The 120973-nt window shown below is 41.5% G+C and overlaps 4 protein-coding genes across 8 annotated transcripts; 2 read left to right on the plus strand and 2 right to left on the minus strand.

Annotated features, from left to right (window-relative positions):
* The first annotated feature begins 5028 nt into the window (after nt 1-5028).
* On the plus strand, nt 5029-7718 carry SAT1 (spermidine/spermine N1-acetyltransferase 1). The gene is made up of 6 exons (XM_058824958.1): nt 5029-5273; nt 5389-5440; nt 5525-5608; nt 6768-6869; nt 6958-6998; nt 7203-7718. The coding sequence occupies exons 1-6, from the start codon at nt 5208-5210 to the stop codon at nt 7371-7373; spliced, it is 516 nt and encodes a 171-aa protein (XP_058680941.1). The 5' UTR covers nt 5029-5207; the 3' UTR covers nt 7374-7718.
* Nucleotides 7719-25488: 17770 nt separating this feature from the next.
* On the minus strand, nt 25489-54930 carry APOO (apolipoprotein O). 3 transcript variants are annotated; one of them, XM_058823613.1, is made up of 9 exons: nt 54875-54930; nt 50341-50448; nt 47967-48086; nt 45305-45359; nt 44132-44227; nt 42096-42187; nt 37042-37149; nt 29117-29212; nt 25489-26323 (listed from the first exon to the last, which is right to left on the minus strand). In XM_058823613.1, the coding sequence occupies exons 1-8, from the start codon at nt 54881-54883 to the stop codon at nt 29144-29146; spliced, it is 657 nt and encodes a 218-aa protein (XP_058679596.1). In that variant the 5' UTR covers nt 54884-54930; the 3' UTR covers nt 25489-26323; nt 29117-29143. The 3 variants fall into 3 exon arrangements, with proteins under 3 accessions (XP_058679596.1, XP_058679605.1, XP_058679614.1); XM_058823622.1 differs by having other exon boundaries at nt 29100-29212; XM_058823631.1 differs by lacking the exon at nt 54875-54930 and adding an exon at nt 52841-52864.
* Nucleotides 54931-64328: 9398 nt separating this feature from the next.
* On the minus strand, nt 64329-92657 carry KLHL15 (kelch like family member 15). Of its 3 annotated transcripts, XM_058823600.1 has the most exons (6): nt 92433-92657; nt 92072-92160; nt 89948-90044; nt 79556-80267; nt 70334-71090; nt 64329-70099 (listed from the first exon to the last, which is right to left on the minus strand). In XM_058823600.1, the coding sequence occupies exons 4-6, from the start codon at nt 80258-80260 to the stop codon at nt 69981-69983; spliced, it is 1581 nt and encodes a 526-aa protein (XP_058679583.1). In that variant the 5' UTR covers nt 80261-80267; nt 89948-90044; nt 92072-92160; nt 92433-92657; the 3' UTR covers nt 64329-69980. The 3 variants fall into 3 exon arrangements, with proteins under 3 accessions (XP_058679583.1, XP_058679566.1, XP_058679575.1); XM_058823583.1 differs by having other exon boundaries at nt 64329-71090; XM_058823592.1 differs by lacking the exons at nt 89948-90044; nt 92072-92160; nt 92433-92657 and adding exons at nt 88182-88292; nt 88495-88526 and having other exon boundaries at nt 64329-71090.
* A 221-nt stretch (nt 92658-92878) lies between these two features.
* Nucleotides 92879-107476, plus strand: EIF2S3 (eukaryotic translation initiation factor 2 subunit gamma). Its single transcript, XM_058824269.1, has 12 exons — nt 92879-93020; nt 95208-95271; nt 95726-95853; nt 95971-96092; nt 97408-97502; nt 99298-99456; nt 100648-100782; nt 101674-101768; nt 102663-102807; nt 103242-103411; nt 104385-104557; nt 106732-107476. Exons 1-12 carry the CDS (start codon nt 92952-92954, stop codon nt 106793-106795), a joined length of 1419 nt encoding a protein of 472 aa, XP_058680252.1. The 5' UTR covers nt 92879-92951; the 3' UTR covers nt 106796-107476.
* Nucleotides 107477-120973: the final 13497 nt, after the last annotated feature.

Genomic DNA, 120973 nt, shown 5'->3' on the forward strand with positions numbered 1-120973 from the left:
AATGGACTGGCCAGGGAGGTTGCTGGAGTAACCGTCCCTAGAAATATCTAAGAAAAAAACTGGGTGTGGCACTCAGTGCCCTGATCTGGTTGACAGGTTCGTGTGCGGTCACAGGTTACACTTGATAATCTCAGGTCCTTTCCAACCTAATTGATTTTGTGAAAATAGAGCTGTGTTAAATAAGCTGTGTGCTTTGCATAGGCAAATAATGAACAAGTTCAATTAATCAGATTTTTGATTTTTTTTTTTTTTTTTTTTTTTTTTTTTTTTTTTTTTTTTATTTCTAGGAGCTGGAGAAACTCAGAGCAGTGATGACACAGGGCCTGCACTGGAGTGTGTGAGAGGGGCAGCCCATGACACCCCAGAGCCCATAAGGACCAGAGCAGTTCCACAATCCTGGCTGCACCTCCCCAGGACTGGGATCTATACACGTGTCCCTGCAGCCCTGTGGCTTCCACACCAACCACAATATTTGTGGCTCTCACTGGCCATTTCAGCTTGCCAGCAGAACAGTGTTTACAGCAGGTGCAAGTTAGCAATGAAATTGCTAAGCACACCTTGCTGAAGACTTAGCAAATGACCAGCGAGATTGGAGGAGGATATGAGAAAACATGCTCTGGCAAACACATGTACAAAAATGTACATTAACAAAGTACTTTAATTCATTACATGTAAGGGTAACACCTGAAAACTAGATGGTCTTTAAAGTCCCTTCCGACTGAAACCATTCTGTGATTCCGTGAAAAAGCTGAGGGCGCTGTTGCAAAGCTTCTCACTCATCTGGTCGTGGGAAAAAAAAATGTGGAAGCCTGGTATGTATGCATGCTGAAAGGTCAAAAATCAAGGTGCCATGGAAGAATCACCTCTAGGCAGTGCAGAATACTGTGCCACAGATAAAACTGTGACTGTGATACATAATAAAAACACCTCCTCATCGTGCAAACCCCTCTTAGTTATTAGAGAAAAAATAGATTTCATAGGTTTCTTTTTAAGGCCTGAGACCCCCTGATTTAAGTACACTGCAGGATCAGAGCCAAATGGACTTCTGCTGTATCCAGATACAATACTTCTACTCTATCCAAAACTGAGGCCTGGCTGGATTCTTTCCCAACATTTATTTCTATAACTTTTTATACCCCAAATCATTTGTACACAACATAGATGATTTTTGGATTCAGGCAGATAATTAGTTATGTCTAAATCCCAAATTCATTCAACTCCATAATTACAAATGGCAGATAAAATGTATTAGCCTACAGGAATAGGGTTCTAATGATCTAAAATATGTTTTCAAAGACAATGAAGAAAAATTATGGCTCTTTTATTGCCAGCATATGAAAATTCATGTAGCTTTATCACATGAAACTTTTAATTTTGCATTTGCCCTGAATTCTGAGCATTGCTCATGCAGTATTTATTTAGTATTTGTACTATTCTGACAGATTTTTTCCATGTACAGCTTAGTGCTGATAAACTTCAATTGGCTTGAATAAAACATCAGAAGTAATTGTGAACTCATAAATATCAACACAAGGTCTAAGGATTAGGAAAAAAACAACCAGTGGAAAATTATAAGAGAATCCCAAATGTCCAAAATTGTGAAAAATTACAGGTCAACACTGAATATTAATTGCATTTTCTGTATGTTGCTCCAGAGATTTGACAGGACATACAACTTGGATTGAAATACTTGGAAATATTTATTAGCACAATCAAAAATCATTAACTCACTACATTTTAATGTGGAACAAGGAGTTTTTCTCCTTCTCCTATTATTTATTACAAACAGAGAACCTCTGAGGCATGAGAGAGGCATCCATACAGGAATGCAAGGAATCTTCCTAGCAAAGGAGGAAATCAAAAATTAAAACAGGGGAAGAGAGTTTGAGTAGTTGAGCAGTAAAGAAAGAAAGCTGGTGCCACTTTGAGCCTTTCTGTCCATCCTCCAAGGAAAGAGAACATTAGAAAATTTAGATGCAAATAAAAACATGCTTTTGATGCTTTTGATACAGATGGACTGCCATAACTCTCTGAATAAATTGTTCAGTTGCATTGCTGTGAAAGGATCTGGGGGAACTGGCTTGGCTGTTTCCTGTATCTTCAGACTAGAGAAGCCCTCCATCTCTGGGCAGGATGTGGGAGAACTTGCCTCAGTCACCACACAATGCTCCATGTGCTTTTATTATAACAGTTATATTATTATAACTATTATAAACAGCTGTTTATAACAGTTCCTGTTGCATGCTAAAAAAGAAAGTGCTGCTTGCTATTTTGCACAAGTTTTTCTGTTTCTCTTATGAGTAATATTTAGGGAAAAGATACAGTAAGAATAGTAGGAATTATGCACATTTCAGATAGTTCTAACTATTTTATCATCTCAAACACCAAAGTCCAACCCTCTTGGAAATGCAGATGGATTCACAGTCAGCAGGTTCTGCATGGAAGAAGCAGCTGCCTGGTACAGAAGAGCTAATCCAGATTTCAGACCATATTTCATTTTAACAGATTATTTCAACATTGGTTTACCTTAAACACATTTGCTAGCCACCTGCCAGCACACATATTTGCACAATTTTTAAAAAATGTTGATCCTTTTCAGGAGACTTGCCACTACTTATTCCTTGGAGAGAAGGGCAGATAGCAGGCTGTGATCCCTGAAGGATAAAATCCAAGCCCTGTGCAGGTCATTAAAGATTTCATCATTGGCCTCAGCTATGTCAAGATGACATGAAACCTGCTCAAAGATAAACAGACCAGAGACAAAAGGAAGAAGCTGTAAAACACATGCCCAATCAGTCTGATTAATTCACAAACTTATTATTTTTGGAACCTTTTTGTGAAATATTCTTACCATTCTTATTAAACTTACTTATTCTGGGAAAATTCCCCTAATAATACATAACTAAATAATTGTACCATAGTCTCTGAGATCTAGATATCTTAATTAGCTATTTTTATTTTTTTTTCACTAAATTCTATGCATTTCCTATTGTTTAATGAAACTTTTTGACACATCATGAATTTTTTTAAATATTTTTTCCTTCTGCCTTGTGGATTTGAAAGCTAAATCAAATTAACTGTATTATCTTGAGCAACACAATATCAGCATATTTCTGAGCAAATTAAAGCAGGACTTTCAAAAACAGCCAAGGGAGAAAATGTTTGGGTCTTTTTTTGCTGAGACTTTAACTTCTAAATCATGTGACTTTTCTGACTTGAGAAGAAAGAAACCAGGCACTTTGTTTTCTTACACAGCAGTAGGTTTCCTGATAGTGTGACTTCCTCATTGTGAAATGCAAAACAAAGAGAGTTGAGACAACACAAAGGCTGTTGTCTCTCACAAAGAGATCAAAAATTTTCCATTTTTGATCCCAGTTTAATCATTTCTAGGGAATGAAAATATCTGTATTCATTAAAGGTATGTTGTTAGGCTGAGTCTGTTCTTTGGTAGTTTATTCAGATTCAGTCTCTCTACTAAACACCCTGTCTTGAGGGATTTCCAGACTCACAAACCATGAAATAAATTTTAACTTTTAACCCATGAAATAAATTTTAACTAGCCACTGGTGATTGCTTAGTGATATGGAAACACTTCTGTTCTTTGGGCATCTCTGTTCTTGCTCCAGTAGAGGGTAAAGTGAGCCAGTTAGGGTGTTTGCATAAATGCTAAATTACTCTCCCAGGCCTTCAGGCACTTTCCACTGTGTGCTAACAGCAGCCACCCAAACACACAATTTATACACACTTCTTTATACAACCCTCTTGCAGTATCATGTTCCATGCTGGTCCCTCTGTCTAAGTGAGGGCCAACCTTGTAGCTTGTTGGATATATGAAAAAATGGGGCTGTGTTGTGAGAGCCAGCAGTGTCTTCCCATATCCCAAACCACTCTTAAAACCAGTCAAATTAAGCTAAATTAAAGATAAAGAGCTCCTTTACAATATCTAAGAATGTACATGACAGTGGCACGGCTAATAGAAGAGGGTGAAAACAAAACCACACATATGGCAAAGAGCTGCACTTCTCTGGGTGGCGCAGCTGGAGGTCCGTGGACCCCACGGTCATTGAGATCATGATCCAGCTCATTCCTCAGCATCCAGCAGTATCTCTAGGTAATATCCAGAGGTAGCACAAGGCTGAGGAGAATTCCTCCATCCTTTCATACTCCAAAGTCATGTTATCAGATGGAATTTTCCTCATCACGCCCACCTCTCTCCTCAGTGACATCCATACCTCCATTGGGATGGCGTAGGAGCCTCACTTACGGCAGACTCCTGGCAGATCCCCTGCTTTAAACCCACTCCTTTGTGCTTTTCCCAGCACAACCCTTCCCCTCCCGTCAGGCGGGTCACGGTGCCAGCCTTGGTCCCAGTCCCAAGGTTAAACTTCAGTGCTTTGAACCTTTCTCCGTAAGGCCGCTCCTGCCCGGGGGCGTACCTGGGCGCTAGACACGCTCCCCCGCGCCCCGGCTGGATGCGGATCGCTGCTCCGCGTCTCCCGCTCTCCCGCCAGCACCGAGGCCCTTTTCCCTCTCTGCCCTCAGCGCTGCACGAACTGACCCCAACCCGCCCCGCGCTCTGCGGCCAGGGCGGCGCCACGGCCCTTGCACGGCGCCCGCGCAGGGCGAGCCCCGCGCTGAGGGCACTGTCGGGCTCGGTTCTCGGGGTCCCGCGGCAGCCGGTGCCGGGGGTCCCTGAGGGTCGGCGGTGCCGGGGGTCCCTGAGGGCCGGCGGTGCCGGGGGTCCCCGAGGGCCGGTCCCGCCGCCCAGGGAGAGCCGCCGGGCTCTCGCCCTGCAGCGCCGCCCAGCCCCGCCAGGGGGCGCCGCGCGCGGAGGACGGAGGAGGGAGGGCGAGTCACGAGACGGCCGCAGCTGTTGCTGGCACTCCCGGGCAGCATTCCGGGGAGGGGCGCGGCCATTGGCTGAGGGCGAGCACCGCGGGCGCTCCTATTGGCGGTGGAGGGGAAGGAGGGGCGAGGACGTCTTTAAATGCGGCGGCTGAAGCTCAGGCTCTCACTCTCCGAGCCGGGGAAGCAGCGGTAGCGAACCGGGACCGCCAGCAGCCGAACGCCGCCGGGACATGCTCGCAGCCTGACTGACCGCAGGTGGCCGCCGCGCCCGGGACACGAATGAAGAAACAGCTGCTCCTCCTGTTCACACACCGGGGACTCGTCAGCCGAGGGGGCCGCAGGGGGAAGCGTCGCCGAAAATGGCCTCGTTCAGCATCCGCGCCGCGCGTCCCGAGGACTGTCCCGAGCTGCTGCGACTGATCAAGGTGCGGGCGGGATGCGGGGGGGCAGCGCTGCCCGGGGCCACAGCAAAACAAAACAAGCTGTTGCGCAAGGGACGGGGGTGGGGAGAGGCCGCTCAACATCCTCCTTCTCTTCCAGGAACTGGCGAAATATGAGGACATGGAGGACCAGGTGGTGCTAACTGAGAAAGGTAGGGAGCGTGCAGGAGCTCACCCGGCTGGCGGCCGAGTGACAGTGCCTATGGCTCAGGTGCGCGTGTATTCTGCTTTTCTAGAGCTGCTTGAGGATGGTTTTGGCGAGCACCCTTTCTACCACTGTCTGGTTGCAGAAGTGCCTAAAGACCAGTGGTCGTCTGAAGGTGAGGCTTCCTGATACTTATTTTTGGACGCTAAATACACAGAAGCATCATTTGCTTAATATTAATGATTGTAGATGAGGTTCCACCAGTGGACTGGGGTAGGAGGACTAGGTTAACTGATAAAATTCAATAATGTATAGTGATACTCTGCTGAAGTGGTTGCTAATCCTGGAAGCATGGGAGATCAGGTATAACATAATGTGCTTGACTCCAATTATTAAATGGCTTTTCTTGTTTGACCCTGACTTACCTTTATGTAATTCTGTTAAATCACATTTTTTTCTTTAATTTGTCCCCAATCTTCAGGTTACAGTCTCTAGCTTCGCCATGTACATGGCCCTTCTGTGTACATGGATGGGCGGGGAGGTAACTAAAAGATCCGTTACACAATAAAGTAGATGATCATAATATGAGGTAAGGCCTACAGGGACAAGTGCTACTCCCAAACCTTTACCAAAGACACAGTAGATGGCAGAAACCTGTTTGCACGCTTCTCTTAGAGTATGTGCAGAGTGTTTTGGCAATCTAGTTATAATACTCAGGGTTTATGTTCAAGTGAGCTCTTGTTGGAAGAGTTGGTTTCTCTTCTCTCTTGAGCCCCACAGGGTTACAATTGAAGCTGCAACTTTACTTATCTTGACTTCCTGGTGCTGAAGGCAAAGAAAACAGCGTGATGCTCAGTGGAAGCATAAGTGGAAGTGCTTGGAATTCTGCTGTGAAGGTGGCCTGTAAATAGGCCTTCTGGTACAGTAGTTACTGAGGAATATACATGGAAGGATCAGGGTTTGACAGATTATTCCTAAGGGAGCAGAGCTGGGGCAATCATCTAGATTGTGAGCTGCTGTGTAAAGTACTTCCAGACTGGAAGTGAATCAGTAGGGTGTGCATTATTTTGTACAAAAAGGCCATGTTTGTACTTACTGTGACAGTGCTTTTGAGGATTTCAGGGTATGAACAGAGCAATCTTTTTATTAGGCTGATAACAGTTTGTCAGAACTTGTGTTCACAATTGTGTGCTTCTTTGCAAACTTCATTTTTAATTGTAACCTAGTAACAAATGTCTGCATGTCTCAGAATCTGTATGTTTAAACATGCATGTAAAACTTAGTATTTTTACTTTGTAAATTCTGTCTGGCTGAAGTTACACCCTTTGTTTCAGAAACATGCGTTGTGGGCTTTGCCATGTATTACTTCACTTATGATCCATGGATTGGAAAACTGCTGTACCTTGAAGATTTTTATGTGATGGCTGAGTACAGAGGTACCTACTGCAGAATTAGATGAGTTACTACCCATAGAGCTTCTGTAGATTTAAAACTTAAGCTTCTTGTTTTTTGTTTTTTTTTTAGGACTTGGTATTGGGTCAGAAATTCTGAAGAACTTGAGTCAGGTATGTCTAAAAGCTAAGTCTAAACAGAATTAAAGGAGGTGGCAGGACTCTAGACAGCTTAAAACATTGCCTAGAGTCTGGTAAACTGTGAGGAATGCTTCAGTGGTTGCTGGCATGAACTCAGTGACTTGTGGTGGTGTGGAGTTGCTGAGTAACGTGGTGGGTTGTCCCTGGGCACTGTGACAGTGTGGCATTGGTTTGCAGGTGGCTGTGAAGTGCCGCTGCAGCAGCATGCACTTCCTGGTGGCCGAGTGGAATGAGCCCTCCATCAGGTTCTACAAGAGAAGGGGCGCCTCGGATCTGTCCACCGAGGAGGGCTGGAGGCTCTTCAAGATTGACAAGAAGTATCTCTTGAAGATGGCAGCAGAAGAGTGAGAGATTATTCATTCCAGCAAATAAATGTTTTCTGCGAATATATGTGCTCTCTAAATAAACTTCTTGCTTTCTGTGTATGTACAGTTTGTAGTGGAATAAAGTAGTGTGGATGCTAATAATGACAGTGCAGGTGTGGTTATAGAGCAATGGGACTGTGATCTGGAGCTGAGGCATCTGTGAAGTTCAGTATCTGCTTGTGTGCATCCTTTACCAGTGTGGCCTTGTAATCCCTGTATATGGAGACTTCATTCTTGTAAGTGTCATTCAAATGTGTACAATGTACACACTGGTAGGGTTTGTTTTAATTATTGCCTTTTATAAAAATAAAATAGTGTTTTCACTTCATGGCAGTAGTTTTGACTTCAATTCTCATATAAAGTTTTCCATCAAAAAACACGCAGGTTAACAAAAGACTGGATTGGTGTCAGCCTTCTCACAAGTTAAATGGTTTACCATGGTCCCAGTGGGATAAAAGGGCACCTGTGTGCCTGTAGCACCTGACTGTTTGAAAGGGTTTGAGATCAACCCCTGGTGGTGCAGGGCATCCTGCCTTGTGACCTGTATTTTTAGGTACAGTTAGAGTCCCTAAATGGGGTTGCTGCTCTCTGGACATCTGACTCAGAAAGTCCAGAGCTTGGGACTACCTTCCTTGGGACTTACCTGCAGAGCCCCTCAGCTGGAAGGGCGTAGCCTTGAAGGGAAAGATCCATCCTTGTGTGGTTTCAAGACCTGAGTAACCAAAAATTGGTTCTGTCTGGTCAGGTGAAATGAAAGTATATTTACAGCTCAGTTATGTGATTCCTAAACCATCAAACTCAAATGCTTCAGGTGGAATGTGTTTCTGATCATGATTTCACATCAGGTTCAGCATTTCTGCTGAGCCTCAGTGCTGTGCTGAGCTGTAAGTGCTGTATTAAGCAGTAGGAAACCAGCCCTCTGCTTTTTAGCCTTTGTACAGTAGAAAGTGAAAGCAATGCTGCTCAGCAAGTTTTTTGTTGTCTTTGAAACAAATTGTTATTAACAACTTTGCAGTACTGTGTTTGCACATCTCATAAGCTGATGATGAAAGTGGATGCTTGCAAACTTTGTGCTGCTCTCCTCTTGCTCTCTGGTAACCCTGCAATAAAAGGCTTTTTTGGCCAGCATTGCTTTCACTTCAAAGAAGGGAAGAGACTTAGCTGTCTTGTAACATAAATTGGTTTAAATAAAACAAGGTTTTAAACCTGTTGATCACTGCATAAATCATGTGTCACATGGAAGATGTTTCCTCATCCTAGAGAGCAGTGGGCACTGACTGCTTCAGCCATGGGAAATGCTGAACTAATTTTAAGAAAAAGGTATCACTCTGCCCAGGGCCAACAGAGAGCTGTGCATGAAACTGTTCTGATTTTCTGTTTTGTTTTTGTTTTTAGCTGATGCACAGTCAGCAGTGTGCCAACTCTGCCCAGGTGTGAGGTTTGGCTGTCAGCTGTTGCTTCAAGAGTGAAAACACTAATAAAAAATACAGGAGCTCTTGGAGGAGAGCAGAAGGTAGCTCTTCCTTGGGGGCATTGGTGGACAAGAAGCTCAGCATTGTCTTGGCAATGTGCACTTGTGGCCCAGAAAACCAATGAAAGCCCATGTCCTGGGCTGCATCCAAAGCCCTGTGGGCAGCTGGTCAGGGGAGAGAGCTCTGCTCCTCTGCTCCACTCTGGTGAGACCCACCCAGAGTGCAGCACCCAGCCCTGGGGTCCCCAACATCAGAAGGATGTGGACCTGCTGGAGTGAATCCAGAGGAGGCCATGAAGGTGATCAGAGGGCTGGAGCACCTCTCCCATGAACACAGACTGAAAGAGCTGGAGCTGCTCAGTCTGAAGAAGAGAAGGCTCCAGGGAGACCCAGCAGCTTTGCAGTACCTAAAGGGGAAATCTAGAGAGGGCAAGAGGGCTTTAAGCTGTAGGAGGGCAGGTTTAGACTAGCTAGTGGGAAGAATTTTACTGTGAGGGTGGTGAGGTACTGGAATGGGCTGCCCAGAGTTGTGGATGTCTCATCCCTGGAAGCATTCAAGGCCAAGCTGGATTTGAGCAACGTGGTCTAGTGGGTGACATCCTGACCATGGAGGAACTTGGAAGGAGATTGCCTGTGAGGTCCCTTCCAACCCAAACCATTCCATGGTTTTGTGATATGGTTCCACTGCTTATCTGGACTAACTCCAGCTGGACTGAGAATGGAATCTGTCACGAAAATTACCTTGACTGAGCAGGTCAGGTTCTGCATAAGAAACATCCCTTTTCAGTGTAGGAGGTAATGTAGAATGCAATCTTATCCCCCAATGAGTTGCATCTGGACCCTATTACTAAAGATTAGGAGCAGGCTGGATGATAACAGGCCACACCTGTAACCGATAAGAACTAGTGGTACAAAAGAGGAGTCAGAGAAGTCAGAGGAGTGAGAGGAGTCAGATGGCTGCTGCAAGGACCAAGAACAGTCAGTGCTCAGAGGAGTTGCCTATGAGAAACATTGAGGCCGTATAAAACTCTGAGGACATGGAACCCTTGCACCATAATGATAAAAGAATTTTTGATATATAAGGCAACATATAATGATAATAGAACTGCTGTAATATATCAGACGATTCCAGGACTGCCCCAGTCTGTGCAGCACCTCAGCAGCTATGGCAGCCTTCACACCACACACAGCAGCCTAAGGCTCAATCCTTCTCCTACCCAAAGGGAGTGGAAATCTGTTTCTCACTTGAATGAAGATTAAATGACAGGCTACAGACCTCCCTACCCTTGCTGCTACCCTGTTCTCTACTGGAATTCAGTAGGCCAAAAGAAGTGAGAACAAGCATAGCCAAGGAACCAGCCCAAGAGCTGGTGATGGAGGCAGAATGGGAAAGAGGAGATGGTCTCTAGCAGTTCTCACTGAGCATCAGGATGTTGTGTCTTCTCCTTGGTGAAGATGTAGTAACTTCACTAGTTACTCCATGAGCTACATTAACCTCATCTCATCTCCTGCATCTCAGTCCTAGTGCAATCTGTTTTGAAGTTATTTTAAGCTTGTGCTTCTGGCTCCATTTATCAGACCAGAAGGTGATTGCTAGTAGAGTAGTTTAAGAGTGGTTTTATTTTGAAATTAACAGTTCATTAGATATCTAGGGCAGGCCTGCTTAAATCTCAGGCTCCAGACTTCTGGAGCACAATAAAGCTATCAAAGCTTCATGACTGAATGGAACAAGCTAACTAATTAGGCATCATAATTAGAAAAGTAAGCAGCTTAGTCAAATTTTCAATCAATTTAAATTTGTTTATCATATCTTGTTCGTCTTCTCTCTATGTGGCTTACCATTGCATTTTCTAAATGAATTCTGATGGAATGGAGTCTCAGGCAGTCACAGAAAACAAGTGAGGCAGTGTTAAATGAGGAGACCTTTTCTAGCCAGTGGGGATAATTTTAAACATTCACACGTGAAAGGAAATGCAAGGACCAGCCTTTCAGATATGACTTTTGCTGAGATCCTACTCAGAGGCAGGGTTTTTAAAACCAGCAGAAATATTCTCACACTTTTGGTAAGAGTCTCCAACAGCCATGTGGTAATGCCACGGGTCAAGAACAGACCAATTTTAAATTTCCTCAGTAACTTTTCCTCAAGCTACGGGAGGACCAAAGTGCCTCTGGAACTACGACTGAGACGTACATCAGAGTGCTTTCTGTGGCTTTAGGTGCTGGAGAAACCTCACCTGCTGTGACTTTCCTCGGTTCCAGAACCACAATCACACGGCCAAGCTGAGAGCCAGCCTGGTGTGGGGACTGAGCCACACCAGCCGCTGTCCCGCAGCGGGAGCCCATGGCAGCAGAGGCACAGGGGCCCTGCAGGTGAGCCGGCGCCGCGCTGTGCCCGGCCGCAGCGAGCCTGCCTCCGGGCGAGAGTGAGGGAGCGAGTGTCACAGCGCCGATAACATCTCCAGGCTCAAAGCTCCTCCTCGCTCTCCCTCTTTAACCCGTGCCCCGGGAAGTTCTCCTCGGGCTGAGCCAGCCAGCGGGACGTTTCGCAATGGCAGAGTTTCCTCATTCCCATGGGGTGGGGACAGAAGGGTGGCCTTGGGGACAGACTGGCGGCCGGAGGATGCGTCAGGACCGTGCAGGGGAGCGCCGGGCTCGCCGCCCCCTCTCCGCTTGGCCTTTTCCTGTTCACAGGCTCCCGCACAATGATCCGAGCCGTAGCCATAGCGACGACATAGTGGAAGGAGGCTTTTTTTATCGACACAAGTTAAAATATACGTGAGAAAAACAACCCTTCCCACTCTCCTCTTCTTGTAAAGAGCCTTCGATGTCGATGTAATTCAAAAAGCCAATGCAAACTTTTCCTGTGAAAAAGCGTATGGCGACTTTAGTGCATTCCTGCTCGGTGCTTTGCCTTGGGAGAGTCGCCGTCCTGGAGCCCGGCCCGGGGGAGCCGAGGTGTCAGCTCAGGGCAGACACCAGCTCCGTACGGAGCGGGACTCGGGAAAGCTCGGCCTGATTCCCCGCCAGGCAGCGCTGCCTCGGGCTGGAGGCCAGCCCAAGGGTGTGTGTGGTGCCTCCTTTCTTTGAGTTGACCAGGAGCTTTATTTCCTTCGGTTTGCTCAAGCTCCCTCCCCACAGCGCTCGCTCCCCGGGCTCTCCCTCCGCGGCCCTCGGGGAGCGGAAGCTGAGCTGAGCTCGGGCCCTCACACGGATGGGCGGGCGGCAGCGCCAAAGGACCAAACCTGCGTGTTTAAATAACTCACCCACGCAACAGACTCGGCTGTGCCCGGTCGTTTTGCTTGCCTGGGCAGGATTGCTTGATTGCTTTTTTTTTTTTTTTTTTTAACCTCAGGTGTCAGAGAAGTGGCTGCAATTTAAAGAAAGGCCTCAGCTGCTGTCTGAAACCAAGCAGCAAAGCAGCACCGAGCCCGCTGCTAGTGTTTAATCTTGCTGCAAACTCAGAGCAGGCTCTAACTTCACCATCTTTCTCTCACCAAGACCTGGCTAACTTTTATCTGTTCAGACGTTTTTTGGGAAATACAACCTTGATGGAGGACTTCAGAACCCATCGGGAGCTCAGACTTTTCCCACAGGGAGCTTGTGAGGAGAGAGCATGAGGCTGAGGACATGGATGTGGCTCTGGGGCAGGAGCACAGCCCAGCACCAGTGCAGCACTGGGAAATGCATCTCTTCCCCACCCTCAGGCCTTGCCTGCTGAGCTCTGACTTCTGTGATCAGAAACATTCTGTGTTTGCTAACAGAATAAAGCACAGGTACACACCTCAATTGAAAAGAGTGAGTGTGGAGGAAGAAATTCCATCTTCAAACCAGTTTCGGTTTCATTTCACAGATTTGCTTCAGGCCAAAGAAAGAAACAAAAAGCCCCAGGGGATAATTTGCTTGTGAGGATGGAAAACAAACACTCTGTTCAGAAACTGCTCTCATGTAAATAGTTCTGTTTATTTTGTTCCAAACTTTGCATATTTTGATTGTTGATATAGCAGGTGTCAGATGGTCACATCTACTCAAAGGAAAAGGGAAGCTCCGTTTTCTTGAACTATTTCCCTTTGCCACTAAAACAGACTAAAGATAACATGCTTTGGTAAGACAAAACCAGGCACGCATCCTCTCCTGAAGGTTTGCTGTACAGTATGATGAGGTGGGTTTACATCTTCACAATCACCTCCCAGGAACCCACTGTGCAGGGATGAGACATGAATCCCTGGCATTCATACTAGAAACTTTCTTCCACACAGAAAAAAACGTGAGAGACACGGTAGCTTTATCCAGTTCCTCAGTATTTCCAAGTAACTGGATATTGCAGTGTTATTTTCTAAACACACTGATAAAACTTCAGGGTGAGACTTTGGAAAGCTGGTTACTATAACTGGACACCCAGATACCCCTGTGGAGGTACCTTTGAGTAGAATTTCTTTATTGCTCTCATGATGAGCAAACTCCAGTCTGGGCTCTCTGTGATCTCGCTGAACTTCCAGATTTGGCCCACTTGAGTCACCGACACACAAACAGCACCACACACCTTGAGCAGGAGGAAACAAGACACGTAGTTTTGGTCTGTAGTCTCGTGCCTTTTGCAATCAGTTCACATGACAGCATTTGGGTTTCTCCCCCAGCCAGCTTCCTGCCACGGCCTAGCACAATGTACCAGAACATTTCCAACCCCTGCCTCAGTGTGTTCAGCTACAGTTGTAGGTACACGGGCCTTTTTCAGATTTAACATAGAGAGATGGGTCAAACTCTGCCCTCAGCACTCCTAGAGGTCATAACCTCCATACAGAGATGTAGCTTTGCCACTGGGGCAGAAAATGTAAATTAAAAAGGAGGCAGGAGAAGAGACCTGCAACATAGAAGGAGGCCAGATGCGGGGGCTGACCACAACCTGCCACAGGAAGTCACACACCCAGCAGAGGAAGCAGCATCAAGGGAGACAGTTTAGGCTTTTTTCTTTCCAGATAATGTAATCAGAACAAACTGTAAGACTTATTTCAGAAAATCAGAAGCCTGAGAGGCATATTCTTGGCATACATTAATAATTTCTGGATTACTTTTACCTCCCATTGATGCCATTAGGCATAACTTAATGGATTAGCAAGTACTAATTTTGGATTTGGTGGTGTAGAAGCAGGAATTATTTATTGCTGAAGAGCAACAGGCAGAACTGGCAGATGGAGGCAGCAACAAGGGCTAGGAGCAAAGAAATAACACCTTATTGATCCACTTTTAAACAAAACCAAAACTAGCTGAAATTTTGAGGAATGGTGGCTATGCTTTAGCTAGGCAAGAAAGCACACCCATTTTATGTAACTACATTTCTCTGAAAGCTGTAAAGCTGCCAGACTGTAAAACAGGGTGATAAACCAAAGTCCACTGCTTTACAAAGTACAGCTGGTCCAAATGACAGTGAAGTCAGGACAAGGCTAAAGAATCCCAAAGGAAAACAAAAATAAATTACGTAAGCAAATACTCAGGATTTATAGGCATGAGTTGATGACCTTCTCAGCACAAAGTAATAAAATTATTCTGTATTTGCATGCTGGGTTTGCCATCATCACAATTTGAAATTTGATTACAGGAGTCCTGCAGGGACTCAGAACCCCAGAGCTCCTTTACTTGCCATTTGGGCTTGGTGTCAACAAACTATTTTTTGCTGTTAAAAGCCAAATTACTTTTCACCCCCACAGCTCAACATACTCAGACATCCCTGCTTCACTCCCAGGCAGGGCCAGGATTGCTTCTAGGCACCCAGAGCCATGTGCCTCTCCAGCAGTTTGGGCAGCTGGGGCTCCCTTTACACAGGCTTCCATCTGGCTTCTTAGCTGGGGTATTTTCTGCAATAAGCACAAGACTGCAAAGTTGAAAGGTCCTTTCACACAGGTCTAAAAGCAAGCAGAGGTGTAGAAGAGGATGTGACATTATCTCCTGTTTGTTCTTAAGGAAACTGTTGAGTCTTTTGGACCCAAGCAGTGATGGTCTTTTCCTTGAAGTTATAAAGCAGCAGGTACTCCTGTTTACAGAAGTAAAGAATATAAATCAAATATAAATGCACCTCAGGCTCTTGCAGCTTGCAATAAAAGGTTTAGAAGCACCAGCATGCTGTGGGCTGTGCTGAGTCAGCCTTCACCCCTTTCCAGAGTGCAGACACAGCCCCTCAGCTGGCTGAGCTGCCCTGCACGTGCAAAGCCCCAGCACCATGGAGACAGGGGCACTTGCAGCTGGTCCTCCTCTTTCATTATCTTTTCCAAGCTGGTGGCCTTACACAGCTCTAAGTAGCACCAAGCTCATCACAGGTGCTGCAGGATGTTCCAGAGGAGTTTCTGTGGGAGCTGGCACAGAACAGAGGGGCATGGAGGAGTCTCTGAGCTGTTCCCAAACCCTTGGTGCCCAAGCACTTGCTCTGCACTGAAGGTCACACTGAGTACTCCACAGGAGATGCCTGGGAAAACAACCACAGACAGCTCCAAGTGTCACATCCTGCTAGTGTTGTTTCTGGTGAGACTGCAGTCAGCAAAACCTGCCTGGCTGCAGCGTGGGGGACACCTGCAGGCTCAGCACCTGCCAACACACACACACGGGCACACACCACGCCAGCCAATGCCGAGACTGCGCCCTTTTCCAGGAAGGCTGAGCCCCAGCAGTCTCATGACATGGCAAGCAGTGTTTGAGGAGAGCCTGGCCCTGTCTGAGGCTGCTTCTCTGCGGTGAGGCTGAGCTGGGCAGTCAGGATTCAGTGCCTGCTGGGACACCACAGCCAGAGCCACAGCTGTGGCCTCAGTGGCCACATGGTGGGAGCACGATGGAGGAGAAACCTCCACAGGCAGACATGGGGGCAAGGGTGGGTTTATTCTTCCCCAGGCTTTCAGGCATGCCAAGGGAAGAGCAGGGCTGGCAATGGCTCTGCTCCCTGCTGGGTCCCCTCAGCAGATACTCTGCATCAGAGGGAAAGGAAGCTCAAACTTCTCCTTCAGACAGGGAAGTGTCTTGTCTGAAGAGACTTTCAGACTGGAGCATGAAGGCCAAGGATGTGTTACAGTGCTGTGGACAGCAGCACACTTGGCTGCCTGTCTCACATGGCTAAAACATACACTGGGTTTGTAAGTGAAGAAATACAGCACCCTGCAGGGAAGCAGCAAGTCTTCCCAAAACCAGCTTTCTGCCATGCAGCTGGATGAAACATCAATATTTTTTCCAGAGAGTCTCTTTTACCAAAACACTGCAAACTCAGCCACCACCCCAGGCCAGACAAGTACAGCCAGGATGTCCAGGGCTGACTTCAAAGCAGTCTTCCTTGTGACACCTGAGAACAGCCTCCATGGGCATCCAGCAGAGCTGACACCATTAACTAAATCCCCTTTTTTTCATAGATTATTTAATCACATAGTCTCAGAGTTATGTGTGACTCACATCCATGTGAGTGAGTTCCCCTTATTCTGCCCCATTAATGCCATAGTTAAAAGAATTTTCCCACAGACATAGTGGAGTTTGACTTCATTCACAGCACGTACAGTTAGTACCCAGGGGATAATGTGCAGAAACAGTACATGAGTTGCACCTGATAATGGTAAATTTTTTGAGTAGTATCCATTAAAGGTGTAGCAGTGAATTTATAATGCTCGTGTCCAGCTGTGGGATGAGTGGGATTACAGTGGGCTGGGTGAAATCTGGCTGAAGGGCAGGGCTCAGAGTTGTAGTGAATGGGACTACATGTGTTTGGTCACCAGTGGTGCTCCTCAGGGCTCAGTTCTAGGGTCAGTTCTGTTCAATATCTGGGTAAAAGAAGGCTGAGGGGCAATCTCATTGCTCTCTACAGCTTCCTGGAGAGGGGTGTGATGATCCCTTCTCCCTGGGATCCAGTGATGGGATGTGTGGGAATGGTTCAAAGCTGCATCATCAGGGACGGTTTAGACTGGACATTAGGAACCTCTTTGGCAGGAGTGTGATCAAACACTGGAAGTGGCTTCCTGGAGAGGTGGTCAATGGCCCAAGACCATCAGTGTTAAGAGGCGTTTGGACAATGCCCTTTACAATCTGCTTTGACTTTTGATCACCCTGAAGTGGTCAGGCTGTTGGACTAGATCACAAGGATGTGTTGTTGTATCACAAGGAACAGAGCAGAATAGAACAGTTTCACAGTTTCAACACAAAGTGTGTTGAAGACACTAAACACTGCATTTTTATATAAAATAATTTATTGTAAACGTCTTATTCTTGAGACAACTGTATGACTATAGAATTAAATAGGAGACAGTTACAATCACCAATAAGAAGTATGTATTACACCCTCTGTTTTGGAAATTGCTGCCCGTTGCAGTCAAGTGCCATGTTTTGTGTCCTTTGTCCAGCCAAAAAAGACATCACCAGGAACCCCAATGTGTCCCTGACTGTGTCCCAGCAGGGTGAGGACCTGGTCCCCACAGCAAGGACTGGCTGGTACCTGCCTCCCTGGAGGTGTTACAGGGGGTTTGGCATGGCAGGAGAGCCCACATCCCACGTCCTGTGGTGGGGCTGGCTAATGGCTGAGCCACAGCTCCAGTGCAATGAGCCCATCTCCTCTCTTTTCCTGGAGGGCAGTGCTGGGTGCCATTTGGGCTTTTTTTTTCCTGTGCCTTTTATTTTGTGAACAAGGCAGGAGGTCCTGTGGTGCTCTGGGCTGCCCATGTCACTTGATGTGTGGGTGGGGGGCTCAGTATCATCTTGAGGCCCTTCCTTGGGCCATCCATTTCCAAGGCTCGGTGCAGCCTGACCCTGTGAGCTCACACCAGCACTGCTGCCAACACCTCCTGCAAACCAGCCCTGAAAATTCCAGTCGGGCACCCAACACCTGCCAGTTTGTTTTTAGTCACAGGCTCTGCAACACTGGGTTTTGTCTGTCCTTCCCTGCCCTGTGACAACCCCTGATCCCAGTGTCTCATCTGAAGGTAAAAAGTGCCCAGGGACCTTGGCACTTGGCAGGAAACCCTCACCTCTGCTGAGCCTGATCAAAGGAATCCTTTGGGAATGCCCCAGGAGAAACACTTGGTGCACTTCTCCAGCAAAGTGTTTAATAACATTTATCAATCCAAAACCATCACTGCACTGGGATTATCATATGACATATTTGTTGTGTCTAGTTATGTTTTCAGTAAGATAACAATGGCTCAGGCTTGTTAATCTTAAGGAGAATTAGGGCACTGTAATGGCACAGGCATGCTTGAAAAGGCCCAGATAACTTTTTTCTTATAAACACAGTTTTGCTTGTCTCTTTCCTTCCTTTTTTTAGGACAAATGAAGTAGATAAGTGAATAAATCACTGCCTTAATCTCCATCCCAGAAGCAAGGACCCCTTTTGATTGCCTTGCTACAAGTAAGTTGTTCTCTATGAAATTGATTTAAAATCTCAAAGTATTTTCCTTTTCCTGAAGTTTAAATGTTTAAAAAATAAAATGTTTAAAGAATATATCACCTATAGCAGTCAAAATAAAACTCATAACAAGACTTTGGTGTTACTGTAGCACCTTGAGTGAAATCAGGGCTTGGAGGGCTGTGCCCTGGGTGCCTTCCCACCTCCAGCTTTGTGCATCCTGGAGAAACAGGTTTTCCTCTTCCACAGCTGCAAGTTCCCCACAGAAATGTCCCTTAAGCTTTAACCTGGGGAGAAGTGAGTGGTCCCCTCCAACTGGACTGCTGAGCTGGGAGTAGGAAAGGGGAAAAAGGAGAAAGGGATTGGTAAGAAACCAATCCTTACTAGTGTGGGGAGAAAATCAACAATGGAGAGCAAGTATAAAAAAATCCACTGTAGGTTTTCACTGTGCTCTTTTTAAACCACAATGAACATGTTTGCTCATTCTTGTTTTGATGTTTCTTTTCTTTTGTTTCTTGTCCCCATGGCTGCAGTCACTGTGGAGGGAAGGTCAGGTTTGAGGAGCTCACCTGGCCAAGGGTACCACAGTGTTCCCCAGTCAGCACAGCTGTCTCCTGTAGCTGCCTTCACGTGAGAAGGAAACTGAATGTTAGAAAAACAAACACCACGCCAACCTCTTCATAAATAAACACTCCTAACCTTGATTAGGTCCCTGTTATGCAAGGCACAACAACACCCTTCCAGGGTGCAGGGCACCAGCAGTGCTGCAAAGCTGCTGTTTCCAGGATTTTAGGGACAGCCACCCAGATCTGCTGCTGTGCCAGAGTGGGGAGACAACCTGCAGGCACCTGTGCCAGCCCTGGCTGATGTGGGCATCACCCATGGCCCCACACACCATATGTGTAGGAATAAGGGCTCCAGGAGTGCTCCAGACATGCTGCTCCTGAGCTGTGGTCCCCTGCACTGGGTCACATGCAGCCATGGAGTCAGCACAGCCATCATCACTAAAAATTAACCTGGCTCACAACCTTGATGTTTAAAATAAATTATGTTTTTAAAAAGTGAGCCTATTGTTTTCCAGCTCTCAAAATATTACTTGACCAAGTTTTAAGGAAACACTGTTCCAAAATTTCAAAGTGATAAAAGCTGAAAGTGATAATCATATATGAGGAACTTTAGTATGTGTATACCTTGAAAGCAGGGATGATGAGGTGCCAGAATTCCTCAAGAAAATTACTGAAGTGAGAGACGAAATGTAAGGAAGACCTCAGCAGGATCCCCAGGCCAGGGAGGTGCTTTGGGAAAAGCCAGGAAAGTCTACCAGAGAGAGGGATCACAAACACAGCAAGACAAAAAAGCTGAGAGAAAACAAGAGAAAACAAGTTATTGCAGAGAATTAAGGCAACAATCAAGTATGAAAACATTACAGAATCTTCTGCCCAGGAACCCTGGCACTGAGAACCTGCATGGATCAGAAAGAGTCCCACTTTTCCAGTCAGGAAGGATGTTGCAGAACTCTCCTGTTCTCCAGGAGCATCCCTCTGGAGCAGTCAGGTGGGTCTCACAAAGCTCCTCAGCCTTCCTGCAGGCAGAGTGGAGAACTCTTGTGCAAATAAAACTGCTCCTCTTGTGCGTTTCACTCCACAAGGAAAATACAAACATACAGAAAGCACCACAGGACTACCAATTAAAATTAGCGCCTCACACCTCCTTTGTGGTTGTGATTTTATTTATTGCAGTTTGCTTACAAGTGGTGGCTATGGGTTTATCATGGTAGTAGCCTTCCAGGACAGAAATCAGGCTTTGATCACAGCACATCACAATCTTAGTTCAGAGACTTGTGGCCTAAGGTATGAAGAGTTCTACCTGCACATCTCTGTGTCACTTTAGCTCACCCACTGGGAGCCTAAAATCATTTGGGTTTTTTGCTCCCATAGTTCTGTTACTTTTGGTGTGAGTCACCCCGGGCTGGCTAGCCCAGGGCAGAGAGAGCTTTTACATCACTGCTCCTCTAACATTCCTCAAACAAGGGACTCTCCTCAGCAGGCTAACCTCATCTGCAAATGGGACAATACTGCAAAAGAAATAATGGTAAAAAACTACTGGTGAATTTCTGGCCTTTTTAAGAGTTCAAGAAGGGTTGTGGTAGTAAATGAGGATGCACTCACATTTATGTTACCTCTTTTTTTCCACAAGCTAAGCCTCCTTCCCCTTTACTGTTTTCTTCTTGGTCAAAACACAGTTGCTGATTTTAGCATCTGTGTGTTTTGCTCTCTTGAACAGGGAGAGATCATACTGATCTTACTTCATCAAGGCAGAAGTACAGCCAAAGTTTGTTTGACCCCAGGGACGTGTCCTTGTACAGTTGGATGCTGTGCAAAAGCTGCTAAATGGCAGAAGACTCCAATATTATGTATGAATTGGCTGGCGCTCCCTCTTGGCAGGGATAGAGAGAGGCGAGTAGCGCGCATTTCTTTCTTCTTTGAGCCAGTAACAGCTCATCCCTTCCATTGTCAGATGAACCCGGAGGCGAGTACAGGAGAGATAAACACAACAGACCGTGCCTCGCTGACCTGCCGATGAACCTCAGGCAGGAGAGCGAGTCGCCCGTGGCAGAGCCGAGCTGCCCCATCCCCATCCCCGGGCTCGGGGAGAGGCGCCGCGCTGAGCCCGGCCGGGGCCCGCCTGACTCAGCGGCACCTCCTGATGCCATTCCTCGTCTCTGGCAGGATATGAAAAATGTGTCAAGCCTGGCACACGACAGTAAACATAATCCTTTGGGCTGCCTTTGGTGCTTTCACCAGCCCGTTTCAGTGTGGCCAGTTTGTAAACGATGCCTTTTAGACAGAAGAGCAAAACCCCCCTGGCGCCGCTCCTCAGTAAATGCAAAGATGACTTCAACGCGCGCTGCGCTGAATTACAAAACTCTTTTTTTTCCTCTCTCTCTTTTTTTTTTTTTCTTTTGGTCCCACGCCGAAGTATCAGAGCAGTGCTTTGAACTGAGGTTACCTTTATGATTCACGGCATGAATGAGCACTTAGTGTGCGCATACAAGAGCCCTGTACGAATCAGGAAATGGCTCTTTCAGGTCTCCTGACAAAAGGAAGTGAGTCTGAAGCTTGCTAAATTTACAAAGAGGACGTTGGTGAACTTAATCTGGGGCAGGGGGTGGGGGGAAGGGAAGAATCTCTTTTCACTGAGGATTGATACACAAACTCCCCATGTTTCTGTATACCGTTTTTAACAATAACAAAAAAAAAATTAAAGGGCCCAAAACTGTGGTGGTGAGAGCCGTCTCCAGCTGGCTGCCTGGGATCGCTGGCTGGTACGTGCATACAGCCACGGAGACATTTCTGGCTTCGTGTTTCAGCATTCCCCCCTTCCCTGGGGCAGTGAGAGCTCTCCTCCATCTCTGGGGTGAAGATGTGAGCTGGCAGGGAGGGAGCATCGCCCTGCTCGGGGCTCCTTCCCTCCTCTGCCCGCGGAGCGGGGGCAGGGCAGGCTCCGGGGCTCCTCCGGGGCTCCTCAGCGCTCCCAGCCAAGCCTGTGGCTCACTTTCAGCTCAGAGAAACCGACTGAACTTCCCCAAAGGCGCGGGTGCTGCGCCCTGGAGTTGAACGAAGGTACTCCAGATAAAGACATGCAAGGTTCAGTGGGACACAGAATAGCGGATTTTGGAAGGTTTTGGTAGGGCACGTGGTGGGTCCTGTGGTTTCACACTGTAGCGGCCGAAGCAGAGAGAATTAAGTTCTCCTTGTGAGGTTATTCTTTTATCCAGGCACGCAGGGGCTGAACTCACTATTGCCTTACAATGCACATTGCACAAGCCCCTGGGAAAAGATGAGGTGCTCTCTGACAGCCCTCCAGTACTTGTCTATACAGCCCCCTTGGGTAAAGGACTGCACCAACAGCCTTCCTGCCACTGCCTCTGTCCCCTCAGCCAAAAAGCGTGGAGCAAATGACCCATCCTGTCACTTCACGGGCTCTCTTACCAACTCCAGGTTAGCTTTGCTGAGGAAGAGCTGGACACTCACTAAAGTGCACCCTTTAGCTTCACTCTCGATCAAATTCTTGAGTCTTGTGAATGTTTACAATTGCACTATAAACAAAAAGAGAAGTTCCCTGACCAGGCTGTCCAGTTATCCCCACTGCTCCTTTCACAGTGGCCACAAAGGCTCTGGGATCACAAGCACAGCTCAGGCTGTGCCATGACTGTGTCCCAGACACACTGCAAGCAAAGTCAGCTGGGATCCTCCTCCCTGCAGAAGATCCAGCAAAGCTCATCCACTACAGGATCATGCCCCAGAAACCGAGGCTGAGGATGGAGCACTGCATCCAGTTCACCTGCCACAGCAGGACACAGCACATGAGACTGACTGGCTTTGTGGGTTGCTTGGTAGATTTAGACCTTTAAACGCACACACACACACACACACACACACACACACACACACACACACACAACACACACACACAAACACAAACACACAAAGAAAAAGGGTAAGGAGTCAAGGAGCTTAGTCTACTGCAGGCACTGCAGGTCCATTTGCAATGGAGCAAAGGGAGGGAGGAATCCTTTAGAGGGAGCAGACTTGGAACCAGCTGTGAGACATCCTCAGCCCACCTTTGATTTTGCCAGCTTTCAACATCAGTGCAATGGCTACCAGAATACCAGCTTGAAAACGTGGCTGTGAGAGCAGCACTGGAGGAATCCATGAACTTCAAGTCCACCTTAGAGATTCATCTTTAGGCAGAGATATCCAGTGATGTATTCAATGTCATGAAATAGGAGATAATACTCCAATTGCATCAATACACCAACATTTTCTCCAGAGGGACCCTAAGGAAGCTGCCAGCTCCAGTCAACTTCAGAACCATATCCGGTCAAAACATAGCAGAATCAGCTAATGGTACAGACTTAAGAGGACAGAGGGCTGTTGCACAATTAGGAACATTTTTTTTTCTACTGAAACAACTTCTGCTTTGTAGTTTAGATATTGTTATCAAATGTCTTCCTTGTAAACAAGAAGCTTTTGTACCTGTCAAAACCCCTCTGGAAGGGGGTTAACCTAGGCAGCTGCCAGGCCACCCAGGTGCAACATCAACACCGCTGTGAGAGGCTGCATCCAGGAAGGTCCAGTGGGAAGCCAAAATGCTCTCTGTCAATAGCAGTTTATTGTGATAAAACTGGCTTTAGAAGTAGCTCAGAATTCAAAGGAAGGTACAGAAATAATCATAACAAAACAAAAAAGGGGAAAAGAACCAAATGCAGCAGTTTATATTTGTCCAGAAGCAAATGTGCTCACCCTGAGGTTTTTCTGCCAATAAACAGCAGTAACAAGTCCCTTCAACTCCCAGGGCACTGTCTTCTCACAGGGTAAAATGCAATGCCCTCCACATCAATCTTGGTCTTCACTGCTCTCCTTGAAGGTGACAGATGCAATGACAAATACTCCAAAACATTTTAATTATGACTGATGTGAAGTCTGTCTGGGGCCTTCTGCAGTCAGAGGACTGAGTTTGAACCAGACTTTTGCAATGAATATTTGTGGCAAAATCCTGTGTGTTTACTGAAGGCTGCAAGACTGTGCACATTTACCTGGGCTAACTGGAATATTCCAGGCTGGAGATGCTCCTTCTAGCAGAGAGGCTTCACTGTCACTTTTGACACGAGACATGCTGCCTACAGGAATCCTCATCCCAATGCAGGGCCATCCTCTGACCCTGATGACCTCCAGTTCTACAACTTTCACATGCTGCAATTAAAGACGGTGTTTTAAGAGAGCACTGCCCCAACCTCTGCTGCAGCCAGTGCAGCCAAGGATGCTGAGATCAGAACACTGATTCAGCTGCGCACAGTCCAGTTACCAAGCCAAAAAGCTTCAAGTGGAAGGATGACCCAACATGACACTTGGGTGGGGAATATACCATTTTTAGCCTACACTGTAATACCCACAGGCAAAGTCTGGCAGAAGATAACACATGCATGCACAGTTTAGTTCCATGTGCACACACACACACACATATAGATGTCTATAGACACCAGCAGTGGTCAGCTCCTCTCCTGCTCCTCATTAGGAACGTCTGGGCCAAGAGAGTTGAATGTTTACAAACTCTTGGGCTCTTACCAGCATGACACTTTTTTTTTTATTTCCTGTAGTTATAAAACCCAGAAGACATAAGGAAAGGATTCCAGCTAAGGCTGTCTTGCTCACATTTTGGAACCATCTCCCTATCATGTGTGTATGCAGGTGCCTGAAGGCAGTCATTTCCTGCTAGATAAAAGCATTCCTGTTTGATGTCAATCACTTGGGACATTTTTAAGCAGCAGTGTAAATATGCTGAATTAAGACCTGATCAAGTGAAAAGCATTTAAGTGATATTTATTTAACCCAAGCTATTAAACATGCACATGTGTATATGTAAACAAAGAACTGAATTACCAAGTAATCACGTCCTTAAATGCTAATGTGGCATATGCCAAATATTGAAATAATATTATACTGAAAAAAACCCAGGCATCCAAAGCTGTATTCCCAATTCTTTGGTAGATATTCTCTATGTGATATGAGAATGCATAAGTGAAGAACTATCTTAAGGGCAGAAACAAATCTATGCTTGTACCACAGGAGTGGTGTAACAGAGCATTTACTGCTCTATTTCCCAAGTTTCCTTCCCACTACTGACAAAAACACTACTTTGATCCTCCCAAGCCTGCTTAAACTATCTTGGCAAGTGTCATGTAAAAACAAAACCACACACACACACCTCCCAAACCCCATGCAAGAACTCTGCTCCCTATATCAACACACATCATTAGCAGCCTAAAACAATCATAAAAACATGCACTGAACATGTTGGGAGATACTGTTTTTCTGCCTAAGGCAACCACATGCCTTATTGCCTGTACTAAAAAAGAGCTGGCCTGTTTTACAATGCCCACACAGACTGGCATTCACACTGACAAGGTCTGTTTGTTTTTCTCTAGAAGTCTGTGGAATATAGTCAGCTGGAATACCTAACCATGGAATAACAAAGATGTTTAGAAGCATTTTGAATCTGATTTACTTTGCATTTTCTTCCCTGCTCTTTTTAGAAAGTTAATGTATCACACAAACACGTATTTCATGTTATCCTTGCCCCATTCCTCATATTCACTGATTAATTAAGGAGCATTTAAGGTTCACCAACACAGCTTTAAATGCTGTGAGCCACTTGGATTACAGTAACTTGTAATGCATCAAGCCCCAAAAGAGAGACTCATGGAAATGACAGCAAATGATGAAAGAGTTTTATTGTGCAAAGATTTCAAACTGCTGGAAATCCTTTTGCATTTCCCTCCACATCACTTTTTCCTCCCCTCCCCTGGGTGGGAATAAGGAAACAGCCAAGTTATTCTATAGCTGGTTCCCACCACGGTAACGTTCTGGTTCCCATTGTGCTGCTCATTCAAGCAAAAACAAGAACAAGCATTAACAGCTCCATTCCCATCCATCCAGCAGACAGGAACTCACAGATGCTTCATTACACACCTCCTGCTGGCACTGATGAGGCAGAGGACGTGTAGAGAAAGGAGGGGGGGGACTCAGACAAAACACAAGAGGCATTGTAATTGTTCCCATTCCCAATTCTGTGAGCTCCTGGTAGCCAAAACATCCTACTACTGTCAAGCTTTCCTCGATGGTAACAAACACAGGCACTGTCAACAGCACCCAGAGAACCTCTCAGATTGTGCAAACATCACATCCGTGAGTTTAAAGAAGACAGGAGGAGGGGAAAAAACAGACATTTTCTGTAACTGGAATTTTATTTTATATATAAATAATAAAGAGACTGAGGGATTTTGAGACTTGCTACTTGCAATGTTGATCCTGCAATGGGACAAGCATGGGCAGCCTTGAGTCCCTGTGCAGAACAGGGGACAGAGTCTCAGGACTGACCCAACACAAGGGGTGTCCTTTCACAGCAGCCATGGCAGCAGCCCGAGCAGCAGATCACCAGACTGCCCTGGGGCAGAAGGCAGATTAGTCACATTCAAAATGGATTCAGGTGGTTTTCATCTTTTTCTTGGGAAAGTGTTGCTCATATCTATATTTTTATTCACCTATAACCAAAGAAAGGGGACAGAGGTTAAGGGGGAGAGGAATGGAGGGAGAAAGCAGAATGAAATTAATCACAGGCCCTTTCATTTTTACAGTGTAATCAAAACTTTTTTCTTTGATGTGGCAAGTTGATCAAAATCTGTTTGAGGAATATTCTCAAAACCAATTTGCTTGCAGTAGAGATATTTAACTCTTCATATTACTGACATTAGAGCACTAATCATCATGTCTGTTCTAGAGGACTCAATTCCCATAGTTGAACTAAATGGAAAGACAAAAGAGAACACTTCAAAACAAACACCAACTGGAATCTTGTATAATAAACCAACTTTCTCAAAAATAATTCTTTTAAATTCCCACCAAATGCATGTTTTCCTAATCTTCTTTACTCTGGAGCAAGACTACGGCAATTTAACTCAAAGAACTGGAATTACATAAATATAGATCTGGAACAGAGTGCAAATGAGATATGCCATCTTCATGGAAAAACACAAAAACCTGTCACTTCTGTGCAACTCCCAAATACAACAGCTGGATAAAATTAAAATTTTTTTTCTTCTACAGTGGGATGTGGTTTGAGCTGAAGTTTGCATATAATTTTTGATGACAAACTATAATAAAGGAGGTGCAGTGCTGCTGGTTTTTGGAACAGAGAAATATGTTGTCTTCAACCCAATATGATTTTGTCCTTGGCTGACCATTCACAGTTCAGAGACCCATGCTGTGGCAAATCATGGAGGAAATGACATTGTCTTTATTTTAGTAACCACATTCAACTAGGAATATTCCCAACAGTTGAAAATGCAGTGAGATTTTTAGGACTGATCTCATCCAAAATAAAAAATGTGTCTTTTCAAAGATCACAGCAATGTTCTCCAACCTTTGGGATCACCCAAATCCAACAAAACATCTGGACTTGGGTATGGAGTTAAATGACAGGATTTGATTTCAAGCACAAGTAACAAACTGCCACCCCCGCAGTGCAGCTGAACTCGATACTGAATTGAACTTTCACCATCTGCTTGCCCTAGGTCACAAACCCAGCAGTTCCCTTCATGTGCCTCCTCCAGAAACAACAGGAGGTCAAGCATGTAGGTTTCAAAACCAGGAGCACTCAGGTTCTTCAAGCACCTGGGCAATTTATCTTCACTCTCTTAAAACCTTCCTCAAACAAGGAAAATGTGCCTGAAGCAAAAGGCTGACATTTCAAAAAGTGAATAAAAAAATTCTATTCATAGCAAGAAATTCTAAAAGAAAATAAAACCTATTTATGGATTTCTGTTTGAACCTTGATATTTGTGCAGTGTCACAAATAGAAGTTCAGTTTTCTTGGGTTTTTATCATTTAGTAGCTCTGTCCTAGCTGACAAGAAGCACAACAATATTTCAGTGAATTTTAGAGAGGCTTTTCTTCCTCTCAGTTCTCTTGGGATTCTTTACAGAAAAAAATATTCAAAAATACTTCCATTATTTTTTTAGTTTTTATTTTAAATTACTATCTTACAAACTACTTGGAAAACATGTATTTTTAAAGACTTTGTATTCATAGCTCTAAAGGGAAAGCTAAGGTACTCAGTACATCAGCCAGTCAACAAGCTCACATTGCTGTTGTGAGAATTAGCAATAACAATTAAAACACTTTAACATTAAAAACCAGGTTTTCTTTTGAAGCTGCCCATGAGGCAGTGGAACACTGCTGCTCAGCAGATGGGTGATTCCACCACATCTGCAAACATGTGTGACTGATGCTGGGGCATGACAAAAAACTGATGCAGTTTGCCAGATCTGGACTTTATTTACACAGGTTGGCAGCAAGGAAAAAAAATAAGATTATTCTGGTAAATGCAATACTGCACACAAAAATGATGAGGAGTACCAACAATGCCAGGATCCCTTTCTGATGAAAAATAAGTTCTTAACATGATGCAACAATAATAGAGGGCAAAGAGAAGCAAGTAGAAAACATGTTCAGAAGAGACATTCTTTATCAACTGATAACAGAGCAGACATCTGACATTTTGTGCTAAATTATGTCCAATTATGTTATAATTATTTGTAATAAGCCTCAAATACAGAGCAATTTTTATCCTATGAAACCAAACCACCACAAAATGTCAAGAGGATGTTTCTGTTTTGCTCTTTTAGAAACTGTAACCATAGGACTTGCTTGAGTTTAGAACACAGCCCTGAGGCCAAGTCAGAACTGGTATCTCAACTCAAGTTTCTGCCTTGGAGAGCCTGCAAAATGCTGCCTTCATTTCCTCCATCTTCTGCTCCCAACAGGACTCATTTGGGAGCTGCATTAACGTGAAAGGTCAGGCACATCATGGACTTTTACAGGCTGTAAGGCAGTGCTGCACCCTGGCACTCACAAATCTTTAGGGAAAACTTATCAGCAGGGAAGAGGTTTCTTTCCCCACCCTAATACTTGTGCAAGCATGACAAAAAAGGCAGAGAGGTTTCTGGTAGGGAAGGCAGAAATGGGAAGATAAAAAAGAAAATAAAAGGCCAAAACCAACCAACACCACAAAGACAAGGCTTTCCTCAATTAATTCAGAACCCTTCAAACACACATGCATTTACTTGTTATGCTCTAAAGATGAAAATTTAGAATTCTTAACTTGAACAGTGTTAGGGAGTGCATATATTCTTGACAAATTTTAGGACAAATAAAATTATCTGTCTGCACTCTCCTAATCATTATGAAGAAAACTACAAGTCAAACTTGAAAGTGTTCAGCTTTTCCCAGTTACTCTGCTGTTTAGCCACAAACTCTTACCAGTCTTTATCCTTTACCTGTCTGATGCCAGGTGATGTAGCATTCTACTTCTGGATCTGCTCTTTATTTGAAGCAGCATGGACTTCCAGGGGCTTGTCACCCACTGCATCACCCTTGAGGAAGAAAAAAAATATGCACAGCATTTCAAATGAGGCATGATTAATGTTTTTACCAGAACAGAAACCCCCTTCAAAAGCTAAAACAAAAATATCTCACAAAATCAAGTGCTTCATGAGACTAATTCAGTATAATACACTCAAATATGATCTTCTACCAAACACCTTCTAGACTTTAGTCTTCCTGTAGCTAGCCAAGCAATTAAAGGGTTTAAAAGAACAAGTATTTTCAACAGAAGTGCTTTAATTGAATCATTTTGCCTGTATTAATAACAGAGGATGAATACCCATAGAGTAGTTGCTATTTTGCATTCTCTGAATTCTGTGTGGATTTATACAATAGATCCCTTTCAGCACATACCCTTTTAGAGGGTGTTCTCACACTTTCCCCAACATTAATGACAGAAATCAAGGAATGAAGAGAAGCTTGTTACAGGGTCTGGTCTATCTATCTGCCAAGATGCTATAACAAACATGCATTTGATTACAGCTTTAAATAGATATCCATTTAAAAATACTTAAAGGGCCACACACATGGCTTGGGGACTGAAGCACATAGCAGGACCAGCTGAGATGAGGATCTGTTCAGACTGGTGAGGACCACACAGAGGGGGAACCTAATTCCAATCCACAATTTCCTAATGGGCATTTACATGTTTGGAAGAGCCACGTCCTTCTCAGAGGTTCACATCTAAAGGACAGGGAGAAAAGGACAGAGGAGCATGGCAGATTTCTCTTACTTCAAAGGGCAAAAAATTATAAATGTATCACAGCACTGATCATTGAAGCAGGTTTTCCTGCCAACTTTCTAAATCTCCATCCCAGGAAATATTCAGCACGTGATTACATAAGGCCTGAAGCACCAAATCTAATTTTGAAACTGCCTCTGCTCTGAACAGGAGTTTGGGTGAAATAATCAGAGGTGGCACCCACCCTCAATTGTTATTAAATTCTACACATGGAAATTAAATGGCATTTCCTCTTTGTTCTAGAAGGCTATTTTTACCAACATGACTTAATTAAAAAGATGATTGGTGACAGCCAAAACAGCTTCACTAATGGCAAAGTGTGCCTGACAAATGTGGTGGCCTTTTGTAACAGGGTTCCAGCAGTGGTGGACCAGGAAGAGTGACTGATGTCATCTGTGACTTGTGCCAAGTGCTTGACACTGTCCTGCAGGACAGCCTTGTCTCTGAACTGCAGAGACATTGATTTGATGGATGGAGCACTTGGCAGATAAGGAATTGGCTGGATGGTCACACAGAGCTGCAGACATCACTCTGATGTCTGAGAGACACCAGGGACAAGTGCTGGCGTCATCTTATTGCAGAGGTTCCATACTGTTGTCTCCTTATTGCAAAAGTTCCATATCTTCTTGATACTGTCTCATGGGCAGCTCCTCAGAGCACTGACTTTCTTCTCCACAAAGCAGCCAGCTAACTCCAGTTCCCTTCTTGCCCAGCCACCCCACTCTTTTATAGCATCTTCTCCTTGGTTACAGCTGTGGCCTGGTAAGGTCAGGCCTGCTCCTAATCTTTGCTAATTGGCCCAGCTGCAGCTCCTTAGGGGTAAGATTACTTTCTACACCATCTTTATTTTCCTGTATTCTATCCCACTACAAGTGGTGCTCCTCAGGGGTCAGTGCTGGGACTGGCACTGACACCTCTGACAGCAGCAGGGACCTGGGACCCTCGGCAGTCTGCCAACAATCCCCAGCTGTGTGCTGCTCAAGATGCTGCAGGGAAGGGATGTCATCATCCACAGGGATTTACAGGCTTCAAACATGGGCCCGTGGGAACCTCATGAAGTTCAGCAAGGCCAAGTGCAGGGTCCTGTACCTGGGTCAGGACAATCCCAAGCACAAACAGAAGAGAATGGATTGAGTAGAGTATGGATTGGGTAGAGAATGGGTAGAGAATGGATTGAGAACAGCCCTGGGGAGAAGGATTTGGGGATGCTGGTTGATGAAAACCTCAACATGACCCAGCAATGTGCCCTTGCAGCCCAGAAACCAGCCACACCCTGGGCTGCTTCAAAAGTAGCGTGGGCAGCAGGTCTGCTTTGCTCCTGGAAGCACACCAGGAGTGCTGTGTCCAGCTCTGGGGCCTGGGACATCACAAGGATGGGGATTTGCTGGAGCAAATCCAGTGGAGGCCAGGGGATCATCAGAGGGCTGGAGCACCTCTTCTACAGAGACAGGCTGAGAGAGTTGGGATTGTTCACCCTGGAACAGAGCAGGCTTTGGGAAAACTTCTAGCAGCTCTCCAGTGCCTTAAGGGGGCCACAAGAGAGCTGGAGAGGGACTTTTCAGAAGGGCCTGTAGTGACAGACAAGGGGGAATGGCTTCAAACTGGAAGAAGGCAGGTTTAGATTCCATATCAGGAAGAAATTCGTTGCTGTGAGGGTGGTGAGGCCTTGGAACAGGTTGTCCAGAGAAGCTGCTGATGCCCCATCCCTGGAAGTGTTGAAGACCACGATGGATGGGGCTCTGAGAAACCTGATCTAGTGGAAGCTGCTCCTGCAGGGGGCTGGAACTAGATTATCTTTAAGATTCCTTCAATCCCAAACTATTCTGTGATTCTGCAATACTAAATGTGACGGAAAATGTAGCAAAGGAAGCTAGAAGAGACTGGAAAATATTTCAAAGAATGGGTCAAATTTATATATTACCAGTTCAACATGATAAGGCACCAAGTCTGTGCAATCCTGCATATGCTGTGCTGGAGACATGGACTCAATATATCAAGATTCAATTATGAAGATATTTCTTAAATGTCTTATTCAAAAAATGCCTAGCAAGACATTTAAAATGTAATTACTTCTTTGAAAAATCCATTTCTACTCTAGGTATTTCATAGTAGGGGAAATCGCATCCACAAACCACACCCATTTCAAAATAATAATCTACTCTGTAATTTGCCTGTACAGGAACTTTTAAGCTATGACATTTTACTAAAATTTACAATGAATAATCTGACTAACGATGCCTCATCTCAGAGTTTACTCAATCCTGAACAAATGAAGTAAAAATAAGCTCCTCACAGAGAAGGCTGTGTTTTTCCAGTTTCTTGTTTTAACTTGTAAAAAGTAATTATTGTCTAGGTAAGGGGTTTTTTTGGTTTTTTTTTTTTTTAATGTCCTGAAAGAGGAAAACAATCTAAAGCAACACACACACATGCACAAGGGAAGAGTTGTCTTGCTAAATTCCTTTGTTTGTATGAGCTGAGAAGATCTCATCACAGGCCTTGCCTTCAGTATAACTGTTAACCTGAGTTATTTAATTCAAGCCAATCCACCGATAGACTGTCATTCCTCACACAGTCATTTGCTGAATTAGCAATTAAGAAGTTTTTAACTCCAACCAAGTATATGCCCACAGTGTAAATAGTGAGCTCGAGCAGTAATGTGAGTTAGCCAGAAAAGGACTTTCTGTGGCACAGGCACATCATTTAGAAAAAAGTGCCAAAGTCCTCTAGCACACTCAAAACCAGGTCAGAAGCACAAAATGTGTTTAGATCAATGACTCAGAAGACAGACTTCCTCTGTGCCAGGGTACCCTCTCATAATCAGAAGCAGGCACATATTCAAGACAGTCTTTCTGCTTTCTGGCTCCACACAACCACTCCATAACAAATCTGGGTAGCCAGACGAGGTCACACATTGGAGCTCTACTTCACAGCAGAAAAGGAAATATTTTGCATTCTTGTGTTTCTGACTGTTTCAAGTGAAAGGTGACTGATAAGACATCCCCATAATACATTTATTATCAAATGTTCAATATATAGGGATTCCTTGGAATTAAAAAAAATCATTATTTGAAACTAAAAATAACACTGGTACTAAGGGGACTGTACAGTTTCAGCACATGAGTGATTCAAAACCACCCCAACTTAGCTCACACAGCATCTAACAGAGATACACTGAGACCTAAACTTTAAACAACAAACTTCACAAAAAACCCACCATGATTACTCTGAAAATTTTCCTTCCATACAAAGAAAAAGCCCCCAAAGCAAACCAGCTAATGTCAAACCCCCAAATGTGAGGTGCCTCCTTCCCTTGCATTACAGTTGAACCACGTGCACAAGTTTCTGTTGCTACCTCAGAAGTCTTGCAGATGGCCATACCCTTTTACACTAATCTTAGAAATTACAACTTCAAAAGTATGTAAGATAGGTGTGTATCTTTTGTGTTTATGGAAACTCTTGAAAGGGAAAGTCTGGCCACTAGGAAAAAAAAAACCAAAAACCAACACAGCTGCAAGCTGCAAAACAAAAACAAAGGCTCACCTGGGCTCACAGATTAATAATTTACCTTCTTTCCTCTTTGGTTTGCAATGTATTGCTTGGAATAAAGAAAACATCACTGTCTTACCTTATTCATCCCCCCCTAGTCAATCAGTAACTTCTTCTTCTTTTACTTAACTTGACCTTGAACTTAAATTTTCACAAAAATATGAAGTACTTTCAAAAATGTTGCTTTAAGCGGCCCTTAGAGAGATCAACTTTTTGCAGAGTACATTCTTTCTGTCCATCCACTTCTAGCACATCTAAATTCCCCACTGCCCAGACTAAGGATCCACTCCATAAGAAGTCTGTTTGTATTTCTTACAAGTTTCATATTGTTTTTATTCCTACTACCAAACAATAAAAGGAGGGCATGTGACAAGAAACAGCATTTTTGCCAGAAGTAGATGTTTATCTTTTAGTTGAGATGACCAAACTTTTGCCTGCCTATTCAGAACCCACCAAAGCCAAGCCTAACAAGCATTTTCTGTAGAATAAGCTTCGTCAGCTGCTTATGTTGTGTTTTAAAAGATGACCAAAATACATGGGACTTCAAAACTCTCTTAAAAGACAATTTAAGGTTTGTTATGGTCACAATCTGTGATGCTGACAGTGAGGCTCCCCAGTCAAAACACTGACACCACAATTTTCAACAGAGCTTTCAGGTGAGGAAGGTTCTGGTCCACAATTTCCTTGACACTTGTTTTAAGCAAGTACAGGAAATCAGCCAAAGCTGAGCCCTCTTTGCACCTGGAGACATTTTGTAACCAGCCAGCACTTAATAAAATACCCAGAGATTGCCATAGAGATACACTTTAAATATATGTATATATAAATATAAAATATATTTATATAGTTTACATGTGTAATAAAAACATATGGGTTGAAAAACTGTATGTATCATGTATTGCTAAGTCACTGGTGGTGTCCATCAGCACACCAGTCAGGAAGGAAAACCAAATAATATGTCATAAAGGTTTCTCAGTCTCTGAAGCTGAGAGGGAAATTAGTTTTCTGTGAGATCTCAACAGATGGGCCAAAGTGGGAAAGAGCAAACACAAGAAGAAAGGAACAAGGGCTGAAAGAAGGGTGTACTTAGAGCTGTAGTGCTGTTCTGCTTTTACACAATTTGGCCTCTTCACTAAAAACAAGGGGTGCCCAATTCAGTGCTGCTGGAAGAGAGAGAATCCAAAATTGTTAAAAATACAGCAAAAGTCTTTGAATGGTATGGAGACAAGATGAAGTGAGAACTAATAGAAGAAAATTATTTTTCTCTGTGCTTCAGTTCTAGCAGAGAGATTTTATCCTGACATCCTGAAGAGCTCCATCCTTCAACAGCACATTAAAAACATTTATCTGCCTGACTTGCTCTGTGGAGGGGCTGCAGCCACAGTGTTTTGAAATGGAGGCACAGAAGGTCCCAGAATTCATCTTTCTTGGCAGAACTCAGAATTCAGTTGATATGACCTCAATCTGGCACAGGATTTTGTTTCATAAAACCTTCAGCAAATTAACATACCACATTTATTTTAATGACATATTGCTACACAAACATGAAGTTATGCACAGCTGTGGTACCTATGACTATCAAACAAATTATGAGCAACGTAACAAATTAACAGAAGCCAAGAAGAGCCACCCAAATACTGCTTGACTATTTGCAAGAATCCTTTGTGTAGCAACAGGAAAATGCTGGAGTAAATGTCACAAAAACAAAAATAATGTCTTTTGCTCTGGCATAGTTTCATGAAATGGGTTACATCTGCTGCAACAACAACTCAAGAGTCACATTTAGACCTGTCTTCACTAGTTCAGGAATCCAGCTGCCTAGAATGACAATAAGAAATACATGTACAAAAGCAACCAAATTCTTCCACAAGGTTGTCAAATTAAGACAGAAGTGACAGAATCTATCCTACAATGCTTTGCCAATTTTAGTTTATGATAGTTAAAAGCATTTTCTTCCATGACACTTCTGTATGAGTAAAAGCCTTCAATAAAAAAAATAGAACTTAAACAGAAATTCTTCTGCTTGAAAAATTGATAGTGATTTGGTGGTGCTGATAATCTGTAGGATTATTTCCACATGAAAAAAACCTAAACCAAACCCATCTCTACCCACCCAGATTCCCAACTGCATGTTTTGTATGGTTTCACCAACCCTGGCCAAAGGAAGCTTCAGGACAAACTTCTTCCATCAGAATCACTTCTCATTCCCCCTTCTAGACAAAAGCATGTGACTCCTGACAGCTGCTGCTCAGCCTCTGTGCACAGCAGGGAGACAGGAGCCTCTCCTGAGGAACTCTGAGGACACAGCCCCAGCAGGGCTGCTTGCCTCAGTGGTAATGGGAAATGCAAGCAGTTCCATCAAGTGACCAAGTACTGCTTCTTCATTTGAGTCACAGGGGTTTGGGCCTTGTCTAATCCATCACAGCAGCAGCAGCTCACACTGACAGCACCTGAACAATGAGATGAACTTTTGCAGAACACCCATCCATGAGCATTTTGCTCCTTTGTGCAAGTAACGTGCTTTGGCAACTAAGGGGTGTGATTTAAAGGTTCTGCAAGGAGGAAGAGAAGGAAGTGTGTTTACTTAGTGGTCTGAAATTCTGCAGGCTGTTTGTTTTTCTGCTGAGGTAGCAAGTGCTTGAATAAGCCTTATAGCAAAATGAAAGTGTCAAAAGTTTTTGCCTTTCAATAACAACCATGTGTTCCCTTTTGAAAGCCTGGGACACAATAAAAGAAAAACTTCAGCTATTTTTTACTAATGCTGTCAGTTTGTCTTTCTGAAATATTTTAATATTCTCTCTTTTTTGAGTTTCTTTTTGACAGCCTAGCTTTCAGGAAAGCTACAGGACAATTAACCAACCTTTGTTTATCCAAGTTCATTTACTGAAGTGCCTTGGGCCAGGACAGGGTGAGTATCCACTGATGAAAGTCCTCCCTCTCAGGAGACTCAGCAGCTGCCAGCACATGCGAACACTTCCCCAGCCCAGCTTGTCTGGAACTAGTCCTACACCCAGCCTCAGCAAGGGAACTTGGTCCCATCCCCAAGGTCCATCCAAGTGCAATTTTGTCTCCAACACACCTCTCTCCCAGTCTGAGTTCTAATCTGAGTTTAGAAGTGAATTTAAAACAACAGAAGCTTTACATAACACACATGAACTTTTCTTTCTTTAAGCAGCAGCTAAAAAAAAACACCTTAAAACCTTACAGGCTTTCTTTGGCACACATTTCATAAACTTGCTCAGTTCAGCAGTCTCTCACACTATGCTTCACTAAGCCAGGTAAATACATTTCTTAGAATTCTGTTTGCTTATCTGTATCTGATTATACTAAAGGAAGCTTCCAAACAGGATTTCTGAAAGTTTAGCTTGAAGTAAGCCTAATGTTTTTCCACAGCTTAGAAAGAGAGAATGAAAAATTTCTCTTCAGAAATAAAGGCCAAGTCACAGTGGAACAAAACCACTGTTGTTCATAATTTTTTTTTTCTGAAAAGACAGTGGTAAATTCAGAAATCAAGTTCCTCAGACTTCTTACCTTATCACCTTTTTCCCCTGATTTCTTCTTCTTAGGAGTATCCTTCCAAAGAGCTTCTACAGCAATATATCCTTGAAGGCTCCAGTCATACAGCCGTGTGCCAGCAACCTTTGAAACAAAAGTTTTTAGAAAGCATGAACTTAATAACCTGGGGAATATTGCCTTGCTTCTTATTTAAGTAGAAAAAGTCTCATAACACAAGACGTTTAACTCTTCCTGTTCAAGCTCACAATGTACAGAATTAATAAACATCTTGGAAAATAATGTCCCATGAGGAATAAGAAAAAATAATGTGCTAAAAACCTAAGAATATATATCTGTACAAACAGGAGTGGAATGCTTCTGTGTGGAAACAATCCCTGTTTTCTTAGTATTTGACATTCAACATAATTAACATAGGCAAAGTATTTCTTAATTTGACCAGACTCATTTTCAAAGACTCTTCTAAGGGTTGTCATTGTTTTGCAATTTTAGATTTTATTCTCATTTTTTTAGAATTTGCTGATAGATGAATGTTATGAATAACCAGCTGTCAAGTCCCAAAACAGTACACAGCTAGGAAAGACTGTGTTTGCTACATTACACCAGCAAGTATTTTATGACAGGGAAAGGCCCAAAGTCTAATAAAACAGTATCCCTTGTCCCTTATGTACATGGAATTGTAGTATTTATAGCACCCTTAAAAACTAAAGAGTGTTAGGTTTTTATAGCCAGGCTCAGGTCTATACTGACTTTCATATCACTATCTGTTTCTGTAAGAGGAACAGCAAAAAGGCCAATTTGTCCAACTAAATAGCTATTAAACTAAAAAGCTTATGAAATCAAGAACTAAGAAGGTATTTCCCTATCTCCTACAGCAGGCAAAGCCATAAAATGTAAACTCTGCGAACAGCGCAAGTGTAAATGTTTCTGAAACAATCTTCTGATGTTTCTGAACTACATTTTTCAGTTTCTTCCAGTCTCCATCAATTCAGAGACAGTTCAAAGACTTCCTGAGCCAGAAGTGATTTTTATGTGTGTAAAGAGGCCCAAGGAATTTCCCTTCTATGAACGTTTTTTGCAGTTCAAGGGGAAGTGCAGATTTTCAGCATCCCTGTGCCAAGTGGTTCTGCTGCTGGGTACACTGGTGTGAGGAGCCACTTCCCCTCGTTTGTCTGATGTGCAATCAGCAAGGCTGATTACAGCAGTTCCTGCACAATGGCACAAGGATGTGCTTCTGGGCAGACACCATGTGCTGGCTACCTTACAAAGGAGCCTATTGAATAACCAGAATTAAAAGAAAACAAACCCAAATCAGCAACTACACTTCCAAGTCACAACTACATCCAAAATGTAGGCTGTCTTAAATACAAAATGTCCTTTTTGTCACCATATCTAACCAATTATTTTGGTTTAAATAAGTCCATTGGATGCACTCAGTTTTCTCTATAGCTGAAAGTGATGAGTCATCAGAAAAAAGCACATCAAGTGATCCTGTTAAATTTCCAAAACTGCCCAATTTAAATATTTTAGGTATAGACAGTTATTTTGGTTTTCAGTATCATAAGTGTTCATTCTGTAGCATCTAGCACTTCAACAAACCAGCTGGCTCATCTGAAAAAATGGTGGTCTCTTGTGCAAATAGTACAAACCTACCACTGAAAAAGTTTGAAAAATATTGACAATAAACAAAGGGCTGGTTTTGTCTGCAATATCACTGAAGACACAGCTCCCAACATAAAATGAGAAAAAACAACTGTCCTTAAGCTGTATTTTTGTTTCTGCTTAAAAATACTCCATTAAAATATTGAAAACCACACTAAATGCCCAACAGTACAAACTTAAAAATATTCTTATAGTCATATAAGGAGTCACATGACCAAGTGATTTATGAATTGCATTAGATGAGAAACTGGTCATTCAGGTTGCTGGATTAAGTAGCTCCATCACAAGGTACAGCAACCCAGACAGTTCAGTCTGCCAAAACCAACCAAGGTTTCACCAAGGCACAAACCCCCAAGAGCCAGGACCCACAGACACTTCCACAGCTGGAAAATGCAGTTCTAGGCAGACTGGAAGTGCAAGCTGCAAAGCCAACATGCCAAAATACCATTGCTGCTGAATGCAGCACTGTGAGTGGGTCTGTATGCTGAAGTTTGAACAAACAAGTTCAAAAGTCAGATTGAGTGGCTCTCAACAGGGATTCTGAAAGTTTGAGGTGGCCATGGGCCACCAACACCCACTCTGGGCACTCCTGGGGGGGCACCAGTGCTCTCCAAGGCCTAAGGTGGCACACAGCACCCTGAGCACGCATTACTGACCACACTGGATGTCACACACAATCACACATTCAGAGCCTTGATCAGCAATTCTTTATCTGTACACTGAAACTACAAACTGAGAGTGCACTGGTTTTCCTGCACTTACAAAATGCCATTTCAGGAGCCTCCAGCAGCCGCCATGGATGAAGGGACCCCAGGTCCTGCTTTCCAGCTCACAGCTCCTGGAGCCCTGTCCTGCTCTCAGCACAGCTGTTTATGCCTCACAGACTGAACCCAGCAAGGGACAAGGTGCAGGTTCAAAAGACACAGAAATAATGTGGTTTGCTGTCAAAGAAACAAAGCTCTATTGGGAAGCTTTTCTTTCTTTCTAGAAGAATGAAAGCATAACACACAGTACTTTAGTAAAATTGAAAGGTTCTAATAACAAAGGACAAAATTTAATTCCAATTATAGAGTTATTTAAATAACTGCATAATGGAAAGTTCTTTCCAGGTGGAATATAAGCCACAGTAAATACGACGTATTTTGAGTATATTATGATTAGCTGGAAAGCAATAACATTTCAAAACACTAAGTAGGGTTCCACTAGAATAAAATAAGCTTTAGTATTAAATTCAGTTTCCTACCACATATACAGTCTGACCTTTTGTTCAAAGTTATTAAAAATATAGTAATACTGGCAGTGAGGAAATAAATCCCTTACAAATTTGTGATTTATTAAAATGTGATCTATTATTTATTAGATTATTTCCTAAAGCAGGGAAAAAATAATAGTCTATGAATTTGTTCCATCTTCAATTAGATGATTAGTGTCTGAAAACTCCCTGTTACCAATGATGAGCTCTGTTGCTACAACTTCACTTAAGGAAGTCATACATCTTAATTAAAGAAAAATTTTTACCTAAGATGAATTAAGGGTTGGGCCTCAATTACAAATTCCCTTTGCTGTGTTTATTTCCAACTCTCCACTAGAAAGTCTGAAATAAAAGTGGGACAGAAACAAAACCCCCACAACTTAAAAAAACAAAAACAACACAATACCCAGTGAAGGGAATTATACAAGTGTAAAAGAAAAAGCAATGATAAAGTACTTAAGTGTGGAAGAAAAATAAAAATAATATAATATAAAAAATAATTTACATTTATGTTACAGAATATTTTCTACATTGTTTCATGAACTTAGCAAGTGAGCTTTGTACTGCAGGCATTCCTTTCTAGCTTTACAGACATTTTTTGAAAGGCTTATGAAGCATTTAAAAATAATTAATTGACAGGAAAGTGTTTCCAATTTCAGATTAAAGATTAAAAATTCTGGATGGTAAGATATGATATGCTTAAAACTTCGCTTTTTTAAGAAAAGAAAGCACAAGATAGATTAGAGGAACCAAAACAGTATCTAGGATATTACTGTCCCCACAGAAGTTTCCAAATTCAGGACTACTGTCCTGACCAAGTTAACAAAGCTAAACCCATTCCAATCTCCTATCAGATTTTTCATTACAGCCAAACTAAGAACTGTAAATTAATCAAAGAGCAACCATGCACTTCAAAGTTCTCATAAAATAAACTAGGTATTGTGAAGCTGTTAGCACCAAATCCACAGTTAAGCCCGAACTGAGCTTCTTTAAAAACAGTAACATCAGTTTGAACAGTGTTCAATCACTTCCCACTTCACTGTTCAGAAGGCAAGCACAATTTTAATACAGTTTCCAACAGAAATGTCTAAGCTTCTTAAATTTTGATGGGTCTTTTTCTTGCCACTTGTATAATTTTCACTGTCTGAGAATAAGCCAAGAGAATTATCTGTATTTAGAGCGTCTGAATCCTGGAAGCAGTAAAAAAAGATTCCACCAAAGATCAGAGTACCACCATGCTGGCAGAGCTCAAACTCAGCAGTTTTGACTCTCCCTAAGTCAATGACCTTTCAGTTTTTAAAGAATATTATGTGTTCTTGAGAATATCATACACCATTCTGACATCTCAGGGTTATTCACAAGTGGCCAGTAACTAGATGGCAAATTTACGAAAGGCTGAAATAGAATTTGTGAAAGATACAAGTATGTGCACTGTGAGTGGTTAAGGGCTGGATATGAAACACAGTGTGGTGGGGAACTGAGGAATGTGCCAGCACTAAGTGTGGACAGCAAGGCACATGATCTAACATCAGTAAGGGCTGTAAGCAATTCTGCGGTCTCTTCAGTTCTTTCTCTAACAGGAACTCATTTCAGCAACTGCAAGTTAACATGTTTCTTGTGTGCCTGAAAGAACAAATCCATAAATAGGGAAGGCATCCAGTAAGTTTGCAGCAGAATTCTTACCCTGTTCCAGAATGTGCACGCTATCTTTCTTAAAGTCCCAACAAAAAAAAGGCAGAAAATGTCAATAACATTTATCTCAAAATGTTATGATGACTTGTCTATAGAAACTCCTTTTTGTTCTTTCAAGCACTGTTTTCATTTGCTCACAAGATATTTTATGTTTCCTTAGTATTGTAAGTAAGCACACAAACTGTACTCAGCATATTTATGTTAATTTAGTGTTACATGAGGTTAGAGGTTTTGAAAGGAAATTACATTCCTCTAACTGAAGACACTACTGCAGAGGTTAGAAAAAAAAATGTCACTAAAAGGAACAAGTCTGAATATCTTTCAGCCCAGAATGCATCTGTTTTGACAAATTAACAGTAATATTGTTAATTGCCACTGACATGGCTTTTAAACATGGATGACCAGTTAATCTGAAGCTAGGAGGCAACAAATAAACACTTCTGCAAAGAAAGGAATCATCACTGACCTTTGCAATAGCAACTGCTTCCTGAGGGTAATACATGGAGGTACCAATACCCATGAGAGCTGCAGGATACACCAACTTCTTTATTTTTGAACCTGTTTTGTAACAAAAAATCAAAAACCACAAACCATTGATAGAGTATATGTTAGCCAAGTCAGCTGAATGCCCCTATTTTATTTATAAACAATTTTCTTAAATACATTTTAGTGTATTTTCTCTTCCATCCTACCAGTTCCTTAAGAAACATAATCACTCTGATCAGTAAGGGCTCCCCTAATAGTTTGCTAAACTTTTTAAGCCTCACTAAGATCATATCTTAGATTGGTTGTGCACATAAATTCCTTTGGACATGAACTGCTGACCAAGTCTGGGACTAGGACTGGACATATCTAGTCTCCTCTGAGTAGGAGTCTATAAGGAAAGTCTCTGAATGCTGTGACTCAAGAGGAGGATCCTCCCCAGACAGGTCTGTCTGACCCTGTCCTCTATGCAGAAACTGATCAAGTTACCACCAAATCCTTTCAAACCACTGCTTTACATCAATAATCACATTGCTGCTGCTCTCTTGCAAGTGAAGTGCATCACTCCATCTGCAACACGAGTTAAAACTAATTATCTCTAATGGCATTTTAAACCAAGCTGGATGACTGCACAATATTCACATGATTAAACTTTGAATACCATATTTTCTACTTAGTGAGCAGCTGTGCATATTCAAGTGTTATGATTTGACCTGGAGGATTTTAGCTGTACCTTCCAAGAGGGCAATTTCTCCACAAAGACCAAGGAAAGGAAGAATAAAATAAAGAGGACTTTCAGTAACATCAAAATAAAGGGGCACTTCCATTTATGGTTTGAATACTTTCTGGAAATAAAATTCATATTTTAAACTATTATCAGAAAAAAAAAAAGTGTTTAAATTATGGCTCCCATCCTAAAAGATTCACAAATGTAACATTTTTAGTATGAGGTATTTTCATTAAACTTAGGATCCTCTAATCTTTCAATTCCAGTCCCAAGACTGCACTCTCCCCTCTCCCCTCACTTTGCTACAAAGTGTTATAAATGATGGAAGCTGATCTCATTCTTCATCATGCTGCTTGAGAAGCAGGAATACAAAGAAAAAGAACTTCAAACAGGGAAGTTATCTTGATTTCATTAGAAAAAATACACAAGGAAAAAAAGTGAAGTACTGTTTCCACCAGCTTCACTAGAAAATTAAATAGTTGGAGATGCACTTCTAATTTCTACACAGCCAAGCACACACTTCCAGTGCAACACATTCAGGCCCCACAAAGGTTTATTTTTGTTCAAACCATGTCCTCACTGGTATTTAAATTCTACAGCTTTAAAGTTCTGTTACCTACATTTCACTGCATTAAGAATATCTTAATGTAAGCACAAAATACTTCTTCACACTTAACGTTTCTTACACTAACGCTTCTATTTATGAAAGCATGAACATTTTTTCAGTAAGTGTGATGAAATTAACTGCATCATTTTTCTGTAGTGCAAAATGTGCAGGTATTTACAGTGCACCCAGAATTAGTTCACCAATCTATTTGCTGAATCACCATCTGCAGCATCCCTGCATGTCAACACAGAATACTTTGAAAAAAATCGAATATACCCCTGATTGGACACATACCATAGTTCAGGAACATCTGTATTTTACCATAATTTATTCCACAGTTGTTTTCTACAGTAACATGAAGAAACTGATGAAGAACTTCAATAATTAAAAATATTTTTAGGCTAAAAGATACTAAACCAGTCCTTTGCCATTTTTGTTATACTAAAATACTGCTGGGGAAAATGGAAGACTAGATTTTAGTAACAAATACAGCAATGATAAAACAATAATTGTTAGTTATTAAACACCTTTTCCATGCAGTTTCTTTATAAGGAACAGTGTAGAAACATCCTTGTAACAGTTAATTCAGATCTCCTTGTCACAACTAAAAATTAGTACCCTAAAACCCACAAAAAATTACTTACCCAAAATTGTAACTTGAACAGTCCAAATGGTTTCCACTTACCTCTAGCAAGAAACAGTCCAATAATTCCAGCAAAACTTATCACACCAAGCCTTGGATAAAATCCAGCAGGAGGCTTCTGGAGAAATTCATAGCCCTCTGAAAAGAAGCCAGAACAAAGTGCTTTAATGTAATGTGAAAGTGTTTTTGTGAAAAGGAATCATCAATACACGCTGGCAATTGTTACAAAACACAAAGAGTTATCAAAACACATTTAACTATCATGCTCATTTTAGATATGCTGGCAAAAAATTCAAAGCCTTTGAGTTTTTCTCTAGTGACACATGAATGAAACTGAGTATTGTATTGTATTCACCAATTTTCACAGGAGCTTTGCCTTTGCTCCTGGGCCATCTGTTTTGTTCTGCTCTTTGCATCTCAATCGTATCTTTTTCAAATTAGTGATAAAAACCTTTGCAAAATGGAATTTCACAGTTACACTTTAACAATAACTAGTTTCAGTAAAACACTGTACAAAAACCAAACCAGAGAACAATGCAAAGACACAGCAAAAACAAAGTGCACTCTAAGATGGGAGTCTGGTGGGGGAATGGAAAACTATGGAAAATCTTCCATGCCAACGAGTTCAGAAGACTGAAACTGCTAAGTTTAAAGAAAAGAGGTGCAGTATCTGAAATGAGCTCTACATAGAATCCATCCTCAGTCCTGGTAAGCCCAAGTGTGAAAGGATGATTCCAAAAATAAAAACAAATTAATTTTGGATTAATTCAAAATTCTTAGGAGATCCATGGAAACAAACCAAAATGAAAAGGCTAAACACTACAAACAAAAGACCTAATGCTTGCAACAAATAATAAACTCTCCAGGAGGTTTCAGCTACTAAGCTGGGTCAAGCAAATACTGCTGGAGGCTGGGTCAAACAAATACTGCTGGCTGGGAATAAATTGTGAGGGGTTTTCCCCTTCTTCTCCTGCATAACTAATTTTTAGTGACATTGATAAACATAAGTGCTGCTCTCAGATTTTAATTGCTTAGAAATGTAGTGTCATAAGTGACCCACAAAAGAAAATTCAAACAGGTACACAGTGGAAATAAATTAGTCTTAAATGCATTAGAAATTATACATACAATGATGCTTAATGGAATTCCCTGTAAACTGAAGATACAGTAGTCCTGCATTTTAAATTGCTACTTAAGAAAACTAAGCTGATTTACCTCTACCATGCTCAACAGCTTTTTCTAACTTGGGCACAGCTTTGGCATAAAGATCCTAAAAAAAAAAAAAAAAGAGAACAAGGGTAAATAGATACCAAGTAAATAAAATATTAACTATAGACTGAGCTGACAAAGAAAGGAGAAATAAAAACAACAAGAAAGAAAAAAGTGATGGGTCCCTAATATACCTTTTATTCCCACTTCCACCCATCACTTATAGGGCTATGCTTGCTCAATGTTACATTTAGCATAACTTACAGATTCTTCTCAAAGGACTCTTCAGAGAGAGATAAAATACAGTACTTCAAAACACAGACATCAATCTCAGTCTGAGATCAGGCAACTGAAACTCAGAATTATCTTGGGTTTCTCAGTGTGTTCAGGTATTGCAAAAACACTTGAGGTGATGCAAAGAAAAGAAGTACAACACTGCAATCAAAGGGGTATGTGACTCATTCTGCAAAGTGATAAATTCCACTTTTCAGGAGACAGTCTTACACTAACAAGACTGCATTTGGAAGTGACTTGGAAAATTAGATGTTCATAGATGTCCAAAGCAAATCAAAGACACTGCATCAACCCCACAGACCAGTTCTACATTTTTTTCAGACTGAGATTACTCAGGAAATAAAAGAAAGCACATTGCCTTTTATCCAAATAGAAAAAAAATCTCAAAAATAACCCTGCTAATTGTTATTTACACTAATAATGCTTCAGAGGAACAGTGTAAGGCTGTATACAAATTAGGGAACAAATTCTTAAACATATATGCCCAAAGCTAAAGCAGAGAGTAGTCTTACAATTCCACCTGAGCTGCACCTGTGCAGAAGTGAAAGCATTTGTTTAGGATATTGTATGGGGATATCCTTAGAACTTTCATCTCCTCACTAGCAAGAGTGATGTAAAAAAACCACCCAGCATAAAAATGAAAAAGTGTTAGCACGTGACACACAACATAACTTTAAATGGATGCTGGTCTTATTAAAAGACAATGTAAGAAGAACTTGCTCTAAAGATCCCAAAGACAAAGTCTGATCTTCTGTCATAACTGAAATATAACTGGCTCATTTCTACATCTGAGGTTTGAGCTGCATTTCCACTACAGTTAAGTAATTTTGGAAAAGTAAAATGGGTATACAAACATAACCAATTTCATTCTGATTATCCTGGGTTATCTGTTTGATTTTAAAGACAACTGAAACACACCTAATTACTATTTTCTTCAACATAGCAGGGATGGGCAGGGGGTGTAAAACCAAAGCTACCTCTGACTACAGTTAAGCAATATTGCCCAAACCCATAAAGTTTACATGCCCACTTCATAAAATGAGTCAGTAAACCACTGCCAGGAAATGGCTTCTTGTGTGTGAGCAGAAGAGCACATCCTATGTCAATGATCACCAGACAGACAAAAATAATAAAACCAACAGGATGCCAACAGGTCAGCGAGACACCAAGCAAGGTTAGAGGCCAACTTCCTCTGCAATTTCACTGCCAGTCAGGGCTACCACAGGCAACCAAGCAAACCCATGTGCTCAGGAGCCAGAGCTCTGACTATCCTGAGAAAACTCCTTCCCCTGCCAAGCTGCAGCCAGGGCTCTGCTGGGGACACTTGAAACACCAGACTGAGGAACCCTGAAAAACTGTTTCAGTCCTGTGAAAGGCAGCACCACACAGAACTTCCAGGCAGAAAGGACACCCCAATCTCCATCTCAACAGCTTGAAGAAGCTTTCAGTGGAGAGCTGGGCACAGAGCTGGCAGCTCAAGGGGATTCACAACAGGCAGAGGGCAAAGCACAGAATCACCCACAGCTGCCAGGAGACAGCCACAGGGCAAGGGTTCCCCCACTTCAAAAGAAGCCTCAACATTTCCTGGGCAGGGAAGAGCAAGAAAGCTCTCCTGGGGCTTTGCAATCTAACACCAACAATTTAGGCCTTGATCACAAAAATATTGGCTTTCCTCTCTGCTACAGAGCCTATTTTTGTATTTAATGACTATTTACTCTAAACATACTACCTAATAAAATATATATATATGAGAAAGTTTTTAGGCAAGGGCTGGGGATTAGGTTTACCAGTGCTTAGTGGCCTGGGATTTTCTCTCTTCCAGAGAGCTGCATTCCTTCCCTCAACATTCCAGTTCAGCTAATACTGATTTATTTTTTGCTAAGTTGTGTTTTGTCAGGGTTGCAGTAAGGGTAACTTGGTTTTGCTGCTCCAAAACACATTGCTTGATAATTTAAGGCCTCCTTGAGCATGAAAACTGCAAATACCACTCTCCTATCTTCCTGACAGTGCCAAATCCAGATGTGTCTAGGTATATTTAAGCCTTAAGTTCACTTCAGAAAACAATTCCATGCTTTAGTTAATTTTAATTCTTTTGGAAGGAGAATCCCTAAACCCAGGGTTTAGTTCAGCAAATTAGTATATAAGACACAGCTGGTTCTGTGTGAGAAGGGGGTGAACATTATGACCTGAACTGTGGAAAATTTTAAGCAATGCAGAAAACTTTCAGTGATGGCACATTTTTGAAAAATGCTGTTAACAGCTATCAGCTCTTACTTTGCAGCTACCTGTTAATTCCAAGTCAGAAAAAACAAACCACAATCCCAGCTGGAACTTTACCCCTGAAGCATCAGGGGTGCAATACAAACCATTGTACCTGACACCAGGCTGTGTATGGCTCCAAAACCTGTCGCAAACGGGAAACCCCCTCCTCCAATTCTGTTTTGGGATTCTCCACATATTTCGTCTCACGAGCTGGGGAGGAGTACAGTGACAGCTGTGAATATTAGCAAACAAGATGTTAAAAACAAAGGTGGAATTGTGTAAGTAGGTCTTCAGGGCATGAACAGTCTAAGCAGAGAACAACTAACACTGTGCTTACTACATAAACAATGCATAATAAAAATTCACACAGCTCTGAGACAACCATTATGAGCAAAGTTTAATTATACAGCACATAATTATGATGAAGATGACTTCTAACTGCTATACAATTCATTCATAGCTGCTATATGATCCAAGTCACAAGTTATAAATTAATATTAAACTAGTTTAATAAGAACACACAACATAATTGTGAAAAATGTTTCCCACCTTAATCAGCACTTCTGGTTCCCAGTTAACATACTGAATGCACTAGAAATGACAATCAATCATTTTCTATATATGCACAAGGCATCATTAAAGAGCCTAAGCAGCTTCTAACAAAGGTAACATCCAACACACATGTGTCTGTTTGTGACTGAGCAGGAAAAGGGTCCAACATCCCAACCTTTGGTCATAACCACATCAGCAACTGACAGCATTAATGTACCCGGGCACTGTGCAAAGAGGAACTGTAATGAGCAATGGGCACCTTCACATAATAAAGGCCAAACCACCCTATTTAGGGTTTACAATCACCACAACATGTACTATAATTATCTAAGCATATTTGAAACTGTATTCCATTTAAAAAATCCAAGTTCGTACTGTTGAACAGCAAAGCTCAAAACAAAACCTATTAAAATTTCTAGCAGCTTATATACTAGACAGATGTTCAGTATAAAGAGCTTATATTTTACACCATATTTATACTCCATTTAGTAGTTTATTATAATCTGATGATTACAAGTATTGCTGCATTAAAATGTAGCCAGCTCTCTTTTCAAGATCAGCTATGTTGTAATTTAAAAAGCTGCTAACCACAACATAATACAAAATTATAACAAATTTATCCAATAATTTGGTAACTTGTGCAGCTGGATTTCCCATAATACTTTGAAAGATGAGGATTTTCAGCCTCATTTCCCTAGGAAACCAGGTCATCCCTGGCAATCACAGTCACAAGCTGAACTTTGATCCTGTTGGACAACCTAACAGCAATGCCTGGCACGAGGACAGAAATAAGGAAATTCCCATATATTTTATGAAACTAGACAGCTGACACATAGAGATCCAAACTAAGAGCCTGTGAATGGCAAGAAAGGCAGCCAGAAGTCCAGGCTTGCACATTCTGCTGAGCTGGAGCTGATGGCAAGCCCATTACTCACTGACATGAGCTCCACGCTGCTGCCTCAGGGCTGACTCAGGCCAGCAGAGGCTGGGCCCAGCTGAGGCTCCCAGGACCCCCTGCAACTGCAGCTCCTCTCACTGCTCAAGGGAACTGCCAGCCCCAGCACCTGGGTGTGCACAACACAGCCTGGTTCAGTTCCAGTGCTTATGGCACAATGCTTTGGGCTGGGTTCAAGTACTCAAAACTTTTAAACAACTGCATGCTCTCATGCCTGTAAAGCTGGATTTAGTTATGAAGTACTTATTTTGATTTTTTAGTGCTGGAAACCTTTAAAAGCCTGTGTAACAGTGCTGCTGAATCTACAGTTTGACAGGGTATTTTAAGGCTCTACTTATAACCAAGACATTTGTTACATCTTAAAGAAATGAAAGCATAACAGGTATTTATTGCCACTATGTATTGTATTTGTTGTTGCTTAGGTCTGAATACTGTGAAGAAAGGAAAACTGAAAAAATTCTGCAGGCTACTATGGTGGATTCAAAGGGTTGCCAGACAAGAACTTAGATATTTAAAAAAGAGAATATTTTTAGAAATAAAACATTCTGATTCACATTTATGTTTTAGTGGAGAACGTAAATGAATTTTTATTAGAATTTACCAACACTATTTACAGTAAAAAGTAAGTGCTATTATCTGGGTAAAAAGCAAATAAAATATTCCTGTGGACTTGAAATACAACCATAAGTAAATCTACAAACATGAAAATGTAATTTCTGAATGAATAATAACAGGTTTTAATGTAGGAAAAATATTTTATACACAAGCAAGCCTGGCCCTATCAAGTGAAGAACATCAAATGCCATGCTCAGGTAAAAGCAAAACTGTACAGACATCCCTGGTGAGGAAACCCGAGCAGCAAATTTAAAGGCAAGAATACAAAAGGTGACAGGATGTACCGAAATGCTTTCATACATCAAAACACAATGTTTCCAGAATTCTTTAGATAGGAGAGCACTAAGACTCTAACCACACTCACCTCCTCAATTTTCAGCAACTCCTTCTTGGAAGCCTTCTCTGAGGAAGCAGCATAAACCTGGACAGAGAGCAAGCCCAGGCTGACAGGGGTGGCCCCCAGCCGGATTACCTGGAAACATCACCAAGGACAAGAACATCATTGTGTGCAAACAAAACTGCAACGTGCCTGAACACCGCCAGGCAGACAGGTGTGTGTCCCCCTAGATGGTAAACAGGGATCTCAACAGATGCCTGGAAATTAGGAGAAAGGAGGGTCAGCAGTACAGTCTAATGCTCTCAGGCACTGACATGGTAACATCTAAATCACTCAGGTGGTAATTGGAAAAACCTAAGGCTAAAGGGGGCAGTAGAAATAAATGCTAATCTCATCAGTTTTCATCTCACAAAAAAGATCTTGTTTTTTCTAGTTTAAAGTAATTTTTGTACTAACTTTCTCAGCTTAAATAGCAAGATTATATTCATATTTTAAACAACTTTGTGTATGCCCATAATACCTCCATTTTTCCATAGTTAGTACCAAGAAGTTCAGTGTTTTACTTCTACTTAATATCTGCACATAGACTTAGGAAAACAAGGAGACCTGCAGCTATAAATACCAGAACAAAATCAATACTTTCTAAGAATTTTAGGAGTGTCTCCTACTTTCTGTAAGAAACATGAATTACTTGACTGTTTTTGAACACTTTAAATTCAATCCAATCACACCACACAACCACCATGACTAAGGTGGATGGATATAGTTCTTCCAATATTCAGGACCTATGCTAAACTGAATTTCTTAATGGGAAAGTCTGCTTCAACTTAAAAAAAAAAAAAAAAACAAAAACAAAAAACAAACAAAAAAACAGAAGAAAAAAAAAATCTTAGCTCCAGAGTAAATCAAGATGCCCAGAGAGCATTTTTTCCAGCAAATGCACATCTTTGTTAGCAGCAAAGTATAACTCCAGAAATATCAGTTGAAATGGGAAAGCTTTCAGTGTCTCATACTCCTGTAGTGCACAGTTACAGCAGCCGGTGTTTTGCTGGATCAGGTTACAGCCCCAGGGGGTCTAACACCAAACTGGGGGTGCCTGGCTCCTCTCCAGCACTGCTGCCCAGCTGTGGTGGCTGGAGGCTCCCACCGTGAGGGAATTCACCTGGCCAAAAAGATTAATCCTGCAGGAGAAGGGAGAGCTTTGTGTGGCTCAGCAAATGGAGTCCTTCCTTCCATGGAACAGCCCGGCAAGCACCACAGGAGCTGTGGGACAGGGCTGGGAAAGGAGAAGGCAGCAAGGCCTCTTCCTTTTGTGAAAAATGCATGTATTTTATAATTGGCTTCTCGCAAATATTAAAATGAATATTGTACGTGTTGTGTCAGAAAATAATGCTGTATTAATTTTCTTAAGTACTGTGTTAAATATAGTTTTAGGTTATAAAAATTGTTAAAATAGAAACTATGCTATGTAAGATGCTTTGTTTAACAGAAAGGGCTTGCAGCGAGATAGCAGCCACAGGACACCAAAATCTTTCAGAGAAAGGGAATTTATCGCCCTCTTATCAGAAGAAACGAACTTCTTCCCGCCTTGGAGGCGCTATTAGGATTAGAAGGAAGAAGTTGACACTGACCAGACAGAATCCTGTGTTTGAATGGAATTTATACATAATGTATGAGGTGTATGAATATGCAACAGGCTATTGCTTTTGAGGGTTAATCCTTTCTTAACGGGTGTCCTTTTTCAGGCTCCTGCTGCCCAGAAAAGGTACCCGGACGTCCGTAACTCTTTGTTTTTATTGTCTCATATTGTTTTAATTCAATTTGTCCAAACTGTTATTACTCTAATTGTGTTACTATTTTTATAACCACTTTATTACTATTAAACTTTAAAAATTTTAAAATCAAGTGACTGGCGTTTTTCACACTTTTCACAACTAGCAGGGTCTGTGGCACTGACCCAGCTGCTTGTGGCACTGGAGCCGTGGTCACACCACCCCTCCTCCATGCTGTGATGGTGGCAACTGGCCCAGCCACGGCACAATTGCTCTGTCTGGCTGCTGCAGAACTGTTAGAAAACAGCCTTAAAATTATCCACACCACAGCAGCTTACTGTAGGCAGTCAAGCATTTGCAGCTTAAATTTCTTCCACTGCCCTGCAGGTGGAATGTTTATTAAATGTAACCAATAGACTTCTCAAACTAAAAATTGGGCTATACAGTTGCCAAACTTCCTGAAAATGCTGGTTTAGGTGTAGAGAAACAGCACACAACAACTAGGTTACAGGATTGCTCTTCTGGAAGACATAAGGGATCTGATGGGTTAAAAGGAGTGGAAAAACTTGCTTAAAATGGAAGTTTTTCCTTGTCTGAATTTATGGACTCGTTACTAAATCACTATAAATGAAACACCACAATGACTGGATCAGCTGTTTCACAGCCAAGGAAAGACAAGGATAATCTCTAATAGTGTTTGCTTAAACACTTTTCACATACTTCCATTAGCCAGGACAAAAACAAATGCTACTAACCATTAATAGCTGTAGAGTTTATTTCCTCAATCTTTCCTTTTTTCATTGCAAAACTGTTCTGTCACTGAAAAGGCAAAAATCTAAATGCATTTTCTTTCAGAAATATGTTTTCAAACAGTGTAAATGGTGCTAAGTGTCACCAGTAGAAACTGTAAAACCAAATGTTTTAGATATTTCAGATTTTTATATAAAGACACAAACAGCAGAGCACAAGGCTGGAAGCACCTGGGTTTCACAAAACAATATCAGTGATCACAGAACTACTCAGACTGAAATGTTAACTGTTTATGTTATCAAGATAATGAAGCGCAGACATTTTCCATTGATTTTAATTTTTAACAAAATGAAACTAATCTCTGAAAGTGCAAGTTAAATCTCTTCTTAAATGTGCTGTTCAAGTCATACTGCAATGGTCTCCTACATGAACTGCCTTATGGGACAGACAGAACTGCTGCTGAAATACTGCCTGTTTGCATACACAGAAGTGTTTGGGAGTATGAAAGATCAACTGCTGTACTTTTTGTTTCCAAAACTCCCTTCAGGATCTCATTTTTGAATTCCATACTAACCACATATTACTAAACCAATTGCTTTAGTAAAATATTTTGACTGATTGAGCTGTGCCTTCAGCCTGCCAGTCTTACAGCCACTCAGTATCAGAAAACCAGAGCCAACATTCTTTTCCATTGGCAATGCTCTGCAGTTATTTTAAGCAAAAAAGATACATTTACTCCTCTCTAGCTAAGAATTCAACTTTATCTTTAGACACCAGACAGGAAAAGCTGGAGGATACTTTTGAGAAGGCTGATATGGTCCTGAAGTATGAAAACACTTCATTTCTCTCATATTTTTCAATTCTCCCTCCTATTTCTCGACCCAAACTATAAAAACGTAAAACCAAAATCCAAACTCTTGAACACTCCTGTCCCTGAAGCACAAATATCATGGACAAAAAGCCACCTTCCCTTTGGCTCTTGGAGGCACAACATCAGGTTGGCCTGAAGCACCTAAACCCTCATTAGCAGCATAAAGGTACTAACATACTTAGTGCCCAAATGCACAGGTTCACAGATAAACCTTCTAATGACAATTATGGAATTCTCAATGATTCCGAGCACAGAATTCCAACATCAAAGCACAAAAAGAACAAGGAATTTGTGACAAGAGCAGAGCAAGCAAGGGCTCAGCACATCAGCACCACAGACTCACAGAATTGTCAGGGCTGGAAGGGACCTCTGGAGCTCATCCAGTGCAGCCCCGTGCCAGGGCAGGGTCACCTGAAGGAGCAGTGACACAGGAACATGTCCAGGTGAGTGAGCTTTGGATGCCTCCTGGGCAGCTGTTCCAGGGCTCTGCCACCCTCAACGTAAAGAAGTTCTTAATGTTGAGATTATGAGTTTCAATTATATGTTAGTATTTCATATACTCAGTATATCGGTATCTAGAGATATTATCAGCATATCACACGGAAAATGGTACCAAAGAAAATGAACACCAAGAACCAAGCATCACCAGGTTTTGATTTTTTTTTTTTTTTAAGCAAGCAGCCGTAACAGCGATCTGACTGGCACAGAGCTCGCTTTTAGCCTGATCTGGGCATCTGGAGCTCCTCTAATCAGAGGCAAAGACCTCAGAGACAGCGAGAGCCGGACCGTGCTTTCCGCAGGTCCCACAGACAACCTTCAGGCGCTAAAACGGAGACTTTTCAAGATCGAGCTGACACTTTGAAGCGACAACTCCCCGAACCCAAACTCTGCGGCAGCACACTGCAAAGAGGGAATGCGATCTGCACGCACCGCTCCGCACTCTGCGGCAGCACCGCTGCACCCAGAAACGACTCTAAGTCGGGACTGTGCCTCTGTTCATGCAGCATGGAGGGCACGCGGTGCCGAAGCGCTAAGAGGAGCGGTGAAGCAGCTGCAAGGAGCGCGGTCCCAGCAGCGTGCGGAGCGGTGCGGAGCGGTGCGGAGCGCACGGAGCGGCGCGGCAGCCACGAGCGCTGCGGGCCCGGCCCGCGCGGGGACCCTTCCTCACCTTGAACATGGCGGCGCCGGGCGCGCGGCGACGGGGCGATGGCGTCACCGCGGCGTGACGTCACGCGAACGGCCCCGCCCCGCTGCAGGCGCCGCCCGGGAAGCGGAGGGGACCGAGGGCTCCCTGGGGAATGGCGCCTGAGGGCTCGTGTGGGACAAACGTGGTGCCGGAGTGCTGAAAGCGCTTATACACTAGTCCTCAGCCCCGCGGCATGGCTCCATGTGTTACTCTGCGGCCTTTATAAAGATGGTTCGGCCGTTCAGAGATCACAGAATCAATCACAGGATCACGGAATCATTTAGGTTGGAAAAGACCTCTGAGGGTGTCGAATCCAACCTGTTACCGAACACCACCCTGTCAGCCAGACCATAGCACTGAGTGCCACGTCCAGCCTTTCCTTAACCCCCCCAGGGACGGTGACTCCACCTGCAGTCCATTCCAATGCCTACTCACCCTTTGTGTGAAGAAATTCTTCCTGATGTCCCACCCAGCCCTTCCCTGGCACAGCTGTGTCCTCTCCTCCTGTCGCAGGCTGCCTGGCAGGAGAGACCGAGCCCCAGCCGGCCGCGCCCTCCTGCCCGGGAGCCGGAGAGGGTGATGGAGGCACCCGAGCCCCTTTACCCGGCTGGACACCCCCGGCTCCCCCTCACAGCACCCCTGCCCCAGGCCCTCCGCCAGCTCCACCGCTCCTCTGCCTCTGCCGGAATAACGTGGATGGCAGTGCTGGTTCTGCTTGGGGTAGAGTTCGTTCTCTTCACAGCACCTATGTACTGGATTAGTGCTGAACACAGGGTTGATAATACAGAGATGTTGTTGTTACTCGTGTGTTGAAGACAGAATATCCCTTTCGTCATTTGGGGTTACCTGTCCCAGGTGTGTCTCCTCCCATGCACTCCCGGCCCCTCTCCAGCGTGGCCTTATAAAAAGCAGAAAAAGCCTTGGCTCCATGCAAGCCCTGCTCAGCAATAACAAAAACATCTCTGTATTATCAACCCTGTGTTCAGCACTAATCCAATACATAGGCCCATACCAGCCACTGTGAAGAAAATTAACTGTACCCCAGCCAAAAGCAGCACAATGGGACTAGTGTATGGATAGCGTTCTGTGCCTATCTCATATTAAAAAACAAACAAAAAAAAAAACCCAAATAAAACAAAACAAAAAAAAAGCAAAAACAATTACCCACCACTCTTTTCTCAGTATTTTTACACTTTTCATCTCTGCATCCCTTGGGGCATCTCCCAGCTCACTTCAGTGAGTTGGACAGGTGAAAGTTTTTTCTGCTCACATCTGCAGCAAGGGAGGGTCTTTTGTACATCCCACAGTGACTGACTTGTAACTCAGTGGGAGATGAATATCAGAAATGAGGAGTGCTGAATTTCTGTCAGAAAATTACTTGGAACAGGCTGCCCAGGGAGGTGGTGGAGTCACCATCCCTGGAGATGTTCAAGAAACATAGTTTCTTGAAAAAAGTTAATACTGATTTTAGAATATGAATAGCACTGTGTTAGTCCTAGAAAACGTTGTTAGAATTTTAATGCAAAAGGTGAATCACCTGAAGAATACGGTAACAAACACTTCATCAGGAACAGTACTGTGGAAAGACAGACAAGGTAGGCACCCTTGCACGATTTTCTTTGTCGTGATAATTTTTGTTGTTCCCTCTTAAAATTCCTACATTTCTTTACTGCAGATTCTTTATAGACCTAACAGAAGCAGCTATAGCAGGAAGAAATTTAACCACTGCATTGCAGAACTGGGCAATGCTCCTTAACTGGCAAATTAATGGGACAGCAGAAATACCTCTAACAAATGGTACAAGATGAGCTCCAGTACCCACAGACAATACTGGTATTTTATTATGGACTTGGTTATAGAGATTTTAGCATGGAGAAGTTAAACCTAAAGGGTACCTAAATGACCAGTCAGTGAGGAACACTAATTGCCCTCTTTCTCCATTGCACCATGCTTTGCACAATCAGTTACATTTACAGAATATAAGCCACAGTGAGGCAAATGTATATGGAAACTGATTTTGCAGCATTTTGTGAAGGTTTTGTCAGGATGTGGAATGATGGTGTAGTTTGCAAAGCACTTACATTTCTTGATGCATTTTTAATAATAATTCTCAAGGAGTTTAGAGAAAATGTTCAAAGCTCAAAGTTACAGGTGAGGAGTGATGTGAATCACTCAAGGTGAATAATGGCACCCAACCTGGTTAGTTCTCAACCAAAGCTAAATCCCATGCCATGGGTAGGATCAACTGCTCCTCAATTTTTGTAGGGGGCAGACGTAAGAATATTTCAAATACACTGTCTTTTTAAGTTTGGTACATGAATAGTAAAGAAAATTCCAATTCTTTCTGGACATAAAATGGTGTAAATGTTACAAATATGTATTTTTGTTATCAATTTATATGTAGTGGCTATACAGCAATTATTAACACAATTATGTAACATATATAAATATCTGAAGAACAGATGGTTGTTTCAAAATAAATTTAATCCAAATAATTTTATTAGCTCAGATATCTTCAGTGCACTTTTTTCATTGCGGATATTAATCTTTAAAACTACTGATAGACTGATTAAAATAAATGGGAAAACCTTTGTAGAGAACAATACAAATATATTTGCTTTCATGTAGGAGTATTCTTCTCTTATACTGGAGGAGGTTGTCCCTGCCAAATTCCCCTGGGACAAGGATAATATATGCCATAATGGATTATGCACAGTCCAAAACACTGTCAGACAGGCTTAAAAAGGAGCTCAAGTTTCTGCTGCTGAGGCCACAGAATAAAGAGGTTTGGCATGATTGACTCCTGGCTGTTTCTAATGTAAGGACCTCTAGCAAATTTCAGTTTGATTTTGCATGCCAGTAATTTTAGAAAATTGGTTTTTCTAAACACTTGTGAAAGACACATTTTCCCTCAGAAAACTCAGAGATGCTTGAAAATGTCACCACAGTTCATAAACTATGTAATCACAGGCAGAAATACAATTTAAGGAACTTGATCTCTAAGCCAATGCCTTAGGCATTATGGTCTGAGCTTTCATAATGTTGTATTAGATTGCTTGTTTACAGTTTACTTTTTGGTCAGGAAAATAAGATCAGTCTTTTACTACTACTACACTTACAGTTCTTTGCCATAGATGTACAATTGTAGGGGAAAAATTGATTTGTTGCACATTAATGTTAAAATATGAGTGTGTAACATCTGTCCATCAAATACCAATGAAGTTACCTACTCACACTGATTACTGGAAAACATTATAATTCTGGATGGATGGTTTATTTTGATGTTCTCCTTCAAGATAAATGTTCTTGTATATTAAAAAAACCAAACAAACAACCCCAACACCCCCCATTTTTCTCCATGCACCTTTTCTCATTAAAACAAATTATTTTTAAAAATACCATGACTTGTCACTACAGTTTTGCCAGCCTGTTCAGAACTGGGTTTTGATGTCTTTATGAAATAAACTGCTATTCCCCCTCATAGAGCTTTTTGTGTTATAAGTGGAAAGAATGCTGTTTGGCAGCACTCTCTTCAAGGTCATTGAGAACATGTAGTTAATAGGAAATACACAACCACAAGAGCTTCAGTAAATTCAGTTCCAGCTGTTAAGCAGCTTCACCCAATGCCGTGAGGCTCGAAATGCCCACACAAGGCCCAGGCGGAGGGCCACGGCAGGCACAGCCACGCAGTCTGCAGAGCCATGATCAATTCCTCAGGTTCCTGTCACTTTAGCACGTATTTGTCAGGCAGCTGACTGAACTGCCTTTTATTGGGTGCGTGATGACACTTTTCACAATGCCTTTAGTAGTTTGCATGTCCATAGGAATACCCCTTCATCCTTTCTACTTCATTTGCTTACGAAATAAAAACAAACAGAAATTGAACAGGCTTTTGTATTTAATGAGACCATCTTATTTAGAGTGAAACTTACCCTGTGCTTTTTCTTTTCACAGCTAAGGTGAGTCGTTCTTCGACGTTTGTCAAAGGCACTTTATTGGCAGCTACAGGTCTGAATTCACACATTCAGAAAGCAATTTGGCTGTTGAGAACAGATGCCATTGCAGAGCTATTTGTGAGTTCCCACTGACCTACCTTTAATTGCAGCAAAGGCTTTATGCATTCACATCTGAGGTAAACCAGGACGAATTTCAGCACCTGTTTTCTCACCAGCTTTGTCACATTCTGACAGCATCCAAAATACACTCTGTGCTTTCCAAATAAAAATTCTATAAAATAAGACAACAGGCAGGTAGAAGAGAGACATACATAATGCAAAAACCCCAGTATAACCCAAATGCATCTCTTTCACTTCTGGTATACCATGGTTAAAAACCCAAACATTCCTTCCCTGATTCAAATCCTTGGCTTCTTGCTGCAGACACCAGGAGCTCTGGTTCCTCATTTTCCAGCTACTCCTTCCAGCCACAATGAATAATTCTTCTGTCATTCTATCAACAGGTTGTTCATACCACCAGCAGAGATGTGTGGATTGCCTAGTCAAGCACAGGTAATAGGCTACCAGTAGCAGTGAAAATACAAACAGCTTTTTGATGCCCTTAAATACTCATCACAACAAAATCCAACTATTTTCAAAATTCAAATGCACCTCAGATTTCAGTTGAACAGGATACATTCTGGAAATCAGCTGAGGCTAGAAGATGAAAGGTCCTGCATCTTTTGCCAGTCTGTATATATTTTGTGCATGAATTTTTTTTACCTTAAAAAATTATTTTCACAGCAATCCCTAATTTCTTAGCAAGGTGATGTGAATAGCTTTACCTCATTTGCCTGTAAATGTCTTGATTTACATATATTCATAAATATGCATGCCTATTAAATGCAGTCGATTATTTACCTAAATGAGTTTCTAGGTCTACCAAATAATTCTCAATTAAAGGTACACATTCCTTCTGGAAGCAAAATGCCCTTTTTAGGACATAATCTATTTCTGTTCAGAGCACTCCTTAGTCTGGAAATCCTTCAGCAGTTCCTTGCTCTGTGGTACCAAGGCCTTTGTTCAGGCTGGGTTTGCACCTCTGCATTCCTTTGCCTCATTCATCAAACCCCATCATATCTCGTGGCTGCCACTATTGCTTCCTTTCTAGCAGCATTTGCCACAAGGGAGCAACACCAACCTTACCCAAGCTTATTCCTGAAGTGCATTTGGGAAACTCTAGGACAGGTCTCTCACAATCACTAATGAAAGCCCTCATTTCAGTGGTTTCCCCTAATGATCCCTTTTCTGTTTAACACACTTTATCCCCTGCTTCTCCTCATGTGACACCATTGATGCCTACCCCCACTCCCTCTGGAGAAGGGCCATGGTTGCATGACTGCAGCTCCTAGTGGGGCACAGCCTGACAGTCTTTACTTTAACTGCTCCTATCCAGTACAGCATTTGAAACTACCTCAGACTCATAAATTAGTACAATATGGTGCCTTAGCTTGCTTTGGCTCTGGTATAGATGAGAAAAATGTCACATTTCTCAAGTGTGATCAAATAGGTTCTCCCTTCTTTGTGCATGTAGCAGTGCAGGGTACCACACAGGCCCAGAAACTGGGTGTTACAAATAGGAGCAGCTTTGCTGAACATCAAGAGTGGCAATTTCATGAACTGAAAAGCCTGAGGGATCAATCCATTGCTACAGAAAAAGGGAATATGAAACAGGTAAATTGTATGTCTGGTTCCAGGCATTATCTCTGGAGGATATTGGATTATTTCCATCCACAGCAGATGCATAAATCATCAAAAGTTAAAGTACTGGAAAATTGCTAACCCATCCAGCCACTTTAATGTGTCCTGCCCTGCTTTGAACAAGGCTGCAGATCTGAGAGCAGATCTCTCTGTGGCTTTCTACTCCGGTTTAACAAGTTTAGCATACATTCTTGTAATTGATTTTTACCATGGGAAAAATAAAAATCTCTGCACAGCAAAGCTGGGACAAAACTAAAATTGAGAAACTCTGATCACTTTTTAAGGAGCATATGTTCTGCAGAGTACAGTTGGTTATTATTTGTGTGTTAACAATTTTGTACTGAGATTTCCTTGGCTAAGGTATTTAGTTTATTTAACTTACATAGAGGTCAATCTCATTCCCCTTGTTTTCAGAGAACAGCACTAATCCAAAATCCACCTCCTTCAGAAAACAGCTAAAACACTTCCAAGAACGTTGTTAATTGGATCAGTTCCCAACTTTAAGACCATGAAAAGTCATTCAACTAAAAGCTACAGTTGAGTTATCATCACCTTTTTTTTTCTTCTGACTACATAATGCTTTGCAGTGCTTTGGATAATCTGTCAGGAGAATGATTAGGAAAGTTATTACTTGACAGTAACTTCCTGATTGCAATTAAATGAACTCCAAATCCACAGGAGAAGAAATATATAGATTTTAAAAAAAGTTTTTGCCCTCTAAAACATCTTCTTCTGAAACTGGTATTTTGGATTTCATTATAGTAAGTTAAAATTCAGTTCTTGGTATCAAGTTGCCCCCTGTGTTAGATGAAAAAATCCTTGCAGAACTGCCTGTAAGAGCCAGAGGATGAAGTGAGGGCATGTGTGGCACAAGGCAAATCCTATGGAACATCCTCAGCTGACCAAGGACACCTGAGGAACTTGGACTCTTCCTGGGCATAAATTTGCCAGGAGGGCTTTCTGAGGGGTGGAGAATGATAGCAGAGCAACTCCTTGCTTGAAGGAGTGAAAATAAAGGTCATCTCTACATCAACATAGGGGAAGCACTAAAGGCCTGCCTTCCATTGACACCAGAAGCACAATCCCATGCATTTTGTATGACTTGGGCAATCTGGGAAGGTAAACACAAGAGGAACCCACTGGCCACATTAGAATTCTTACCCTGAAGTGACAGAACTTGAACACAGAGTAAATACTTGGTTTCTGTTGGCATGATGTAATTCCTTTGACAAAGAAAGGATGGTAAAGTCAGAAAGTCTCATCAATAGCACTCAAAGTACTATTGATGTAAATAATCAGACCCATAAACAGACCCATACCATGAAAAATTCACCACAGGAAAGAAAAGATTCTCACACAGAAAAAAATTGCATGGTGTAACTCAAACTTGTGAGGTGAAGCACATGACAAAATCCAAACAAAGTCCAAACAATGTTTAGAACATGCCTGAGGACATATGGAAAAGGCTGTGGGAAAGGAGGCTGCCAGTTCAAGCCAAAGACAGACATAACTGTGTGGTAAAATTAAATAGTGCAATATAAGGGTTAACCATTAAAAGCCTTCTTCCTCATTAGAAAACAGATATTTTATTCAGCACCACTTACTGAACAACATTTATTTGTAATGTACAGGAGAAATGCTAACAAGGGTGACACCACCAGGAGACATCTGAAGGCATCAGACACAAAGCAAAAAGTATTTTTGAGTTCCTTTACAGACCACATACCATCAATCTCGAATGTTTGGTGCTCAGCATATGGTGTTAATGCATTCATTCCAGTGGATAGATGACTGACCAGTCACTGCAGGCTTCACCAGACATCATGATGAGGTTCATTTTTACCTGTAAACATTGCCCACAGCACCTGTCAGCACAACTATAGAACTGAATGTAGCAGTGGAAAGTGTTCATGAAAACAAGAAACTGAAGCTGCCTTTACACATATTCTCTGCCCTTTTCCTTGAATGAAGGTTTTGCACACGCCAAGGAAGTTGCCTCGGTCCAGGTGGTGTCTCAGTTAAAGGATGACACTGAACCATCAGCAAGATTTGACAGGCTAGAGGTGAGTAGGGTATCATGTATCTACAAGAGTATTGTGGACTCAAAAGGTACAGAACTGATACAGAATCTGTGCAATGGCCAAAGCAACACTCTGCCTTTCCATATTATTATATCAATGAATGAACTCATTATATGAATCCATATAATGGATTCAAAAAAAGAAACAAATAAACAAAAAACCCCAAACATAAAAAGCAGAACCCCAAAACCCTAACCTATAACAAAGGGGGAACAGCTGTTGAAATTAGGAATTTCATGTCAACAAGAATAATTTATAGCAAAGAATACAGAAAGCATTCACCAAATAAGCTTTTTGCCAAAATAACATTAATTTCATACCATACAGAACAAATGAACACAGATTACTAACTACTGTCAAAATTAAGGCCACATATTAAACAAAACAAAATGAAGAATTTGGTACGAACCAGTCAAAATGTGAGAGCTCTTAGTGAAATAATGGGAACTTAGTTGGAGATGCCTGATGAACTACAGAGGTGCTAACAAGTAATGTCAGGCATTGTGACATCTTGGAAAAAAGGTATTGCCAAAAATTCCACCTGGCTCACTGAGAAGGGAAATTAAAAAGGCAAATGAAAAGAAATGTAAGTAATATTTACAATGTGACAAGATTGTAATCTTCTCTTCCACTGTATCAGTCTAATGCATTTAGTCTCCTCTTGAACTCAAAATGGGGACACATTACAATTAAAAGTGGCCCTTCCTCCCTTTAATTCATCCACAGCATTCTCTCATTAAACAGTGCACTGTGTAGGATGAAGAAAAGTTGCTAAAAAAGGAGGGGAAGGAGGAGGGGGTGGGAAAAGTTACTTTATGCAAATGAAGTTTGAAGTAATTTGAATTATTAAAATAAAATTAAAATGCTATTTTAGAACTCAATATTGAAAAAAATAAAGACATCACAGTTATTTTCAAATATTCTTGACAACCTTCAAATATTCAGACTTTTAAACCAGGGGCTTTGATCTGAGAGAGACTTGACAAAATAGTGACAGAGAAAGTAAAAGTGTGGCAGTGGACTGACAAGGAAGGCTTTCATCAGACTGCTTGAGAAAATAGGATTATAACCTGTTTTACCTGCCCTCCCAGCCTGCTCCTCCTCCCTGGCACTGAATGCTGATTTTAATGCTGAAATGAAGCTTCCCCCTCCTGTTACAGGCAATGTTGAGAAGCACAACCTGGTCCCGTGGCACTCTGAGCTCCAGGGGGGACGCACACCTGGTCTGGGAGCCCAGAGCAGGGAACCTCTGTCCTGGCTGCTGACCAGCCCCAAAGGCTGCCCTGCCTGTTCAGCCTCGGCAGTCTGAATTCAGAGCTCCACACCAGGGGACAAATGTGACAACCAAGTCAACTCCAAACATTGATTCAAGCCTGAAATGCAGAGTGAACAGATAAACACACCACAGCAATTAGACTGGGGACACAGTGAAATGCAGCTAAAGAGAAAAGCCTGAAGTTGCTCATATAAGCACATCCAACTTGATGGGACAGCTCTAACAAAATCTTACACAGACATTGCAGCAAGACAGTTTTGAAGAGTGTTTAACTGAGTCATCTCTGAAGTCCTGGAGAAGATAATCCAGGTCCACTACATTTTTGAGTACTACAAAGTTTACACAAGAGTGTTTAAAGATTAAAAATATTTTATTTACACTTTTCTTTATACACATTTTATACATTTTTTTCAGCTTGAAACCCAAACAGAGCACATATGCAAGTCTGAGCATACTTGTATCCATGACAAGGGAAAATTACTTTCTGCCAAAAAAAAGACAAGAAAAAATGCCTTAAAACAGTTAAAAAGAGGCAATTCTTAAATTATTTAGACAAGTTTATAGCAGTCCTAGGGTAATCATTAGACAGGTAATCCAAATGTATATATGAGGACATATACAAATAATTTTGATTTTCTATAGGAAAAGTATTTCCAATGGCTAGACACAAGCACAGTACAGTTTGAAAATAACTTTTCCTGTTAACTTATCAAATACATTCTTTTCAATACAAACAATCTGATATTGTACACTGGAATTGTGGGATATTATAGTGGAATTGCAATCTCCAGCATATAATAATTTATTTTAGAAAGATCTACAAAAATAACAATATGTAGGGAAAAATATTTAACATAAAAACATAATTCACTCTTCCCTTCACCTGCTCCAACACTGACATAAAAGTTAGGTGGGTCCCTCTGAGGTAATAAAAGCCCCCCCTAAATATAGCTAGCTTTACAGTCCTATAGAGCACTTCATTTCCTAGACTTACAGTAAGATTTTTCTACCAGAGCCATAAATAAAAACTATCTGCACATAGAACTTATTTTCCCCTAGCTACCAACATAATATTAATCCAATAAGTATTTAAAATTGATTTTTGAAAGCTGTTTCTAAAAGATTACATAAATTGAACTTAGAGAAGTGTAAAAAAATTAGTAGAGGGACACACAGGAAAGCTGTGCTCAAAACAAATTAGTTTTTCTGCCACATGCCACATACAACTGTTTTATGACGTTTACCCACACAAAATGGAAATTTTCAAGTTACTCACCAACTTTCAAAAATAGAATACAAATGCAAAAGTAGTCATTAGCATTTCTTTTAAGCAGCTTTTAAGTGTTTAACAAACATGAAAATCTCAGAATGTTAGCTACAGGACACCAGCAAGCTCTGTTTAAACAGATGATTTAAGATGTCTTCTAGTTATGTTCTTTCCTACTCTCCTTCGGCAAACCCTGCCATGTGTGACAGATGCTTATTCAAGTAGTTTCACCACCTAGATATATATTTTTATTAGCAGGAGAGCAGGAGGGATGTTCTCTTTGATGGCCCCAACCCTATAAACTCTTAAGCACAGGCAGAGTAACACATGTGCTTACATGTTTTCCTTTAAGTACCTTAGAGTTTTCTGTTTCTTTGTATTGGACTATTCACATATGTGAAGTCTACATCTGAAGAATCTGGGGCCCAATTCACTATTTATTTTTTTAAGAAAAAGTATATTAAAAAGGCAAAATACCTCTACAAATGCAACTACTTCTAAATAGACTTTGACAAATGCAGGCTGACACAAACTACAAGTTTATTTTAAAGAACTGTTAGTGTCTCCCAAAATGCTTACTCTCCCTTTGCTAAAGAATGGACATCATGAGTTAAGCAATGGGGTTTTTTACATCAGTTTGAATTTGCACCTGCTGAACTTTATCTGTTTCCTGAGTGTCAAGTGAAGCTTCATCCCTGACACAAGTAGGTACCATATTCTCAGCATGAGGAAATGCAGCACTTGGAATTCTTGAGGCAGGAGGGCCTCAAGAATCAATAGCTTCAAAGCCCAGGAACCAGGGAAGTGTTGCAGTCAAACCCTCAGAGCTAGTTCTAACAGGACTGCTATCATACTGCAGGAAGTAGGGCATCCACATTTTTCAAAAGTAACATAAAAGCAGGTTGCCAGGTAGCTCATATGCTGCCACTTGCTAGCAGTGCTTTCTGAAACAGCAGGACCTCTGTAAAACCAAGGTCTGCCTTCTTCCAGCTAAGTTCATGGGAAAAAAATACCCAAAGTTTCTTTTTGCCAGCTGATGCCTCCCTACAATGAAACTACCAACAAACATTTTGTGGCAGAAAGTGAGCTATTTTTTCCTTATGCAGTACTTAAAAAAAAAAATCTGTCCCCTAAAACCAGACCTAGGAGCATGTGAAATTGGAACTGGCAGTATCCAGCCCCTTTACAGGAACACTGTGCTTTTTGTCCATTGTCTTGTTTGAAAAGAAAATTTATTCCTGAAGTTGGTTGCTAAATTAAGAAATGAAGCTGATATATTTTTTCTATAGATGTGAAAAAAAAACACCCTAGATTGTAACTCATTATGTCCACCTTTCTAAAAAAAGGCAAGTATATTTGCTTTTAAAAGCAAGTCATATGTTGCATTTTAAATATGTGGGTGACATTAGATTTGCTGGTATTCCATTATGGGATGGGAATAGGAGAACCTTCCCAAATCTAATAACCAAAGATCATAACTTAGCTATTCCTTCACAAATGAGAGGCATTTAAATGTATTTTAAACCCCATCTTAATCTGACCATAACGCTCAAAATTTGATAGTAACAGGCAATTCTTATCAGCCATCTTAGGTTTGTTCCTAGTAAGGTACTAAGTTATCTGGAGCTAAATACTAAGAGCAAACATTAAAAAAAAATTTCAATTAAAAAAATCCCTCCAAGTAACCAAAGTAACTGTCTCAAAAGTTCCATTATAGTATAAAGGAGAAGCTAATTTTTATATTTCAGGTCCAAAACAATGAAAGCACAGTAGATATGTAAACTGACAAAACATGCTCCCATATCCCCACCACTCTAATCCCAAGCATCCCTAATGCTGGAAAGCTTACAGCCAGCCTCTCAATGGGGACACAGCTTCAGGGAAGCTGAAACCAACAGTTCAATTATAATTTCACAGAACAATTACTACTACAATCCTGAACAAGAGCTTTCAGAACTGGGCACCTGAAGATAAACATGAGCTTAAAAGCAGAGCACCAAAACCCATCTGGTTCTTCATTTTTCAAGTGTCAGCACTCACCAATGACTTTAGTGGCAGCTGCTGAGTACACAGAGCTTCAGAAGGTGCTTAAATGCAGACTCAAAAATGTAACTTGAGACACCCCTATCCTTACCACTACTTTAAAAAAAGTCTTGGCCATGTCTCTAGGACATCTGACTCCTGAACACCAGATATCCAGAGCCAGAGCTGCTCCCACACTGGCACTGGCCCCACACAAAGTGAAGTGCTCTACTCTATGTAACGTGCCCTTGAAGCTGCCTCACACAGGATTAGCTTGCTGCCCCATTAAGAAATGAGCTGGTGACAAAAAAAAAAAAAAAATAACAAAACCACTAAAACAAACCAACTGTAAAACCCTAACCCCAACAAACAAAAATCTCTCAACCTGTGTTTTTTTCTCTTGTGCCCCAATATTCCATGAACTATGTACAGTCAGCACACAGGCAGCACCTACCAGAGTCAGTTTATCTCTCCCCATGTAGGGTGATGTACACGTCTCACAGTGAAACTGAGGTTTTAGTGTAAGCCACATTTTTTTAAGTTAGTCTATCAAGAAAGTAAATTAGATTTCTAATTCAGTAAACTGAATTCTTATTAAAAAGGACAAATTTAGCTGCAAACTAGTCTGCATCAGAAGGCTGAATATCAATATTTGGTCCAGTCCCTTCTGTTGTAAATAACTTATCACTACAGCTACGATGGCAAACATTACCTCCTTCTTTCAAAATATATGAATATACTCGATTAATAAATAATTTCTAACAATAAACAAACCCTAAAAAAATCTGCTGACTTGCCATATAGCTCCAAATACTCACATTTCAACCCAAAACATAATTCCTACAAAGATACAGAAACACAACAGGAGAAGTTTTACACATTGTTTTAACTTCTATTATTTGAAATTTCATTTACACAAGCAGATGTTATTTTTATATAGAAAATTTAGGGTGATTTTGGTCCCTTTGTAAGTGCATTCTTTTGAACTCCCTGAGTACTGTACATTCCTTTTCTACAGTGAATTCTGACTGGAAGATGCTGAATAAAGTGGTTTTGCATTGCTGCATATAAAGTAAAGTCTACTGTTTAAAATGAAACACAGCAGCATAAGATTTTACAAAATATGCAGCTCATGTTTCAGCATCTGAACTACATGTGAGCCTTCAGCTTCACCAGATCTCTCCTGTGGGTTCTAAAAGTGGCTAATTTACATCCACAAAGATAGTCCAAATGTTATTTGGACTATACTGTTATTATTTATGTCATGGCAGATAATTCTTGTCAATCTACTGTCATTTATACCTGCAAGTTAGCACAATGGAATAGTCAAAGCCCTCTTGGACCAGCCATCTCTACTCAGGCACTCCAAGGTCAGTAGCCATAGTTGTGGAGGTTTTTATAAAAGAAGCAGAAATTACACTAACAAACCAATCACCTAACTCCACATTTTCCAAACACAGTAGTTCTTAACAGTTAATAGTTAAATAATAATAAAAGATTTTATCACTTCAATATGAGCACTCATATTGAAGTGTGAGTATAATAAAGTATTGACAATAAACTGTAGCATATCCAGTATCCAGTTCCAGAAATAACTGTGGGTTACAGCAGTGCTGAGCATTTGCTTATTGACGTTTTCAATTTCAACAAAAAAAGAAAACTGGGCAGCACATTGAAACCAAAAAGAAACTCAGGTAAAATGATTTTACTTTTAAAAAATAATTTATAAAATAACAAATAACCAACAGTTCATTACGTAGCAACAATATAAAGAGTTTAAGGTTACTGGATCAATCAGTATATACTAAAGATACTTTGATACCAAATGAGGCTTCCAGTTTCACTTAGGAACTTTGAACTATTTAGCTCATGAAAGAATACCCTAAATGCAACAGATATGGCTGAATCTGTGCACTAGTTAAAATATAATATTGTAACTGCACATAAAAAGATGCATTTATATACAGTTTTTACAGTGTATGCACATGTGTGTATACATTTTTTTACTCACCAACAAACAACACAGACAATAGAAGGCAGCATAGAAATAGAGTTTTGAATATAAAAATGCTTTGTTTTAAATTTAGTAGAAAATGTGTAATTTGCATTTTGGCAGACTAACTGGTACAGCTATACAAAACCAGGAAAAGGGTCATGCAAAAGGGTCAAAATTCTTTTCCAAAGTAAATAAGGAAAAACAAAAACACCTAGTAGATTTGAGAGTACTTTGCAGTTAATAGGAAAAGCATCTAAAAGACAACATAAAATACAGAAATGGTTGGCTTGTTACTTTATACCTGGTTGTACCCAAGTACAGGTGATGAACTGTATTTTGATGCTCAATAAAAAATGAAAGTAACATCCTCCTTCTCTTCCTTTCACAAATATTTTTGTCAAACTCAACTTACTTCAAAAGCATAGTGGTATAATGGCCATTAAAAAAAACAGAACACATTGTGGACATAAAATGTTACCAAAAAAAAGCAGACTCAAAAATATATTTTTTTCTCATACTTACAATTACATTTATTAAAAAAAAAACAACAAAGCTTTCACAAGGTCAGACCAACTACCACCTTTTCTAATAAACTTGGTAAGTACACTGCCTGTACATCCTGTTTCTCTTGAGCATTTGGCCATTGTTCTTATACACAAGGAAATGTCTCTGCAGGAATTCAACTGTTTGTAATTTTTTTCAACAAATTAGTATAGCTCTTTTGTATTTGACTGGGTTGTTCATTCTGTTTTAGCTGCAACGTCTGACATGCTCCAAAACATACTCAGGGAAGTGCAGGCTGCAGACCTGTAAGCCATCCAGCTTGCACGGCATCCTTGGATATTCATCTTCTTTCCACTTGTTTTCCTCTGGATCAAAAGTGAGAATTGAATCACTGTAATGACCATTGTAACAAAGGCCTCCAAGAACCATTATCTGCTTGTCCAGAACAGCCACACCATGACCGCTCCTGCCTATTGGCATAGAAGCCAGTATAGTCCACTGATCGGTATCGGGGTCATAAACCTCTGTAGATGGACATCCCTGAGATTCAAAGGAAGCTCTCAGGATCACACAAACACCACCAAAGACATAGAGCTTACCATTATAAGAAATCATTTTGTGAAAGCATCTGGCATAATTCATTTTGCATTTGTTTTCCCAACAGTTAGTGACCACTTGAGTTCTCCGTGTTCGCTGCTCTACCGTCCCTTCTTTACTGGGATCAAACACACACACTTGCTTAGAAGTTGAAGAGGATGTAATTCCACCAGTGATATACAACTTGTTACCGAGCACAGTCCCTTCATGTCCGTACTTATTGACTGGGTAGGGATCCACAAACTCCCACTTATCTTCGGTAATGTCATAGCGTTCAGTGGAGTAAAAGGTTTCATCCCTGGTTCTGCCAGCCACTGCATACACGTACCTGCCAATCACCCCGACAGCGAACTCGGAGCGTGGCACAGACATGTCTGCCATCCGTAACCAAGTGTTCTGCCTTGGGTCGTACCTGAACACTTTGGATGAAGCATGGAACTCGCCATCTGGCCCCAGTTCTTCCCCACCTAATAAGAACACGAAGTTATTCACAATGGCAAGGCAGTCTGGTCGCAAAGGTACTTGAGGACCCTCTAGTTCCCACCAGACCCTCGGTTTGTGCAAGAGAAGGATTTTACTGTTTACCATACTGTGTCCTATCATTCCTCTAAATACTGCAGTCTGGGGTTTGGCAGAACGAATTTTGTTCGATTTCATTTCCATCAAAGGCTGCTGGTGAACGCTATGAAAGTAATTCATGGCTTGGTCAACCTCATGTCGCAGCTGCCGGGAGTATCGGTAAAACTCTGATGTTTTTACCTATGAATACATTTAAAAGATATTAAAATTCTGACCACGAGAAACAATCCAGAAAACCTAAATCACTATATGTGATTAGAAGATTATTTTACTTTGTTTCATTCAGGCAATCTTGAGAGCAATTGCATTTATGCATGAAGGTTTAAACTGATGTATTGTTATCCAAAATCCAGAAGGCAATTTAGTGATTAAGAGCAGTGACTAACATTTTCAGCAGAATAATCACATGCAGAATTTATGCTGGAATTAGGCACAGCTGAAATCCCCAAGTCTAAGAATCATTCCTTCTCCTGAAAACAACTTCAGTTCATCTTCTGCTTAATCCATAAAGTACCCAAATTAAAAATTCCATATTTTCCTGGGTTTCAAAGACACTCTACACACCCATTCTGTGGTTACCAAGGTGTACTCTAGTCTGGTTTTTTTCTGCATTCTCACAAACAAAGCCTGAGCTCCCAAATGCTAGGCTCTGCTCACACAGCTATGAATTGCCATGGGGTGGGAAGGGAAGGTACCCAACTGCCTTCCTTCAGAACATGTGCTTGCACCAACTACTCATCATGATGACGACCTTAGTGTTTCCCCTGTGTGAGTCTCCAGGTTAACACATGCCTTGAACCAAGAAGGAAACGTCTCCACCTATAATCCTTTGGTTGTGCATTTCTTTGGCAAATTGCAGAGGTAGGTTTGAACTTCCACTTCCCAGGTTGAGAGTTACAACCTAAAAGCCATCTTTGTTCAGTTTTTTTGGAATTGCAGACACAGGGGAAAATAGGAATTCGTTCTGGGACCCTTCCTACTATCTGAGCCTATTCAAGTGCCTGAGGCTGGTCCTGAGACTATTCCAAAACATATTCCTGTCTTGAACATTTTAATTAATCTAGCTCACCGTGGGAATTTCTTCAGAGGCCTCACTCTTCCTGTACAGTGTGGTGTAACACAGCATTCTGAATCACACTTCTAAAACAAATCAAAACCTGCTAGATGTTGCCAAATCCAGAAACCCTCAATCAGATTTGATCCTAAATGCCAGTTTCTTTCACATAAAATTGGATTGCTTTCAAACAGTCTAAAAGCCTTTTGTATCCACCAGCTCCAAATAAGCAATGCTCTGAAAAAAAATCAGAGGCCACTCTGAAATTTCAAGTGATCACAAGGTAACACCAGGAGCTACTGTTTTTAAGTATCTTTTACCCCACCTCCTCCTACCCTCTGTCCCAAAGAATAAATGCCTCAGGCATGGTGGTATGAATTTTGACATATATGGAAAGCAATTTGGAAATTAATGTTCTTTATATCTTGTGAATAAAGTAGCTGCTTGTTCCATAAACACATACCATTAAAATTTTGTTAGCCATCTGGTAATCATATCTTCCTTGTGTAGTAATTAGGGCATTCTGCTGTCAAAGAATGATTGTTTAAAAAAAAATGTTTTGAACTGCTATTATTGAACACAACTTGCACAGTTTTTGAGACAGTTTGAAACACCCAATTTCAAAAAGAAAGCCTAATATTAACCTACTATTGTAAAGTGATGTATTGCTCAAGAGTTACAGTGACTTAATGTTTTTATTTAAACTTTTTCTTTCCTCCACTTAAATCTTGACAAGTTTAACTTATCTTTATTTGAAAAAAAGGAGGATGGTCACATGCAGATCATATATATTATTCTTGAAGCAATGTCCAGCCTCTTTCTACTGTTTTTACCAGAAGTGATTTTGGAGCAAAAAAGTCTACTCAGGTATGGTACTCACAGAAAACCCACAGCAAGCCCAACTCTTCTGGGAACAACAGCTCTGTTTTCTTGTTGCAAATAAATAATATATCATACAAAAACAGATTTGCTCATATGATATTTGTTAGAATAAACCATTTACCTTGCCTGACTGAAAAGACTGAACATAAATTACAGAAAATATGCTAGCAGGGAGAACCACAGCACACAAAAATGGTGACATATACAGGTGAAAAAAAATGAATAAAGAAGTTAAAATAACAAAGAATCGTGGCTGGGCTACTTTATCCTTAAAAGGAACTTTCAAATTCTAAACCAGCAGGACTACTTCATGTATTCCCAAACTAGAGCTATCCTCTTTGGAGTTCAATAAAAATATAAATTCTCTTTTTTTCCACCTATATGCAGTTCAGGTTTTCTTGGACAATTATGGAAGACAACAGGATCAACATGCTTACAATGTGAAGCATATCAGTAGAACCTGGCAGAAATGGAATTTTTTTTCTTTCTCCCTCAGCATTTACAACTCTGTTATTAGATCTAGAAACTGGAATGCCAGCCAGAAACTGGAATTAAAATAAGCCTACAACCTCAACCTCCACATAGCCTAAATCTCACCCCATGAGACCATGCCAAAGGAAACAAGGAGTATCTCTAATTCCAGAGAGGGACCCTCAAGACCAGGAAATCAATCTCTTAGTTTACTATTGCTTATCTTGACAAAGGCACTCATGTCAAAGCCAAGCCTCAAGCTCTTACCTTAAATGACAAAGACATGATGGAGCAAATGCAACTCCAGTTATTTACACCCTCTGTGACTGCAGCTCACGGGGAAGCTTTGACAAGCACAGCTTGGAAGAGCTGAACATGAAAATACACAAGCACTAGCCATTCTTACAATATGCAGGAAAAAAAATCCCACAAAACAAGAGTGATTGACTGCTCACTTCTGGTAAGAAAAGCTAACTGGAGCAGTCTTAGACTTGGCTGTCAAGGAAAAATATCCCTGTTTTTAACCATTCACCTTCAACCATCCACCTTTCACCAGCATAACCTCTGCCATACAGGGGCAGCACCTCTCCTGAGGCTCAAATGATGAATGTTAGGATATGCCTATAGGAAAGTACAGACTGCTCACACTTGCTTAATGCAAATGAAAACAAAGCAAATGTAGGTCATTTGACCCATTTTCAGTCATATATTCTAGGATGTTCTAGAAATATTTGCAATGTCCTAGAAATATTTGAAAGCCCTGTTCAGTCCCTAGTAAGAAAAACCCTCTGCCTACACTTTCAAGTAATTTTACAGTAATTTTCATTACTTGTGTATATTATCAAAAAAGAGAAGCATTAAAATTTAGGTGGTTTGGTATTTAAAACATCTCTAAGTTGTGAATGTCAGCAGATGAATGCCCATGGCCTTTTGCAGGAACTTCTATCTGACACCCAAAACATGCAGAAGGAAAGCCCTCAGCCTTCAAAAGCAGGCTCTGCCACTACCTGCAAGGAGCAACAAGGAGCTGATCAGCAAATATCAAAGTCCTTATCAACAGACCAATTTTCCTGTTAGGCTCAAATGGAGAAGCTCTGGAAGGAATGTGTCCACAATAAACAACACTCAAACAGAACACACGGATTTCAGCAGAACAGGTGGAAATGCACAGCAATTGTCAGGAACCCTGAAGTAAAACAAATGTGCATTCCTAAAGAGTACATCATCAACTCCGAATTTTTGAAAAAATATTAATGCTTCAAAGCATTTTTAAAGTTTTTCTTTAAAGTGTTCTGTTATCTTGCTGAAAGGTCTCAGAGGCATTTTAAGTCGGACTTGCTTATCAACCCCAGTCATACCTGTTAAAAAAGGAATTTAATCCAAGTCTAAAGCTTTGCTCATGTGATTTTCTTTACATACTTTACATTCTTTCCAAATCTTTCTTTAATTTTCTGGAGAAAATCCCCTTAAAGAGGTTATGCTGGGACAAAACCTAATGTAAGAGTTTCCACAAGATCTCCAGAGATGGAGGATGGGAACTATCTCAGTGTATGAACTACCAGCGGTTCACAGTTTTTCTGCTACACAGACAGAACAGCATAAACAAAATCAAATGTGTTATTCCATAATAAAAGATGTAAAAATAATTAGAAATATCCATCCCTCTACTTGCCCCCTGGGGCATCCCTCCAATGCATTTGAGCTTTAATGCATTTCCTCTCTTCATTTTAAACCAGTGAAACACTCCATAAAAAGTGCTGGCTTTCCAAGTTAATGCAGTGATTAATCACTGCCTATTTTTCTGAATGCATGCTTTTCTAGTTGTAGCAGCTATGGAAGTCTCAGAATCTTCCATTTATATTATATGAAGAAGTAAAACAAAAAATTAAGCCATTACTTTCTAATTTGAAAACTTATCTCCACAAAAGATCAGCTGTGTCCCACATTATGTTCATCAGCTTTCCCCCTCCCCAAAACCAATATGCTAATTAATAAGCTGCAGGAAGAGCAATGAAATGCCAGGTAAGTGTTCTCTAACACATCTGACTTCAGTATACAGACTTAAAAAAAAAATTCCTCATACAACCACTTACAGCTACTGCTCTGTTTGTATTCTTGTTACTTAGGTTTATAAGAAAAAGTTTTAAAAATCAGAAAACTGGCTTCTTTTGAAGTGCTCAAACTAAACAGCTATTATTTGTGCACCTGGTAACTAAATTTTAGTATGTGATTATATGGGGTAGCTATTAACTTGCTTCCTTATGTAGAACTCGTAAAAAAACCACAAAGGCAAACATAAACAAAAGCACAGAAAAATCCCAATGGCTCATAATGTCACTTTATCATCTCTAATCATTAAACAGAGAATTGTTTTAAAGATTCCAACTTATTGTGCTTATGTTTTCTAAGCCTGCCAATTCTGAATGTGTGATGCAGCTCAAACTCAGCTATCAGGAGTACAGAAGCAATGCTCCACCTTTCCAATGAACAATGATGGCATCTGTATCACATTTCTAATAACCAAATTCTTACTCAAAACAAAACCCTGAACTTATTTTACTAGAGATTAACCTGAATCAAAACCAAAGATCCACCAATTCCACTAACAAGGATCCTTATTATTTTCACATCTGTTTATCTCTGGCCACATTCTAGCCACAATTACAAGCTGGTATGAGAACTGCTCAGTACCAGTGAAGGGCTTTGAAGGGCTATTCTGCAAGAACAGAAATCCCTTAAGTGTTTCAGCCTAACCAAAGAAAGGCACAGCCTCTGTGCAGCAAGGACAATGCCCTTAAATTGATTGCTCAGCTGTTCCTTTTTAGAAGTTTTTTAGAAGGAAAGAGAAATTGTCAAAATCAAGCTGGAGTCTAACTCAGTCTAACCTCTGAAATGAGAGTGGAATCAAAAATCTATATGTCACAATTAAGAAGCTCTGCATGTAATAAATGCTGCTAGCAAATCTATTCACATCAACAGTGATCCCAACACCCAAAAATATTGAGCCCAGCACCTATTTACAATAAAAGGGGCCCCTAAATTCATCCACACTTCTTATTCTACACCTCAGCAAACAAAGTTGTGTAAGCAGATACATATGTATTACTAGAAATGGAGGTAAATGGGAGAAAAAAAAATCAACACATTTATGAAAAGGCAAAGTCACAGTAACAAAACTACAACGACATCTTCTCAAAAATTACTATTTTCTAGGAAAAAATTACTATTTTCTAGGAACAGGACAGCAGATATTCAAATATAATGTGCTATTTATCCTACCTCTACAACAGAAGCTGATGAACCTAGTGATTAGTAAATTTTTGATTTAAACTAGCAATTAATAAGAAAGAGCTAGTCATAATAAACCTTACAGACTGGACATAAAAAAAATCTCTGGGTTTTAAGGACAGAGATTTTGAAACAACATTTCAATCTGAGTAGTGCACAGAACCTAAATGGAGCTTAAACAGTATATATATTTCAGGGAAATCATGACATAGTTGCCTCCAGTAACATGGAGATTAACTCAGTGATCCAGGTGAAAGGCACTTCAACTCCTATCTGCAAACTTCCTCAAGACTTACAGAGCCATGGATAGGTTTAGTAAAAACAGGAAAGCACATGGATAATATCACATGGATAGTGAAGCTTGTGCTTTTCCCCAAATACTTTGCCTTTACTTTCTAACTATTCCCTAAATCCTTATCTGATTTATATTCCCATTTTTTCCCATACATCTGCATGTACCTTAAGGGCTGAGGAACAAAAGGAGTACCTACTCATAGCTCAGAAGTCATTCTTCCAGGACATTCTGTAGTAAGCAAACATGCTGTACCTCCACTTGTGCACTCTAAATGCACTTCAGCCTCCAGGTATTAATCTAGACTCACTGATTTAATTTTTAAATTGTACATCTCTCAAAAAAAAAATGATGTATGGAACAGAATGGCTTAAGAGGACAAAAGTAACCTTACCACAACTTGCAAAGTTAAGTTATATAAGTTATTTATATCCTACAGTGACAGGCATCTGAGAAATAGGTATTAGAAAGGTTACACAAAAGTACATAACAAGTCAGCCAGTGTACAGTAAATACAGAGTTTGGTGAACTGGAAGACTCAACCTCAGACTGTATTTGGTACATTCATGCATTTACTATGTCCTGGCTTCAGGAAAAGGGAGGATTCTGTTTGTAGATCTCCAAAAAAGGGAGTTTTACCACTATTTCCCCATTCCACACAGAGAAGAAAGAGGCTTTCCCTGAGTTACTGCCAGAACAGTGAACAGATATGCTCTTTTATTAAAAAAATGAAGTGTTCTGTATTCTGATGTTGGCTCCAACTGCAGTTGTCCTGCTGGATAACTCAATACTCTGCAGCCAGGGTAGAACATAAATGCATTCCTAGCTGCAGTAACAAGTGGCATAATTAGCTCTGCTTCTCTCTGCTGGGCTGTCTCACTCCATAACCTGCACTGGCTTTTCTCTGCTCCCACACACAATTAACAGAGAGGGTATTAGCAGATAAAGCTTTTACATGTAGGTACATAACCTGGCATGCTCAAACCAAGTGCTCTCCTGAAGTTGCACCTATTGGGCCACTGTCAAGATAAAACATGAGGAGCACTGTATGCAGGATTTATGCCAATGATCCCAAAACCAACTCCAGAAGTTATACCCAAATATAATGCTGAACATACACTTTCACATGCACTTACAGAAATTTAACTGAAGACAGCCTGATGCTTGAGCTTGCATCCCCAAAATTCATAATGCTGAAGCAGACTCACATAAATCCTGCCTTATCAGATTAACTTCAAAAAATATGTTGTGAATTCTGTAGTTTTATTACTGAAGGGCTTAAATGATGTAATAATATGGTTGAAGTACCCATTTAAAACAAGACACTACACAGTATCTTGCAGAGTTCAGCTCCTACTAGTTAAAAATATTTTAACCCAATAGAAACATTACATTAGTGTTCTAAAATATGTTTAGGTATTTATTTTATTTATGTCTATAATCCAATATAGCATAATAAATATATTTTATGTATTATTACTTCCTATACTCAGTTCACACACAGAGAAAGAAATCCAAAATATAAAAAGTCACTAGTCTGAAGTAATTAATAGCTCTTATAATATGAAATACAAATAAGAATTACTGCTTAGATGATCCAGTGGCTCTTAAAACCAATACAACCTTGTCTGTAGATTCACCAGATACTAAAGTAAAAATATATGGAAGATTAATTTGTAAAAAGCACAACAAAAACATGGGTTCTGAATTCCTATTAATTTGCTGAGAGGTGAAAAATACAGAACTTGAAGTTGTATCTTATAGCACAAAATTAACATTGTTAAAACAGCACAAATCAAGTAATTCCTAACCTGAACACTGTTACTGGCCTGTAAGAGAACTGCTTACAAAGCATTGTAATCTCTGTACTATTAATAAATATTCAGAGAATCTGAAAAACTAAAAAACAATTTTTTTTTGTCTGTTCTTCAATAGTAGAAAAGGCAAGTTCTCATTTAACTCTTACTACATACAATGGAAGTTAACTATAAATCACCTGTTACAAAGAGTCCTCTGAGTCCTCCTTTATTTAAAGTAAATCATTACATTTGACACCATCAATAATTTTTGACTGTTATTATGTCTTGTGTACAACCAAGTGTATGAGTAATTTTGCAGGATCAAGGCTTACTTCTAACTGCTGTGTAATAGCACAAGCACTGAAGATATAACAAGAAAACTGCAGATTTAAGAGCAGATGCTACTTTTCATTTGTAAATAACTCTCCTCTGTACTTAAGCCACATAAGATCTGCAGTCACTATTTTTGATTGTATTGGTAACAACCATCATAACATATACCCTACAGATTATGTGCAGGTCTAGAGCCTCTGGAAAGCAAGAAACAACTTGTGGAAAACAGTTAAGAACATTTAAAAATCAAACTAGATACAAGTGACCTTATTTCAAAAGATCTTTTCCATATTAAGTCACATATAAACATGAACTGCAAACATACCTGTTCTCCAGCCACTGTAGTATTATTGTCTAATAACCAAAGGCAACACTTCTAGATGTTTGCCTTCTCTGCTTTTCTTTATTAGAAAAATAAATGCTATCATTTTGTTCCTTTGCATAGCTTCTGGAATCTTACCTATTTAATGGCATGCTGCCCTAGCTAAATGGAGAATCCTGCCTACTGCTTTTCAAATGCACCAACCTTCTCAAAAACACTGGATGGTGTCATCAAACAAAACCTGATGTTCTGAATGATGGTGTCCGTATGTCTCCAGCGTCTTCTATCATGGCGCAGCCAGGCCTGCACAGCTTCATACAGCTCTATCTCTGGAAACCTGCTCAGATGGTCATTGTCCAAGTAAGACATGAGCTTCTCAAAGCTCAGGTATGAAAGAAAGTCAGGTCTGGACATGAGTGGCACAAAATTCTCTAGCAGAAAGGAATCCAGTTTTTCCCTGACTCCTTCGATGTTTACACCAAAATCATCCAGAAGTCTCATAATTTCTGCACAGTTTTCTAAGCAGATTTTAGCTAAGAGAAAAGAGCAGCAAAACTTTACCACCTCTATAAGCTGGACATACATGGCAGCCTGAAGGATTTCATGAACAGTGTTCATACTCAGTTCAATAGTTCCATAGTACATGAATTGGAGGACATGACTGAAGCCTGTAGCTGTCAGACCTTTCAAATGGATTTTGTCCTGATCTCGTTCTCGCATGTCTGCTGTGAACATAATCCTGAAGTAATCACTCTGGGTGGCAAGCAGTGCTTTATGGGCCTGAAATTGGTGGTCTTCAATGACAAGTGTGACATCAAGAAGCAATCCCTCCTCATACAGTGCTCTGAATCCTGCAGAGACACTGGTGTCATGGATGGAGGAGCTAAACCCTTCCACGTCCCCTGCCATGAATCACCTGGGGGGAAGAAAGAAAATAAATAAAAATAAAAATAAATCATAATTTCTAATAACATATTACAAGCTCTTCCTGACCAGATAAATCCTAACTGAGATTGCTTTGAAGGACTTAAAAGTTTTCACCATTCTTTCTGTTCTATCTCCAGCTGAAAAATCAACTTAGGAAATAACTTAAAACACAAACTTTAAATATTCCTCCCCAAACCAAATATTCTCATTTTAAAGACAGGGTAATGAACAAAAATAACTGTGCAATACTGCCAAAATGATTCCTTACTCCAAGTTAATTCATGGTCATATAATGAACTAAGAAGGTTGTCATGGTTTTTTTCCTCTCCCCCGTCAATCTTTCTAAAGAATTTATCTCAGGGGAGCAATAAAACACCCACTCTTGGATATCAAAGGTCTCAAAAAAAGGAAGCCAAACTTCCTTAACTTCAGAAAAGCTCCAGTAGATCTGTACATGGTATGATCATAAAAAAACCCCAACATTTATTATGCTTTAAAATCTATGACAATTTACTCCAAAGTTATTTGTAGGTAAATGAACATTTTTACAGATACTATTTGAGACTGTGTGATTCACTTCTCCTGTAACAACACAGTCCCATCATGTTCCCCCCCATTTCTTACTATAGTGATTGATACTAAGTTATGAAATTTATGAAGTGCAAAATACTAAGGCAACAAGAAACACTGCCAAGAACAGGTCACAAAAAATAATATTCTGTACAGTGGGCTTAGTGAAGCTTGATTGCTCATTAAGCATTTGCAGATATAATGTTACTTATATGCAAGCTAAAATTAAACTGCAAATAAACCAAAAAAATCTAAGAGGTGCAGGATCCTACCCTGCTAAAGTCTATTACATAATCAAAATAAAAACCTGTTCAAAATTCAGAAACTTCTCAAAATGTTGCTCAACTTCTTTGGGTTTAGGTAGAGTGAAGTTGCCCAATGCAGCTTGAACCAATTAACAATTCACCAAAGGACAACAGCAGCTGCATTCTCCTTCTCTGTCACACTGCAGGACCTGAGCTACTGCTGCCTACTTTGAGCCATTTCTGGGGTTCATTGGGCTACTCCAGAAAGTCTATTCAACTCATAAACATGGCTAAAAATTAAACTAAGAGCAGGGAGAGACAGATGTGAAAAAGACACATGACACAAACATGACCACCCCACTCCCCAGCACACACAAACCCTCAAGACTAGAAATCTTTCTGCTTCCCAGTGAGCTGACTTCTGACCTGACACTGTGGGGTTTGGCACAAGAACCAACCTGATGCAGAGGGGAGGACACATACTTGTGCAGGAAGAGAGAGAAAGAGAAACAACTTCCCTACTTGGCATTCATTTCCTATTAGAATTGGTTCAGCTACTTTTGTTCCACTTCATCCCATCTTAAATTACACTTCAACTTTCCCTCAGATATTTGTTGCATTTAATTCTGAATTTTCTATAACAAATGAAGCTGATAATGTTTTGGTACTGGTAACCCACATGAAAATCTAAATAATACCATACATTAGAAAAACCTGCAGATTCTCAAACTTCACACAAGTCTATGGAGCCAGAAGTGACTCCAGGCTGGCCTGTGTTTCACAGCCCCAGAGAGCAGTTTCCACTCACCCCCACTTCCTCAAGCACCACATTCTGGCTGCTGCCATTGTAACAGGAATGCATTTTATTAGACTCATCAATGGTTAATCATCTCCTCTCCTTCACTCCTCAGCACACATCCTGGAAAACCAAACTGGAGATACCCTTTGTGCAAAACTGATCTGGTGAATGGGTGTTTGCAGCCACACCTCAGCAGCACTCCCACACTGCTGAAGGCTGATGATGGGTTCTGGGCACGATAAAGCCAATGCTGGGAGTGCTCTTTACAATTAAGGCGTTCTCACAGAACTCAAATTCCTGGAAGTAAGAGCAGGAGCAAAGAACAAAGATGGCAACCCAATCACTTTCTCACCAGTATCCAAGACAGCACCTTCCCTTCAGTGTCACTGAAGACAAAGAGAAACATGCAAACTGCTCTGCAACCTCACACTGTGAGTCTCTCATTCCTCAACATCAAATGCCTACCAGAAAGAAAAAATACCATCAGATATATTTCTTTGTTGTTGCCAACTCTTACACAAAAGCAGATGAGGAAAGAACCACTTCATGAATTTTTACCACCTCAGAAAGAAGCACCCAACTGAAGAGGAGGCATAAAGCCTGACTTTGCTACAGGATTTTGCTTTCTAACTGGATTTCTGATATCAAATAAAAAAGTAAGAACCAGTATCAGCTTACTTCCTTCTTTCATTGGAGTACTTGTAACTCCTCTCCACCCATGCCCAGCTCTCTGATGTTAAATAATAGCTGAGCTCATCCTTCCTGTTCAGAGATTTAATGATCACTTGCCTTTAAATGGGCCACTTATTTTCATAAAACATACAGTGACCTAGAGCAACTCTCACTGCTGTCTGAAATGAGCCAAGAGCTTCAGTGGTCACAAGGACTCTCAGACAGTACAACTGTGGAAGTTACAGAGCTTCAGGAGACCAGCTAAGACTTGGCTCAGCATCAGTTCCACGATCAGGATTAAAAATGGGAAAGGACAGTTGGAATCTGCAAATGTGAGAATGAGAACAAAATGACACAACAATGTATCAGGGGAGAAAAGTAAAAAATGAAGCAACATTCCCCAAGTGACAGAAGCAACTGTATATTCATCTGGAAATGATGGGATCTCCCATCCCACAGGTAATCCCACTGAAGGGATCTCTTCAAAAGAGTATGTGCACATCTGTGTACCTGAACAGCACTGAAAACCCACAGCAGCAAGCTCCAAACACAGGAGGATCTTTGCCCTTACCTTGACAAAGGTAATTACATTATGGGTACTCCTCAAAAAAAAGGAGACAAATTAACTTGTACACAGGATGGCCCTAAAAGAAAGGCCTCTTTCAGCACCCTCAAGAAACAAAAGGAAAAACGTTGGAAGTGAAGTTAAGCAGAGAGACATGGTAGATGCACCTCCAGTGTTGCCTTTAAGGAGCAAAACAAGGAAATAATACTCAACAGAATCAAAGAAAAACTCCAATTCCAAAACAAACAACCCCCAAACAAAGAAAACAAAAAACCCCCAACCAAGCCAGCACCAGAGTGTCCTGGACAACTGGCTCTAGGTGGCCCTGCAGGTGGCACAGATGACCTCCAGAGGTCCCTCAGGACCTCAGCCAGTCTGTGAATCTGTGATCCTGTTGCTTTTGCACAGACACTGCAACGATGTGGGGATTTTTCTGCCACCTTCTTTTTAATTCTGATTGAATAAAAATAAGACAAATATACATACACAAAAAAAATCATGTATATGTTACTGTCCTATGAATTTTAAATCTAACAAGGCAGCAATCACTGAAATACTGAGAAATAAAATCCACCTGTATTTAGGGAACACCCCTTAGGGCTGCAATTTTTACATCTCACTACAAGTGGATATTCCATTAAAAATATTTAAAACACTGAGTCAGCCACAAATCTCCATAACAGTAACAAAGGGGTCAACACTTGGAAACAATTATTTCTGAATGTTTTAAAAATGTGGGTGTTTAAATAATTTAATCCTTCTTTTCTCATTCCTGCTGATATTACTTTTAGTAAATCTACAGATTTCAACATTAACATATTTTTCCTCCTAAACAGCAGTGAGCATTTAATGGATTACTTAGGAAGCCACAAAAGCATTAAGACTTCTCCTTACACCATCTAAAGAAGCTTCAGAATTCTAGGAGTGAAAAGCAAAAGGACTACTTGTCTCCCTGCATTAAATAAAAGGAGTAAATATCCTTTTCTTGGCATAAAGCCATACACATTATCAGCAGATAAATTCTTCTTTAAATAAAAAAAATGCATTGCCAGTGCAAATACACAAAGGGGTTAAAACAGTACAAAAACTGGGAAAGTAGATAATTAAATGCATATTATGCTTAATTGGTAAAAATCTTCATTTCTAAAGCAAACATGCTCCATCAAAAGCAAATAGCAATGTGGTAGTTCAAACATTTAAAAAAGCAACACAAAATACTCTCAAACCAAGTAATTTTTCTAAAGCATAGCTATGCCATTCCTCCCACACACACACTTGCAATCTTTGATGTAATTCTGAGCACTATTCAAATGCTGCACTTATTTCCCAGAGGACAATACATAACATTTTTTTTTTCATATTTTCAATAAAAATGGAAAATTCAGTTAGATTTTCTTCATGCATGCAAATCACAGCTGCACACGTAATCCAATGGAAGACATGGAGCCTGCAGTGGTCTATAGGAAAACTGGAACAAAAAAATTCCAATGTATAAACAATGAAGGGGAGGTGGGGGGCAATGTACATTGACATTTGTTATTGTTCTGCACCTATTAGAGCTGATCAGGATAATGCAGCACAGGAAGTAAAACTCTGCTGAAAAGCCAAAAGAGAAATACATTTAACCTTATTAGCTGTTCCTTACATTTTTTCCTCTTTAAGCACATAATGCATTAGATTCTGCAGTGCTCTAACTGCAAAAGCACTTACTTGGAACACTGATTCCTCATCTTTATTCTGCAGCTGTAATAAAAGTCTGACAGCCCTCCTCTAGACTGCTTTTTCTTGCTAAACAAGGAGAACCTTCTTTCCTCCTCAGACCTCGGGGTCTGAGGCTCTTAGTCACAAGCAGAAGAAACAGACTCTAAATGCACTGGCTATTGAGAAGCAAGCTATACAATATCTGCTTTTGACTCATGCCCTCCTGGATTTAAAACCTCTCCAAAAGCAGGGCTACCTGAAAAAGGGCCCTTTGAATACGCACTTTATATGATATGTAAGCTTATATGCATTTTCTAGAGACAGAAATTTATTGTCCTTTACCAAGTCTAGCACACCAGCTCAAAGAGAAATTTCAGCTTTCCTTTACTGCTGTTCCTTAGTAACTCATTTGGGATGCTGAGACAGAACAAGCAAGATTTGTTTTGTTTACTAATTATGGAGTACTTGTTCATTTTACCTATCCCATAGAAGATATTCTAAGAAATCATCTTTGTGGACAGGCTGAATCACAAATTTTCACATACTAAAACACTATTATCTTTGAGTTACTCCATAAAGATATTTCACCAGACACACAGAACCATGCTTTGGTTACACAAAGTACTAAAATAGAGCTTAAAATGCAATAATCTCTTCCATCCACCAAATGCAAGCACTTAAATGTAAATTTTAAAGCCGTTATGCATGCTTTATTTGGTGGAGTGCACAGCAAAGGCTGCCTAGAGCAGAATTCTTTGATCCTATTTTTGTTAACATGCTTTTCTGCAGGAAGAGGACATTTCTCCATAGTCAAATGTTATACACACAGATGAAAATACAACACAACAAGTATTTGAACACACTAGCAAACATTCACAACTGCAGAGTACTGTGTTGAGTAGGAATGCAACTATAACATACACAGTATAAGTAATTCATCCCCCAAATTAAACCTTTGTTTACATGGTTTAAAACTAAAACCATTAAATTTTGTCCACCATTTTTCATCACAATCCCCCACTAACAGCAACAGAAGGAGTGATGTCATGTGGGATAGATCAATAACCAGTGGCTATCAAAGTTTTCCATTGCTACAACAATTGCAAATGTAGGGAACAAAGCAAAACATTCAGTTTCCATGTGTTTTATCTGAAATCCTTCGTCATTAGTACACTAAATCTGGGAAACAATTTATCTTCAACACGTTGGGTATGCTCATGTTTAACACTTCATCCAATCCATCTTGAGAATTGCAAAAGCAGTGGATTACCTGAGAATGGAGAAGTTAGGAGCTCACCAACCCCTGCCAGGCAGAGGAAGCAGACTGCCAGAACTGCAAGCTGCCCACACTGCATTCCTTAGGGACACAGAGCTGGCCAGGACAGCTCCCCTGGCCATCTCTGCCTGTGCTGCTGGCTGGGAGCAATCTGAACCAGCACACAGCAACAGCGGCACTTGGTGTCACTGTGGTCACCACTGCTGTGGCAGAAGCATCAGAAGCAGTTACAAGCAAAGCTGCTAAAATTCAGCCTGGATTGTGCCTGGGCTCAGCATGGTTATTCCTCACTCTGTGTGCCAGAACCTGCAACTGCACTTCACAGACACTAAGGTAGCTTGAACCATCTGTCTGAAGGGTCACTGCATCACAACACCTGCACAGAAAACCTGCTCCCAAACACAGAGCAAGCTCAGCTCAATGCTCTTCCGACTGCACTGATACCAGAACAGGTGCCCTGTATAAAACAGTTGATATCTCCACCAAAATGAGAATTATCTTTAACTGGAAATACTTACATTACTAATATCTAAAAGTTAAATAATTAGTAGTGTTGAAAACTACAGATTTGCCATTGCTCTCAAAGTGGACAGGACTGCTCTATCCTGAATGATATCAGTGCTTCTTTTATATATATATATATATATATATATATATATATATATATATATTTGTGTCTTATAGAAAGATTAATCTTTTCAAATGCAAGAAAAAGGTATGAATAAAGCCTGATTCTCTCACTGTAAAGATTTTTATGAAGAAAATTATAGTGTAGTTTATACAGAAAAGTAGCAAGCTAAGTATTTGTTACTTACAAAAAAATCCTATCTTTTCTGACTTATAATATTTTAGTATAATAAGATTGAAAACAACAAGAAGTAATATTCAAACTACATTAGTAAAAATATTTTAAATTTAAATGAGAATTGCTAAATTACCCCCTCCATTTGTCTTTTTATCTGTGTCTTATTGCTAACTTAGTAAGTACTGTGAGCATCTTCTGAGAAATGACATGAATTGTGCCCTTTGTTCGAGACACACAAGGTTTTAACCTCACTGGCAAGCGTCAAACTCACTTGTCAGAAACACAGAAATCTCAAACATATTTCATTTCTACACATATCCCCCAAGCTGGCAGCTAGATGAATGAAAAAGGTCTGATGTCTCCAGTGTGAGCCCAATGGTTATCTGCTGTGCTCTGCCTGCTGAAAGGTAAATCAACACATGTGCAGATCCAAAGCAGCCACAGGGTATAATTATGGAAAGTGAAAGGAGATGAGTGTCAGTGGGAAAGTTTATAGGACATGTGGTAGAAATTAAACAGGTTTTCTAGGTGATGGAAGAGAAAACACAGGAAGTATGTTGGTGCATGGTGGTAGGCTCAGGGGGTCTGAATGTGATCTGGGGCAATGGTGGTGGAAGAGCTGGGTTATTCTACAGGTAAGTTTACATAACAAGTCCACAGGACGCCAGACTTCAGTAGTTCTGTCCTTTTATCCAGTAATTCCTCTTCTAAAGGAGAAGAAAAAAACCCAAACCCCAAACAATAAAAAGGCAAGAACTTTAAATTTTTAAGTGATGTTCCAGCATTTACCAAACGGATCCAAGCTCCAGTACCAACCCTGCCTAGCTCTACTCGTACAGATCACGGATACTTTTTTCACGATCAGCTACGATCGAGGGGGGGAGGGGGGCCAGGTAAAATGGCCATTTTCGGGGCAGGAACTCGGATGACCTACTTCGTTCAGCTGTGTGCTGGCACGCTGAGCCCCGCTCCGCTGGGAGCAGAGCTCGCAGGCCGAGCTCCCCCCAAGCGGGGCTGCCAGGCCCGGGGTCCGCCACGAGCGGCCGCAGGAACCCGAGGGGCCCGGCGGGGCTGCGGCCGTCCCGGAGCCGCCAGGCATTCACTGTGCCCGCCCGATCCCCGCCGCAGCCCGCCCGCTCCCCGCCTGCCGGCCGCCGGCCCGCCGGCCCCAGCCCGGGGAGGAGGGTCCCTGAGGGCCAGGAGAGCGCCCGGGCCGCCCTCCATGGGGCGGGCGACGGCGGCGGGAGGGCCCGGGGGATCCTTCACCCACCTCTCGGCAGCGGCGGCGCTGAGGACGCGGCTCCTCCCGCTGGAGCGGCGGAGAGGGGCCCTGGCTCCGTGTACCATGCAGCCGGGGGCGGCGGAGGGAGGCGCCGGGGGGCTGCGGAGAGGGGCAATGGCTGAGGCGAAGCCGGGAGGAGGAGGAGAAGGAGGCGGAGGAAGAAGGGGGGATCCTGGGCTCCCTCCTCCCCGCCGTCCGCGCTCGGGGGGGAGGCGGGAGCCGCCCCCGCCGCGGCGCCCGGGCACCGGCGCTCCCGGCCCGGCCTCGCCCCGGGGTCCCCGCCGCCCTCACGCTTGTTTACCTTCCGCGCTGCCCCGCGCGGCCGCGGGCGCCATGTTCCCCCGGCAGCACCGCGCCGGCCGTCACTTCCGCCGCACCTGAGCCGCGCGGGCGGGCCCGGGCCGAGCAGCGGCACCGGCACCCAGTACAGGCATCCCGGCACCGGCACCGCCCCGTGCGGGCTCAGCCAGAGGCCGGAGCCCGGGCACGCCCCGAGGAGCGCGGCTGGAGACAGCGACACCGAGAAGCATCATCTGGGTCCGGCCCGCGAGGACGCGCATCCACACGGGTCCGCTTGCAGAGGGTCCGAGTTGCGCTGCTCTCTCCCACTCGCTGCCTCCGGGCTGCGGCCAATTCCTCCGAGGCTACGGCAGCTCCCGGTTTGCCACGGCAGCTGCCCGGTGTAGCGCTGCATCCCGCCCCGGGCTGCAGCAATCCCCGCTCGGTGCCAGCTGGGCTCCTCCCCGGACACCGGGCAGCCCAGGTGCTGCGGGCTGATCCCAGCTGATCCCAGCCCGCGTGGGCACCGGGGCATCCGAGCCGCCCCTGAGCAGCGAACACACTGCACACAGGGAGCACTGCCCTGAACGGGGTGAGCAGGGCTCTGCCTTAGCACAAACATCACCCCTTAGCTTTCGCTATTTTGCCTTTGCCTGGCAAGCTCAGATTTTATTGTAAGAGATGAACTAACCTACGTGGACCTTTGGTTTGCCACTACCACCCGCAAACCATTTGCTACCCTTCCATGTCACTCACTGCTATAAACAGTAGGCCACAGGCTGCCGTCCTCTCCCAATTTACTGCTGTTCACATCCCTTTCACAGCCTATTTTCAGACTCTCGTTACCACCCCCTTCCCATTCTTGATTTACAAAACAAGTGTACCTTCTCTATACCTGCCACCCCCAAGCTGAATGTCTTTCCCACCTTTCAGGGCTTCACACAATGAACCAGCTATTCCAGCTATTCCATGTAGTGCCTCACAAGGACTTCCCAATGCTATTCCCACTCTGCTCACCTGCCCACCTACTGCTCCCTCTGCTACAATCAGCTTCCCATTCTCTCCTTCATCCCAATGGCCAGGCCTTTGCCACTCCTTACTGTTCCATCTCATTCACTCGTGCAGTAAATCTGCCTCATCTCCCCAGCTACTGTTTTAAAACCTGTTATTTGTGCACTTCTGGTGAAAAAACCAGCCTTTATGGACTGACCCTTCCAAGGCACCAGGTGTTCCTGCCACCTATGCCTCAAAGGAGAGGCATTCCCTCCCTTTTCCATAAGGGACATCTCCTGCTGCAGCAAGCATGTACCCACCCATATCAAATGCTTCAACAAAGAAAAATGAGTAGAAACCAAGTTTATCAGATACAGAAATGATACAAGCAAAACTTCATGCATCCTTCTGCACCCCTCAGGCTTTTGACCTTCACAGGTCAGCCAGGGTGGAAAAAGCTAAGCAAGACTTTCATGTTTTACCTGACTGTCATTTTGCTGTCTGCAGTTTGTGTCAAGCTGAGGTGTGAGATGATCTTCAGGTCTCTCCTACACACTGTCACAGAAGAGGACCTCAAACCTAGCCACAAAGCAAAACCACAACAGCTTTGACATTTAAAACAGCTCAACATTTCAAAGCACAACAAACCCCTCCCGTTCCCTTCCCCTTCACATAGAAGGGGAACAATTTGCTTCTATCAAAAAATCAAAATATGTTAATAGTGTCTCAGTTCTAGTCTCCTGAATAAAATTAAATAATTACATTTAGGCCTCTGACAATAACCACTGGTATCAAGATTACCTTACTGAATATTTAAATTGAGATTTGGGTTGACCCCTCTGATTTAGGCATCTCTACAAAGTCAGTGGCTAAGCTGTTACCACTGGCTTAAATGAGACTATTGCAATGAATAAAATTATGGATATATTTTTTGAGCTATATTAATACACTAGTTATACTAGTTTAAACTTGATTTAATTCATATATAAATGTCCAATACATATATATTGACATATGACATAATGTCAACTCCTAGAAATGTTCTTACCTATTTTAGTTGGGGTTGTTCAGCCTGGACAAGAGAAGGCTCTGAGGAAACCTTATAGATGCTTTTGGTGCTTAAAGGGGGCTCAAAATAAGGCCTGAAAATGGACTTTTTATAAGGGTATGTAGTAACAGAACAAGGGAGAATAACTTTAAATTGAAAGAGGGCAGGTTTAGATTAGCGCTAGGAAGAAATTCTTTCCTGTGAGGGTGGTGAAGCACTGGCACGGGTTTCCAGAGAAGCTGTGGATGCCACATCCCTGGAAGTGTTCAAAGCCAGGCTGGAAGGGGCTCTGAGCAACCTGGGATAGTGAAAGGTGTTTCTGCCCATGGCAGGAAGATTTGAACTCAATGGTCTTTGATGTCCCTTAGAACTTAAACCTATGATCCTACAATAATTGGACATTTGCAGACTTTAGACTTTTCTGGGTTTTCTTTATACTACAAACATTTCCAGATAAGTGAATCTAAATAGCAAGAGTACTTCAGAATATGTAAAATGTACAAACTCATTATTAAAATAGAAGCAACAGTTTGTGTATTTTTTTCATATTTCTGACAGGGTGTTTGGCAAGGATTAAGTCCTTTTTAAAGACTATTTCAAATGTGACAAAAACTATTTCCATGATTTTACACACACTGCACTGCATTTATTGCATAATTTAAACAGCTAAGTAACTACTTAGCTGTTTAAATTATGCAATAATTAACTAAGTCCAGTATTTTCAGTTCATTTTCATAAAAGAGGGATTATACATGTGTGAACATGGAGGCAACTACAACCAAGTATTGCATCATGTTCCCACTGCACCTCGTGCATCTCAGTTGTTTTTCCCAGCAGTGAGATATTTAATACAAAATTGAAAACAACATGTGGCCTGATAGAAGATTGGATATGAACATTTATTTTCCCAATCAATGTATGACATGATAGGGTTGCAAGACAAAATACATTTTGTCATTGGCAACACCTTCATAGATATTGGAAGGTTTCTTACAATGCGTTTCTGTTAATTTCCTCAGATCAAGAACAGTGGCAGTGTGTTTGCTCTAGGTATATCAAGCAAAACTCACTTCTAGCTTTTGATCAGGAAAGCATGGAAATAGTAGCATTGGTGAAAGTGGGAGGTCACAAACATTGTTAAACCAGGCACACCAGTTTCACACAGATTTCCATCATCACATTGCAGTCACGTGGTTGTCTGCCCCAAACCTGCTTTTTTGACCTGCAAACCAGGCTAAGTCTGAGAACAAACGTGTTTTCCAACAGACAAAGCCGCTGCTGCTGGCACAACACACAGGAATTTGAGATAACTGGTTACCTGCATTGAAACCTGCATCCCTGACCACGGAGGAAATACTATCAACAACATTTCTGTGCTTGTAAGAGGCTCCCATGAAGAAGCTTGATTTCCCACAGGGAAGGGTTGGGAATTTGGCCTTTACTCCCTGGTGAACCTCTAAACTGGCTCTCATCACTGAATTAGGGATTTTATTCAATTTAAAAAGCATTTCTGTCATATCCAAGTCTGGAAACAGCAAGTGTTTGGTGGGATTTTTACCTGTTTCATACAAAACATTCAGGTTGTTCTTATGCTGGGCAGCTCTCACATCCACATGCTTTCCCTAACAATAATATCTGTCGCCCAGTCTACAAAGACAGCAACAAGAAAAAGGGCCGAAATTAGAAAGATCTCCTCATGCCGCTGGCCAGCAGAGGTTATAACAGGTTATAACACAGGTTATAATACAGGTATAACACATGCTATACCACAGGTTATACCACGTTACTGTTCAAGCAGACTCCGCGGTCGATGCGCTCCTTTCGGTACATACACGGGCACCGTGCTTCAGTCCTCCCCCCGAGTGCCTTTCTGCACCGCACCCCCGGGAGACCCCAAATAAACCCGCACAGCCACAAACCCTGAGCCCGGCCCCCTGAGCCTCCTGCGGTCGGTGTGCCTTTCACCGGGCCCGTCCCGTTCCCGCAGCCACGGCGCTGTTCACCGGCGCGGCCTGTGCCGGCTCCTGGCGGGGTGTTCGGGCCGTCCGTCCCGGCGGGCTCCGGCTGGGCCGAGCTGCGCGCTCCCGCAGGCGCGCCGTGCCCGCGCCGTGCCCGCGCTCCCGCCGGCCGCGCTCCCGCCCCGTGCACGCGCGCGCCGCGCGGCCCCGCCGCAGGCCCCGGTTGCATCACCCGGCGTGAGGGCGCCCGGGGGTCCTTTACAGGGCTGCCCGGTGACTCGCCTGACTCGTGCCGCTCCGCCACGGAGCCAGTGGAGGCTCGCCGGCGCTGATCGCTGTTTGTCTTTGAGCTCGGTGTCCGCTCCCGGGCCGGCCGGTGCCGCGCTGTGGGCCGGAGGCTGCGGGCCGGCAGCGGCGGTGCAGAGAGGAGCCGGCGGTCAGGCGGCCGCGCGGGACTCCTCACTTCCTACTCGGGCCAAGATGGCGGGGGACGAGGCGGGAGTGACTCTGGGGCAGCCGCACCTCAGCCGGCAGGATCTCGGCACCTTGGTGAGCGCCGCCCGCGGGGCGACCCGGAGCCACATCGGGCTCCCGGGGCTCGGCGGGGGCGGCCGGGTGGGCTCGGGCTGCGGCCCGAGGGGCTCCGAGCCTTTTGCCGGGCCCCACCGTGGCCGATGCGCTCCGAGGGGCGCGGGAGGCGGCGGCGCCTCGGGAAGCCGCGGTCAGCACGCGGGGCGGCGGGGGACGGGGCCGAGGGCAGGGAACGCGGGCAGGGAGCGGGGACCGAGGGCAGGGAACGGGGAGCAGGTCCTGCCGGCCCTGGTGGGTGTGGGGCGCCGGGCGAGGCGCTTCTCCCGCCCGTGGGTGCGAGGCTCAGCGGCGCCGTGTCCCGCCGGCGCGGCTGAAGCCTTCGTGGCTCACTGGTGGCTGCAGTTTTCCTCATGTAAAGTTTGGCCTGTTCTGTGCTATTGAAGACTTCTGTTTTTCCGAAGCGGAACCTTGAGGTGTTTCATTACAGCAAGCTCGAGGAGTTCGCTACCAGCCCTGTCTTGGTTTGCCAAGAAAATTTTCTCTACTATTAACAACTACCGAGAAATACCAGTTCTAGCTACCACTGCAGCCAGTTGCAGTGGTCTCCTTGCCTATGAAATATCTCACCTGGGCTTCCTCACTTATTACACTTACACGCTACTCTAAGTGTATCTATAATATTTCACATGCAAGTGTGTTATAATGTACATAGTCAAAAATCCTGCTGTGTGCCCGGTGTTTAAACTGGAGCAGCTAATTTGTCTTTACAATAATAATATTCAATGGTTTTCGGGCTTGAGCACAGGAATTCCCTACTGTGAGCATGTTAGTTATTTCAGATAGTTTCTTTTCTTCCTGTCATTGTTGACCATGGCATTTCCCAGTTGGAAAAGGTGCAGGTAGAGACTGGCTGGAACATCAGCAGGAATTCTCTTTAAGGCCTGTTCTGCCGGCCCTTGAGTGCTTGTGGCTGAGTGAAGCTTCTTGCTGAGCACTAGCGTTGTACCAGGCTTGAGGCAAAACCTCCATGCGTGCATGATTTGTGCACCAGGAAGAGTTCTCCTGGTGGCAGGAATTGCATCACGCTGAAATTCTGGTCACCCGGCCACATGGTGCCATCTGCAGGTCACATTCCCATCCCTGGGAAGTAATTTTAAGTTAGATATATGAGAAATATAAATTTATCTGTGTGTCTTAGGTGTTCAAAACTTGCTTTGTATTGGAGATGGACATTTTATTCATGTTTTACTTGAGAACAGAATGACTGAGCTTACGTTTTTACACAGATGTGTTTGATCATTTTGCACAGAGCTTCATGTGACAGTGTAAACAATATGTGATTCAATGTTTTATTTGTATCTTAAATTTTGTCCTGCACCGAGGACTCTTCTGGCATCATGAATCTTTGCTTGAACTGAGTGGCTCATCCATATGAATTCAATGTGGGATGGATATTAGCTTTACAGAGGAACATTTCAGTGCATTTCAACACTTGTCCATTATTTGGTCAAACAGCTTTAAAAAACCTAAACAACTCTTTCAGAGTTGTTTCTTTATCTATACAGAATGTATTTGTGAGGTTTTTGTGTTGCCAGTGGCTACCAATAAGTTCCCACAACAGACTGTTTAGGACAGCAGAATTTTTATCTGGTGCCTAAAGCAGCAATAACAGTATCTGAGGAAAAAACCAGTCATTAAAAAGAATTAAAAGCCATGGTGCTAATGAAATCTCTGGACCCAGTGACTCCAAAGGTTAGTTGTAATTAAGTATTGGCTGTAATGGAACCTTACACCAATTAAACAACTGTTTATTGACAAAGCTTTGTTCATAAAATATTAGTGCAGTTTGTCATGTAGACTGTTGAAAATGGATTTGTCTGTTATGTGTAACTTAGGTTCAGGGATAGGTAGGGGCTTGGGGTGTTTTGTTAAAAGCTTCTTTTGAGATTTCTCGTTTTGTTTACTCCCATCTTTAACACTTTGTAGCCAAGACTGATGGGTTTTGAATTGAAGCCTGTACTGATTCACAAGCAGGACTTGGTTCACTTTTACCCACATATTTCACACACTTAAAAGACTGGAATGCACATAATATAACTGGATTTTACTAAATAGAACTATCAGTTAATTGTCAAGTTTCTAAATTTTTAATATTGCAAACATTTCTATACAAGTTGAATAAATTCTAAAATCTCCCTCATACAGGATGTTACCAAGCTGACGCCTCTCTCACCAGAAGTCATCAGCAGACAAGCAACAATTAATATAGGTAAAAAAAACCTTATAAAAAAGAGGGGTGCATTAAGGTGACTCTTATTGATGCTCATGCAGTAGCAGATGGTGCCTATGTGGTAACACTTTCAAGAAATTTGTGCAGAAACAGTTACATAGTAGTTTTAGGGACTTGTCCAGCCCTTTTGACTTGAAAAGCACCAATTTTACTTCAGCACAGTTGAATGGCATGGGGAATAGTTGCTAAAGCAGAATTTATTTTACCTTTGAAATAAAGGATTGAAATGGGCTTCATTAAAATGCAAAAATCAGTCCATTGGGAGCATAATTTCAGGTCTTGTTTGTTTAAACAAAAAATATTACAAATTCCATATGTATACCATATGGACTTACTGGCTGTGAAGAATTTGGGGTAATTGTGTATTGGTTGCAGTGGAGCATTCCACAAAATTAAACTAGTTTATTAACAAACATTTCCTTTTACAACACAGGCACAATTGGTCATGTAGCCCATGGAAAGTCAACAGTAGTCAAAGCTATATCTGGAGTTCACACTGTCAGATTTAAAAATGAACTGGAAAGAAATATCACAATCAAGCTGGGTTATGCTAATGCAAAGGTGAGTCATCACTGTAATTGTAGCATCTCTGTTACTAATATATTTCATGGGGATGTAAGATTACAGGTAACTAACCCTTGAGGAATTAAACCTTTTTTCAATTTAAAAAAATCCCAGATTTACAAGCTGGATGACCCAAGCTGCTCTCGACCAGAGTGCTACCGGTCCTGTGGAAGTAGCACCCCAGATGAGTTCCCTACAGATATTCCTGGCACCAAAGGGAACTTTAAACTAGTCAGGTAACTGCTTTAAATTACTGCAATAAATGCTGTTTACTTGCCTTTGTATGAGAACAGGATTGAGCTGTGAGCTGAACGGGTTCTGGCACACTGCACATTCTTAGATGGGGCACCCTGGGCTAAGGCATTGTCTAATCTCAATTCATTGGTGGTGGTGAGCACTCCATGGTGCAGCACAGCTGTGTCTGCTGCCCTCAGCTACTTGCAGGACTTTGAAGTTAAATATTTCTGCTATTAATAGAGGTACATTTTAAACCAGGCAGATTGAGAACCAATGTGGACCTCACAAACACATCTTTAAAATCTCTTTTGGAAGGGTGATCTTTGTTGAACTTTTCCTTCCTAAGGGCAGAGTTTCCAAAGCTTTTTAAATGAATATATGAAAGCCTGATGCTTAATTGTGAGATCAGGCCTCTCACTGGAGGCCAGGTGTTCTTTATTTACTTGATTTCTGATAAAGCATAGCACTGTCTTTATGCAGTGGTGATGTGGGTCTGCACAACAATTGCTCAAATGAGAGTAGTCATGAAGACTTGTACCAGATCCTTGGTTTGTGTTTATGACACAATACATGTGGTGTAACCATGTGTCCCTTTCTCAGATTCCCAGCAGAGCACTTGTACTGAGATTAATTTCTGTTGGAGTGCGACAGGCAGGCAGTCATTGTGAAAAAACTGGTTAAAAGCTTTGCATTTTTTATCCTACTGGTTACTTGCTTGTAGGAGATTCCTAACATCATCAGCAAAACACCAAATTAGTCCCTTGCTTTTTGGTGGCCTGCCACTAAGAACAAGGATTCTTCACTAGATAGGTTCACAAGAATGTAGTGAATCAACTGTCTTGGTCTGCACAATAAAACCATAAGGTTGGAAATGTAACATCATGTCTGTAGACAAATCTTTGAAGTGCACTTATAACCATATTATTAAAGATGCATAGTTTCCTAAAAATGAGGAATAGGAGGTGCCTGTTAAAAGAGTTGAGAGAAATCCCATGTGGTGTGTTGAGGTTTGGGTTACTGGTGGTGGGTTGGTTTGATTTTGGGCTTTTATCCTGGTGCATTTAATCTAGTTTAGAGTAAATTGGTGAAATATTAAAGAGGTACTTAATGTGGACATGTGGAATTAAATCTGAAAACTCAGAAAAAGTATTCAGTAGCTGTTCAGTAGCATTTGTGTTCTTTCAGAACTTTTTTGAAAGTACTATTTTAAGGATACTTTTAACTTCTGTGTCTGGCTAATCACTGACATAAATCAGTCAGAGGAATTGCTGATAATGGGCTTTAGGATCTCTCTTTCACCTTCTCCTGCAACAGGCACGTCTCTTTTGTGGATTGCCCTGGCCACGATATTTTGATGGCTACCATGCTGAACGGTGCAGCAGTAATGGATGCAGCTTTGCTCTTGATAGGTAATGATTGCTCCCCAAATGCAGAGCTCTGTTTTGTAGTAGCATGAGGCAGCTTTATGTGGGCTTTAAAATCTGGGATGTGGTGAACAGTGTAAACAAGTGAATGCTTTTGAGATGTGTTAAAGTGGTGCTACAATGGTACTGTACTGTAACAAGCTGGTTTGTTTTAAACACAGCTATCCATACCCACTAGTCTGTTAGCTGGCCCCATTGATAGGAGATAGGTAATGTAAAACCCTCTTGTCATACAGTACTGTAAAATTTTATCACTTTGTGGAAACAGATCAGCTGCATTTTGAGTTTCTCTGAAGGTTCAGTTTCCTTTAAATATGCATGTAGTCTTTGCCATGCAGTAGAGTTCACAAACAACAGTACCAACAGTAGCCCAGATAAATATAGGCAACATTTAAGAACAGGAGATTTAATATAATCCAGACAACTTTTGTTCTGATTTGCAAGCAACAGAAAGTGAGTAGAATGGATTTTTCTGTCTGTAGAACATTCTAGTGTTCTGTAGTGATACATACCTATTGGAATATGAATCCCAATATTACCAGTTAGATTGTGCCTGGGCCAGTCTGACCCTCGCTGCTGGGCCAAAGGCAGCAACTGCGGTGTATCACCCCAGAGATACCTTGGCTTGCTGGAGATTGCAGCTGGGCACTGAACAAGTCCAGGCTTGTTAGGAACTCCGTTTACCTCAGGAGGAATGGCTTCTGGCGGTGGTGAAGAGAAAAAGAGATGGATTCTGCTGGAGGGTTTAAATCCAGAGGTTTATTCCATGGTTACAGAGGTCTGACCGTGAGCAACTGCTCCAACAGAATCCCGGCCGCGTGGTCTGATCACCTTTTAAGCTCAGGGACAGGGGGAGGGGAGGTACAGGTGAGCCACCAACCAGGTGAGAGGGGCAGGGTCTCGGGGGAAGATGACACCCAGTCAGGCCAATGACCCCCAGGCCTGAGGGGCATCCTTTGAACTTGACCAACCACACGAGGCCTTGCTGGAATGTTAAGCCTGATTGACAGGACTCACTCAGCATGGGGGCGAGGGGGAAGGGAGAGAGGTATAGGCACACCTGGGGAAGTGACCTGGAAGGCCAAAATGGGACATTACAGCACACCACAACACATACCAATTACCTTACCTTGATAGGATATGTCAGCTGCTTCAGATATTGTAATTTAAAGTCTGAGATAGATGATGAGCTATCATTGCTTCTGCCTGTTTATCTCCAGAAAGTGTGATAGACCAAACTTCAGGCAGATTAACCACCATAATAACACATCAGCCAATGATGGCTTCTTAGCTGAAGTCTAAACCATGCTGATAGCAGCCCTATTCACATACTTGATTGAATTATAGCAGAGTTTGGGGATCTTGGTATTTTTATGACTTTACTGATAAGAAAATATTAAGATACTTCTTGAAAGGTAATTTGTGTTTTAAGCTACAGTCAGCTCTGAGATATCTGAAGAGCTAAAGGATGGAGTAAGCCAAGTTAGGTGTGGGTATCTTTGGATATTTTGGGTGGGTGTTCCTAGTGGGAGCAGGCAGAATGGGGGAACCTCTGTGGCAGCCTCTCATCCTGCATTGTGTGGAGGCTACAGCCAGCAGCTACAGGGGAGAAGAGGTGCTTACTGACTTGGTGATTCACATGTAGATTACTGAGAGACAACTGTCTTTTCTTTTTTTACATTTTTTTACATATTGATAGTAGATGGAAGTAGATATCCTAACTGTAGCAGTTTTATCTATCTTTATAGTTTCCGTATTCCACTCACTTTTCTTCTTTCAGCTGGTAATGAGTCATGCCCTCAACCTCAGACCTCAGAACATCTAGCTGCTATAGAAATCATGAAACTGAAGCACATTTTGATTCTACAGAATAAGATTGACTTGGTGAAAGAGAGCCAGGCTAAAGAACAGTATGAACAGATTCTTGCATTTGTACAAGGTAAGTTTTCATGAGCAGAAATCCAATGAGTGGTGGAAATTCAGTGTTGAGACATGGACATAGTGGTTTTCTGTATTTGATAGAAAAGCTTATCTTGGGCAATGCAGGTGTACATGGTCTGCTAATGTGGAAATTAGACCATGGGGGTTGTGGTTCTTTCAGCCTGCTTGCATACAGCAGTGTTATGGCTCTGGGTCAGAGCTGGAGATGTAAAACTAACATCAGTCACTCTTACATAGTAGCTTTCAGTGGATTTGTGATTTCTTCCTGGAGTGCTTCTTTGGTAGGGATTTCACTGTGGTTTTACTGCTGTGCAGGAGAGAAGGAGGCTGTACTTGTTAGGGGCACATTGTAGGTTTAAATATATTAATTTTTTTAACTAATGACAAAAGATTGCTCTTTCATCTGTCTGTGCAAATCCAGTTTGGGCAGTGTTATCTTACTCTCTAAAGGTCTGCTCACCTTTAGAGTGATTTGAGTTTTATCTTTCCCTGGAGCTTCCATTGTTTTCCGTGTTTATCTGCAGTAGGTGGGGTATGTGACAAGCTGCAGAGCTAGATTGCCAGTGGGTTGCCAGTGGGTCTTTCTTTTCCTTTTTTCCTGTTTTGTTATTTTTTTTCCCTGTAATTCATAATTGTTGCCTTTCAGAAGCTGTACATAACTCTGTCAGAGTGGCTTGACATATAAATTTGGAGTTTGAAAACTGGAGTTATCACAAGGAACATAGACATAATTAAAACTAATGATTGTCTAACAAACCTGGATTACTAAATGCATTCTTTTGTAAAATAAGCATTTTTCTAAAATATGTATTTGTATTGCAAAATTTGAAAAACATAAATCATTAAATTAACAGGAAATTTAGTTTGTCATAATGAAACCTGACTAAAATTAACGCTGCTGTATCCAATACTGAGATATTGACCTCTCTTAGGAAATCTTTGAAATATTGCTGATCACAGTGTAGGAAGTGAATTCTCCCTTAGAATGGAAGATTATCTTCCACACTTTCAGAATGCCTCAAAAAGTAGCTGTGGCTGTGTGAGCTAAAATGTTGAAGGGAGGGATAGATGCTCTGATGTTGCTTTGGGAAATACACATAGACCATGCCATGAAATCAATTCGTATTTTTAACAAGGACAGAACACTTGGTCATATTAAAGTTAAATGTTGAACTTCACTTTGTTTTAGGCACAGTTGCAGAAGGAGCTCCAATAATTCCAATCTCAGCACAGCTGAAGTACAACATAGAGGTGGTTTGTGAGTACATAGTGAAGAAAATCCCGGTCCCTTTGCGAGACTTCACATCTGAGCCGAGGCTCATTGGTACGTAAGAGTCAGGCCTGGGTGTTGGTGGCCAAACATTTTCTGAATGTGTCTGCACTTAGAATAGCACATGCTGAGTGCCCAAACACAGGTGGGTTTAAAAGGAGTATTTAGGATGCTCTTTTTTAAAACTTGCATGTCTTCTGAGAGCTGTATTGTTTGTTCAGTGTTAGTTGGTTTTGTGTATATTCTGTGCATATGACAGCACTAAAATGCAATAAAAGTGAGAAATATGTCTATCTTAAAAACATCCCTTTAGTTGTTATGAATTTAGTTTTGATTGAACAAAATATTGGCAAGCTGATGAATTTGATAATTCACTTATTTCCATGGAAAATTTTTGGGTAGCTTGGTTAAATCTTTTGTATTAGTCTCCTGTTTCCTGATTGTAATTGTCAAAGTTTCAGTTCTTGTCCAGCATGAAATGCAGTTCCTACAAGGAATTCATTTGCTTGCCTTTTTTTTTCCAATAATCCAAGGGAGTCCTACATTGCATAAATGCATAAAAATTGACCATAAAAATTACATCAAGGTTACAGTGTTCAGCTATGAGTACATTAAAACAAAGTTCTGGTATTCACAATTAACATTGTGAATATTAAAGGGGTTTTGTAAAATGGTTGATCATTGCCTTCTTTTTCAGATCTTTAAGTTACTTTCTGCTATGCAGAAAAAGTCTTTTGAAACATATATATGAGTAGTTAAAATGGTTTTGAGAACAAAATTAACTGTCTGTCTAAAAATTGGGAATAAAATATTGATCTGGTTTTGTAATATTTATAAATATGTGTATCCTTTCATAAGAACAAATGCAGTCAAAGTTGCTGAAGAAAGACATTGTTTAAAAATCTGATAGTAAATATAAACCTGGTTATGATCTCTTCTTTTCAGTAATTAGATCTTTTGATGTCAACAAGCCTGGCTGTGAAGTTGATGACCTTAAGGGAGGTGTTGCTGGTGGCAGTATTCTAAAGGGTGTTTTAAAGGTAAACTTTTCTCTTTCTTGACTGAAATTTGTAATGACAATGAGTAGAGTTTTTCCACACTTGCTACAGAATGTGTCTATGTAATTGATTTTTTTAAACTTTAATTCAGTCACATTGCACTTATTCTTTCTGTGTGTACTTCATTTTTACTTCACAGCTTTAAAATACCAGAACAAGAAGCACTGGTTTTAATTTTTTAAATATATTTTTGTAGTCTTAACGTTTGCTAATAATGCTAACAGATTTAGTCCCTCACAAAAATGGAAGGAGCTATTTGTGTCCTACCACTTGCTGAATTATAGTCAGGAAGAGGAGAGCAAAAGAACTTTAAAAGCACTTTAGAAGTGTGTATGGGCTCTCACACGTCCCACTTCCCCATTTAAGTGTTCTGTATATTTTGATTTTTTTATTTTGCTTGCTTGCTAGTAATAGACAGAAACTTTAAAACAATTGCTTTGTTAGGCTGGCGAGCAAACTATATCTTTGAACATTTATACAGCTTGTACTTTCTCTGGTTTGCAGTGTACTGATGTCAATCAGTTACACTGATTGAGTCAATTAACTCAATTTTTCTCAAAGCTGAAATATTTCTAAATGAAATACAGTGTTTAAAAATTAAACTGAAATTTAATTGTTGGAATTATTGCTGATAAAGATCTGTTGCTAAAGCAGTTTTACAAATTGTATTGAAAAGAAAATCAGATGTTACATTTGCTGTAAGTCTTGTTCAATTTGCATGAAACAGTACAACAGAAATCCTACAAGTTCTGCAGTAGCCCAGAACCAAGGACTTATAAAAAATAGATCTTGGGATATGTAAGTCTTACCTGTGACTAGTCAGCTTTGTGTTCCTGTGAAATAACCAGTTAAACCCTTTTTCACTTTTGTCATTAGGTGGGCCAGGAAATTGAGGTGAGGCCTGGTATTGTGTCCAAGGACAGTGAAGGCAAACTCATGTGCAAGCCAATCTTTTCCAAAATTGTGTCACTCTTTGCTGAACACAATGATCTACAGTATGCTGCTCCAGGAGGCCTTATAGGTAAGAATATTGTCTTATGAAAAGATTCATTTTTTCATGCTTATTGAAAACACTTGGTTTCATTCAGCAATGAATTTCAGTGTAATTAACAACAATACCACTTTTAGCATTTTTAGATAATTCATATATGTAGAGAGAGACAGGGTTGGTGTGAAAAATGGGTATTTAAGAATGAAATAATTTTCCTGAATGTCACTGGCCAGTGCAGACCAGCTTGCACTGTAAACTGTACCAGCTTTAACAGCAGAATATTTCTCCATCTGTTTAGACAGAGCTCACAGTCTTGCTGACATTCTGAAAGTGTACCCAGGCAGTAGGGAATTCCCAGTACATTCTCTGGGGTTTTTTAAGAGCATCTTCAAATGTTTTAGCACATAGAAATGATTAGAAATGATGAATTCAGTTACTCCTTCTGCCTCTCCTGTTGTCTGTAGGTGTTGGCACAAAGATTGACCCCACGTTGTGCCGGGCTGACCGCATGGTGGGCCAGGTTCTTGGTGCAGTTGGGGCCCTGCCAGAAATATTTACAGAGCTGGAGATCTCCTACTTCCTGCTGAGGCGGCTCCTGGGCGTGCGCACTGAGGGAGACAAGAAAGCTGCCAAGGTCTGTGCCCCTGCCTTTGTTTGCACTGATTTTGCTTCCTGTGCTAATTTTCATTAGTGAATATATTGCTGTGATCATATGGAGGTGTTTTGTCTCAGTGTTGATATAAACTTGTCACAAAACTTATCTGCTTGTTTAATACTATAGAGTGGTTTTCAGAGGAGTACAAATTCATCTCACTAGTTTAAAGCAGCATAAAGTATTTGTGTCATGTTATGTGTTTTTCTAAGCATGCTGGTAGTTGTTTTCTTTTTCTATCATCCTATTCATTGTGCAATAATTAGTTTTATAGTGGTACTGATCGACTTCCTACTGACATGCTTTTTTTAGATTTTTTTTCACTGAAGAATTTTTTTAAGTTTAAATATTTTTGAAATACTCTGGTTGGAAAAAACTGAACTTGAGGCACAGGACAAACTTGTGTAACATGATCTGTTTTACACAAATCAACTAAAAGATCATAATTTCCCCTGTTAGCATTTAAAATTATAAACTGCTTCATGCAACAGTGAGTAAAGTGCTTCAGCACTCTCTTTTCCTGTGAAATTAATTATTTTGTGGGGTTCTTTATGTTTTTTTATGTAGGCATAATGGAAATGAAAATACACTATCCTAGTAAATAATCTGTATAACATCACAGGTTGTAACAATATATCTTACTGTTTGTGGTTTTAATATATTATATGAAATCATCAGCATAGTTTATAGAAAATATAGATCGATCCCAAGAAAGTACATCATACCAAGAACCTCAGAACTACACGTACAACATCTTTATGTATTTGTCCTTTTGCATAGAGAACTTTTGTCTGCTGACACTGCTGCCCCTAATTTGTGTGTGTATATTTATAGTATTTCTCAGCTGTATCTTTTTTTGTGGCAAGAAGGTAACAGAAGATAACTTGGTACTGTCTGTGCTGTTTGTTTTTAGTACTAAAGCTTAGGTTTCAGAGTGTTGTATGTCTGTCTTCAGGTGCAAAAATTATCGAAGAATGAAGTTCTAATGGTAAACATTGGATCCTTATCTACTGGAGGGAGAGTCAGTGCTGTAAAGGCTGATTTGGGGAAGATTGTGCTAACTAACCCTGTGTGCACAGAAGTGGGAGAAAAAATTGCTCTGAGTCGAAGAGTTGAGAAGCATTGGCGGTAAGTTGGTGTGAGGTTGGTAGGGTACCTGCTTGCTACATTGTTAACAAAAAATACATGGATCTGGCTTTGTACTAGAATAGGTAAGTGTGTGTCTGTTTTAAAAATTCTTCTGGATTCTCCTGACAGATTGGCATCATGGTTGTGGAGTGCCTCATTTCATTGCTAGCCCTTTTTTAAACAAACACCACAATTGGGAGGGCATCTATTAGTTAACAGCCAAGGAAACACCTGAGGTTTGTGCTTGTTGCCCAAACTGCCAAGCTGTAAATTGAACTCAGTAGGGAATCTTGGCACAGGGGTTGGGAAATTCTCACCATGTTAAGCCAAATAGCCATCTTTATGCACACCTCAGTGGGTTTCTAGCTATGGAGCTGCATGTGATTTCTAGTGCAGCCTGGAAATAACAACAGGGGAACAGAGGAGGGATGTTTGAATGTTTTATATTCTACAAGCACAGAGGAAAGAATAAAGTAGCAACTGGATTGACTTATTCAAATTACAAATATAAAGAAGCAGAAGCATCTGGAGGCTGAAAATGATGAACAGAATTGCTTTATTGCAGTGCCAGACTCTGTTTAGGTGATTACACATACTGTACCTGTCACAGGTCTCATATGTCTGGATTGATAAGAATATAAGAGTTTTTTTGATTTGTTGGCTTTGCACAGCTCTTGTAGTATGAAAGCACAGCCATTTTTACAAGAAGTCTGTACTGTATGGAAAGGAACCAAGTTTTAAATATCCATGGATGCATGTTTCTTTTTCAGATGACAAGAAAATGTAGGCAGGAATTTAGTGCTTGCTGTCTCAGAGCAAAATGACAAATTAGGGAAGAGACTATTCTCTGAAAAAAACCCAAGGCAAAAGATAACATGTCTTGAACAGGAGGAAAAAAAAAAGGCAGGACCCAAATTAAGTCAGGTAAAGCAGAAGGAAGAGGAGAAACTATGTCAGAAATTATGGGTTTTTTTCCCTTTTTTTAAGCTGTAGACTGATAGCCTGTGCAAATAATAATGTATCTTTTGTTGCTTCTGTAGATTCTTTCCCAGTTAAAAAAACTTGACTAAATTTTGCCCAAAAGCCCACCTGTCTCTGGATTATGAGGTGGGCACAGAGTGGCAGCCTCCTGTAAAGATAGTTATTGAAAGCTGATTCCTATGCTGTATTAAAAAGATAAAGACAATATAAGGAAACTGAAAGTTGAGAAAAGGGAAAGAAGGCAAACTGGGAAAACCTGCATAGTAAAACCTAATTACAGTAAAGATTATGTACAGTTGGTACTGTGAAAAGGAACTTGCAGCCCGAGACAATGGAGTACTGAAAATACAGAAGGAAGATCATAAAGCAAGACTAAAAAGAGATGTAAAGTAAAAAGGAAATATACAGAGGAATAGAGAGAGGTTAAACAGCAAATGGGATACAGCAGTGATTCCAAGGATCACTGAATTCAAAGATGGTCAAGTTATGACCTATGGTTATGGTACTAAAAAGTGGGAAGTGCTGCTCTGAAAAACTTCAGTTTCTTTTCTGGTGTCCAAGACAGGCTCTACTGCAAGGTAAATTGAGATGCATGTGTGGTTTCTCACCAGGAACTGGAAAGGTTTTGAACACAGTTTTACTAATAATATGAAATGCCTGCTGACTGTGGAAATGGATGTATTCTGAATTTTTTTTTTGCAAATATATTTTCCTGAGGCAATAGTGGCCTATTAAAAAGGCCTTCATTTTGCTGAATATAAATAGCAGCACTCATCTGAGAGCTGAGTTACCATCACAGGCTATCATTGAGAGTTACAGCTGTTTGTAATCTTACTGAATTGTTATTTCTCTTTGAAAGTAATGCAACACCTCAGACACAGGTGAAAGAGATCAAGCTGTGCATAGATTTACCATCCAACAGTACAACATAAGTTACAATATTTTCAGATTTTCAGCTTCTGTTCAGGAGTGCACACTTGGCTGGTCACAAATGTCCTCTGTCCTTCACCCTTTTCTATTCTGTGTTTCCACTAAGCAGGTTTGTTCTTGTAGAATGTTTTGGGTGGGAGACAAGTGTAGAAAATTCAAACTGTAAGAACTGAAGGCATAAGAAGGACAGAAGGATGTTGACTTATACAGGATATTTCTGACTACTGGTAAAAACAATACAAACCTTTTCTTTTTTATTTCAGTTTAATTGGTTGGGGTCAGATCAGAAGAGGAGTGACAATCAAGCCAACTGTTGATGATGACTGAAGAACAAAAGAGTGCTTCATTTTTAAAGATGAAGTGCCTATTTCCATTTTGGAGGGGGTGTATTTTCACAGTGGAATTGGAAGCTGTGCAAGCACTATCTGGAGTTGTATGGCTGTCCTTGTACCTTTTATTGAATTTTACCCTCTTACTAAAATACTAGTCACTATCACCATTAAAAGTGTAAAAGAATTGGCATAGAAGTGGGTTTCATTATCCACTTTTTAGTAGAAATTAATTTTACATGTCTCATGGCATGTCTAATTTATGTTACTTTGTGTTTCAGACATATCTGTTTAATATCAGTCAAACCAGCCCCAGTGTAACACACAAACCATAAATCTGGTATTGAAATAAAATATTGCTTATTTTCATTAATTCATACAGTTTTTCTGAGTAACAAAAGACTGCAATGATTGTTCAAGTACAAGAATTAAAAGCAAGCAAACTCTTCTTGGAAGACTTAGTACCTTTTCTGCACAGTTTGTTTTGTTTAGACAACTGTTACCAACAAAAAACTGTATTTCTTTGTTTTTATGGTTCTTGATTTTAGGATTCCAAAGTATTACACTTTGTAATTAGGATGGCAGTATTGACTGACTTGAATTTGTCATTTCTGATATTACTACATGTTTTCTTAAATCCCCCCAAAAAAACCACAAGTAAACTGGATCTGAACTGGCAGTACTGGTTTTGGCCTATTTTAGTATGGATTTATGAAAAGAATGTGATTAATTGGAACATAACTTTGTCATCATGAAATTCTGTGGGAGTGACCTGGGAGTTATTTATACAGTAGGGGTAAACAACTTTAAAATTTTGTTGAGCAAATACAAAATATTGGGAAGAGGCTGTAGAAAGGGATGATTTGGGGTGGGGGCAGAGTAATGGTGGTGGAATTGTGAATAGGATGAGGAAAAAAGGTATAAACCCACTTTTGTTTAGCTACTCTGAATCACATGCCTCAGGATAAAACATAACATAATAAACTTACTGTAGGGTGCTAATACTTTGATCCATTTAGATTTCACTTCTTTATTTGTACTAATATACATAGTTCTAGCTGTTTTATGTACTATTTAGCAAGTTATGCTACTTAACATATTTTGGTACAAAGTACTGCATGTTTTCAAAGCTTGGTTTTGGTTTTATTCAGTATCTTCAAGGGCTTTCTAAAGGTAAATATTATTTCACTCATCAGGCTGGAATTTGATGAAACAGCTTGCATTTTATTATTGATTTTGCACTATATTGTGTTCCCTTACTCTGTCTACATTCCTGTACTCAGTTTTTCCATTTCTAAAGTACTACCTTACATGGTGTTGAGAGTAAATACATTAATTTTTGAGTAGTGCTTTTCCATTTTAAAAGCAGGAGTCAGCTGTAGTTCTCTCTGACTCTGCAGGTACTTGACCAATCTACAATCTTAAATGTGTCTGTTTCAAGGATTGCATCTTCCATGCTTTGGCAACTCCTTTCTGTAACTGAATTCTATAACTTGGATAAACCTGAGCCTTGCCTAGTCTGGTGGCAGGAGGGTGAGCATGAAAGAGAATGTAAGGTACAGCAGAGTGCTTGGATGGCACCAGCTCCAGGGAGAAATTCAGTGCAGAGTCCTTTCTCAGTGCACTGCACCTCTGGCTCTAATGAAACACATGCAGAAAGCTTCTGAGAAACTGCTTAAGCACCCATAGAGATTCTTTGAAATTCAGATATATTGGAGATTGTGTCTCTCTTGATCTGCAATTTAAAGAACACCAGTGCCATAATGTTGCAGAAGTTGTGCATTGACCTGTGGCTTTTCCAGGAGGGGGTGAGGGTATCACAAGGATCACCTCTTTCTACCCTGCTGTATATCCTGTCAGACCAGGATATAGAGTTCTTCTTCTGCCATCAAAATGTTAGATTTCCTTTAATGCTAGCTCTCACTGCTGACATGAGTGATAAGTAATGGGATTTTGAGACTGCTGAATACATGGAACATGTCTCTGCAGCATTGGAGAACAAGTGTGAACAGTCTAAGTGCAAATACATTGTGTGCTGATGGGTGCACCACGCCCTCCTCATCACTGAGCTGGGATGCTGAGATGTTGAATGACAAGAAAAAGCAATATCATGTGCAGCTAAGCAAGTTGAAAATTATTTTAATTTTCTTGGCCAGGATGAAAATAGTGACAGATGCCTTGTGAGCTTTCTCACTTTACCAAGGATTTGTTTCAATGTGATTTTATGTTTTTACCCTCTTTTACCCTGTTCAGCTACCTGAACAGAGGTGTGCATTTGCACTTATAATGGGTTGGGGACACAAATATAGATAGCTTGTGCAGTGGTACAAAGTTGAAGTGTGGCAGCAGTTATTTCTGAGACTTCACTCTGTATTTGGGAAATGCCATTTCCAGCCAAATACTAGATTTTATTCTGAAAGGGTGAAGAAAAAACTTTCAGTTAACACCTTTGCTGATTCGGTCCTAGTATACACGAAATACAGAAAGAATTTTAAATTATATTTTTATTGCATTCGTTTTGGAGCACTTTGAAAAGTGCTACAGAAAGGGTTCCTGCTGTTTTTCCATGCTGTCATGTGGATGAGCCTCCAGCCTGCCTGCAGGAAAGGTTTAAACTTGTCCCCGCCCCCTTTCCCATCAGTGTTTCTGCCAGGGTAAAGTCCCAGCTGCGCCGCCCGTGCCGTTCTGGGTCACCTCTTGCTGCCAGGCTGGGGCTAAACATTTATAAAGCTTCAAACGCCCTCCCTGACCCAGCACGGCAAAGCCCCGAGTGCCGGTCCCAGCTCCCGCCCCTCCTGGCCGGGCACGGCCCTGGGCAGCCACGAGGTCCGGCTGCCCTTTCCTGACATCACCAGGCCCTGAGAGCGCCGCTCCTTCTTCACCAGCTCTTCCACTGCCACCGTTCTTCTGGCACAGCTGCCTTAGCGGCTGATGTTCCCTTACCACGGTGCTAAAATTACTAATGTGCTCTGGCTTTGTGTTGCTGCTTCTGTTTCTGTAAAGCTCCATCTGTACGTGCTCGTCCAATGTTCCATCCATCTCCAGTCCACCCCATGGTGTAGTAAAAGTGCATGTTTCATATTTTCCAGACTAAAAACCCAGCTAGAATAACCAATTTTACAGAAATTTTGGTTTATGGTGAATAACATAGAAGCTGTAATAGTCAAAAACTTTGTAAATGATACAAGTATGTAAATACATTCTCCTTTCTTATCCTGAAAGGATTAAAAACCAAACAAACAAAAATGCCTAACATGGGCACTATATATGCAATGAAGAAAGAACAAAATTAGCAAGAGAATTTTGTTACCAAGGAACAGACATCTTGTTCAAGGAATTACCTCAAATATTTAAATAAATACATATTCTTCAATGTCTTTTATAAAACAAGGCACTAGAACACTGTGCTCAAACACAGATGAAAACTGTTGAAATATTTTAGTTGAATAATGTTAATATATGTTATTTACTTGTGTTGAGGAAGGCTTCATCAAGAAATTGCATGCTATACATTTATAAAACACAAGCTTCTCTGTTCAAACATTTTCTTTCTAAAGCCTAGTATAGTTTTTTTTTACTATTTCAGTAGAGTTGGGGGGAAAAAAAATCAAGATTCACTTAATTAAGTCTCATGTTACACAATCCTAAGGATTCAAATGAATCAGGGCAGCAGCTCTCCCTTTTTGCCTCTGGGTGGGCATTTGTAAAAAAATCCAACATACTAGACTGGATTCATTATGTTATTTAGAAAACCCCTTCTCCTGCCAAACATTAAACTTTTCTATATTTATTTGTTGTTCAATGAAGACCTGAAAAGTGTTTTCTCCTGCAAAAGCACCTTAGGGTTCTCTGAAATAATTTCTCTTCCCGGTTTTGCTTAATCATCCATTTGATTAGGTAATCTATTATGTATCTCAAAATACTTCATTTGCAACATCATCCTAACTACCACACAACAGAGTTAAGTCTCAGCTTTTGCAAGTTTTCATTAAAGCAGCTTTTTTTAACCTTGGTGACTAGCACTGGGCATACAGAAATAGAATAATCTTTTGTACTTTTTCTTGGCTACAGCCAAAATGCTGTTGACAACAAAGTTTAGCAACAATTCTTTTTTTTTTCTTTAAATTGTCTCCCATTTATTGTGTTGGCAGTAATTGTATACAACTTAATCCTTTAAAAATCTAACATGGAGTCATACTTCACACCAGAAAGAGGTATGGCGGTATAATTAGTCCTTCCACAGCAATCACAAGCATTCACATATTCTCCATATGGTTTTGGCTCTTTGCCTCCTGTCTTGTTTTCTGTTAGCATGTATTAAAAACATTGGTACAGCCCTGTGAACCATCCACTTGTGTGCTTCAGGCACACAAATTGTCCTGTCAACACTGCTGGGACACTTGTGTACTTGAAGGTGAGCTTGTGCTTTAAGTGTTTGGAAACTGGGATCTTAAATTACTTCCATTTTTCTAAAAGCTTAATTCCTCCTTTAAATTCATTGCTACTTCACACTGTTGCTGTTCTACCAACCTGTGTTCATGCTGGGAATTTATTTTTGCAGTTAAAACCAGACATTTTGTCATTGAAAGCATTTTGAGCCTTATGGGAAAGTGTCTGTTTAGACACATAACATCCCAGGAAACGACTCTTGGTACACTCCAGAGCAACCTGGCTGCTCTATGGGCTGGTGAAAGCTGCTCCCATCCACTCAAGGGGAGTACAGTTAATTGAACTTTGTCAGCTTTGAACTGACAAACACTAAAACTCACTGTTGTCTCACTGAACTCTCCCCAAAAAGAAGGCTGGTCCCTCAGTGTAATGGTTTGGTTTGCAATGTCCTGCTCTCTTGTTAAAGGATTTACTAGAGAAACAGGGAGGGGCTGTTTCTGTTTCAAAACACAATGCTCATATAGTTACCAAAGCAGATAAACCTCAGGGCCATCTACAGCTCCACCAGCTGAGGAAAGGAACTCTTAACACTGCAAATCTTTTCTACCTTTTCTTTTTCAAGATCCATCAGTGCTGACTTCTAACACTGTGTCAGTTGAACATTTACCAGTCCTTTTACCTTTGTTACATGTACTCACCAACAACTCCAGGCTGTATCTTTGATTCACGGGCAAATAAGGTAAATGAAATGTGAGTTTACAGAATTATGGAGGAAGTAATGGATTTTTTAATGTTTGCCCCCACTCCCTGCCCCCACAACCAATGAGAGTCCAAACTAAGAGCTGTTATTTGAAATTGCAGAATAAATAATTAACCGTCCTACCTAATTAAAAATACCTTTAAGATTACACAGCACTTAATCTGGATGCACCAGAAACAAAATTGCCTGTCAAAGCTTTCCTTTAACAACTAAGTACAACTAAGGATTAAGAAGCCTACTGAATATTTGTAAACCAAGGCATGTCGGAGATTTTAATGTAAACAAATAACTTACCAGTTCTCCACAGGCTGCAAGGGACTCCTGCCCAACACAAGGACCACCCTGCTGTTTAAATGTAAGATCTGTTTTCAAGTTTTTTTTATATAGTTTTTCAATTTAAAAAACTCTTCTCTTTTTTCCTTTTCTTTCTTTTTATCTTTTCTTTCATTTATTTTTCTCCTTTTCTTTTCTCTTTTCTCTTTTCTTTTCTTTTTCTTTCCTTTTTTCTTATCCTTCCTTTTTTTTCTCTTTCTTCTTTTTCTTTCCTTCTTTTCTTTTTCTCTTCTTCTTTGTTTTTTCTCTACAAGGGCAAATAATCTGCATTTTGATCTGAGGCAGCTGAAAAAACCGTGTCTGGAGTCTCCACAAAAAAATTCAGTTTGAGGCCAACACCCCATAGGGAAAATTTCAGACTTGTGAAAGCTGGCAAAGTTTTACGAGCAACTGAAAACCTGTACAATGCAAAATGTCAGCTTCAAAGTAAGTGACATTACACTGCACTTGGCTGGTGTTTTTAAGTAGAGAGGTTATCTGAGATTTAGGCAGCTGTAGAGATACTGGCCTTACATTTTCACTGATTTAAACATATTAGGTCAGTTCCAACCTACTGACCTTGTACAACTGAAAAAGAAAAGACATAGACTGAGTATCTGGACCCTCTTCTGATCTTTCTCTAAACTGTGTAGTACTGCACAGACAGACCAAACACAAGAACTGTGCATTCCTCTTCTGGTCCCAACACCATGGATTTTTTTACACTGGACATGATTCTCTAAGATACATGTTAATATTGGAATAAAAAGCATGTCAGTCAGTCATCAGCCTGGTGTGTCTGAACACATTTTTTAAATACTCTTTTTTTATAAGTAGGAACCATTAGAAAGTTTAAGTTCAGATACAGTTTTCAGACCCCAAGCAACAAATGAGATTCTCTGATCACATTTCACTGTTCAGTTTGTGAATTTCCTACTCCTTTGCTATCCAATATTTCAGCCTTATCATGAAGAAATTTCTCCAAAAGAATATTGCCATACTTGTTTCACAGATATTCCTCCAATACCTTATTTTTCAGGGTTACACAGATCCCAGCAATGTCTATGTGGTAAAATTCTTATAATGCCATAAAAACCTTCTTTGAAAGATATTTTGCTTTATTATATGAGCATTTTTAATGCAAATTTCTTCAAAAGAATTTTGTGTACTGACACACAATTGTAAAGGTCAATCTTTGTTTCATTACTTCATTCGTTGCAACCAGTTTTGTCATCAAAGGAAGTATTTCTTACAGCTGCATTCATCTTTCTTTGCCCTCAAGCCTTTGGCTCCCAGGCATTGTGGCTGCCTGTGTGCACGGGCAGTTCAGTGCACATCCCAGCTCTGGTTGTGTAAATTCACCCTGGAACTGGAGACGAGTGCATGTGGCGCTTTTGTCCCCAAGCACCCTGGGCTGAAGCGAGTTGGTGGCTTTGTCTGCATGTGCAGCGTTGGCTGTAACGTGCCTGTCTCAGTGGCCAGCCATTTGTTCTGGCAGACATCAGGCCAGATGCTACCCCAAACACAGGCACTGTGACAGCCCAGGCCCCTCTCCAAGCCTTGCTTCCCACAAACTGTACAAAGCTTCCTGCCAACACCAAGCCAGTTCTGTCTTCAGCTGTCTCAGGGAGCACCCTGAGCACCAGCACTAACTGGAGAAGTGCAGATGGATGGGTCAGAGCCCCTTCACAGGCTCCAGGGGATGGTGATGGGCAGCACAGCAAGCTGCAGCAGGCTCATGCTCGAGCTCCATGGTGAGGACACTGCTGGCAGCAAACCCAGGGCTGGCTCCATGGTGAGGACACTGCCTGCTGGCAGCAAACCCAGGGCTGGCTCCATGGTGAGGACACTGCCTGCTGGGAGCAGTTCCTGCAGCAAACCCAGGACTGGCAGCTGCAGCAGCAGGGGACATAGCAGGTGACTGTCCTGGAGCTCTGTGTCTTCAATGAGGCAGATAACAGAGAAGGCTGGGGAACAGGGAAGCCTCTACTTGTGAGCAGCTCGCCACCAATAATGACAAACAACCTGGTGCAGGTGGTTGCATCTAGATGATCTTTAACAGCTCTTCCAACCCAAACCATTCTGTGACTCTGTGAACCGTGCCTTGGGAGAGGAATGTAAGGTTATTAAGCACTTGCCACTCGGTGCCTATGGATCACATCCACTGATTGAGACCTGGGCAGTTTTATAGACTTGGGATCTCCCTCCCACCAGACAGATCAATCACATGGGCCTCTCATTCCCTTGTCCAGCATGAATGCCAAGACCTGACTCCTCATAACATTGCTTTGCAGCTTGGAGCACCTCATCCTTTTGGTCTGACAGTGCCTCTCCTATGCTGTGACTTTGCTTCATTCCATGATTTTGGTTCCTTAGTCATAACATGGTGCAACACTTCACACCATGGAGATAACTTGGCCTGTCTTCATTTTTTCTGTAGGGAATTTCAAGGGGTTCATCCACTGAGATTTTGTGCATGGCCACATGCCTCTGTCACAGCAGACAGCAACAACCAGAGCTGCTTTGGGAGGTTCCAGAAACTCTTTTCTTACTGTGAATTTTGCCCCAGGTGAGAGGAGTTACGGAACCTTCTTTTCAGAGCCATTTTAGGCACAGAAGCTGTGATTCAATAATTCCTGCTGCATTTCCTTCAGTGGGTCACAGCCCATTCTTCAATGGTCTTGCATGGAAACTCTTGAGACCATCTAGCCTGGGACATTTTTGTGAAAGACCAAATGGTTGCTAAGAGATAATGAAGGACCAGTGATGGCAATATGTGCTTGTGGTGGCCATAGAAAGTCCCTTTCCTAAGCCAGCAGCAAAACCAACCAGGAATGGGGTGTCAGTCAGCCATTAAAGGCTTGGCAATATCTGCAATATCAATTCTGTAATGTCTGAGAATGAAAAAGAGAGGGACAAACACGCATTGCTGTCTGAGAGCGGGCACCTCAGCATGTACACTAGAGGACTCTACAGAACTCACTGTCCTCAGAGGTTTGTATTGTGTAATTACAGTAATTTGACTTACAAACACAAATTAATGTCTGGACAATTCTTGAGAAATTCTAAACAGCGCTACAAAAACTACAGAATGGACAAGAAAATCTACTGTCTCCTAAGAGTAACTAGCCCTGGGCATGTCTTGACAGAGCAAAAAAATTATTTGAAATTATTCTTAGATAGAAAACATCAATTTACTAAAAACCAGGACTCCAAGAAACTATATTCTTCTAGATGCTTCTACCTGCTTCCGCCTGTGAAAGGGCAGGGGAGGATTGTAAAAGATGGCCTAACATCAGTTTCTTTATGGCATAAGCCATTAAATTTCACTCACTCCTTTGTGAACCAAAGGACTTGGGCAGAAATGCCAGGAAGTGCCATCCAATCTGGCATCAAGGGGAGGAAGATCCATCCCGTCCACTGCTTTGCTTGTGGTTGATCACCAACCTTTATCACTTAGGAAGCCAAGTCTATTTTTTTTTTTTTTTCTCAAATCTATCTTGTTTAAACTCCAGCTATCCATGTCTCTCTTTAGACTGAATTCCTATAACTGGGAAAGTACTATATGATACATGACTACTTTTTTTTTTGTGTTCTTTTTGGTATTAAACAGCTAAAGACTTTTTAAACATCCAAATTCTTCTATAATTCTTTGTGGCCTCTCCAGTTTTTGGTCTATTTAAAAAAACATGACCCAGCAGATACAAATTCACCTTATTTCTACTACTACTCCACTCTGAGCATCCCCAAACAGCACCAGCCCTTTTTGTCCCACATGTAGATGAGGCTGTTTTTGAGGTGACTTGTGACTGCATTCTTTTAAACTTTAGAAAAGTTTCCACTTTCCAGGATTCAGAAATATCTTCTAGGTACATGATTTGCATTCATTAATCCTAGATGTGGGATCTCAGCACCTCAGGACTGACGTGCAGAGTGACCGAGACCACCCTTGGGGGGCTCGGAGGTCCTGGAATGTTGCCAGAAGTGTCTGGTGGCTGGACTTTGATCCTACACAGGAGACGACACCTGTATGAGGATGGGAGGATTTCACTGGGGTAAATGGTGAAGGGATAAGTTAATTAGAGTGTGAGACACAGGGTTTAAGATTTCTGTACAGGGGGGTCTAAAGAAGTAAGATGGAGGAATTGGGGCGTGTCCTGTCCTTCTTCTTCTTCTTCTTGGCCTCCATCTTCTGTGGTGATGTTGGCACTTTGGGATTGGTTATTACTAAAGGTGTACTGGTCAATAAGGGTAAAAGGTATTGGGGGAAATAGGTAAATATTGTATAGGTAGTTTTGAGTATAAAGATAAGTGACCGCCCCGGGGGCTCGCAGTGCGCTCATGGCTGGCTTGCTGTGCAGACCTGTCGGGCCGAGAGAAAATCTTTTAGATAAATAACTAATAAACACTGAAGACCGAGAAAAAACCTGAAGCCTCTTCTCGTCCTTTGAAGCGCGGGCTGCCCAAGGCCATCCCCGAGCCTTCCCAGGCCATAAAATAGCCGAGAAACCGACACCTAGACACTTAATTTTGCACTTGGACAGATTAGGACATAACTTAAGTGGTTCAATTTACAAAGTAATTCAGTAATTCAGTGTGTGATGTTTCTGCATTGTCTTTTCCTCATCATCTCCATGTACTTATTCCAGCAACTTTGTCACAGTCACAAATAAAAACAGGAATTACTCTATGATGACTTCTAGACCATGATAGAAGTGTTGGGCCATACCTAAGGTTCCACCTCTGAATAATCCAATTGTTAGGTGATTTCTGCCATGTTATGTATTTCTTCACCACTCTCAGTCCATCAGCTTTTAAGCCACATAATGTATGATACTGAAAGTAAGGGAGACGTTAGGTGTGTGTAGTTTGAAGCACCTTGCCCAAGTCTGCTCCAACTGCACAATTATATTGTGCTGGAGCTTCTCACCTACTCAAGTAATGAAGTTTGGTGTGTCTGTCAAGATCATTTTTCCCTAAGCCACACTTACTGGCACTAGTTACATTTCTACCCTTTTGTTCCTTATTAAAGAAATCCCCTGTTTCTTTTCAATTATTTTAGAAGAACTGACTTGAACATGACAGCCAGCTTACTACCCAACTCAGACAAATGGGCACTGCTGGTATCACCCTTCCTGAAGTGGCTCAAGCCTTTTGAGATTTATTGTTATAAATGAACCAGCTACCTCCTCTGCTGACAAAGGTAGGCAGGAGTGCATTTTAAAGCACACAACGCCACATTTCCCTAAACTTTTACTTCTCACTAGGCATTTCCTACTGATAAGTGACCAGAAACACTTTATGAGGTCTTACAGACTTTTGCACTGACAGCTTCTCCTTTGTTGCACTCAATTTTAAGTCTCCAGGGTTATCTGGACCTACAGATTAGACTATCAATAGAAAGACTGCTTATCCCTCATATTTCCTTCATTTTGGGACATATTTTTACAAGGATTCCTTTTCAGTGTAACTCTCCTGAATACACTGTGTGTGAAAGTCAGCAGTACAGTCATGAAGCAGACCTTTATACCACTGCTAGGAGCAATCTTGTCAATCCTCCTTACTCCTTCCTTTTTAGTCCAATGACTGCAGGTAAATATTGGTGCACTTGCAATATTACTAACAATCAAAAGAGAATATTATGGAACATTATATCTTTGGGTAAAATTGCAGTATTTTCTTTTTATAGACAAGTTTCAAATAGAAGCTACAGGACAGAAAAATTATTCCACAATTTCCATGAGAATATATTAACACAGGACTGTTCTGGGAGAAATTAGAACAATCCCCCTTCACTTTCTTTCCTACCCAACCTCCATCACTGTGGTTGCATAGGAAAAACATGAAAAGATAACTTCAGCAGGCTCATGTTTACTGTACAGTGACGTAGCCAGCTCACAATGAGCCCTCATCACCAACTGAGGGGTTTGTCAAGGTCAAAAAATGGTTACTGAAACTTGATCAGGTAACCGGATGGTGAAATAACTCTATTTCATCTATTTCACAGATGAAGAAGCAAACACATGTCTACTTAAGACCTTCAAATCAGTCACCAGAAAGCTGACAAAACTCAAGTTACTCTCTTATAACCTGGAGCTTGGCAATAGAGGAGTTACAGTTTGAGAAATCTGGAAGAGTTACTCAGCACAATGGTGTTTGCTATGCATGTTGCCAGTGCCTAGAAAAGGATCTAATTAACATACAAGATAAAAAGGAAGGAACTGTGACTGAAAATGGCTCATTATGAATTTTTATCATTTATTGACAAGAAAATTATCAGCCAGATGGATAAAAACATCAGCCATACTTACTTGGAGCTGTAACTCATTTTTCGTGACTCAACATAGAAAGCAACTCCCTTTAAGATTACCAAGCTGGAACCTGATCACAACATTGTAAGAGCCATTGTGATAAATAAATGTCCAATTATGAAATTAGCAGCAGGTATCTCCAGAACTAACTCCATGACTGCTACATTCAAGTATGACTTTAAGAGGACACTGAGCAAGAGCCACTGACCGCATTTGCCTTTGTGAGGAAAAAGATACAGCACAGTACCTACTTCTGAGTGACACCAAAATAAACTCTAGGGAAAAATACAAAGGAACAGTAGATCACAAGTAAAATTAGAGTTGGACTACAAGAGCTCTGTTCACTGAGAACAACTGAGCTATAAACTTTTATATACAAGCTGTATTCTCTCTCTGCTGTACCAAATGTGACACAACCTAACCACCAGTGAAGGTCAGAAATCCTATTACTTACAATGTAGTTTTAGCCTTTGCCTACTGAATTCCAGAAAATGTTACAAAAACATTTCTGCAGGTAAGTTAACCTATGTTGTTCCAAAGTGCTGCCAGCACAGCCATGGTACCTGCAGTTCCCAAGTGTGCTCTGCCCTTGGGTACCTCAGCTGGCTGTGGGAGCAGAAAGGGCTGTGAATATCAGCTGCAAACACGGCTTCCTTCCTGGCAGCTGCACCCATGGGAGTTACCCTGTTTCTGATCACACCAGGGTGCCTGTGGCCTATTGGAAACCAGAGTGGTTGAGAAAACACTGAGGTAATGGCTCCATCAAGACAAAAATTACACAAAACATTCAAAATATGCTGGTATCTTGCTCCTGAGTGGTGAAGAACAAGGGGGTAAATGTGAAACAGTTACATACAGACAGGATGAATCGCCAGCCAGTCAAGAAGTTAGCAAATAAGTTTGCAAAGAAGACTGCAAAACATCCAGCCATTTGCCCTCTAATGGCATTCTAGTTTTCTGAAGCTCTTCCCCTGTAATAACATGACAACTGGCTATGCTGAATCTTTGAGTGCAACATGCCCTGAATTCTGGATTTCCATTGCCTAGGTGAACAAAAAATTCAATAAAACGTCCTTGGAACCAAAGACCTTGGAGCATATTGTGCTGTTCACTGGAATTTGCTAAGCACTTTATGTTTGTTGGAAGACTGGCTTAGAAATCATAGAATTGTTCAAGCTGGAAGGTATTTCTGCAGACTGTCTTCCCCAACCCTCCTGCTCAGAGCAGGGCCACCTACAACAGGTTGCTTAAGGCTGTGTCCAGTTGGGGTTTGAGTATCTCCAAATCCAGAGGCTTCACTATCTCTTTGGGAAACATGTTCCACTGTTTCAAAGCAATTCAGTCTTAAATTCAAACATAAGGGCAAAGAAACAAATTTTCCCATTTTTACTTATTTATACTAGAGTTACCTTGCTATTGATTATGAACTAACCATCATCCTTCTCTGTTTTTCCCTTAGCCTCTTCCATCCTGGCAAAAATATTTACTTAAGGCTATTTTACATTAACATCACATGTATGGTCAAGCTCAGAAAACGTTGTGAAGGTCAGTATTTTAGGATGCCTTCCTGAAACCCAGGTCTGGGCTGAGTCTACAAAAGTTTTACTATTACCTTAATGGAATTAAATAAAATAAAGTTTCAAGGTATTATTGCTCCCCTGCTGTTCTCAGTATCACGGTGTGTTGGGTTTATGCAGGTAGGTCATGGTAGCAGGGCGGCTACAGGAGTGGCTTCTGTGAGAAGCTGCTGGAAGCTTCCTCCACATCCAGCAGAGCCAAAGCCAGCTCCAGGATGGACCCACAGCTGGCCAAGGCTGAGCCCATCAGGAATGATGGGAACATCTCTGTGAGAACTTATTTGAGAAGGAAAAAAAAAAGGTTTTTTGTGCAGGTGTAACTGCAGGCAGAGAAAAGCAGGGTGAGAACACGTGAGAGGAACAACTCTGACACCAAGGGCAGTGGAGAAGGAGGGGCAGGAGGTGCTCCAGGCACCAAAGCCAAGGTTCCCCTGCAGCCCATGGAGGACACCCAAGGTGGAGCAGGTGGATGCCTCAGAGGAGGCTGTGAGTCCATGGGAGGCCCCTGCTGGAACAGACTCCTGGCAGGGACCTGCAGACCCATGGCATGAGGAGTCCATGCTAGAACAGGCTCTGTAGGACATGTGACCCTTTGGGGGACCCACACTGAAGCAGGCTGTGCCTGAAGGACTGCACCCCATCTCTGGTGTGACCCACCTTGCAGCATTTTGTGCAGAACTGTTGCCTGTGGGATGAACTCATGCAGGAGATGTTAATCGAGAACTGTCTCCTGCAGGAAGGATTCCTCATCCTGAGCAGTGGGAGGAAAACTCTGTGATGAATTGATCATAACCCCCATTCCCATTTCCGTTCCCTGCTGGGGGAAA

Source organism: Ammospiza caudacuta, chromosome 2, assembly GCF_027887145.1.
Source record: "Ammospiza caudacuta isolate bAmmCau1 chromosome 2, bAmmCau1.pri, whole genome shotgun sequence".
Classification (NCBI taxonomy): domain Eukaryota; kingdom Metazoa; phylum Chordata; class Aves; order Passeriformes; family Passerellidae; genus Ammospiza; species Ammospiza caudacuta.

Coding starts and splice junctions, on each gene's coding strand:
- SAT1 (XM_058824958.1), top strand. CDS start 5,208: ATGGCCTCGTTCAGCATCCGCGCCGCGCGTCCCGAGGACTGTCCCGAG. Junction 5,609..6,767: donor AGACCAGTGGTCGTCTGAAG/GTGAGGCTTCCT, acceptor CCTTTGTTTCAG/AAACATGCGTTGTGGGCTTT. Junction 6,870..6,957: donor TGTGATGGCTGAGTACAGAG/GTACCTACTGCA, acceptor TTTTTTTTTTAG/GACTTGGTATTGGGTCAGAA.
- EIF2S3 (XM_058824269.1), top strand. CDS start 92,952: ATGGCGGGGGACGAGGCGGGAGTGACTCTGGGGCAGCCGCACCTCAGC. Junction 97,503..99,297: donor TGCAGCTTTGCTCTTGATAG/GTAATGATTGCT, acceptor TTCTTCTTTCAG/CTGGTAATGAGTCATGCCCT. Junction 99,457..100,647: donor GATTCTTGCATTTGTACAAG/GTAAGTTTTCAT, acceptor ACTTTGTTTTAG/GCACAGTTGCAGAAGGAGCT.
- APOO (XM_058823613.1), bottom strand. Junction 48,087..50,340: donor AGTTGCTGAAAATTGAGGAG/GTGAGTGTGGTT, acceptor TAATATTCACAG/CTGTCACTGTACTCCTCCCC. Junction 29,213..37,041: donor CAGGGGAAAAAGGTGATAAG/GTAAGAAGTCTG, acceptor TTCTTCCTCAAG/GGTGATGCAGTGGGTGACAA.
- KLHL15 (XM_058823583.1), bottom strand. CDS start 80,260: ATGGCAGGGGACGTGGAAGGGTTTAGCTCCTCCATCCATGACACCAGT. Junction 71,091..79,555: donor CATCCAGTGTTTTTGAGAAG/GTTGGTGCATTT, acceptor ATGTATTCATAG/GTAAAAACATCAGAGTTTTA.